This window comes from Gobio gobio (genome assembly GCF_949357685.1).
Source record: "Gobio gobio genome assembly, chromosome: 11".
Taxonomy (NCBI): Eukaryota; Metazoa; Chordata; class Actinopteri; order Cypriniformes; family Gobionidae; genus Gobio; species Gobio gobio.
Genome location: NC_137104.1, coordinates 27,020,089 through 27,164,267, shown reverse-complemented (window position 1 = coordinate 27,164,267; position 144,179 = coordinate 27,020,089). Strand labels below are relative to the sequence as shown.

Here is a 144,179-nt window from a genome sequence, read left to right as displayed (position 1 = left end):
AATAAAATGGCGGCGGCAGCCCCTCACGGCCGACTGCCGCCTACACACAAACACAAAGTGAAAATAAAAAGCTGCAGCCCCTCACGGACGACTGCAGCGAACACAAAATAAAACATAACATAAAATCCAGGCCTGGTCCTCTCTCGTCCCTCACTGTCGTCACTCCTCCTTTATACTCCCTCACTCCTCCGCAAGGGCCGAGATCGCTGCGGCTCGCAGCTGGCGCTCATCCTCTCTGATGAGCGCCGCCTCGTCCCGCCCTCGCGGTCCCTCGGCCTCGCTGCTCGCCACATACCCCCAACACCCTTCGCAGGCCGGGGGGCACTCCCGAGTCTGCGCTCTACTCCCCCCCCCCTCCCCGGGGGGGCCCGATCACGGCGGCCGCGGGACCTGGGGGTAAGAACAGCGAGGTGAGAGAACGGAGCGGGGAGCATGAGGAGCGACAGAGACGAGAGAGTGGAGAGAGGAGAAAAGAAAAAAAAAATTGTGGTCCGGTTCCCAGACACACTGCCGCTCGGTCCTCAGCCAGCCGAGAGGCTCTTCCTCGCGGTGCCATGCGGTGGTACTGGACGGCCGGTGGACGGCTCGACACTCCTCCGCCCCCTGGCGGCCGGCGGTGGCTCCTCCTTCTGAGGGCGGCCGGAAGCGAGTCCCCGTCCCGCGCTCCCTGCTCCTCCCCAATATGGCGGACGGCAGCAGGCTTCGGCTCCGGGCAAGCGCTGGGGACTCCTTCGCCCCCTCGCGGACGGCAGCCACCCCACCTCGACCCAGGGGCACGGCAGCGAGATCTCCGTCCCACCGACCTTCATCCGCTCCAGCACCACCGCTTCGGGCAGCCGCTCGCGGACTTCTCTCCTCCGCGCTGCCCGAACTCCGCGGCACCGCGATCCCCCTCAGCTGCGAGGGCTCTTCGAAAGCGTGTCCCTCCTTCCTCCTGGGCTTCGGCACCACTGTAGTAAATGTTGTTTGTACGGGAAGAAGGAGGCGGGAACCGGCGAACAATCAAAACATTTAATCAAAATAAAATGGCGGCGGCAGCCCCTCACGGCCGACTGCCGCCTACACACAAACACAAAGTGAAAATAAAAAGCTGCAGCCCCTCACGGACGACTGCAGCGAACACAAAATAAAACATAACATAAAATCCAGGCCTGGTCCTCTCTCGTCCCTCACTGTCGTCACTCCTCCTTTATACTCCCTCACTCGTCCGCAAGGGCCGAGATCGCTGCGGCTCGCAGCTGGCGCTCATCCTCTCTGATGAGCGCCGCCTCGTCCCGCCCTCACGGTCCCTCGGCCTCGCTGCTCGCCACAGGTGCCCTCGTCACTTGATAAACCACTGGGCTCCACAGGTCCTGGATTTTATGACGGCCCCTTACCCCATAATCCCGGAGGTGATACCCGGAGGCTACACCAGCTGACCCTCCACCAGTGGTTCATCTCGGACCTGCTGATCGTGATGGGCCTTGCGCCTGTCGGCCATCACCTGCAACCGTTCCCGTGCACCTGCAAAGGCTACCTGCAGCTTGGTCTGATGCTCCAGGACCCAGTCATGCACACTACCCTCTCTTGGCTGGGGGTCTCTACCTAACAAAAAATCCACGGGTAATCGCGGCTCTTGACCGAACATTAAGAAATGTGGTGATTCTCCGGTGGCCTGATGGGGAGTGCTATTATAGCTGAACACCACCTGGGGGAGACAAGCGTTTCCTGGAAACTGGCAGTGTGCGCAGCAGATTGTGTAACGTGCGATTAAAACGTTCACACTGGCCGTTTCCATCCGGGTGGTATGGGGTCGTACGAGACTTCTCCACACCATATAACTCACACAGCTGACGGATCAACAAGGACTCAAAGTTTCGACCCTGGTCAGAATGGAGACGGCCCGGAACACCGAACCGGAAAAACCATTCTGTTACCAGGACTTGGGCCACTGTCTCGGCTCTCTGATCCCTAGTCGAAACAGCCAAGGTATACTTACTAAAAACGTCGGTCATGACCAAGACGTTTTCAATACCAGAACGTGTGGGCTCCAAAACAGTGAAATCCACAGAGAGGATGTCATTTGGCCTAGATGACAATAGCCGCCCCATAAACCCCTGAGCGAGTGGCTGGGTGTCCTTGGCTGCCTGGCACTGGTCACATTCTTGACACCAACTCGCCACATCAGCGGATAATCCCGGCCAATAGCACCTCTGTCTCACCAACTCAAGGGTGCGCTCTCTGCCCTGAAGACTACACTAAAGAATAAACATGAATGAACATCTGAAGGTATGTTGAGGATACATTACAATTTACTGTCACGTATCATATGTGGTGTAATCGCTCAATGATCTAAACAATGATTTGTAGCATCACATTTACCTCAGGCAGTCATTCAGTGTCCACAGAATTTTATTCACTAGAGAAATCAACTCTTTCACTAAATATATGCTCTATATTAGCCTATTCATTATATTCTACTTAACCTGTCATTGATGTACGTCTTAATTATTTCATGCATGTTTAAATAAACCTGTCATGAAAATGACAGACACTGTGTATAAATGATTATATTTCAACAACGAATTGGAGAAAAAACTATTTTATAATTAGATTTAGAAGTTAATACAAAAACTGCCTTATGTGAAGTTTACATGTTGGCATACAATGTGTTATTTGAGTGTTGATTATTATACCTAAAAATAAATAGCAACTGAATTTAGGATTTAGGCTAATAGAATTTAGGCTAATAGTTTGGTCTCTGTCGTTAAAATTTAATATTAATGTGCAAGTAAGGGCTCCCTATATAGTTTACAGCAATATCTTCAATAAACTTTTAGTTATAATTTAATTAATTTAAGGACAGACACATTTTTTAATTCAGTAAACCATTGTTTAATAAAAATAAATAAAAAGCAATTTTGTAAAACTGCTGTACCGAACCCATACCGAACCATGACTTCAAAACCGAGGTACGTACTAGGGATGAAACGGTATGGAAATTTCACATCACGATTATAGTGACCCAAATGATCACGGTTATCAATATTATCACGGTTTTCTTCAAATGGGATGAAAGTGTCCAAAAAGAACAGATGCACACACTTAAAACATTTCAACAAGTTTTATATTTGGAAAACGTCTCCGGTTACGTATGTAACCTAGGTTCCCTGAGAACAGGGAACGAGACGCTGCGTCAGCTTGACGCTACGGGGAACGCCTTCAGCGTGACAGGTGTCTGAATCACAATCGAATCACGTCAATCCTATTGACCGGCGACAGCCCATGACATCATCAAAGTGCGACCAGGAAGTATATAAGGGCGCCTTACCAACATGACACCGCCTCTTCGTCTGAAGGGACTGTTCGGCGGGCAGGCCCTGAGGCATGGCAAAGCGACGCAGCGTCTCGTTCCCTGTTCTCAGGGACCCTAGGTTACATACGTAACCGGAGACGTTCCCTTTCGAAAGGGAACTCGCGCTGCGTCAGCTTGACGCTACGGGGAACGAAATACCAACGCCGCCATGCCGAGGGGAGTGCATGCCCACTGGCAGTGACAACTGTCAGGACAAGCAAATTCAAATGAAACGCCTGAACCACTCCCCCTCTGGTCACACAAGGCTGTCAGTGACAGCATCCCCTACGGTCATAGCCCGAGCTATAAGCCTCGTCAGGAACCTTAGTGCGGCTGCACGAGGTCCTATTCAGGCCGCTCAAAGGCCTGGATCCAACCCATTCAAAGGAAGGGGGCTCCTTTAAGGGAATGTGGCTAGGGGGCCCTAGGGCGCCCCAGCCAGCCACTAACGCCGCCAAGGCGGCCTAGCTTGGTGCCTTTTTCAAGGGGCACTTCGGCCGGGCCATCCTTGTCTGTTCGAGAACAGAGCCTCTGGATACTCGCCTCCTGAAGAGGCATCCAGTCCAAGGGACTGCAGAATGGCAGTGTCCTCCTCGAGCCGGATCTCAGAGACGGGCATCCTGGTGAGCAGTACTCAGCATAGCGCTTTCTACCCTTGCCAGCGAGGGGAGTCAATCTGCTCGATCCTAGGATCTACTGAGCTATTATCAAGTAGAAACACTCAGGAGGCCAGAATGGCCTAAAAGCTGATCCAACTTGGGAGGCCTCGCGAGGGGCCTACGACCATCTGATCAGGCCCAGGCAGCTTCGGGCTCACAGACGACCCTCGGAGAGAGGGGAGCTTAGGAAGGGGCTGCCCGGTAGGTAAGCCAGGTTGTAGGCTAGATTCCCTCCCATGGGAACCAAGTAGCAGAAGCGACCTTAGTCGCGCCAGGGTAAGACCATCCTCAGATGCTGCCAAATAAGGGGCAGATACCACTAGCTGTCAGCATATGCCAGTAAACAGTTCTTGAACTGAGAACCCAACCCCTCAGGGAGGCCTAGTGAGGCCTATTGCATGATAGCAGTACATGCCAAATGCTCGAGGAACCAACTCGGGAACTCGGCCAAAGGGAGGCCAGATAAGGCCCATCCCCATAATAGCAGTCGAAGCCCACTGTCGATGCAGCTGGAAACAGGAGCTCATCCCCTCAGGGAGGCCTGGAGAGGCCCGCTACCTAATAGCAGGCTATGCTAGCCGCCCGAGCATTCTGACTCGGGAATTCCCCCTCAGGGAGGCCCAGTGCGGCCTATCGCCTGGTAGCGAGCTCACCGGGAGGCAGAGTAAGGCCTACCATCTGCCAGCAGTCCATGTTAGTCCATTTTTTGCCAGAGGCATCCTGGTCCCGGGGCTCACCCCTAGGGACAGTCAGGCAGCCGCACTGACTTATCATGGTCGACTGGCGTCCATGGAGCCTTACAGCAGATCCGCGGAGGCGGCTTCCTGTTGTGGCAGGCACGAGACTGGCTGCTATATCTCCCGGCTGACAGCGGCTCCTCTGCTGGCTGACAAGACAACAAAGAGAAGTTATTAGTTGATAATTCTGCTACTTAAGGCCGACATCGTTGGGGAGTAAACACATAGCAATCAAAAGGGGCCGACTTTGCAAAAGGACTACTTTCCAAAGCTGACTACCTATCTAGGTTGCAGCTATTAATCGCTAACCTCCCCAACGTCGGGACTCACTCGCAAGGAGGCCTACTGAGGCCTACCACCTGACCCGGAGTCTACTGCCCAGACTGCCCAAGTTGGCTGCTCCCAAGGTCCCAACCTGGGGCTAATCCATCCCAGCGGCCCACTTTTCGGGCCTACTGTATGACAGTTGCAGTCTTACCAGCAGCGCCTACAAGCTCTGGAACCTAATTACATTACTCATGACAGGATACTCTGCAAAACAACGCCCTGGACCCCCTAAACGGGGGGAGTACCACGTACGCCACCCGCCCAATGAAGGACCTAGCTTTTGAAGCAGCCTATCATTTAAATGCAAGGGCGTCAGCCATGGCAATGCTCTGGCTACAAGGGAGCTTTTTTTTACAAAGGTTAAGAAGTGCCGCTCAACCCAAGCCATGGGTGAGGCAGAATGATACAGAGCTAGGTTAGCGAAATACTCTAATCTACCCTGTTTTAACAGAGGAGTACTGCCACATGCCAGGTATAATTCCAAAGAACTGGCGGCTTTAAACAACTAGCTCTGGAGGGCAAAGTTGAACAACATATACAACATCCTTACACCAAACAAAAAGGATGGCCTACCCCTCCAAGCGACCACTGGCTAGGTCGCTATCACATACTGCACAGCACCATCTGTATTGCTAGTAAAAAACCCCGAACACAGAAAAGGGGGCGGGCCTTGGCCGGACGACTCTACGTAAGAGACCGCTACATTAGGGAAATTTTTTTTTTTTTAACCCTAGAAGCGTAGGCCAAAATAGATCTAAACCTGTTTTGTTTTAATGGGCTCTTTTTAGATCTAGCTGTAGTTGTAACAGTCTGATCCCAATTCTCTAGCCAGTCTTACACTGAGAGAGGACGCAGGCCGCTCTACCCTGAGGTGGCTACCAGTTACAAGCTTGAAGCTGGGAATTCTTACACGCAGCCTTCCTATATTCAGAGAAAAGCGCTACACACCCGCAGGAATGAGCCGGTGATATTCCCGTTTTTTTTTTTTTTTTTTGAGATAAAAAACATAATCAACAGCGCTTGCAAAAACCTGCTGAATATACTTTTAAAGCAACTGGCTTGTAAAATGCATTCGTTCTGGCCGTCCACAGAAATATCCAACTACTCCAAAGTGATCCCGGAATCCTCAGCAGGGAGCATGGAACAGAAAATGTATTAATATTTTCCCCACAGGGGACTTACCCGCTCGCCTGCAGCGCGCCATTGATATTCAACCACAATCTTTATTCATAATGTGTGTGCTTAGGTGCAGCATTACCACCGACCCGCTCGAGGGCGCTCTCACACACCAGGCCTGGCGGGCCGTCAGAGATTGGGGTACTTCCTTTTCCCGCTCATCACGGGCCCACCGCCTGATGTAAGAGGCGTAGGGGAAAAGGGAATTATTAGAAGGAGGAAGGGCCTGCGTTAGTCTAGCGCCTCCTCGGAGGCGGAGACTGATCCCAACGTGGCCCTCCACGGCGCTGGTTCCGGGTCACTTGTCCGACGTCCTTCCTCTTCTGAGTGCGGGAGTCACGCTTTTTCCACGCCCTGCTCCAACCAGGAGGGGGCGCGCGAGAAGCGACGCTGGCTCGCTGGTCCTGTCGCCAGTCCTCAGACCGTGACGGACCGGAGCTTCCCGCCTGTCTGGGTGCCGCCCCAGATCTCCGCGGGATGCATGATCTAAATGCCGCCGAGCGCACCCTCGTCTCTCTAAACCTTCCCATCACCGCCTCGACGGAGGTGCCGAAGAGTTCAGAGGGCGAGACCGGGGCATCGAGGAGAAAGGTCTTTTCTTTCCCCCCGATGTCCGCCAGGTTCAGCCACAGATGTCTCTCCGTGGCTACCATGGCCGCCATCGAACGACCGATGGCGACCGCTGTTTGTTTGGTAGCCCGGAGAGAAAAATCTGTGGTGCGACGCAGCTCGGCCATCGCATCAGGGGGTAGGCCCTCCCCCTGATCGAGATCCCTCAGCAGATCAGCCTGGTAAGCTTGCAACACCCCCATAGTGGAACCCCATGATTGCAGCCGGCGCTCGGCCTCAGCACCGGCGGGACCGTCCCCAGAAGCTGGACCCACTTCCCTCGAGAAGAGGGCCAGACGAGAGCGGAGCGTTCGGATGGGAAGACGCTCGCAGTTGGCACAGGAGGCTCCCTTGAGAACCTCCCGTGCGTGCTCTTCCCCCAGACAAAACACACAAAGGGTATGTGTGTCCTCAGGTGTAAGGAACCTGGGACACGGATCCGCGCACTTCCGGAAGTTATGCTTGGACTTCCCTGTGTGTTTCATTGCTTTTTATTCGTGATTCTTTCTCTCGAAGCAGACAAACAGTCCCTGAAGACGAAGAAGCGGTGTCATGTTGGTAAGGCGCCCTTATATACTTCCTGGTCGCACTTTGATGATGTCATGGGCTGTCGCCGGTCAATAGGATTGACGTGATTCGATTGTGATTCAGACACCTGTCACGCTGAAGGCGTTCCCCGTAGCGTCAAGCTGACGCAGCGCGAGTTCCCTTTCGAAAGGGAACAACAAACAAGAAATAAATCAAGCAGCTCTATGCAGTTTTTTTAAGCTAGATTCTATTCTGTGGGATTTCCTTCTTAATGACCGTCGTCAATAGCAACGCATAACGCATAAATTTACCAGGACAGGATTTACCGCAAGTTTTCAAAATCGTGATAATCACGCGCGGTTTTAATGATAATTAATTTTTAAAGGATATTACTATAATAATAATAATAATAATAATAATAATAATAATAATAATTTGTTACATTTATATAGCGCTTTTCTAGGCACTCAAAGCACTTTACATAGAAGGGGGGAATCTCCTCACCCATCATCAATGTGCAGCATCCACCTGGATGATGCGATGGCAGCCATATTGCGCCAGAACGCTCACCACACACCAGCAGACTGGTGGAGAGGAGAGAGAGTGATGAAGCCAATTGTATATGGGGATGATTAGGAGGCCATGATGGACAGAGGCCAATGGGTAAATTTAGCCAGGATGCCGGGGTTACACCCCTACTCTTTATCGAATTGGGATGGGATTTGGGATTTTGGGATTTTTAATGACCACAGAGGGTCAGGACCTCGGTTTAACGTCTCATCCGAAGGACGGTGCTTGTTACAGTATAGTGTCCCCATCACTATACTGGGGTGTTAGGACCCACACAGACCACAGGTTGAGCACCCCATGCTTGCCTCACTAACACCTCTACCAGCAGCAACCTAGATTTCCCAGTAAGTCTCACATCCAGGTACTGACCAGGCTCAGCCCTGCTTAGCTTCAGTTATTACTAACTGTCAGTAAATTTTATCGTGGTTTATCGTGAAACCGGTAATCGTTCCATCCCTAGTACATACCGAACCGTCAGTTTTGTGTACCGTTACACCCCTAACAGTAACGTTAATAATCACATCCATGAACATGATTTCTGCCCGAGTCCTATCCCGATTCTTTTCCACCGGCTGTGAGGTGAAGACCACATGTCCCAAGATTCTGCGCTCAAATTTGGCTTCATCAAGCTATGCTTTGTTTTGAACAGGCGACCTCTAGTGGACAGAAAAGTTACATAGAGCACCTTTAAATTACATCTACTAAGTACATTTTAAATTGTGATTTAAGAATCTTGTCATGCTTTAAAGTACACTTTTTGATGTTGACTAACATACATAAAGCATTATGTAAAGTACTAGTTTTCAATTTGAACAAAATAGTGTATTTGATATTACATAATATACACTATATTGCCAAAAGCGTTGGGACGCCTGCCTTTACATGAACATTAACTTTCTTAATCCGTAGGGTTTAATATGGATGCCACAATACATCTGAGACCCGCTTTCTCTGATGCGGATGACCTGGAGTTTCTAATCCATTAAACTCTTGTCCTGAAACACCCTCCAGATCAAGTCTGGTGCTTTGGCAGTCTGCGCTCCTGTTGGGTACACCCAGATTCCTCAGTAGCTTGAAGCCATTGTTCCATTTTCCTGTGTGACTATATGACAATCTCCAGACTGTCAGATCTGCTAAATTTGGTTCTGCTTTCCACTGCTAAAAAAAACCAGTCTTTTACCTCAAACAACATGTTATCATTTTCCATGATGTGACAGACATACAAGGGACACAGAGACCCATCTTGAAGGTTAGGAAAGATGACAGATTTAGCATGCAGAGCAGAGGGGTCATAGTTACATATCAGGGTGCACTGGTCTGGAGGGACATGGACTGATCTGGAGACACAGTTGAAGGGATATAAATAGTAAAATTGTTTTTTAAACTATATTGCAAAGCCACATGGCCAAACAAATTAGAGACCGTAAATACTCATTATGTAAAATTCAATGGTCCAGTGAGGTATATACTGCAAGTATCCATGCTGTAAGTGGTTTGATTAAATAATCAAAAAAATATATTTTATTTTGTGTGAACCTCTAAAGAAACATATATATTCCAAGGCTTAGTCATTTTTTATGTTTTGTATAAACATAATACAAAATAAATAAACTTACAGTTTAACTAACAGTTATTTCTTGTGTTTCCGGACTTATTGCAAAACAATGTTTTTCTTACTTAGAAATGTTTAGTATGTTTGTCTTGTTTCCAGTCCAAATATATAAAAATTCTTAAAATCAAGATTTACTAGAAGAGTAAAATTACATAAGATATTGTGTCCTGTTTTCTGGGGAAATAAATCTAAATTAAGTGAGTTGTTGCTTAAAAAATGCTAATTATCTACCAATGGGGTAAGAAAAATAATCTTAATTCAAACAGAAACCATATTATTTTTCTTGCCCAATTGGCAGATAATTTAGCTTGTTTTAAGCAAAAACTCGCGTAATTTTTTTTCTTAACAGAAAACAAGACATAATATCTTATCATGGCATTTTACTACTTCAGTAAATGAATCTTGATTTAAAAAAATTTTGATATTTGGACTGGATGTCTCTGTAAAATTATTAAATAATAACTTTAATTATCACAAGTGACTGACAGGTTCATCTTGAACAGTAATGAGAAAAGGAATATTTTGGATGGAAAACTTATATCTGAATTTCATTAATCTTCAATATGCACCAGATGTTACGGCAATACTCAAATGTTGCTAATGCAACATTATAATTATAAAGCACAATTGCAGCTGAATGATTTATATTTTAGTGACTGAGTATGCATTAAAACTTGATAAGGATAAGGAGATTACAAAAAAAATCCTTCTGGGCTTTAAGCTGCAGAAGCCAACAACAGCAATACTCCTCCTCTAGACTCCTTAACCACTACAACAAATGTTAATGATTTCTATACACATATTCAACTTCTCATGACCTGAAAAAGCACACAACTAAATGATCTGTCCGTTATGAACCGTCTGACTGATAACATGATAAGACCTAATTGAGCTGGCACACTCTTGATGGTAAGTAGGAGCTGAACAAGTCAGATCAGTATGAACGTGTCAGACTTTTAGAATCTGGACCATGCAGTTCTCCTGCCCACAAGACTGGTGAGATATTTTTGTGTTAATGCTTTCAGTGTGTGAGACACTGTCTTGTCTTATCTGATTCCTGCATGGTTTGGAGTCGAGGACTCAGACACCTGACTGTATTTCACACACCTGCAGCAGAGAACCTGTACAGTGCGTCATTAGAAACAACAGCACTATCTGTCTCTATCCTGACCGACACAGGAACAAGAAGTTTGATGACATCATGCTATAGCAACAATCTGTAGATGGGAGAGAACAAATTCAACAAGCATCAGTGTGAGTGACAACATATGTACCTACTAGTGTGTAGGCCTAACGGTACACGTATTACCATAGACCGTAAAAAACGACGCGACTTCATTGGCTTCCGCAGAAGTAACTGAAGCCTCCGGACGGCCGAATATGGCGCTGACATCTTGCGCAGATTTGGGACAGAGTCTGCGCAGTAGTGAACTCGGGGCCGGAGTCTGCGCAGTAGAGAGCAGGAAATAGAGACGCAATGTCAAAAGCCCGCCCACACTCTCACAGATGCAGAACAATTCATTATGTTGGTGTGAAATAAACAGTTATAGAAATGTAGAAATTAAAGCTAAAGCTCCACACTCCTCTGGAAAATCACGAAAAAAGTCAGTTGGTGCCTCAGTGACAACTTCACTCAGAGAAGACGTCAATCTCAGCTGTCAAATCCCCCCCCCACCCCATTTTTATAGCATCAAATAACTAACTAAAACTAAACTTATTAAAAAAACCAACACTTGAAATGAAATCATCGTGATAAAAACTGCTTAAAATGACAGAAACCTACCAGGTCGTACGACGACACAGGAAGTTCCTCAGATTCGCCTTCGGGGGAAGGGCTTATCAATACAAAGTCCATCCCTTCGGCCTTTCACAAAGTGTATGGATGCTGCTCTTGCCCCATTGAGGCTCCAGGGCATCCATATACTCAATTACCTGGACGATTGGCTCATTCTGGCCCACTCCAGGGAGTTGGTGACTTGTCACAGAGACATTGCTCTTCAGCACATTCAGTCTCTTGGCTTGAGACACCGACAAGAGTGTTCTCACCCCAGCTCAGCAGACCACCTTCTTAGGAGTTCGTCTGAATTCCGTTCATGAATACTTAAAATCATTACATTTTAAAAATAGGTTTTTCTTATGTCCAAGTAAGTGTCATGTATCTTGTGTTTTTGAAAACATTTATTTTTTATTTTTACTGAAATATCTTTCAAAACCACGACATACAGCTGTCTGAAAATGTTTTAGTTGTTTATGTGGTGAAATATAGTACTGAATGAACAGTTCTGAATAAAAGAGTTTTGTTTTTCCTTTTCTGAAAAACTAGATTTTTCCATGGTACAGTATGGTTGACATTTCAGTGGAATAGCCCATATGTGTGTAGATTATACATTTTTATGTCATATAAGCAAGTGATTCATAGTGATAACATGAACTACAAGCCACCTATCTCCTCACAGACTCCATGTTCCCAATCAGGCCTCACACAGACCTCACATGAACATGTTTATCAGGCTCAATCAGAACCTGCATCCACCGGGTTGGTATAATCCTGACGACAGCCCTAAAGACACATTCTCCTGTGATCTCATCTGATTAGCCCACAATAACACGTCACTGTTTTAAAATGGCATGAAGAACTTAGTAAGAGCTGTCTTTGCTCATGTCAGAGAGATTTCATGTGGTTCTATTATTAGTCTCTGACACAGAGGACAGGGAGAGGGATTTTCTGATGAAGGGTGTGGGATGGTTGAGCACATTGTTTGTGTGGTAGATTAAATGTTGCTTATCAAGGACATTCAGAGGAATGCATCTAATATTAACTTTTTTTTGGCATTTAACATCTGGCATTTGAGAAAAGAATGGGGAAAACATTATATGAAAAATAACTGCATCTATGTTTGATTTAGAATAGTGGAAAAGGTGAATAATATCAAGTTGACTGACCTTTATCAGGATTTACACTATACTGTTCAAAAATCAATAAGATTTAATATTTTTGAGAAAAACATTAATATTATATTATAAAACAATAAATACCTAGCTATTTACTTGATCAGAAAATACAGTAAAATATAATAGGCCTTTTGTGAAATATTATTACAATGTAAAATGTTTGCTATTTTAACATATTTAAATTGTATTTATTCCTGTGATCTAAGTTTACTGAGCATTGCTTATTATTATCAATGTAGAAAATGTTGTGCTGCTTAATATTTTTTGTAGAAACCGTGATGCATTTTTCAGGATTCTTTGATGCAAGTTCAAAAGAACATCATTTATTTGAAACACAAATAATTTGTAACATTCTAAACGTCTTTATCAGCACTTTTAATCAAATGAATGCCCCCCGCTGCCGATTATATATATATTTAGGATTATAACAAATTCAACCCAAGCGCTCTTTAATGACGTGGATGATTACGTTACTGTTGATCATCTGTCCATCATCGTATAAAGCCCGCCCTGACATTTTGATAGGTCCGAACAGCCAGACCGAACTTCCAGACCGAACTTCCCAACCTCAGTGTTGTGGCCGGGGCTAAATTCGACTGGCATCCAGGCTAATCCATAGTGTCACTTCAGAACAAAGTTCTGTTTAAGACATTTTATTACAGGCAATAACCAAATTCACTGCATGAATGAATCCATTCAGAAATGCTATTCTCCACACAAGTTTATATCCACACTGACCTATTCAACTTGAATGAATGTGACAAAAAACAACTGTATGAAACAACATAATATGAAAAGATGTATAATGCTCCACTGAATGGAGACAGTGAAAGTTGATTGGAATCATATTAGGAGAATGTTGGCTACCGTTCTGCTGAACTTCATCAGATAAATAGAGCGTATCCTGTTGTTTATGTGGTCATACTAAAAATACGTCAAATCATTCTTACAACTACAAGAGCTTAAATGTGATTTACAATGCGAGATATGGTTTGTTATGAAAAACAATGGATCTAGTTTTCATTGTGCTCCATATCGCTTTGATCTGTCTCTGTATGTAACATAAAGGCAGGTACTTTCAGTAGGAATTAATGTGTGACTCAACCCTGATTATACTTCTACTGTACATTATCTGACGCTACAGCACCCTCAGACACACATGCATGTTTATTTTTCCCACTGTGAAAACATATTGGTATCGGCGGTCCACACTTCAGGCATCTGTGGGTGCTTTTTTCCTTTTGCCTAAAGTATCACAGTTTATCTCAGAGAGGATGTTACAATTATCAAACGGTCATTGTCCTGTTGTGAAAAAAACATAGACTGTAGGTTATCACCACCCTGCAATGAGTTTTTTCTTTCTTTCTTTTTTCTAGAGAATAGCCTTCAGGAAAATACCCTGCTTTCCATGATTTATTTTGTGAAATAACAGTGAAATCAAGCGATTTTATTAAGTTTTTCATGCCGGAAAGATAATAAAATGATGTAAATTTAAAGTTAAGGTTATTTCCTTGTTACAGTGTAATTCTACATTTAAGTAGAGTAATATTAATTAACTACATGTACTTATAATAGGGTTAGGGTTTGGTTTAGGGTCAGTTGCATGTCATTATACATAATTTATAGTTATCGCTATGGTATGTAACGTGTAACAATGATACTGTAAAATAAAGTGTTACCAAATTTCACACTTTAATAGCCTCATGAAAAAGAAGGGCACTTTAACATACTTTTAAAGAGGGTACTTATAATATATATTAAAAAAATATACTTAAAATATACTAAAATAATATACTTAAGTAATGTTTTCAGACACTTAATTGCAATTATTTAAACGTAATACTCAGGACTTAAGAACATCTTTATATGTATTTTTTGTGTACTATCCCTTTAACAGATACAAAAATTGTCTATATAGCAGTAACTGTATTGAGAGAAAGACACTTGCATTGGAGATCTTCCACGTTGTTTCCAGCTATGCACGGACAATGACGTTAGATGTATGAGTAACAAAGACTCATTTTAGACAGATTATGACTAGCCGTTAATTAAACAGCATTGTTAACAGTAAATCTAGTCCTAATAAGTCTAGTGGCTTCAGTCTTGGGCAATGCTTCATGCTTGTCTAGGAGTCTAGACGTATATACACATCAAAAGACTTGCTTTGACATCTCAGACTGTCAATATGAAGGGTGTGAACTCACCATTTATCACCAAAGCAGTCAATATTTGAGCTAAAGCAAAACCACTTACATACACGAATCATATATTGTACTATCAAAGCAAAACCAGCATATACAGTAGATTGTGAATTTTCAACAGAATAGGCTATTGGTTATGAAATCACTAAAAGCGGATATGAAGAAGTGGACTGTGGATTTGTTGTTGATTTCTGTAAGCAATTTTTCTCCTCACAAGATTATGAATAATCTCTTCTTGTAAAGTCTAGGAGGAATGCATTTCTTACTTTAAACTGTGTGACCTGATAAGGTTGGAATGCCATATATCCCGCATGAGTTGTTTTTAGAATGATTCTCTGTGGTCTACAAATTAAAAATGATGTCAGTTGATATGCAACAAAGCTAAAAAAGTGTGACTAGTGAAACAGGAACTTGAAATGTGGTGTAGTGGTTCTCAACTGTTGAAATTCAAAGGCCCCCTGTTGTCAAACAAAATATTCAAAGTTCTCCCTATAGGCTATTCGTGATATTTCTTTAGTTACGACAAAGCTGCTTGTTTTTTTATTAACAGAAAATGGGAGTATTGATATATACACTCACCGACCACTTTATTAGATACACAGTGCTGACACTCTTTTGACTTTCAGAACTGCCTTAATTGCTCATGGCTGGATTCAACAAGGTTCTGGAAACATTCCTCAGATATTTTGGTCCATATTAACATGATACCATCACGCAGTTGTTGCAGATTTGTCAGCTGCACATCCATGATGTGAATCTATCATTCCACCACATCACAAAAGTGATTGATTGACAAAACTGGATTGATATTAAGACTGTGGAGGCCATTTGAGTATTGTGAACTCATTGTCCTGTTCAAGAAACCAGTTTGAGATGATTTAAGTTTTATGACACGCCGTGTTATTCTGCTGGATGTAGCCATAAGAAGATGCTCATAAAGGGATAGATACAGTATGGTCAGCAACATAGACTGTAAAAAAAGATGGATGGCGCACCTTCACTCTCTTCCACTGAGTGTAAGTGAAGCTGCCAATGTCCAAATATGGCACTGACATCTTGGGTCTCGAGTCTGCGCAGTACACACACAAAAAAATTGGTTCTTCAGCGGCTCTTTGGGGTGGTTAAGGTGCTCTATAGCACCACTGCCATACAAAGAACCCGTTAAGCCCCTGTATAGTTATTTAAAGGTTCTCTAACTCTCTCTTAGTCTCTTAGTTCAGTTGGGGAACAGATTTTAAAAATGACATTAAAATACAGTGTATTGTCTGAAGATAACGTGGTTCTCAACAGTTTGCCCCCAAGGCCCAGCTATAAGGAATATTCCAGGGCCCCCACACAAGACTTTTTGACCTCAGAAAAACATAATAGTGATTCAAAACAGCTTTTGCCATTGTAAAAAAATTCCCATTCATAGCAAACATATGAGAGTGGAGTAACTTATGGGGTAGAATGGGGTGGTTCTATGGTTCTACATAGCACCATTTGACAAAGGTGCTGTATAACACATTTGAAAGTGCTAGCACTTAAAGTGCTATTTTAGTGCAGTTTTAGTGCTATTTAGCACCATTTCTGTTAAGTGAGCGTGAAGAGGAGTCACAATATCCAGGTCTCGCCTAATCAATCACACCCTGAACTTTTTATGGAAATGTAGAAATTAAAGTTAAATCTCCAATCTCCCGAAGTTCCTGGAAAAAGTCTGTTGGTGCCTTAGTGACGACTTCGCCCAGAGAAGCTGGCAATCATAACATCACACCCCCGTTTTTATAGCATCAAATAACTAACTAAAACCAAACTTATTTGAAGAACGAACACTTGAACTAACATCAGTGTGATTAAAAACTGCCTAAAATGACAGAAACCAAATTACATGGAGAGGGCGGGGTTTATGACCTATACTGCATCCAGCTACCTGGGGGCGATCAAAACACCTTGGCTTAACTTTTCAGGACTCGTGTGGCACACTTGGTCAACAACAATACACAGGTAGGCTGAAGCGTTTAAACGATGCTCAGCCAAATTCTGACTCTACCATCTTAATGCTGCAGCAGAAATTGAGACTCATCAGACCAGGCAACATTTTTCCAATCTTCTATTGTCCAATTTTGCTGAGCCCGTGCGAATTGTAGCCCCAGTTTCCTGTTTTTAGCTGACAGGAGTAGCACCCGGTGCGGTCTTCTGCTGCTGTAGCTCATCTGCTTCAATGTTCAATGTGTTGTGTGTTCAGAAATGCTCTTCTGCAGACCTCGGTTGTAAAGAGTGGTTATTTGAGTTACTGTTACCTTTCTATCAGCCCGATCCAGTCTGGTCTCTGGCATCAACAAGGCGTTTTCGCCCTCATAACTACCGCTCACTGGATAATTTCTCTTTTTCAGACCATTCTCTGTAAACCCTAGAGATTGTTGCGCGTGAAAATACCAGTAGATCAGCACTTTCTGAAATAGTCAGACCAGCCTGTCTGGCACCAACAACCATGCCATGTTCAAAGTCACTTAAATCACCTTCCCCATTCAGATGCTCAGTTTGAACTTCAACAGATCGTCTTGACCATGGCTACATACCTAAATGCATTGAGTTGCTGAGATATTGAGATATTTGTGTTAAAAAGGTGTACCTGTACCTAATAAAGTGGCCAGTGAGTGTAAAACTATTAGGGCCCTATTTAAACGATCTAAGAGCATGGTCTTAAGCGCATGGCACAAGTGCACTTAGGGCGTATCTGAATCCACTTTTGCTAGTTTAACGGCGGACAAAATGATTGACGCGCCCGGCACATGGTCTAAAAGGCTTGTCCCATTCTCTTAATGAGTAATAGGTGTGTTTTGGGTGTAACGTGCAATAAACCAATCAGATTGTCATCTCCCATTCCCTTTAAAAACCAGTTGTGTTTGCACCATGGCGGATTCGCTATTTACATGGCGGAATATAGACACACTTAACTTGACGGGTCAGCTTAAATACATGTGTGTATTGGCACCATTGATCAAATAATTCTGATACATGCAATGACTATCCATTATGACATGTAGGCATTTTTATATGGCAGCGGCTATTTGCACTAAGTGAAAATAGCATATTTTCTTAGCGATAATTGCTATTTACACTAAGTGCAAATAGCGATAGATTATATTTACACCAAGTGTAAAGAGCATCTACATTCTATTTACACTAAGTGAAAATAAAATTTTCTTCGCGATAGATGATATTTACACTAAGTGCAAATAGCCGTAGATGCTATTTACTAAGTGAAATTGCATACTAAGTGAAAATAGTGATCTATTCTATTTACACCATATAAAAGTAGCAGTTCTTTGCAATATGTGTAAATACTTTATTTTGACAGATACATACTATGTGCACCTCAGTATTGTTGTATATTAACAGGATATGATTTGTAATGAGAAAATGAAGGGATAAGAGCGAGCTCTCCAAGATACTTAAGCCTTATGGTACGGATCCACTTGTCCGTGAGATACTTCTGTCGCGCCACACTCCACTTTATTCCCATGGGTGACGTCAAGCGACTTTAACTACAGTCACGGCGGATGGTAGCAGACTCCGAGACCGGTTTGACGCCCAGCTGGCCCTCATCATCCGATTACTCACCGGCCTCGTGTCGCTCTCTCACGGCTCTCGCTCTTCCTGCTCGTCACAACATGAAACTCACAATTCACTTTTTAGGAAAGTACCCCAATTTGTGTGACTGACACTCTTAGTAGAACCATACATTTCTGCAATATTTCAATTGTTAACTATGCTAAATTAGAAAGAAACAGAATTACATTTGGAAGTGACAATTTAGCGAAACTGTTTGATTTCGATAAGGGGTTGCTGTGAAACTCGGCTTTAAGTAATACTACAAATTAGCAAAACTTTAATAAATAATAAATAATTATAATAAAGGTCATCAACTTTTTGTGATACCAGCAATAACTTTCACTCCAGCTATAGAATGGTTTAGATGTTTAGACGTTTATGTTAAGGTTATATAACTTACAGTGTGTCATTAAAAGGAGAATGAATTATGGCATGAGTGGGACAAGCTTGCTAAGCTTATGATCTAACACAGGTAAGATTATGCATTAATTATAAGATTAAACAGAATGAACATACATATTAAAAGGATTGATTTACTTTTACAGCATTATTGTACATAGGGTCATTACAGCTGGACAATTTTGGTAAAATTGCAGTGAGGGAAGGTCAGCAGGAAGCTTGTTTGACAGATTAAAAGTGCTCAGAACACTGATTTGCAAATTCAAATTAGTTACAGAGAGAGACTAAACTTATCTTTAAGCAAAGCATTTAGAGAGTCAAACTCTGTTGGGATAGGCTGTTGAAAACAGCATTCATTGTGAATATTTTGGGTGCTGTCAGAAGGTGCCGTATTTATAGATGTTCCATTATTCTTCATTTTCCTACATTTGTCTACTGATTCTTAAAATACCTATAAAAATACATACTGTTTTGTCTTAATCTTTTATCTCAGAATGTTTCTAAACATGGAGACGCACGGTTTTAGATTTCTCAGATAAGGATGGGTGTGTGACGCTAAATGTTTTTAGCTTAAATAAAATCAGAAACGTAATCGGGCCAGTCGATGGCAGACTTTATACAATCTCTGTTCTCTTTTAATACAATGATAAACAGCGAATAAACCAACTTAATATGCAGTATGCATGCTATCTATGCTAGTTTTAACCCTTAAATGCATGAATGTTTCACCAATCATTATTACATAGGCCTACTCGGGTCTTTAGCGATTTATATCTAACACGGATGGATCTCTACCTGTCGCAATAATATAAAACTCTCCTGATATTAGAGTAACAATTACAGAATAATGAAATAAAGCATATTTCATTACCTTTTAGAGCTTGGAAGGGTTCAGTTTGGTATGGTGTGTTTTATACCATCACTGTCCTCGTCAGATCTCATTTCCCAGAACATTCAGCATCTGGCTCATATTCACGATCTCAAACATATTCTCAAAACGATCATTTTCAACGTCTTCAAAATCAATATTTTGATCGCTGACAGCTTCTTCACCAGATGCACCATCAAGTGACAGTGACACAGATATTGTGTCACTGTGTTACACTGTGTTCAGTTCTTGCTCTGCAGTAAATCGCTGAGCCATTTCAAGTTTTACTGATAATACAGGTGCTGGTCATATAATTAGAATATCATCAAAAAGTTGATTTATTTCACTAATTCCATTCAAAAAGGGAAACTTGTATATTATATTCATTCATTACAGACTGATATATTTCAAAAGTTTATTTCTTTTCATTTTGATGATTATAACTGACAACTAAGGAAAATCCCAATTCAGTATCTCAGAAAATTAGAATATTACTTAAGACCAATACAAAGAAAGGACTTTTAGAAATCTTGGCCAACTGAAAAGTATGAACATGAAAAGTATGAGCATGTACAGCACTCAATACTTAGTTGGGGCTCCTTTTGCCTGAATTACTGCAGCACTGTGGCGTGGCATGGATTCGATCAGTCTGTGGCACTGCTCAGGTGTTATGAGAGCCCAGGTTGCTCTGATAGTGGCCTTCAGCTCTTCTGCATTGTTGGGTCTGGCATATCACATCTTCCTCTTCACAATACCCCATTGATTTTCTATGGGGTTAAGGTCAGACGAGTTTGCTGGCCAATTAAGAACAGGGATACCATGGTCCTTAAATCAGGTACTGGTTGCTTTGGCACTGTGTGCAGGTGCCAAGTCCTGTTGGAAAATGAAATCTGCATCTCCATAAAGTTGGTCAGCAGCAGGAAGCATGAAGTGCTCTAAAACTTCCTGGTATGCGGCTGCGTTGACCTTGGACCTCAGAAAACACAGTGGACCAACACCAGCAGATGACATGGCACCCCAAACCATCACTGACTGTGGAAACTTTACACTGGACCTCAAGCAACGTGGATTGTGTGCCTCTCCTCTCTTCCTCCAGACTCTGGGACCCTGATTTCCAAAGGAAATGCAAAATTGACTTTCATCAGAGAACATAACTTTGGACCACTCAGCAGCAGTCCAGTCCTTTTTGTCTTTAGCCCAGGCGAGACGCTTCTGACGCTGTCTGTTGTTTAAGAGTGGCTTGACACAAGGAATGCGACAGCTGAAGCCCATGTCTTGCATACGTCTGTGCGTAGTGGTTCTTGAAGCACTGACTCCAGCTGCAGTCCACTCTTTGTGAATCTCCCCCACATTTTTGAATGGGTTTTGTTTCACAATCTTCTCCAGGGTGCGGTTATCCCTATTGCTTGTACACTTTTTTCTACCACATCTTTTCCTTCCCTTCGCCTCTCTATTAATGTGCTTGGACACAGAGCTCTGTGAACAGCCAGCCTCTTTTGCAATGACCTTTTGTGTCTTACCCTCCTTGTGCAAGGTGTCAATGGTCGTCTTTTGGACAACTGTCAAGTCAGCAGTCTTCCCCATGATTGTGTAGCCTACAGAACTAGACTGAGAAACCATTTAAAGGCCTTTGCAGGTGTGTTGAGTTAATTAGCTGATTAGAGTGTGGCACCAGGTGTCTTCAATATTGAACCTTTTCACAATATTCAAATTTTCTGAGATACTGAATTTGGGATTTTCCTTAGTTGTCAGTTATAATCATCAAAATAGTAATAAACATTTGAAATATATCAGTCTGTGTGTAATGAATCAATATAATATACAAGTTTCACTTTTTGAAAGGAATTAGTGAAATAAATCAACTTTTTGATGATATTCTAATTATATGACCAGCACCTGCACATCCTATTCTTTTGTTTTCTGCCTGCGGTAACTATGAGTGAAACGTCATTTCATCATTGTGTATCAGACATTGCCACCTTGTGGAATAAAGGTATATTGCACCTATTCAGTCATCAAAGATTCAATTATTGTTGTGCAGAAAAAAATATACTTACACTGTCACACACCTTGGGTCGTTAGTGACCCTATACATTTTTTAACAAAAATTAATGGGGAAACATCTTCTTTTATCTTCTTTTATAATTTTATGCTTTTTTTCTTCTTATATTGTTTATAATGATTTGATTGAGGAATACTAAGAAGGTTAATGTCTAACTTTAAAAAATGAGGAGGAGGGTAATGAATAACGCCCCAGGTCACTAAAGACCTGAGCTATGAGTTTAAAGGTTAACGTTTACTGTAACATGCTACACATTTCAAATCACGTTTAAAAATCTAATGATGGCAAGAGGGAGGAACGTTTTTTGTTTTGTTTTAGGAGCTGCTTGCCGCTCTGACCCACTTGTTAATAAAACACTTCCTTCATGACTGTATAGAGACTGTGATAAGTAAAGAATAATATACTTTTTAGAACTTTCACTTATAGCTATAACATAAACAGCACATGTCTGTAACGCGTAGTCTAGTTTCAGTTTCACGTTTCATGGACTTTTAGTTTGTTTCTCATTGTTTCGTGTTTTTTTTCTTTGTTTCTTTGGTTGTCATAGTTTCTAAGGGTGTTTCTCAATCAGCTCCCTAGCTTCTGAGGTTGTGAATCAGTATATCGTTTACACAAATCTGGGAACTGGTAAGGACAGTAAGGACCCTGACTCACTACACATTGTGATACTGACGACTCTGTTTCCGGTGACATGGCAAAGTCCTCATTGTATAACATCACTACTGGTATTTATGAACAACAGCAGAACTGATATCTTTCTGACATTATTTTTTAATGGTACATTAAAAGTACATTATGATAAATACTTTGCTTGTTACATATATGTGCAAGATTTCAACCATAAATAAATGATAAATATTAGCTAAATTATGTTCATTAACTGTCCCGTGATGTATGTTTACAGAATTATAATTGAAAAACATCTATTGTGTGTCATTATGTGTGGTGAGTTGGCTCACATGATTTATGTTTCGCGCTTAACTTCCATTAAGGGAACATAGTGAGCACTGGATTTTTCTATTGAGACAGCCCTTAAAATGGCAGACTCCCTGATAAAGTTGGTCAGCAGCAGGAAGCATGAAGTGCTCTAAAACTTCCTGGTATGCGGCTGCGTTGACCTTGGACCTCAGAAAACACAGTGGACCAACACCAGCAGATGACATGGCACCCCAAACCATCACTGACTGTGGAAACTTTACACTTGACCTCAAGCAACGTGGATTGTGTGCCTCTCCTCTCTTCCTCCAGACTCAGGGACCCTGATTTCCAAAGGAAATGCAAAATTGACTTTCATCAGAGAACATAACTTTAGACCACTCAGCAGTAGTCCAGTCCTTTTTGTCTTTAGCCCAGGCGAGACGCTTCTGACGCTGTCTGTTGTTCAAGAGTGGCTTGACGCAAGGAATGCGACAGCTGAAAACCATGTCTTGCATACGTCTGTGAGTAGTGGTTCTTGAAGCACTGACTCCAGCTGCAGTCCACTCTTTGTGAATCTCCCCCACATTTTTGAATGGGTTTTGTTTCACAATCCTCTCCAGGGTGCGGTTATCCAAAACCAGTCATAAGGGTCAATAAAAAAAATCTGAACCAATAAGCTTTCCATTGATGTATGGTTTGTTAGGATAGGACAATATTTGGCCAAGATACAACTATTTGAAAATCTGGAATCTGAGGGTGCAATTTTTAAATAAATATATATATTTACGGTAGGAAATTTGCTAAATATCTTCATGGAACATGATCTTTACTTAGTATCCTAATGATTTTTGGCATAAAAGAAAAATCAATAATTTTGACCCATACAATGTATTGTTGGCTATTGCCACAAATATACCCATGCAACTTATGACCGTTTTTGTGGTCCAGGGTCACATTGTGTCTTTAAAGGGATAGTTCACCCAAAAAATGAAAATTAGCCCATAATTTACTCATCCTAGGTGTATATTAGGGCTGTACGATTAATCGAAAAATAACCGAAACCGACATTCAGAACCTCTAACCGACGTATTTTTCCATGTCGGTTATTTCGGTTTTCACGTGACTCCGCCCCGTCAGTCACATCAAGTGCAGTTTGCAGGCACACAGAGAGATGCAGGAGCGGTTATCTGTGTTTATAGATGCCCAGAATCACTATAGTAACTGCATGTTTTACACAGTTATTACAGGTCAGTTAATTGCTGTTCTCATAGCCTACGCGCTGACACACACACACACACACACACACACACACACACACACACACACACACACACACACACAGAGAGACGGCGCACGCAAGCCCCGAAGCCAGATCGCTTTCACTTTCGTGCTCATAAAGTTTGTCAAGTATGCGTTTAAAGGCTTGCCAGTTTCAACATTTAACGCGATTGTGCACTATTCAAAAACAACAATACGAAAAACTTCTCCGTTCAGTGCTTAGCTTTTTTCTGTGACACAGAGAGCCTAGCCGTGTTGCGTCTCTGACAACGCGCGCGCCCTGAAGGCAGACCTCTATCAAGTGCGTCCTCACAAAGCTTGTCATTTGTATGTGGTTTAAGCCCTGCCAGTTTGAACATTAAAGCGAGTTTCGACCATCAGATGTGTATTATGTTGAACTAATGCCTGATATATTGTGACAAACGAACACTCAGACAGAAGCTCGCACATCACGTGAAGATCGCGCGCAGAAACGCAGTCTCAACGCCGTCCTGTGACTAAAGTAAAGTCAGTAAAGTAGCTTAGAAACTCAACCGTTATAGGCATATATTTTAATACCTTTGAAGTAAGTACAAACCACAGCTTCATAATGAATAGAGACGTATAAGTAATTCACACACACACCATCACTCTCTCATTAATGCATTCAAATAAATGTAATGTAGGCCTACTGTGTTAATTTATCTGTATCTGATGTACAACAAGCAGAAATCTGCCCCATAGACAATCGTAATCGAGGTCAAATGTTCAATTAATCGAGGTTTTTATTTTTGGTCAAATCGTTACAGCCCTAGTGTATATGACATTCTTCTTTCAGACGAATAAAATCGTAGTTATATTACAAAAGTCCAGGCTAATCCAAGAATTTGATTCATTGTTGCTGTTTTTGAAGTCCATAAAAAGTGCATCTGTCCGTCAAATATAAGCTAATAATTTGATGGGCAGATGCACTTTTTATGGACTTCAAAAATAGAGCAACTATGAATCCAATTCTAATGCTTGGATTAGCCTGGACTTTTGTAATATAACTCCGATTTTATTCGTCTGAAAGAAGAATGTCATACACACCTAGGATGACTTGAGGGTGAGTAAATTATGGGCTACTTTTAATTTTTGGGTGAACTTTCCCTTTAAGCCTTGTCTGTGAAACCAGGGGTATAACTCATCTGGAGATGGTCAATCTTGCCATTTATTTCACTGCAGATTGTAGAAGTAGTCAAATGATCCAACATATGAAATGTCTTTCAGCAGACTTTTCACAACTGTCTCTGTTTCTAATATGCCCTATTCTAAACTGAGAAATACCTTTTTATATTTATAGAATTTATAGGTACATTTAGTGGATGCTACCAAATAAGCAAATAAGCAGTCTTAAATGTGGCCACTAGATGGCAGGCGTGATTAGTAAACAAGTTCCAGACCCTAGCTGGTAGCATTGATAACTTTCCAGTTATTAATGTCCTGTGAATATGAACATAACACGTGTTATTATTATTATTATAGTTAACTACAACTAAAACCATACAAAATATTTTCGTTACATTAAATAAAATACAAATCTGAAATAAAGTGAAATATTAAATTTAGCTAGTTACCTATAACAATCTACAACAGTTTGTTATAACAAAATAACACTGTTATGAACCACAGAGTGAGTAAAGACTCCAAACTCATAATTCATATTTAGAAACAAGTAAGTAAGAATTTTAGATGTATCTACATGTACGTACATGTATCAAAAGTAATACTTTCATTTTTTGCACACACTCACTGTCGAAGAACAAATGTAAAAGAATAATAGTGCTTGGCAGTTTCCAGTTAATTTTCAATTATTTCTGTAACGATGACATGGCTGTTGCAGTACAGTCAATCACACACACACACACACACACACACACACACACACACACACACACACACACACACACACACACACACACACACACACACACACACACACACACACACACACACACACACACACACACACACACACACACACACACACACACACACACACACACACACACACACACACACACACACACACACACAATATCTAATATTTAAATAATTATTTAATTTAAGTTAATAATTTAATATTTTTATTTAATTGTATTATTATTTTCAAATAATTTAGTTAATACAATCATTGACATTGACAACTTAAATCTAAAAAATTATTATAATATGTAAAATAAATAAATTAGCTAAAATGTAGCATTTAGAATGAGGGATTTTTGGTAGCAACCTGGCAACCTTAGGATTTTGTTGGCAAGTTCGAGCTTTTCCTTGTCACGTGATTTGTCAGGTTGTCTGAAGAGATCTAACCGCGACAGGTTTGACGAGGAGGAATTCCAGGTGAGACACCTGGCAACCCGCGATCTCGCGCTTGATCAGAGAAGGTAGAAACCTGACAGTCAACCAACTGCTGCGGTCGATAAACTCGAGTTGACATTGGGTCAACTGAACTAACTAAACCCACAACAACGCCATGAGAGGGCTCAGGATTAGGACATATTAATCCATGACCATTTCGGACGTTTCTTTGTTTCATCTCATCTCATTTTGAGAGTGTGTGGATCTGACAGAGTTTGACTGACAGCCGCAAGGTTAACCTGGGGTCCGGCGTTTAAAACTCTTCACGGCTTAAGAAAAGTTTTATGGAGGGATTCTATTAATACATCCACACAGGTAATGCGTTTTAAGTTCTAGAAATGTCGTCATTAATAATAAAAGGTGTTGTTTTAATGTTTTGACTTGGTGTTAAACATTAGCGGCTAACTGCTAATAGCTCAACAAACAACCTGTTGCTCGGTTTCAAAACACCATCAGCAAACCAGGAAATAATAACAATAAACAATTTAAAGAAGGATGTAATCACCCGAATCAAAACATTTAAACACAACCCGTCTAAAGAATATTTGTATAAATAGTGTAGTCATGTAATTTAGTTAATGATAAAGTGACTTTTGTTTTGAGTCAGGTCAGCATCCGTTCTGTGATTCACCTTTTCACCATGTGATAATCAACACTGATTTATAGTCTAACGTTATGGACAGTATGTCGACTGAGTTTCAGCCTCTGTGGCTCGGTCAGTTTGGGATGAACTTTCTCGTCGTTGACATGCACGAATTCATTACATTCCCCACATGGTTTCTGTTGGCCTGGGCAAGTTTCAGCAGGCACAGGTGATGTTCATGTAGAAACTCACAGAAAGAGCAACCTCAGGGTTCGTTTTCTGCCAGATACACAGTTGAAACCACATGCAGCTGGAAATAGAATAAGTGACAGCAGCACAGCTCTATTTATTGTAAAGTTCAGGGAAGGGAAAAGTGGTAAAAGTGACATACAAAGTCATAAGTATGACAAAAATATGAAATTTACATACTAAGTCATAACTTTATCCTTTATGTCATAGTAATGACCTATACTGTGAAACTGAATGCAGTGTAACTTTGCTGGTGGCAGTGTCCATCCTTTGTAAGATGTAGGGCTGTGACGATAACCACATTACGCAATACAGCAGTAATGGGATGCCTACCAGTGTTGAGATCGTCACCACTTTTTTTTATTATTTTTTTTACTTTAAAACTTTTTTTTTTTGCTGGTGAAAGTTACAGGAGTGCATATGGTGTGTGATATGAACTATAAACACAATAATAATTATTTATCATAATAATAAAAATGTGACTATGTATCGTTGATGTTAACAATATGATTTGCAATATAGAGTTTGTTAATCCAAGGCTCAGTTTAACTTTATTTACAAGGTATAATTCACCCAAAAATTTAAATTCTGTCATCATGTACTCCCCCCTCATGTAATTTCGTTTAACTTCCAAACACAAATTAAGATGTTTTTATGAAACCTGAGAGATTTCTGTCCCTCCATTTAAAAAGTCCATTCCTCTCAAACTTAAAAGACCCCAAAAATGTAATAAAGGCAAATTTATGAACTAATAAAATAAACTAATCGATTGGTCTAATCCAAATCCAAGTCTTACGAAGAGACACGATGGCTTTATATAATGAACAGATTTACAACAACGCAAATACTGTAGTAAAAACACGGACGTTCAAATGGGGGATGGCGGTTAACCGCCAAACCGCATGATTTGTTGGCTCTACACCGCGGTAATAAAAAATCCCATACTGTCACAGCCCTAGTAAGATGCTTTTATAAATCGTAATTATGACATACTAAGTTATAAATATGATAATAGGTTATGACAAGTCAAGATAACAAGATACATTTACCCCCGGTTTCACAGACAAGGCTTAAGATAGCCCCAGACTAAAATTCACGTTTGAGATGTTTCAACTGAAAGCACCTTGCACTGGCATAATCTTAAAATATGTCAGTGCCATTGTTTTGTCTCGAGATGCACACCAGTAATGATTTTTTTTATTAAGGCACATTTATAAAAGCTACATAAATGTCCTAATTGAACTAAGGCCTAATCCTGACTTAATGTAAGCCCTGTTTGTGAAACGGGCCTTAGAAAGTCAATTTCAATTTTTTGTCTGGATTTTGTCTTTTTAATATCATAATTATCACTTAGTATGTAACAATTTCAAACTTTATCTACAAATTTTGACATTTAATGTCATAATGATATAAAGAGTCCAAATTATGACTTAGTATGTCAATTTAATCTTATGTCATAATTTTGAGTCTTTAATTTCATAATTATGACTTCAAGTTGTATTTCAAAATTTAGATTTTTCATCTGACAGTATGTGGCAGTATATGCCATAATTTTGACTATAAATCTCATAACTTTGAATTTTCATGTCAGATTCGACATTTTAATCTCATAATTCGGCTATGATTTAGTAGTATGTCGTAATTTAGGTTTGTCTCATAATTATGACTTATGAGTGTGTCATAATTATTACTTTTTATGTCATAATTAAGATTTACCAAAGTATGTAGTGGAAATGAGCATGCATAATACAGAGTGGACTCAGGGTTAATCATAAATGAGAAAATGCGGCTGTGTGTCCTGCAAGTGTTGCAGTGATTTTGTTCAGTAAATGGCCTAGTTTAAGCTTGACTGTCTCTCATTTAACCTCTATTCATCTTGTCAGCGCATCAAACAATGACTGACAGACAATGAAGGATTGTTTATTTGAGGTCAGAGCTCTTGTTGCTTTTTAGGATGATGAAGTACACTGTGAGCATCCTGAAACTGCTCATTTTAGTCCTCTGAGCAACTTAAGCTTTATGTCTTTGAATATGTTTCCGCATCATTACGCACAGTTGATGGTTAACTTGTGAGTTTAATGGCTAATGAGAGGATTCACACTGCATGTTTTTATTCGCAAAGGCATTTGTGCAGTTGTAACTAACTAAACTGAAAGAATTTTTATGGCTAGTGTTTTTGTCGCTGTACTACTGTGAAACAAATTGGGTCATTCCGTGTCAAATCAACCACATTTCAGAAACTTCCTGTTGTCGTGGATGTATATTCGCTGAGGTATCCACTATGTTGTAAGGGGCGTCAAAATGACAATTTTCACTGAGATTTGGAGTCAAATTACAGGGGGGAGCAAAAATGACTTTAGAAAGATGATGTCTTCATTTTATTTGTAGGTCTATTATTAAAATCTGTTCACTTTAGCAATTGTTGATGCGTTACAGGGCCCTCGTTGTTTTTCTCTAGTTCACGTTTGCCACAATTATGGGCGCCCAATTATTGCAAGGTCCTTTCCCCAAGATAACCGCTCTGAGTCTTCTTCTATAATGCCTGATGCATACAGAATCTCTCCAGATCCTTCAGATTCCCAGATACATGTTGGTTGTGCTTCTCTTCAGTTCACCCCAATCATTTTCTACAGGGTTCAGTTCAGGGAACTGGGACTCAATGACGCATTTTTGGGTTGATTTTGATGTTTGTTTTGGATCATTGTCCTGATGGAAGATCCAACCACTGCCCATTATAAGGTTTCTAGCAGAGGCCCTCAGGTTTTGATTTTCAGACCGGAGCGATCGCGTTTCAAGTTTGTTATGGACCTATTTTATATACTCTAGTCCTCTAAACATGAACCAACACCGTGTGCGCACATTTTTAATCACGTCTTCTTCAAATGAAATGTATGCACAAATAAAGACACTGATGCAGCCGTATGTCTGATCATGAACGCGATGACACAATGGATTATTCTGATACACAGAAGACAATATGCGAAAATTCAAAGAAGAATGTGCAAAAAGTAGCCTTTATTCTTACTTAAACTGACGTGTGTAGTTTGTTTAGAGACTGTAGTGCTCGTAAATGTATTGAAAATATTATTAGACATTTAAATCATCTTCCACATTGCTCCCTAGTTTTGTTTGTTGAGTTTGCAATTCAGAGGATCTGTTTACCACGTAAATTCATACATTTTCCCCAAAGAGGCCAGTGAACATGGGAGAACTTTATTTCATGCACAGTATGTATCTGATATGAATAAAACATTTATTCAAATTATAATTGAAAGCATTATTATTGCAGCTTCCATATATATCAGTGTATGGAATTTAAATTTAACAAACTATACATGTTTTTAAATAGGCTAGTAATTCATTTAAATGTCTATTTAAATCTCCAATGTAATACCAATGTTTAAATACCAAAAACTATTTGCTTGACTTGGTAATATACAGTTATATCAACCTAAAACTTAACATCAAGAACTTCCAGGTAAACAAAGACACCTGAACTAGGGGTGGACGATTATTTTTGTTATTTTAATTTATCTTTGTTATTAAAAATAATAACTAAAAACAGTAGTCTTCACATGAATATTAAATATAAACTGATACATAATAAAGCTACAAAGGTTATTCAGCCGAGAGCACTGAATGATTTTCTCTTTTTCTTTTGTTGTTTGACAGACAGTGGCAGGTTTACTGTATTAGTAGGCTGTCACTTTAAGACCTAATGCACGGATCCTATTGACACGCATTCGGTTTCTTTCCCTAACTAATATCGTTCACATAAAGCATAACTGACTGTCTTTACATGAATACTCATCAAGACAGCCATTTTGACATACCTGTGTGTATTTGACAGTTAAGAGTGTGTAATAAGACACGAAACAGAACTGATGGGATCACGTTTCGGTGTGTGTGTCAGACAGCAGACTGCAAGGAGTTGTCTTTCGCAAGTTATTGCGTTTAATAACTCTTTTTAATGTCAAGCAAGTCACATAAGTAACAGTCGTGGGCCCAGTCTACTCTCTGCTAAATGCGTCGACCTAAAATGTACACTTTTCACAATGCTGAAGTAGCCTATTAAAATCATTCAGATATTGCGTGCCATTGCATCGTGATATGAACATTTGTGATATTTCAATATATTGCGCAGCCCTAACAGAAATGCTTCCGTATATCAGGTCTTCGTTTCCTCCCTATCGCTTCAGGTACTGAAGAAACCATTGTTGCCGTGAGCTCGCTAGGTCGAGTTTTGGTAGCCTAGACCAGTGGTTCCCAACCACGTTCCTGGAGGACCCCCAACAGTGCACATTTTGGATGTGTCCTTTGTCTGACACACCCACATCAGGTCTTGGAGTAGCTACTAATGAGCTGATGACCTGAATCAGGTGTGTTTGATTGAGGAGACATGCAAAATGTGCACTGTTGGGGGTCCTCCAGGAACGTGGTTGGGAACCACTGGCCTAGACTACCTGTACCTGTGACGTCAGCTACCGCTTTCCTTTTGAAAGACAGCAAAGGAAGAAGAGATCTGGTATTTTTAATGTCCGAAATTCCTCAAATAACATTATAGTCCCGTCTTGTCTTGTTAACAAAGACACGAATGCATAATAATTGTGAAACCGTGATTATTTCTCAGACTATAATCATACCAACAAAATCTATAATCGTTGCATCCCTACCCGGGACGTTGGGCTTTTGCGAGTCTTGGCCCATACATGTCCGAGTCTGATCCCGAATCGCAGCAAAATGAACCAACAACGCTTCAAATAAAGGATTCTCCAGCCTGTGACAGCGTGCTAAGTTATGTTCAGTTAGACACGTACACATAATCAATAGATATCAAACGATCTGTATCAATGCAATATAGAGCTGCAACTAACGATTATTTTTTTCTGTCGACTAATCTAATAATTATTTTTTTGATTAGTCAACTAATCTTACCGATTATTTTTCCAGATTAATCTGATGATTCTTTTTTACTGATTAATGTATTTCAAAGAGAGGAGTGAATTTGTATATTATTTTAACATGAAATCAATGAATGATGACAATATTAATTGAATTTCAGGAAGGGTAGTGTACTTAAGCTATTTTATAATGAAATATATGAACACAAGAAGCATTTTAAACATGTATGACCAATGATACTATTCATCATAAAATGTATACAGAGTAGGCCTAATTAGGAAATGTTGTTTACTATAATAGTTGAGTATAATTTACTTATTGATTTGTGTCAATAGTAAACGAAAATGCACTTGTATTTATCTGCAAATGGTTCACATACAGGAGCTTTCAGCATAGTGTAAATGTATAACTAGTTGTCTATTTTGAAGATATACATGTGCATAAACAACGACTAAAGCTGCCAGAAGTTTTTGCCCAAACTTCAAAGACACATTTAAATGATTAAAACTAGAGGCATATCTTAACTTTAATGTTACTTTAATCATGTAAACTACCTATATACAGCATGTTATAAATGCATACGTGTTTGGGACAGAGGGGAACCCGTTTGCATTTGCAGCAGATATGCTGCCCATAATAATTAAAAGCACGAGACGTACTGGGGTCGGAGAAGAACACCGGAAAATGTGACCGAATGGACAATATTCGTCTGTATTTGCAATACACATGCCACGGTTAAGCTGCGCGAGACGAACACTGGCGTTGTGAAAGCCTAACAGGCGTGCGCGGCTCCCGCTCTCCACACGCACAGCTTCTGCTCTGCCACCGCATGCAGTGTGAAACCGCGTTACAGAGCGAACAAAGCACAGTTTTATTCGGCTTCTGTTTAAAGTACTTCCACACTTTTGAATGTCACGGCCTGGCTTTATATGATAAATTATCATTTTAACTATGCCCGGGAGCAGAAGCAGCCATTATTCTAGATCTATTCTATTCTAGAACGTAAATAATGTGACGCGTCGACGCATTTCACGCATGTCGACGTATTTTCGGACGCGCCGTTCCAGCCCTAATGCAATAAATACAATCACCTAAAGGATTATTAGGAACACCTGTTAAATTTCTCATTAATGCAATTATCTAATCAACCAATCACATGGCAGTTGCTTCAATGCATTTAGGGGTGTGGTCCTGGTCAAGACAATCTCCTGAACTCCAAACTGAATGTCAGAATGGGAAAGAAAGGTGATTTAAACAATTTTGAGCGTGGCATGATTGTTGGTGCCAGACGGGCCGGTCTGAGTATTTCACAATCTGCTCAGTTACTGGGATTTTCACGCACAGCCATTTCTAGGGTTTACAAAGAATGGTGTGAAAAGGGAAAAACATCCAGAATGCGGCAGTCCTGTGGGCGGAAATGCCTTGTTGATGCTAGAGGTCAGAGGAGAATAGGCCGACTGATTCAAGCTGATAGAAGAGCAACTTTGACTGAAATAACCACTCGTTACAACCGAGGTATGCAGCAAAGCATTTGTGAAGCCACCACACGCACAACCTTGAGGCGGATGGGCTACAACAGCAGAAGACCCCACCGGTTACCACTCATTTTGCACGAGCTCACCAAAATTGGACAGTTGAAAGACTGTAAAAATGTTGCCTGGTCTGATGAGTCTCGATTTCTGTTGAGACATTCAGATGGTAGAGTCAGAATTTGGCGTAAACAGAATGAGAACATGGATCCATCATGCCTTGTTACCATTGTGCAGGCTGGTGGTAGTGGTGTAATGGTGTGGGGGATGTTTTCTTGGCACACTTTAGGCCCCTTAGTGCCAATTGGGCATCGTTTAAATGCCACGGCCTACCTGAGCATTGTTTCTGACCATGTCCATCCCTTAATGACCACCATGTACCCATCCTTTGATGGCTACTTCCAGCAGGATAATGCACCATGTCACAAAGCTCGCATCATTTCAAATTGGTTTCTTGAACATGACAATGAGTTCATTGTACTAAAATGGCCCCCACAGTCACCAGGGGCCTCATTTATAAAACTTTGCGTAGGATTTGCGTCAGAAGTGGCGTACGGATGAAACATAGGACGTGCGTACGCACAGAAATATTCGGATTTATAAAACCGTGCGCACGCACATCCTACGCAGTTTTCCCTTAATAAATCACAATCAATTCTAAATGTAGCGCAGCTTTTGCGGCTTCATGTCACGCCCATAGTTGCCCATAAATAGTTAATATTCATCGATTGCGAAATCATGGCAAATACAGAGAGGAAATCAAAAAAACGTAACTTCACTCAATGTGAAGTAGAAGTTATCGTTGGTGAGGTGGAAAAGAGGAGAAAAATATTTTTTGGAGGGCACAGTGTGGCCATTACTAATGCCAAAAAGGCACTTGAGGTGCAAAAGGTTGTAGACGCTGTAAATGCTGTAGCCTCACAACCTCGGACCGTGGCCGAAAAGAAAAAAGAAATGGTCGGACATCAAAGTCGAGGCAAAAAAAGCGTCTAGCGCTCCATCGCCAGAGTGTGTCTGCCACGGGTGGGGGAAAGGGGACACCGGAGCTGACCCCTCTTGATGAGAGACTGCCGGCAATTATTGGGGAATCCCTATTAATCCCTATCCCTATTATCTACGTGGAAATGGGAAATAGTTCAGTACAAATGTAATTTCTTGCAGCTTTCTGAATGGTTGAGACATACGTCATATGTTATTTTATCGAAAATAAAACAAACTAAATGCATTTGCATGAATACCATGATTCCGTAGCTGATGAAGAAATTTTTACTATGAAAACAACTTTCCCCAGTGGACAATTAATACATCTATCTATCTATTTATCTATATATCTCCCTAATTATCTATCTATCTGTCTATCTAATTGCATCTATATCTGCTCTGCCAGACGGACACATTGACGAGAATATCAGTTTTGTACATTATTTCGTTCTGTTTACCATATTATTTATGAGGATGAATTGCATAACATGCCAATATTGTTGCAGAACATATTTCACTTTTTTTTTTTGCATTTCTGTTGTAATTTTCGTTTGATTTTGTTTGTTTTACACTGCAGATCAATCAAACGGGTGTTCGTGTAGGCTGTTAATTGTAAGACTTGCTTTTGTGAAGTCTTCATGTTATTTATGAGAGGCAGTAGGCTATAGCCATTTATTTTACACAATGGTCTACAGTTTCACACACTTTCACGTGTTTCTTCCATCTGCCGACGGTGTCGTCATTTCACCCGTTTTTGTGCGTACGCCTGGGTCAGAGCTTGTGTGAAGGACCGCACATTTTCCCGTCAAGTTTGCTTTTTATAAATACCAATTATTGCGTAGAGAGTGGCGTACGCCTTCTTTTGTGCGTACGCAACGTTTATAAATGAGGCCCCAGATCTCAACCCAATAGAGCATCTTTGGGATGTGGTGGAACGGGAGCTTCGTGCCCTAGATGTGCATCCCACAAATCTCCATCAACTGCAAGATGCTATCCTATCAATATGGGCCAACATTTCTAAAGAATGCTTTCAGCACCTTGTTGAATCAATGCCACGTAGAATTAAGGCAGTTCTGAAGGTGAAAGGGGGTCAAACACAGGATTAGTATGGTGTTCCTAATAATCCTTTAGTTGAGTGTATATAAAAAAATGTACTCACATACGTGTGTTGCTTCATTCATTCATGTAATCTCATCCTGTCTGCAAATCCAGTCTCTTGTTTACAAACGAATCCGTGATCAGAAATGAAGGAACAGATGCGCAATGTCTTCCCCACGTGAGCTGGATATTCATTAAAAATAAAGTTCTTCCTTGCATTCATAATATTGGAATCCGAATGAAGCTTATGGAGCATGTTTATTGCTCGGTAGCGCGATCCGTTTAGCTCCACATTGGTCCATTTTATTTGTTACATTTCTTACATGAGTCTGGGGGCGGGGATACAAAATCAGGCGTACTTCTTCTTCTATAGAGGCGGTGTTTCACCACACTTTGATGTCACAGCCTGGCACATTCTGAGATCGAGCATTTGCTGGGTCTGGTGTCAATAAAAGCTTTTCTTTGACTAACAATGAACTTTTCAGCTCCGAAACTTACAAGATTTTTTTAAATATCATGATTAACTTTTATATATAAAAGGCTGAATGAAAAGTTGATTTCTCAATTTATGGTGGATTTGCTTGACCGCCATGACATTTGCTGCAAGCAGAGTGATACAGGCGGTGAAGCGGTTTGAGTGCCGATACTGTGTAAATGTTGCACAGCTGGAAAAGTCTCTCAGCCAGTCAGATTCGAGAACCAGAAAGAACTGTTGTATAAATGGTTTTAATTAGAGCCCGACCGATAAAGGATTTTTAAGGCCGATACCGATACAAATATTTGGTCACTTAAAAATCCGATATTCCGATATATCAGCCGATATATATAAAAAATTAAAAAATAAAATAACAGAAACGCGTAAAAAAACACAAACAGATTTCCCTTATACATCAGTTATTTGTAGTTATTCATGATCCCTCAGCCTCTCTAAAATAATATGATAATGCAGTTTAAAAATAAACTTGTTTGTTTTATTGTTACAACAGAACAGAGGAACATAAAATATATTAAAGTTCTGATAAATAAAATGTATAAAAATACAAACTTAAGATATGAAACTTAAAGTCGTTTGGACGAAAACACAATAGGCTAACAAAAACAAAAAATCAAAGTTACCAGTATTAATAGATGTGGTAAGCTTTATAAATATAACTTTTAGCAAGACTGGAAGAAAAAATATTCAGTTAAGTTCTAGAAGTTCTGATAAATAACAACAACAGCAAAACATAAACTATATACAGTATAAATATGAGCCACCTTATAATTACAATGTCAACTTGCTTATCCCTTTACATGCACTTTTAATTCTATCCATCAAGCTACCACAAACCATTTTCAATCATCATTTGCTGCCTGCCTTCTAAAATCTACTAACGTTACTGATGATGACTCGTGTAATCCATTATTTGACTCGTTAATGCGGCGTCTGAACGAAGTCACGCACTTTCGTTCACTCTTCACGAGCCTAACTTACGATTTACAATGCAGAGACTGGAACTACAAATATACTAGTTATAAATACAGTAATCATTACTTTATTTAGGCAGAATAAGTTTGTTGTGTTTTTCAAGGCGCATTAATGTTAGCGGTCTCCCACTGATAGCCATGGCATTAGCTAGCTTTGTGGTTAGCGTCTATGATAAGTTATAATTTAGAAATATGTATACTTTTTCAAAATAACGGGCAGGGGAGAGATGATACGTCTCATGATGTCAAACTGTCAGACTATTAAAGAAATACATTTTATTCAGTCACATTGTCCGAGGTAAAATAAGTCAGTCAACTGTAACCTAGCGTAATTACCAGCTCTCTTGGCTTACATGTAACAGCAAAACTGGACTTGGCAGTTACAAATTGTGTCATGTTATTTGAGTTAAGAGAACTGATGGGGATGTTCTTTTAACTGTTATTCAATTCAAGCAATGTATGTCTCGTTGCCATCTTACATGCATTTCGCGGATGATCTGTGTTGTGAATGCAGCGCTCAGAGCGCTGAAGCTCAGCATGACTCTGCTGGATCAGCTGGTGGTGTTGCCAGCCGGCACGTTGTAGAGCGCCCTCTGGTGGACAAACTATGAAACGCCAACACTCAATGTGTTTGAGAGGTGTTTCGTCCGGTTTTTTTATTTTTAAAAAAATATTCATTTATCGGCCATCATAAATGCAGATACCGATAGTTTGGAAAAAGCCTAATATCGGCCGATAATATCGGCCCGCCGATATCTCGGTCGGGCTCTAGTTTTAATACATCGTTAAGGGTGTGAACCTACACTGGTCTCACGATTCGGTTCAATTACGATTATCATGCCATCGATTCGGTTTAATTTGATATCACAATGCATTGACGATGCACTGCATCCTCATGTATATAATTTTGTCAGTCAGTTATATGAACTGAACCTTTAATTTTACCTGCTCAAAGAAAACATGCTTCTTGAATGTATCACACATCAAACAAAACTCTAGTCTGGGCACAGAAGACAACAGGAGTGTTTAGAACAAATACACAAAATACTAAAAGCCACTTCAGAAGGTGGTCTGGGCCGCATTACAGTCAAAAAGTCTAAATGCAACTAGTTGTTGAAACATTTTCCTCCTCCCAACAATGCTAAAAAAAAAGCGTTATCGGCTATATGACATGTTATAGCCCAATATGACAGTGTTACTGAAGCACGCATCGCCGCAGACGAGCAGCTGAGTATCTCTTCATCAAGCAAACGCACAAACTACCGCAAATAAAACCGAAAGCAAAACGTAGGTGCTCAACACAATCATATTCGATTTGCACGGGATTAAGATCACAGACATTCTCTGCGATTATTACAAATCACCAGAGCTCCCCACATATAGGCTACTAATCCCGTGCGAATAGGGAAGTAATTATAAACTTCAGTGTTTATTTTTGTGCAACATGGACTTCAATGTTTAATTTGTGTGATTTTACCAAAGCATTTGATATGTATTCCTCCAGTTGCGAGTCTGTCCGCTTTACCTGACGTTGGTTAGGCCCGGCAGCTGCGCACGGACTGGGACTGAACATAATTCAGACTGACAAAATAATAAAAATGACATTCTTCTTCTTTTAATTAATAATAAAATAAATAATAATAATAACAACGACATTCTTCTTCTAAATAACAATAAGCATTAATAATACAAATAATAATAATAAGAATCTAACAAATTGTCATGCAATTATATTAATGTGAATGAATGGTACTCCACATCACATCATCATCACTATTGTACACCCCAATACATGTGATGTGATACGAAATTAAATGCATATTATTTCAAAACACGTGCTGTAAAATAATGAATTGTGATAGGTAATTTCTCATCCAAAAAGCTATTTAAACTGGATTTCCACCGTACACCTTTTTGTGGGCGCCTTTAATCCCACTCTTTAAGCTCCCAAATAAAACAATTTAGTTTTTTTTCCACTTCCCTGGTGATGGTCTCGATCTCCACGTCAGAGAAGTTTCGCTTCATTGCCGTCTTCCGAGTGTCCATGGCGTAAAATGAGGGCGTGGGGGAGGCAGAGACTTGAATATATAGGGGCGTGTTATTCTAATGACGATCGTTTTCAGCCGCGGCATTTATCAAGGGCAGGTTTTGCGTACGCCTGGATTTCAGAGGTGCGCACAGCTCATAAATCAGGCGGTGAGAGGAGTGTAAGCATAATCTTACGCCAACATATACGCCCGTTTCTACGCAAGATTGATAAATGAGGGCCGCTGTGTTTGGAGGAAGAAGAAGGATGAGTACAACCCCAAGAACACCATCCCAACCGTGAAGCATGGAGGTGGAAACATTCTTTGGGGATGCTTTCTGCAAAGGGGACAGGACAACTGCACCGTATTGAGGGGAGGATGGATGGGGCCATGTATCGTGAGATCTTGGCCAACAACCTCCTTCCCTCAGTAAGAGCATTAAAGATAGGTCGTGGCTGGGTCTTCCAGCATGACAACGACCAGAAACACAGAGCCAGGTCAACTAAGGAGTGGCTCCGTAAGAAGAATCTCAAGGTCCTGGAGTGGCCTAGCCAGTCTCCAGAGCTGAACCCAATAGAACATTTTTGGAGGGAGCTGAAAGTCCGTATTGTCCAGCGACAGCCCTGAAACCTGAAGGATCTGGAGAAGGTCTGTATGGAGAAGTGGGTCAAAATCCCTGCTGCAGTGTGTGCAAACCTGGTCAAGAACTACAGGAAACGTATGATCTCTGAAATTGCAAACAAAGGTACCAAATATTAAGTTCTGCTTTTCTGATGTATCAAATACTTATGTCATGCAAAAAATGCTAATTAATTACTTAAAAATCATACAATGATGAAAACGGCTGACGTGGTTTCTCAAGTTAGCGGTATTATTACCCCATGCTCATTTTATTTGTGCGTGACATGATTTGCACACAGCGCGTGGATTCTCCAAGTCGTGCTTACCAGGTTGTTCATAAAAGCCAAAATGTGCCCAGATGTCTGCTTTTAAAGTAGTTGGAGCATTTTTAATTAATCGCACTCGCGTCTCACCTCCCTCTGCCATTGTATGCTACCGTGACAACGCATGTAGGTGACAAACGACGGCAGAAAAGTGTCAGTACATTAATCGGTTATGGTCTATTACCGAATCGTCCTCGTCTGCATCGCGATGCATCGAAGAAACAATTAATTTCGACACCCCTATACATCATGCAGCCTTAGAAAACTGTCTAATAATGCGGTTCCAGTATTTTGTATTCCAGCAAATTGCAATCAAGGATTTTTTTTTTTAATTGAGTACTTGAATTTAATCGAGGAATTGTGACAGCCCTAATTTTAATTTTAAAGTGAACTACTCCTTTAAGAACTTTTCCTTTAATTTAATGCTCTAGCAGAATGTGGGCTGTTGCATGATATTCTCAGTGTTTTATATCTGTGCCATGTGTTTGCATGTGTGGGCCTGGTTTGAGTTTAAAATCTAGGTTGTACTTTAAACTCTCACAGCTATGTAAATACTGCAGTGACACTGGGTCATTTTACACAACCAGTTGGTCCAGTTCTGTCTCATTTTTGTCAGGATTTTGGCACTCTGCAGTTTCTTTACTGTATGGGATGTTTAACTCATTCATGTGGTTGGTTGTTTTTTATTCATTTTATGAACATATCCCTGCCGTCCTCATTGTGCTGTTCCCCTCACATGCACATTCACAGCACTAGCTGTCATGTGATTGCTCTTGCATTTTGTAAAGTGTCAGTAAAATGGCGGCCCAAGGTGTTCTTTGCTCACTCTAGAGGGAGATGTTACAAAGGTGCAGGAGTGTCAGAGTTTGTTACGTAATCATTATTGTTGTTTTGCCTATAATGTTAAGATAGTAATGTTAATGTCTCTGAATTATAATTGACCGTAATTTGAGAATTGAATTATATTAGTATGGGTTTCTGTTTAATGTTACTTTGTAAATTATGTTTTGAAACATTCCTGAGTTTGTTGTATAGCTGCAACAGTATTGTGAAGCCTGTTTTAATCTGTATTAAAAGCCATATTGGCTGCATTTGAATATAGGTCAAAGCATTTTATAACAAGACAGCTTTTATTTAAATATGGGCTGGGCTGCCAAGGAATTGTCAAAGCACATCCCTGTAACCGTTTTTCCTCAGAGGTCATTTGTCGTAACATGTCCTGTGTGAGCATGTACTGTTTAAGCTAAATTCAGCTGTGCTGCATTTTTTTTCCCCCCAGCTGTGTACAGTGTTCAGGAGTTGTCAGACCAGTTAGACGAAACGGTTTAAACTGTGTACCATACAAATTAGTTATTGATACCTTAATTTTGTGCCCCATCTGCACTTTTTTAATATACTTATTTGTTTCTTTTCTTTCTTTTCTCTCACTTTCAATACCTATATTGGCATCCTTTGCTGTGTAAATGTAGAACAATGCTGGAGATGCGGGGCCTGTACCATGATGGTAGTTTAAAAACCTCAGGCCTACAAGATTAGTTTCGAGCTGACAAAACCGCACCAATCTATTCAGGCTTTGTTGGTCCCATGATGCTGATCATCAGCTTTCTTTGTCAACTCAGGCTTGGAATTTAGGAGTTTAGCTGTGACATCAGTAGTGAACAGCCAATCACAGGCTGTGGATCAGTGAAACTGAGATTCACTTCTCGTGAGAGAAGCAGTGAGATTCATTTCTCTCTTCTGCAGAATATTACATGATTGAATTTAAACAAATTTACACAGCAAGAAGAAAAGAGCTATCTATAAAAGAGGACAACTAAAAGAAAAATCTTACTACATCAATGCAAGTAAAAGTTATGAAGTTAGTTTAGTTAATAATACATATAGAGAATTGAAAATTTAAGCTCACATGTAGTAATTTGCATAGCTTTATTTATTAATTTTGAAGCTTATTTGTATGACCTTTATACAGGTTATTTAATTTAAATCTAAATCATTTAAAATTATTATTAAAAGCATTGTCAAAAGCCAGATGCTTTAGTCTTTAAAAACCATTTGCTATGTAGTAAACTTTCATTTGGAGTAGAAACGGGGAATTGCTTTATTGCATCAGAGGTGTGTCACTTTGCTCACAGCCCTGGAGCAGGTTAGCCGTGGAGCGCAAGTTACTATGGAAATGAACACAGCTAAAAGCCAAACCACTGTAATGGTACCTAAAACCCAGGATTGGCACAAACTAAGCCTAAACATCTGGTTAATAGGACTGCACGATTAATCGAAATCGAACCGCAATCGCGATTTAGGTTATGTGCGATTTTGAAAGCACAAAGGCTGCAATTTTAATGACATAAATATATGCCCAGCATGTGAGTGAAGAGCGGCTCTGTGATCAGGAGTAAACTCTGCTCCGTCTGAAAGACTGCGAGTTTGAGTCGCTTATAACGTGCGTTTGAAAAAAAAAACGCATCAAACATCTTCACAAACTAGTAATGCGAATCATTCATAAACCTGTTGTCCAACAAAAATACAAGCCTAAAACTGGTTAGCCAGCTAAACCAGCTTCATGGCATAGGCCCCAAATATCTTTTTAGGCAACTTGTCAAAACAACAGAAAGCATGACTGATTAACCTTATTTTTTCGAATGGTGGTACATGTCGATTACTTGAACCCGCTTGATCGGTGGATATAACCGTGACCCGTGCATCACTAACACACATACGCACAAGCCTCACTGCAGAGTCAGACAAATCAGCATGATCAAAACTTCTGTGATTTGTATTTTTCCTTCAAATATCAAGTCAAGAGAGCAAACAACGCACATCAAGAAAGGAATGTTATTTCACTATTTAAGATAGCCCGTCGGCAGGCCGGTGATGCGTTTTGGTAGCCCGTCTGGAAAATATATAGCCCCGGGACGTTGGGCTTTGCGAGCCCTGGCCCAAATAGGTCTGAATCTGATCACGAATCGCAGGACAATGAACCAACAACACCTCAAATAAAGGATTCTCCAGCCTGTGACAGCATGCCAAGTTATGTTCTGTTAAACACGTACACATAATCAATAGATATTAAATAGGGGTGTAACGGTACACGTATTTGTACCGAACCGTTTCGGTACAGGGCTCTCAGTTCGGTGCGCCTGTGTGCGCAGAACACACTTCACTCCTAGTTCCCACACGAACATATTAAGTATTCAGTCCATTTTATCACGAAATTTTTAGCTATCACGTTTTGACGCTCTTTAATGTGACGACTGATCATTGTAGACACGTCAGCTCAAGTGGCCGCAGCGCCCGCGTGTGCGTGTGAACGCGATCATCTCTTCCGAAAGAATAAACATGAATTAATATCTTAAGGTATGTTGAGGATACATTAACACTGAAACGTAGCATATGTGGTGTAATCACTCAATCAGTGTTTCAACCGCGGAAAAACGTCAATACTAAAACAGCTTGTAAACTACACAATGTCATGTTGCATCACATTTACCTCAGGCAGTCATTCAGTGTCCACGGCTGTTAGTTCACTGGAGAAATCAAGTCTTTCGCTAAATATATGCACTATATTAGCCTATATATTCATTATATTCTACTTAACCTGTTAGTGATGTCTTGATTATTTAATGTATGTTTAAATAAACCTGTCATTAAAATGACACTCACTGTGTATAAATGATTATATTTCAACAACGAATTGGAGAAAAAACATAATTTTAGAAATTAGATTTAGAAATTAATGCAAAAACAGCCTTATGTGAAGCTTATGAGTGTTGATTATTATACCTTAAAATAAATAGCAACTGAATTTAGGCTAATAGTTTTGGTTCTGTTGTTAACCTTTAATATTAATGTGCAAGTAAGGGCTCCCTATATAGTTTATACAGCAATATCTTTGTAGCAACAATGAGTTTTAGGGAATAATTAACTCAAATGGTATTAATATTCATGAGTCTATGAATATTATTTGCTTGTTGTACAGACAAAATTTACGTATTACGGAACCTTTAATCATTTAAAAGTAACCTTTATCCAAATTGATTTCTTCATCAATTATCAATCTTACAAACCTTAAGAAACATTGATCTGTTTGATCAGGACAAATAATATCTCTTATGTTTGTACGATCTGCACTACTGAAGTAGTACTACATGAAAATCAAGCTTAAATGGGTAGCTTAGATCTTACGCTTCAGTGACTTCGAATTTGTGAGCAAAACAATACAGATTCAATTTAATGCAATCATTGGGTTTTAATAAAACAACTACAGTTTACAAAGCTACGATTCATACGGGGAAATATGCATATATATGTAGGAGAAAACAAACAATATGGTACAAACAAGGAAACATGAAACTTAACGAGTAATAAAAAGGGAAGAAGAATTAACAAGAGAGAGAGAGAGAGAGAGAGAGAGAGAGAGAGAGACAGAGAGGGAGAGACAGCTTCAGTCTTTTCCCAAGAGCCCACAAGAAATTCATATAAATTCATAATTCAGACAACGTTTTTCAAGCAGTTTGATTGTGAAATAGAATACTTGCATTACTACGGCTTCTTGTGTAAGTGTCTGAGTTCGAATCGTCGGGGAAGTTCGCTAAGGATTTGTGAGTCCCAGGTGAACTTCTTTGAAGTTTAGGAAAGTCACTCCAGAAGTCTGCCGGTTTCTCTCTCCGTGCGGAGAGGTCTTCTCTCAGGGTTGGGAAGACCAGGGTCTTCCCCTCCATGGCTAAATGCCAAGAGGTCCGTTCCTTGTGGTGGCGAGAATGCAAAGAGCTGATGGTCTGTTCTAGTTTTTATAGAGGGGAAGGCCGACGCCCAAAGAGTTCGACGCTCCAATCTCTTGCGGCTACATGATGCGGTTCGGATCTAATCAGCGTAACACACAGGCCCTTTGTTTAAGTATGATTTGATTAGACAAGTCACGAGGGCTGTGAGGTGTTCAGACTTTGGTCTATCCTGCCACATGACTGATTGAATCATTACTGTTACAGTCCCCCTTTTTGTCAGATGATGTCCTATGGTCATTATCGGACAACCCCCATCACAATGGTCAGATGGCAGGTGAATCGGGACGGTTGGATAGCAGGTGTTCGTTGTGGCTGAGGAGCCAGCTCGATGAGGTTCGTATCTGCTTCTGGCATGGGACCCTCCCTCCGGGGTTTCCATCGGAGACCTCCAGACACAGCTGTCGTGAGTTTGGCTGTAGCGGGTTCTCATCTCGTTGAACTTCCTGTACAGGAGAAAGGCTATGCCTAGGGTTAGGGTATTGCTGATGATCATGGAGATACATAGCGCAGTGTCAGAGGCTCGCATATCCGCAATGTCGTTGTTGGACATCTGCAGAGTTAGCGATAGCGGCTGCGATGCGGGCATTGTAGCCGGGGCCGGTCGCTTGCTGCGGGTTAGCACTGCGACGTTGGGGCTGGATGTGGGGTTTGGGGGTACCCACATGTCGCCGTGTAGTGCGCCCGACTTGGCGAGGGCGTCGGATTGGTCATTTAAGTCTTTGTCGAGACCTGGTAGCTTCGAGTGTGCTTTTACCTTCTTCCAGTACACTGTCAGGTCATGTGTTCTTGTGATGTTGTCACATTCCTGGAACAGGTGTTGGTGTTTGACTGGCTTGTTGTTAGTGGTCTTGAAACCATTCTGTTTCCAGCTTGGAAGGTGGCACACGAAACTGAGTCTGGCATAGTTAAAGTCTGAGCAGATGAGCAGTTCTCTGATGTCGTGTGCTGATGCAATCTGTAGGGCTATGAGAATAGCTGCTATCTCTGCATATTGCGATGACTGAGGACCCAACTTGAAGTGTTGTGGTGGGAACGGCTGATCGTTCACCCACAGCACTCCTGCATCTGCCTGGAGGATGCCGTCGTGGTTGTAGGAGCACCCATCGACGTAGGCCATGGGCATGCCCTGGCACGCATTCGGTTCAAAGTGTCTTTGACAGGTCAGTTGTTGTTGGGGTTCTTGTGCATCCGACCAGACAAAAGGCCAGTCTTTCTTCAGCAGGGCTGTTAGAGGTCTGGCCATGTCTGAGTAGTTTTCAATGAACTGTCGGGAGTAATTGCATACCCCTAGAAAACTGCGCAGCTCAGAGGTGTTAGTAGGAGGCTTGATGTTTTGAATGGCATGAATACAGTTTGACTGAGGTTCAATGCCTTGGGATCCGATTTGCAGGCCCACGTAGTTGACCTTGGCCCGGCACCACTGTCCTTTGTGGGGGGCGATCTTGGCACCGGCTGCGGATAGTTGGTTCAAAACATAGTCTCTTTCTTTCAGGTGGTCGGCCACCGTTGTGCTCTTCATGAGAACATCGTCTACATAGATCAGGTTGGTCTTGAGAGGTGTAGCAGGTTCATCAGTCTCACCGACAGGCTGGTGGGAGACTGTGTATACTGCGAGGTGACTGTCCTCAGTCAGCTCCGTTCGGCACACCTGGTCTTTGGTCATCGGCATGACAGACGTGATGGCCATGAATTTGAAGGGTGCAGTGAACAGCGTGTTATCTGTACTCCCTTCGGGTATCAGTGCAGGTGGAATGGGCCCAATGATGGGTAGTTCAAGTTCAAAATCATGAAAGTCATGGCTCACTAGCCATCCCAGCCGGTAGGCCTTGGGAATGTTGATGTCAGTTGCTGTGCAGTTGTTGAAGAGGATGTAGACTACACGAGATGACACTTCAGTGAGGGGTGTGGCTTCAAGTGTGAGTCCGAGTTCCACACATTCAGGTGAGGGTTTGAAGAAACCCAGCGTGTGATTTAAGGTTTGGCCACATCGCATGTTGAGCCGAACAGCGACCCCTTTGGTGTATGCTGGTATCACCGTTCCCTGTTCCGGGATGGTCTGTCCTGACATGAGGTTGCCATGACTGATGGAAACAGGTGGCTGTAAAGTCAGTGGGGTTTCAAGTCGACCTTGCCTGAGGTCCACAGCAGCAATTAGTCCCTGGTCTGATTCTGGATCAGAGTGTTCGTGAATTAAAACTCGTCGTAGCTGCCAGTAGTCTGCTTTGACAGTCTCTGGTTGACGGTCTAGAAAGCTGCGTACGTCCCGGTTAGACGTGATTCTGAGTAGGAACAATCTGTCCCAAGTGTTCGCGTTAGCGACAGTCTGAAGGTGAAAGTCTATGTCTTGCAAGTAGGAGTCAACGTTGTCTCCTCCTGCAGGGTCTGGGCTGAACGTAGGGATATTTCTGGCCAGCTTGTCAAGGTCTTTATGAGCTATGTGGCTGCTGGCCCTGACTTCCTGGAAGTGCTTCCCTTCCTCCGCTGCTGGCGGGGGTTCGTGGAGGCTAGCGGGTGACAGTCTTAGCAGTGGGTTGTCACCCCCCTTTCTAGCTCTTGGTTCTTGGCTAAAAGGTGCGGACCAGCTGGTCGGGGGAAACTTTGTGTGGTGCGTTCCCCCTTCCCTGTCACTTTGCAGTTTATAGGAATGTTTCAGTTCTCTGTGAACAAGGTCAAGTTCATCTTTGAGCTCATGTCTTTGCTGGACCAGCTCATTGATCTCGGCTCGGGCAGCCTGCAAGTGGTATTCGGAGGCTTTGGCTTTAGCATCTCTGTCTTTGAATGCAGTGTTGGCTCTCTCTAGGAGAGCTTCGCCTCGCCGGAGCTGTTCGTTGAGTTCTTCCCTGGTGTCTTTCTCTGACTGCTCTCTGCGGTCTGTGTCCAGACGCAGATCTTTCAGGGCCTTTGGAAGTCTTTTTACTTCTTTCTCTCGTTCTGTGTCCGTTTCACCCTTTTTCTCTGTCTCTAGAAGTAGCTGGTCTAGATGACGCTGGGTGAGGGCCTGGTTTCTCCGGGCCTCCTCGGCTTGGAGCTTTAATGTTGCCGCTTCCTGTTCCAGGTCGGTGTGGCTCTTTTCTCTTAGCCGTGCCTGGGCGACAAGGTTGTGGGCGAGGCTCCCGAGGATCTTGGCCAGTTCTTTGTGAGAGTAACTCTGCGTCGGGTCGTGTGCCGTCAGCTTGTCTAGCTCTGTGTCCAGTTCCTCCTGGCTCAGCTGTTGCAGATCACTGGTGTCCTCCGACGGAACAGTGCTCGTCATCGCTTCCAGCCATACCGCTAGGCGATCCCAAGGGACAGCGGGACTGGATGAACGGGGCATACTGGTTCACTGTGGGCGAGAGAAACACAGCACACACACACAAAGAGGCCAATGCAAGTTTTTTCTAAGGTTAACGAGCTCTTGTACGGACCATGCCGTCGACAAGAATTTTGGCTAACTGATGTAAACAGTTAGACAGTTAGGCAATTAGGCGGGCCAATTTTTGGGTCGGCCTGAAATAGAGACTTTGACAGGCGGTAGCCCTGTGGGTCACCTGGTGACGCCGGCTGCTTGGTTGTCACTCTATTACTTAGCTTTCCTTGGGGTCTCTTGGTGAACTGAGAGAAACAAGATTACAACAGTCCGGAAAGTGAAGGTAGGAAAGAAACAAACACAAAAATGAATTGGTCTGCAATAAAAAGGAAAACAAGCGCGAACGCTGGGAGTGTTAGAGAAACACTAAAGGGGCTAAGCCTGCTACCTTTCGTGAGAGTTTCTGGGGCCTACAGCATGTGTGGCTATCGGGTTAGGAAACCTAGGAAGAGGGTGCGGCTTAGAGAGGAAAGGTGGGCCAAACGTTTAGGCTATACTCGGGGAGTATCTAATATTCGGCTTATAATGTGGATTTTATCACATTTAGTTTATCTGGGGCGAGTTGAGGTCGCTCAGGTGGAAAACCAGCGGCACAGTTAGCCTTCCGGGCGTTCCCAAACACCCAACTGCCGTGTCCTCGGTCCTTCGTTACTCTGTATCGCGTTACGCCCACTCAAACAGTTTAGACTTTAAACACAACCTGACAGCACCCACCCGTCAACCGCCAGCCAGCACAGCAAAGTTGGCACGTTCCCTAGAACCCTCTTTTTCAAGAGTGGCTCCCTATTAAGCCATGGTTTAGATACAGGTGCCAGACATTGCCTTGTGTGTGTCAGCTGAACTGGTTGACTGGCTTTGGAGTGTCAAATTGCTGATGTCGCCACTGCGGGCCGCAACGGCGGACAGAGGTAAAAGAAACCGAGATTCACACACAGCCGATGCCGGTCACGTCGGTTGGACAACCTTGCTCGTGGAGACCACGTTGAGACGATTCTCAATTCACCACCGATGCTTGTGAGCCCTACAATAAATACACAAAGAAGGTAAACAGGTGAAATCAAAAATGAATTAAGACTCGCTTGTTTACCGGATCAAGTGATTTATGGTTGCAGGTGAAAAGGAAGTGGGAAAAGAGAGAGAGAGAGCTGTAAGCTGACTTAGCAGGGTATGGCCACACGGTGGCGTCCTTCCTTCCAAGTGGACTGTCAGTAACTTTAAGAACCTAATTTCAATTTAAGCTAGAGGAAATTCATTTTTCCTTTTAAACTCAAATTCAAATAAGTGTGTTTAATCAGCGAGAACGGAGACCTGGTTGCTGCCTAATGCTAGTAAAATTGCATAAATGAAAACCTTTCTATAAGTAATCAATAAACAATTCACATGCTCTTCTTAGGAAGGAAATTAAGTTTGTTAAAACAAAATTAATAGCGGAGAGTAGAACTATCCGAAAATGCCCACGAGATGGCGCAGTCGAGTCCACCCAGACTAGAGTTAGTTAGGAGGAACGCTCACCAGATGGCGCTGTTACGCCCGCTCGGGATAAAGTTTTGGTGAAGTGTAATTCGAGAGCTGTTAGGTCGCGCCCTCTGGTGTCTAGCACGCAGAGTTGCACCTGCTCATGTGACTTGAAGACCAAAAATCAAATAATGGCCGCACACAGGATTAACACAAATCACAATTACTTTTTTAGACCACGTCGGATCTTTCCGTGCTATATTGGCACAAACAAATTGGCAGGATTCATTCGCTGCACAATAAAATGTGGATACAGGAATAAACATCTGCTTACGTCACATTTAAAAGAACTCCAATAGACATTTATCAAACTGGCTGACGGTCAGTCAGCATTTATGAGTCAAATGTTTTAGGTCTCCGATTTGGGTAGCTAATCCAATGTTAAACCAGGAGTTATCGTTTATCTTAACGATTTAATATTATATTAGGCCTATTATTGAAAAGAGGAAACTCGCTCTAATTCAATCTTCCGCTTGAAAGAAGATTTCTTCGTTCAAGTCAAGCGGGATAAAACAATATTACGCATGTACGGACTGTACAGAGATTTCTTTATCTCTGCAGGACATCTAATATTGCTAAATTAGCATCTGTTAATATGCTTAAGCTGAGCCCGGCATTGTGCCTAGTCAGTGAGTGAGTTCGCTTTGAGCGATATGTCTCACAGTTCGAACAAACGAACGAAAACGTGCGTGCATTATATTAATACCCAAAAATACACATGAATATGAATATTAATATTGCTCACAAAAACAAAGTTTGAAACTGCCACAATAATTCTCCACCACTGTAGCAACAATGAGTTTTGGGGAATAATTAACTCAAATGGTATTAATATTCATGAGTCTATGAATATTATTTGCTTGTTGTACAGACAAAATTTACGTATTACGGAACCTTTAATCATTTAAAAGTAACCTTTATCCAAATTGATTTCTTCATCAATTATCAATCTTACAAACCTTAAGAAACATTGATCTGTTTGATCAGGACAAATAATATCTCTTATGTTTGTACGATCTGCACTACTGAAGTAGTACTACATGAAAATCAAGCTTAAATGGGTAGCTTAGATCTTACGCTTCAGTGACTTCGAATTTGTGAGCAAAACAATACAGATTCAATTTAATGCAATCATTGGGTTTTAATAAAACAACTACAGTTTACAAAGCTACGATTCATACGGGGAAATATGCATATATATGTAGGAGAAAACAAACAATATGGTACAAACAAGGAAACATGAAACTTAACGAGTAATAAAAAGGGAAGAAGAATTAACAAGAGAGAGAGAGAGAGAGAGAGAGAGAGAGAGAGAGAGAGACAGAGAGGGAGAGACAGCTTCAGTCTTTTCCCAAGAGCCCACAAGAAATTCATATAAATTCATAATTCAGACAACGTTTTTCAAGCAGTTTGATTGTGAAATAGAATACTTGCATTACTACGGCTTCTTGTGTAAGTGTCTGAGTTCGAATCGTCGGGGAAGTTCGCTAAGGATTTGTGAGTCCCAGGTGAACTTCTTTGAAGTTTAGGAAAGTCACTCCAGAAGTCTGCCGGTTTCTCTCTCCGTGCGGAGAGGTCTTCTCTCAGGGTTGGGAAGACCAGGGTCTTCCCCTCCATGGCTAAATGCCAAGAGGTCCGTTCCTTGTGGTGGCGAGAATGCAAAGAGCTGATGGTCTGTTCTAGTTTTTATAGAGGGGAAGGCCGACGCCCAAAGAGTTCGACGCTCCAATCTCTTGCGGCTACATGATGCGGTTCGGATCTAATCAGCGTAACACACAGGCCCTTTGTTTAAGTATGATTTGATTAGACAAGTCACGAGGGCTGTGAGGTGTTCAGACTTTGGTCTATCCTGCCACATGACTGATTGAATCATTACTGTTACATCTTCAATAAACTTTGTTATAATTTAATTAATTTAAGGACAGACACTTTTTTTTCCCAGTAAACCACTGTTTAATAAAAATAAGTAAAAAGCAATTTTGTAAAACTGCTGTACCGAACCCATACCGAACCGTGACTTCAAAACCGAGGTACGTACCGAACCGTCAGTTTTGAGTACCGTTACACCCCTTATATCAAACGATCTGTTACAATGCAATACTATCACATATGTCAAAAAAAAACTTTTTTTAGTCACATAAGTGTGTTGCTTCATTCATTCATGTAATCTCATCCTGTCTGCAAATCCGTGGTGAAATGAAGGAACAAACGCGCAATGTCTTACCCACTTGAGCTTGATATTCATTAAAAATAAAGTTCATCAATGCATTCATGAATCCAAATTAAGCTTATGCGGTATGTTTATTGCTTGGAAGTTCGATGCGATTTAGCTCCACGTAGGCCCATGTTATTTATCTATAACATTCCATGCACAAATCGGGTTACAGGCTACAGATTCAGGCGTACTTCTTCTGTTGAGGCGGTGTTTCACCACACTCTGACGTCACAGCATGGCACATTCTGAGATTGAGCGGTTGCTGGGTCTGGTGTCAATAAAAGCTTTTGTGTGACTAACAAGGAAGTTTTCAGCTCCGAAACTTAGAGATATTTTTATATCACGATTAATTTTTGTATATAAAAGGCTGAGTGAAAAGTTGATTTCTCAATTCATGAACCCTTTAATCGAATATCATTTTGATTAACTGATTGGCACAAATATCAATTTCGATCTTGATTCAGTATCAATTCATATTCATATAAGTTTGCGTTTTTAGCACTATTTAAAACTTTTCTTGGGTTAAATTTAATTTGCCCGCATTCACTAATATTCACTTGTGTGTGTGCTTCTACAAGTATCATTAAAAATATTACGATGTAAGTTATTAACGTTTTAAAGAAGTCTAGTGTTTGATCCATGTCTAATAGGGGTGCTCCGATTGATCGGCAACCGATCTCGAGCGGTCGATAATCGTTTTGGGATGACTGATCGGCGGTCTCCAAAAAGGCCGATCTCATGAACCGATCGCATGCTGACGACACATAAAACCCGCACCTGCCGTAAGAGCTAGGGCATGAAATGCAGCGACACCGTCTCATTCTCTTTCCAGCGCGGGTAAAATAATTATAATGCTAACGGTGAGGTACAATTCATATTTCTATATTAAATAACTTACGCAGTCATTTGAAAACTTTTTGTGGGAAGTAAGTTCACAAACAGCGCGCATGAATCACCGCGTGCGCGCGCTCTCTCTCTACCTTTCAAAATGCTCAAATGGCTTCACATCAGTGCATCACATGTGCACTGAAATCGAGCTGCTCAGTTGACACATGATTTGCCACTTTGCACAATCGAGGCAGTGTCGCATCGTCACTAAAGCTTATCATTTGCATTTATTTTTAAGTCTTGCCAGTGTTCAAACCGCTCAGCACTCGCGCGCACGGTCTGGAGACACACACACACACACACACAGGCCATCTCACAAAAAGCTTGCGAGTACAAATTGCGCTGAAATGGTCAGATACACACAAATGTATACTAAATTACCGTCTTGACGAGTGTGCACGTAAACCCCGTCGTGACTCGCGAGTGAATGTTTGTGCAACTGCATGTAACCGTATCCGTGTTCGCTCTTAAAGTGACAGCTGTCGAATAAACTGCTGCTGTCTCTGAGTTTCTCTTTGTCTTGTGTCGTTTGATGAACCTTTATGACACTCACTGCTCTTGAATGACTAACTTTTGCAACCTTAAGTGTAATGATTAATCTAATTTAATTTATTCAGGGAAGACCAATATTAATTTACATTTGATTTCTTATTAAATGTCTTTAGTATTTCTTACCTCAATACTAATGTTAGACCTACCTGAAAAATTGTTTTTAAAAACAAAAATGCACTGCATGATCAAATATTTAGGTGAGATAATTATATACATTTATTTGGGAAAGATGGCCTACAGTAGCCTTAAGTTCTCATTTTCTAAAATAAACACTTGGTGGTTCTTCAAGATCTTGACTCAGTTAATTTAGAGTTAGTTTTAGGGCTGCTCGATTATGGAAAAAATCATAATCACGATTATTTTGGTCAATATTGAAATCACGATTATGTAACACGATTATTTCACATGACTTTGGGAATGTGTTGCATTTATTAAAAATACACCTTTCAACAATTAAATTGAAATTGTAACATTTGTTGTACTTTTTGAACTATTAAAATAAATAACATATATTCAAATCAAAGTATAAAAGTATTCACGTAAAAATGATAACCACAAATAAATAAGATCAACAATATGGTTCGCTAGATATGCTTTTCAGGTACGTCTAACATTAGTTTTCAGGTACAGAAATGTATCAAATGTAAAATAACATTGCATATTTAAGTGCATAAATTAAAGATTAATCCTATTAAACTTACAAAAGCTTTTCAATCAAGAGCGGTGAGTGATGTCCTTGTCTTTTGTTGTTTGACATTAAACAGACGGTAGTAAAGGCTACTGCCCCTTTAAGACCTAATGATACTTCCCCTTTAAGACCTAAAGCTCGGATATGCGTCGTCTTTCTCGACTGTATAAAGTTCACTTAAGGCATATACAGACTATGTCTGCTAGGATACTCATCAAGATGGACATGTTGACATACGTTTTGTGTGAGTTTGTCCGTTCAAGAGCAAGACTAAGACTTGAAAGAGAACTCAATATTTGCGCGCTGTGAGACGTGTTAGACGCACATTTTCTCACAGCGCGCGGCACTTCTCATTCGTGTCTTCTGGCACAAACCCGGGTGATGACGAAGAAAATGACTGGTCATATTCAAACATATGGCAGCACTCGCATGCATTGAACAAAGTTTACAAAGAGAGAATTATTTGAAAAATATGAAGGAAAAAAAAGGACGTTTACACGGTATCCCTGCTCTCGTCAGTTTTTGTTTCTTTATTAGATTGTCATAGGTCACTCTGTGTTTAATTTTCAAGTGGTTAAACAAATTTGTGGTGTTCCCTTGCGTTGCAGCCACTACCATGTAGCAAATCTTGCACGTAGCATGTTTCTGCTCGTCGTCTGATTCCTCAAAGCCAAACTGTTCCCAGACAACGGAGTTGGTTTTGCCTTTTTTGCTCACCAAACGCTGCTGTAACTGCCCTCCTTCTGCCATCTTTACTCGCGCCGAGTTTTTAAATTCCAGCGGATGATATGCACACGAGTCACGAGACTCACGACCTGAGAGAGATTGTGGCTTGGCTTCGGGAGGGGCGGATGTGCGCGTGCGCGTGTCATTCAGAACGCAAGACAAAATAAGAGTGTTCTTGCAAAACTGAACATGGCAAAATAATCGTTTTTTCGAGATTGTACTATTTTGGTGATCGTTGGGAGGCAAAATCGAAATCGAAATTCGATTAATTGCACAGCCCTAGTTAGTTTCATTTCTACAAATGGTGCAAACTCTGCAAGATTATAGATAAAAGATTGCCATTCCCCTGTCATTCTGTGATCGGCAGTGATCGGCAGATCATGATCTTGGTGATCGGTAATCGTGATCGGCCCCAAAAATGCTGATCGGAGCATCTCTAATGTCTAAATATGTATTCAAGTGCAAAACCTAAAAATAAGTAAGTAGTTATGATCTGCAATACTTTTTTGAGAAACTGGACTAGATAGGCCTACATGTATATTTGTTAAACCTAGCAGATAATGGCAAAATTACTCTAATTTGCCTCTTTGCATTGGAATTCTCTATTTTAACCTTAATTACTACACTAATCAAGTTTATTTGTGCTGAAGTCTTGCTCATGCTGAAGCTAAAATTTGCTGTTCAGACCCTTTATAACCATTTAGTCTATTTGTGCTACACAATAATGTACATGTTGTTGAGGCAATGCAGTTATCTAAGTGAAAAAAATGTTTGACCTGCAGCTCATACACATGACACTAGAGAGCATCATAAATGGACTTATCATAGGTAGGGATGGGCAACAGTGGTTGAGTAATCGAGTACTCGAACGTGACAGCGACCATCGTTCATGAGAACGATGATCGCCCTGACTTTTAAAAAAAAATATGTGTCTCTTTTTTATTGGTTATTGCGTCATTTTGCGCGGTACCGGAGGTCTGATTGGTTAGCGGTATACGGCACACCTCCAGACCGCGGCGAAATAAAGTGAAACTGAGACGTGCACTGCAGTGATGTCTGGAATTAAATGTTTAGTGCAAGATGTGCAGCGCCAATCTGTCATAGCCTACATAGCATTATAACGAGAACACTATGGAAATAGAATTCTGTAAATTATCTGTGCTTAGTTCCCTGTGTATCAGCTGTTAAAGGAAATCCACAGAGAAACTAGCGAGAACACTCAGACTAGCGCCTGAAGTTCATGTGCACATTCGCGTCCTTTTCTGCAGATGCACATTGTAAGATTACTTTTATGTTGTCTATATCTGATTAATCTAATATAAGAAGCATTTGGTCGAGCTTAATAAGCTAGCAGCTGCCGTTATACCGGCTGTTAATTCTCTTCAGTTTCAGCTCAAACGCATATTTCATGCTCGACATATGGTTTAGAGACCGTCATATTCTTTTTAGATAGGCTATTTCTTTCTCAGAATCATTGATATTAGTAATGCAGTAGTGCTATAGGCTACTGTTCTCATATTTTTTAACAGTAGACCTAGTTTATTTAAAGTTGTTTTTCGTTATGAGTTCGAAAACGCGCAGTGATGTCTGTAAACACTTTGATCATGAATAATACAATTAAGTGCATGATGTGCAGAGTCAATCTGTCAAAGCATTATAATGAGAACACGATTTTAATAAAATGTTGTTTCTGTGTGCTTTTGTTGTCCGTGTATCAGCGTTGTTAAGGGAAGAGCGCATTCAAAATGTTCCGTTTCAAACCAGCCTGTAAAATCTAGCACGCTGAAGTTCACGTGCGCATTCACGTCCTTTTGTGTTGATTTAAGTTGTAGGTTCATAATAATCTTCATATTAATATTGATATAGGGTGCGTTTGGTTGAGTTTATTAACCAGATAGCAAGCTCTGCAGGGTGGTGTTATTTCACAGTTTCAGCTCAAAGGCAATGCTCGATATTACTGACTTGGTTATTTGAGACGGTCATTTTATAAAGATGTTTCTTTTTCAAAGACATTTATGCATCATAATCTAGCAGTTATTTTTTGTTTTATATGTTCATGTTTTCATATACCAGGGGCCTATACCATGAAGCCGGTTTAGCTGGCTAGCCAGATATGTTTAAGCTTAATTTGTGCTAATCCTGGGTTTTAGGTACCGTGATAATTAATCGTGATAATCACACGCGGTTTTAATGATAATTAAATTTTATACAATATTACTAACCGTCACTAAATTTTATTGTGGTTTATTGTGAAACCGGTAATTGGTTCATCCCTAATATAGATTAAAACAAAAGTGCTTCAGCCAGGATAAAGAATATGAAAAGTGCTCATATTTGCTGAAAACAGAATCTTCCTCTTCTGACTCTCAGAATATTCTATCGGGTGGAACTGCTTCAGATGGTGGAAAAAAAACAGACGCTGCTAGTCGGCACCAGGGGTGTAAATCGGACGTTTCATCACGATCATAGATCATAAAAACATAGATCACGATTCATAACCGCAGTCACTCCGGCTGAAGGTGACGTCACGTGCATACCCTCAATACAGAGCGGCACAAAGCACTTATGCGCATCCTGTGTACAGAATGATGTGCTTGAAGCAACACCGTCACAGCGCTCCTATGCAGCAGTTTGAGCATTTTCTTTTAACAGTTTTAAATTTCAGTGTGAAGAACGATACATAGCGCTCTATTCTCCTTATATGCAAAACCATACCTTTTTTATACTGAAGCACAAAAAAATTTATAAAAGAAGACTCAATTTATTGGCCTATTTGTGCTTTGCTTAAGATGAGGGCGCGCTGCTTTTTGCAAGTTATAAACTTTCGTGAAGCACTGTCAGAGCGTCTTTCACAAGCTCTGAAAGGTAATTTAAACGAGAATAAACGCGTTGCCGTTAATACGTAGACTGACATGGTATGAAAATGTGGAGAGTGTTAAATTTAGATCGATGCATCGGTCTATATCGTATTGTTACACTAGTCGGCACATTTGGCAAGACACTGAAACCTGAAGTTTATCAGATCTTAAATAGCCGAACCACTTCAACGCCACTGAATTAGTCTTTCCTCTCTTATCAACTACTTCTTCTGCTTTCTCCTTACTTGTGGAAGCTCGTTCAGTCACATTTGTATTGCGGTCAGTGTACTCGTAGCTAAAACTTGCCGCATTAGCCTTCTACTGCTGAGCACTGGCTGCGTGTGTGTGGTGTACGTCATCGCGCAAGTAGCCAATCGTGTTCTGCTCTTTCTGACGGCTGCGCCCTGAACGTCAGTGAGAAATGTATATCGATATACCGGAAATGTGTTTAAAAATCTTATCACCATTATTGAAAAAAATTATATAGCGATATATATTGATATTGAATTATTGTCCAGCCCTACTCACACCACAGGAAAATCAGTCCAAAATCGCCCTGGATATTGTGTAGTGTTTCGGGCTTAACCCACCATTGGCAGAGGAGTCGTGTTTTGTTTATGCTTGGAAGGCTGCTTAGCAGAGCACTCCATTTCCATTGTTGCCATGTTATTTTAAGGATTTTGGGCTAGTTGCTTGGCTCATTAAGTGATCAAGTATGGGATTATGAAAATGGGGAGGTACATGTTGCGATATTTAGGTCTTGTTTTCAGTATAAAGCATTTGGATTTACGTTGGTGTATTATGGGCTTGTTCTTGTTAGTTCGTTTTTTTTTATCTGGCAATTAAAAATTAGTCAAGCCTCTGTGATTTCATACAGAAGAGAGACATCTCTGATGCCTGTTTAAATATTAATCATTAGGGATGGGAATCTTCTGGAATCAACTCGATTCTTAGGCTCACGATTAGATTATAATTTTGAATCAAATTTCAATATGCATAGATTTGATTTTTAGATTTGGTTCTGAACTTTGAATTTTATTTGATTTATTTTACCTCAAAAAAATAATAAAGGAAAATGAAATTATTATTTTAATTTAAAAGATTAGTTCAACCTAAAATGAACGAATGAGTTTGCTAAATTATTTTTAATCTCATGTTATTGTTGTACTTCATCAATCAGTTTATAACAGGTGTCTCCAACCCTGCTCTTGGAGAGCTACCTTCCTGCAGACTTCAGTTCCAACCGGGGTCCAACACACCTGCCTGGAATTTTCAATGTTCAAAAATTTAAAAAATTCATTCAACCGTTAACATTTACATTTATACATTTGGCAGACGCTTTTATCCAAAGCGACTTACATTGCATTCAAGGTACACATTTTACATTTTGTTAGTTCTTTAAAATCTATGCTGTGTCAAAGAGGGATTTAATCTGGACTACAACATAGTGCTGGGCGGTATACCGGTTCATACCGAATACCGGTATTTATTTTTTTTATGATATGAATTTTGATGATACCGCAATACCGGTATATGTCGCTTAAACAACGTTCGGAACGCGGCGCAGCGCGTCATTGTTTGAGAGGGGACCCATTTCATTGATGCACTGTAGTAAGAGCAGTCAGAAAACAGTTGAGATCGCATTACAGCACAGCCTATGGCTGTATCCTATACTCTCATTCACTATTCCATACGTTATCAATTTATTTGAAGGAGTGAATGAAAACGTGCGTGAAGTCGGACAACCGTTGTGTGTACATCGGCTGTACACTCGTTATTGCGGTGCAATGGGATAGAATGAGTGCACTCAATAACGTCCACTAGGGTTTCAGACACCACTAAAAAGCGCTGTGCCCTCCAAATAATGCTATATTTGAGGTTATGGGAGCGATGTCGGATTCAGCCCTTGATTATAGTTGAGAATTCAAACTACACGCGGCGCGCAAGAGAGAGCGGTTTCTGCACGGAGCGCTGCGATGAGTTTAACAACGCTCACCACATGGGTCATATAGCACTGATATAGACCGGAGCGAGCGCGTTTAAATTTTTTATGGACATATTTCATAAACTCTAGTGCTCTAGACATGAACCAGAAGCGTGGATGCGCGCATATTTCATCACGTCTTATTAAAATGAAATGTATGCACTGATTACACTGATAACCTATGTCTGATCACGAACGCGCTGACACGATGGATTATTCTGCTACACAAAAGACAATGATGTAAATTAATAAATAAACTGACAATTCAAAGAAGAATGGGCCAAAAAGTAACTGCTTTATTCTTTCTGTGTTAAACTGATGTGTGTCATTCGTTCAGAGAGTCCTCTTAAATGTATTGCAAATATCCGCGTTTCTCCTCGTTTTGGCAGTTTGTTGTTATATAGGATTAGATTTTTAAAATGCTTAAGGTGCCCTCAACTCAACTTTTAATATTCAGGTGTCTAAGTATGATTCTGAGCGTGTTGCATGTCTGTGTTTTATTGGTTGTTGTCTCTCCACAGCATCATTTTGTAAACCTGTAGACCTATTAACTCTAATTAATGTGGAATTTTTCTACAATATTCACTCGTCATGACAGTAAAACAGGGTATTCTAGTCAATCTCCTGCAGTATTTCCTCTCTCAATCTGTAGAAAATGTGATTAACACCCTGTCATGCATAGGGGAAAAAATACCGTCATATACCGTGAAACCGATATAATTTAGAAAAATACCGTGATATACATTTTTGGTCATACCGCCCAGCACTACTACAACATGCCATCGATATTGATTTGAAAAATTCTTTATCGATTCTTTATTATTTTTCAGTAAAACTTTACAATAAGGCTCCATCAGTTAACATTAGTTAATTCATTAGTTAACAATGGCAATGAATAAACTGACAATGAAAAATACTTCTAAAGCATTCATTAATCTTAATGTTAATTTTTTACATTAAATAATGCATTAAAAGTCGTAACTGTATTATTTAATGGACCTGAGCTAACACGAACTAACAATAATCAGTTGATTATTTGAAATAACTTTTAACAAAGAATAATAACTTCTGTAACAAATGTTAGTTAATGCATTAATGTTAACTAATTAGACCTTTCTGTAAAGTTATTACAATTTACAACAATGTTACTATTGGTCTCTAATTCTTTTGCACATTTGAAACATTTGTGTACTTTATATTTTTTGTTTATTTTCAAATTTCTTTTATCGCTATAAGACATCAATTATTAAACCTGTTATTTCAATATTGTGATCATACCGTAAACCATGATAAAAGAATCAGCAATTATCGCACCATGAAAATGTTATACCGCCACATGCCTAGTGAGCGTCAAGTAGAAACGCTGTTGCATTCTCAATATTTAGTGATATAGCCTCAGATACTGGAAATGTTCATTTGCTCTTACAAGCGGGTATTGTTAGTTACCACGGAACCCACTTGCGGGTACATGTTGAATGTGCTTCTCGTGTGTAAAAAGTACCTGTCCTGTACACATAAGATGCAGCAGGATCCCAAGAAAAGCTTGACGTGCGTGTGCCGGTAACTATACATTAACTCTAACGGTACATAACAATTCATATTTTCTATTGGATAAGATACTGATATAGGAATTGTTGTTGTCAAGTAAGCTTCATTCATAATGCGCTCTCTAAACTGTCCAGGTGCTGCACTGCTCTCTCAGTTGTCTGCCACTGCATTTGTTCCGACAACATGACGTTATTAACAATCGATTCAAATAGGTAGAAGATAGAATCGCGATTCATATGTGAATCAATCCCCCTCTGAAATGTTCCTTTTATGTTACCGGCGGTGACAACAGTTGTTATTTGATCATGCTGAGACTGTTAATGTTATGGCAAACATTTATAGGCCTATTGCCAGTTGTGCAACACTTAATGAAACTCAATATGTGATTGGATTGCCTGTAAACATACCTACCTACCCATCACATGTGACCCAGTGTCTCTAAGATGGCCTAGTGACACTGTGACAATTCAATCAGCTTGTGCAGTTGACGGATCTAGATTAGATCTATGATCCTTCATCCTGCTCTGGGTGCAAGGGGATATTTCACATCTGCTGTCCCAGGGTTCATAGTGCACATTAGTCCCGGTGCTTAAAGCTGCTCCAGCACTACAGGGAAGAGAACTGAGAAAGACATTCTGTTTAAAGAGGCTTATTAGTGGAACAAATGGTATGCATAGTATATTCTGTGCTGATTCAGAACGGCAACATTTCAGAAACAATTCTGAATAAGTTTAGCATTGCTACAGGGAAATTAAAACTGAGATTTGTTTAACTTTCTGTGGAATAGCAAAAAAGCAAAAATAACCTGACAAGTGGTAATATGAAAAACATGAGCAAATCAGTTACATAAGGTTTGGGTGTTGTTTTAGGGTTAGTTGCATGCAATTATGCATAATATAGCATAATATAGTTATTACTACAGTAAGTACATGTAATGTGTAACACTGTTACCTAATAATTTATCATTTAATTTAATAACTTTTTAATGATATAATTGTTTTTCTCTGATTCATTTTTTAAAATAATAAAATCATTGAAATGGTTTATAATTAGATTTCAAGATGGATTTATTCATACATACATTAACTAAAAATATAATGCATATGTAAAATTAAAGGGTTACTTCAGTGATTTAGCATTAAGCTTTGTATTTAAACTGAGTCATTTATGTAGTAGAAATGTGAAATTATTTTTGAATTTGGTGCCTTCTAGACTGAGAAAAGACAGAAAATGTATTTTTGTCTCATGTGGATGAAAGACATAAACTCCCAGAATGCACTTGCTTCGCTGCCTTACGAGGCCACTCCGTATACTGTCGTTTTGATCTTCATCGTAATACAATAATTTCGTTCAGTTAGAGAATAAACACTACAATTAAAAGCTGAACATGTCACTTCAATAAAGTGTGAGTGAGCCGAACGAAAGTCACGGCACAGGCGTAGCAGTGTCAGATTTCATTCATCACGAAGAGCGGAGCAGAGCTGAGGTAACATTAAGCGCCAGTCTGGCACTTTTTCTGATCGCATATGGAAACTAAACTATCACAGGAATTCATTGAAAAGTTGAAACACTCACTTTGCTCTGCATTGCTCCGTTATGAATCTCCGTGCGGCCGTCTGTCTTACATTCTGTGCGTGAGCTCTCTCCCCTATGGGTGGGTTGATAACATGCGGAACAGCTCCATCTAGTGGCTGTAGTCTTTAGCCTCTGGCCAAAAAATCCTCCGATGACGCAAAATGACGATATTTGCGTCATCTGAGGATTTTTTCCAGAAATAAAATGCATAATTCTCTCGTCTCAGGGGGATATGAGGGTGGAAAGTACCATAATTTGAATATACTACCGGGTTTCTACTGATAAAAAGCCTAATGCTAAATCACTGAAGTTACCCTTTAAGCCAAATGCTCTTCACTAGACAGTCCTTCCAGAAAAATGCGGCTTTATTTGTGTGATTGTTGCGGGCAAAAATCCTTGAATATGCGGCACGTTTTCTTAAAAAATGCGATGGAAAATGCGGGATATTTATGCAATTTTATGTAATGAAATTGCGGGAACTTGCAAAAACTGCGGTTTGATAAAAAAGAGAAAAAAAGCACTGCATCACAGAAAGTACTGGGAATATTTAAGTTCTCATCTTGTTTTATCGAAGACCTTAATAAACACATGGCTCAAATTTACAAAACATTGAGTCAAACAAGTTCTGTAGCTTTACAAAAGGAATATGCAACAACTTCTGAAAAAATGAATAAATAACTTCCTGTTTTACAGAGGTAGCTATACAAAACATATATGCAAAAGTGCTTCCAATACACAAAGTGCAATCTCTTAAAGGGTTAGTTCACCCAAAAATGAAAATTCTGTCATTAATCACTTCCCCCTCATGTCGTTGGACACCTGTAAGACCTCCGTTCATCTTCGGAACACAAATGAAGATATTTTAGTTGAAATCCGATGGCTCAGAAAGGCCTCCATTGACACAATGCACTTTACACTCTCAAGACCCATAAAAGGTACTAAAGACGTTGTTACAAAGTCCATCTGACTACAGCGGTTCTACAATAACTTTATGAAGCGACGAGAATAGTTTTTGTGCTAAAACCTAAATAACGACTTGTATAGTGATGACCGATTTCAAAAAACAGCATCATGAAGCTTCGAAGCGTTATTAATCAGTGAGTCGATTCATGATTCGGATTGCGTGTCAAACTGCTGAAATACTTGACTTTGGCGATCCAAACCACTGAATCGACTCACTGGTTCATAACGCTTCGAAGCTGATGATGCTGTGTTTTGAAATTGGTCAACACACCAGGAAACTGCTTTGCGCTGTCTTTTGCTGTTATTTTTGTTGGCAAATGGGAATTTGCGTGCTTCATCATGGTTTCACCAATATCTATGGTTTCACCACGGGCTTTGCTGCTTTTCGATGACGTTCACGTCGGGTAATTACATCACTTCAAAACGTTCCCATGGCAATAGGAGGAAATGGCGGCTCTTGTGTGAAGTAAACAAAACATTTTCAACTTTCTGCTAATACAGGGTTCCCGCGGGGTCTTAAAAAGTCTTAAAATGTCTAAAATTTCATTTTTTAAATTTAAGGCCTTAAAATTTCTTAAAAACGGCCAGATTGTCACCCGAGGTCTTTAAATTTAATTTTTTTTTAAGTTTGGTCTTAAAAAAAGTGTTATCCTCGTTCATTTCCAGAAATGCTGGCTGCAGAAAGTTATTAACGTTACACTGTAGCAAAAAAGTATCGAATCGCGAAAGCGGAGCTCTAGAGTCTTTGCTGCGCCGCCCTCAGAGCGTTCGTTCGGGGTGTTGTAGTTCTTTCTGGGGGTGTTGGTACACGTACTCGGTGATAAAACTACAAATCCCGTGATAAATGCAATTACCTGCCCGCAAAATACGTCTACATTTAATAACGTTGTATTTTTCTGGACAGAATGAGGCAGACATGCATTGTTTTATATTATTCTAAACAGTGATAAAGTCTGCATTCAATCAGCACTGCATACCTTATTATTATGACAATAGTGAAGGCTTGAAGAACTCAAATACACCATAGCTTGATGCAGTCGTGTTTATTGTCTTCGTTTCATCAGTCAAAGCGTTTCTATCTTCAGTTTATCCTACATCGCTAGCTTCACATTAGGGCTAAGGATTACTTCTCTGAGGGAAATGTGGAGTTTCTGCTCGAGGTCGCCCTCTGGTTTCCAGTATGAATGAAAGTTTGGGTAACAAATATGAAAAATAATACTTCTCTCTAAATAAATTTATATGACAACCCATGTTTTTCTCCAATGTACAGTTTTTCCCCCACAGTGGATGCATAAGAGGCTCATATTTCATATTAAGTACATAGACTTTAAGAAATTTATATCACAGATAAAAAGCACAGAATAGAGTGCCGAAGTAATGACGTCACTTTGTAGGCCAACCCGGAAGTTAGCGGCGCATGGGTTCCCTCGATCAAAAAGCCATTCATTTTCCCCATAGACTTTTGGAAAATCGCAAAAAATAAGATCTGTGTTCAACAAAGAGTAATGACCCTTACACGTTTTGTCTACCAAGATAATCTTTACAAGTTAATCCAAAATGTATACATTTTGAAGCCCAAATAAAGCCGTCAGATATAAAATGCTAACGGTAGGCTATAAACGGACTACAGCACACCATGGTCGCGGATCAACGTCATCATCAAGCTTCCTCAAACTTTATTTAAAAGCACGCTCGCTCATTATGATCTGCGCTGTGTATGAACACTTATCCACTTTTTCATGAGAAATATTGCCCATTCGTTTTTTCCAAAAATGTTAGAAACCAATTTTGTTTATGCGTGCCTCTCTGAGATTTATCTTTTGTTAATGTTTTTTCAGACAATATGATTATCACTGTGATAACATTAAATGACATGAAACACAACCCAGTCTCTTTTTGTTAAATGCAAGTTTATGTATGATCAATAATACAAAACGTATAATAAGCTACACATGAAATAAAGCAAACAATTCAGTCAAACATTCAAAGTCAGTGCTAGTCGGCTAACTTACAACGGTAACGTACAGTTATAGCCTAAAAATAAACAAGTAATGAAACTTATCTTTGCGCTCAGCCTAAACAATTTGCCAGGGAACAAATTATAGATCCATGAGAGCAAATATGGGCCGTTAAATCTCCACAAGACTAAGTATAGCTGGAGACGCCACAGAGACATCAGAGCCAGCGGCAGACGGCAGACGTCAGAAGGACTAGCCGAGGAAAGTCTACTCTCGCCGGCTAAACAAGCGATGACCGCCGCTGACTCACTGGAGCTCACAACTCCGATAACACCAGATAAAATGTTTAAATAGGCACTCTTATAAATAAACCACAGATTTGAGCTTTAAACAACTACATTATCGACTGAAAAAGTCAAAACTAAGTTGTCACACATTAACAGTAGATTTTAACACAAAAAGACGTGTAAACACAGCCCATGTCAGCCATTTCTCAACGAGACAAACATGTGAAGAGAGTAAACTCCAAATGTTCAAGCATCCAACTTTGCGCGAATAGCGCGATTTATTCACGCCACATAAGTTCTTCATTCTTAGGCTAAAACGCGGGCTAGTGAGAGATTGCCTGTTTGTCACGATGACGTCTAAAGTCCCCGCCAAAGGATGTAGTCCCTTTTAGCAACTTGTTAGCAACCATCGTTTTTAAGACACAATAAAGTCTTAAAAAATCACAAGCAGGTTATAACTAGTGTGTTTTATGTCATAGATTAAAACGTGAAAATATATAGAGGCTTTGTTAACCACAGACCTTATTTCAGGCGATTTAACAAAAACCCATTCAAAAAACCCATAGACTTTAGGGCGAGGGAACCCATAGGGCTAAAATGCTAACTCACTTCCGCGTTTTGGCCTACAAAGTGACGTCATTACTTCGGCACTCTATTACTTTATTTTTTTCTTTTATTTTTTACAATAAATCTTTAGACCTTTCTAATGGGTTTTAGTCATAGGCTGTCTGCATATTAACAGGTAACCCAGCAGGTTTTTTTTGTAAAATAAGTTTTCTGTAAAATATAAATGTTATTTTATTAGTATTATTATTATATTGTTATATTTATTCTTAAATACTCTATTTTTAATTTTTTAATAATTAAAATGTTATTGTAATAGTAGTATTTTAAATTTTGTTAAATATTTGTATTTATTGAATATAATCATTATTATTAGTCTTGTTAATATATAAACATTAATATATAAAATGTTATATGCATACACTTTTCATTTGTAAAAAAAATAAATAAAAATCGCATTTTAACCAGAATAATCGCAATTAGATATCTTCCCCAAATCGTGCATCCCTAGTTTATTCTATCTCCCTAGAGCATCCCCTGTTCAATATCTATTAGGCTATTAATATGCTGTTTTGTAATCTATTCTATTTGAGGGCAAGTTTGTTTTAGCCTATTTTCATTTTGGGTCTAAGGTTTTGGGCATTTGGCACGTTGTTGGCTGTGGAGGGTTACTAATATAATTGCTTTATTGCTTTTTTTATTATTTCTTTGATTTAAATAATTTTGGTAATGCGTCGTATAGGTCTTAAATTTCAATCTTTATGGTCTTAAAATGTCTTAAAAAGGTCTTAAATTTGACTTTCTGAAACCTGCAAGAACCCTGTAATATATATGACTTTTTTTGCAACGAAAATGCGGGGATTATGAAATCATGCTAGCCCTGCATATTTTGCACGCAGAAATGGGCAATTTACGCGGCAAAAGTGCGGCGTATTTGAAAAAATGCGGCCCCTGCATAAATATGCGGACTTTGGCTGATTATTCTGGCGTTTTTCTGGAGGGACTGACTAGAGTTTTTTTTTTTGTTGACTAAAAAACTATAGACATTGAATGACTAATCTGGGGTAAATGTAACTTTATGATAACACGCGATGACAATCAGGCATAGTAATACACACTAAGCAGTAACTTTATTATTTTGATGCGCTAGACATTTCAGTAAGTTGCACTGTATCTTTCAACACACCTTCTGATGTTTATTCATGTTTATTTTAGGGATGCACCGATATGATCATTTTTACTGATAACGATCATTTTTCATATTTGAAAGCCGATAACTGATATATCTAAATCCAAATATTTTTTGAGAGCCTGGTTACAAAAACAAAAGTATCACCATTAAAAGCCATGTCCCAAGCACTTAAACAGAACATATACAATACAGTATAATTTTACACCCCATGGCCAACTTTCTTTACCACCACCCCACCCCCCCAAAAAACCTTTCGCAAATACATAAAATAAAACTGCAAACAAGTCATTGGACATCATTAATTGCATATAAAGAATCACATTGCTTGTGCCATTGATTGAATAGCCTATGCTCTCACAATAATGACATAATTTTAATTGTTGATGAAAATAATAGAGAAAAATAGAAGTGCTAGTTATTATTAATAATGTTTTTGAATAAGAAACATCTCAAATTAATATTGCTGTTTCAAATAACGTGTGTTGCGACGTGTGTGTTGCGTTCTTTAACGGTCCGCTTGGGAACAAATGCTGTGACGCCAAACTCCCTCGTGGAAGAAGAATGCCCTCGTGTTTACAACTGTGACAATGAGCGCTTGCCAGGAACAACCAAACACTGGATTTTCAAAAGTATGTTAAGTTCGCAGCTCCATTGTTGCAGTAAACTTGCACAACATTCTTGAATTAATAATTTATAGATGCATGCCGGCCTATTATTGCAGGGACATCGACTTTTACATTTTCACACTCCTAAACATGATGCGAAACAAAACGGACTGTGATTGGTTCCGTTACATGTCAGTCAAACGTCCTCTATGGCGGCCCTTGACCAATGAAAACTGCGAAAGAGTCCAGACCTTCTGTCGTCATTCTAAAGATCTGGTTCCGCTATACTCTACCCCCTGCTCCCCTGTGCCGTTTGAGACAAGCTAGTTTTTAGGGCGAGAGTTGAACTGATCTTTCAAGCCTGAAACCCCCTTGCATACGGTTGAAATGCAAAGAACGGTTCGAGAATTAAGCCAGTCTGATACAGTAATGCACAAACATGCATGAAACGCACTACAATTTGATTTGCTCATTCACCCAACTTGGATAGCTTAAATACTTGCGTAAATAATAAGTACTTTGAGTGTTTGTGAATGATAATCTTAAAGACACAAGTAAGCCATAAGGAATTTGGCAACAATGTAAAATTCCACAATCATGCAACTCATCCGGAATAATGTTTGAGGGTAGTTTTGTGCTTTGAGGAGTATTCATGTCAAGTCAAGTCACTTTTAGTGCTTTATACAATACAGAATGTTTAAAAGCAGCTTCACGTTAATACACTGTAAAATAACAGTGTTAATGTTGCATTTGATAATGTTTATCATTTATGAAACAGATTCAATGATGCATAATCTCATATAAGATACTGCTCCATATGAAAATGAGTTCTGTGTTTTCAAAATGTTAATGATAACAATAATTGCTTTCATTTAATTCCCTGAGGAACTACTATGCTGCTTCGTAATCGTAAGTCATAATCCTGTCTGGAAAAAATAGAGTGAATAGTTACATATGCAATTATATAAGAGTCTGCACTATGACTTAAGCATAATTAATGATTATTCATAACAATTTAGACTTGTTTCAGCAAGTACACGTGTTTTACTATAATGCAGATGATATTCATGTGAAGGTCTGTGTTTACTGTAAAGCATATTAAGTTTTCTGGAGTTTCAGAAAGTGCCAGTAAACATCTTTTTTTTTTTTCTTTTTTTTTTGGTGAAATCCATAAAGGAAAGAAAAAGAAAAAAAAACTACTGGCATATATTTTTTTTAATATATAAAATGTTCTATATTTTACATTCCGTAATAAAAAAACTGCATATAAATACTACATATAAAAATGTATTCAAGTATATTAAAATTTACAAAACAAAAAGTGTTGTTACCTCTATTTAGAAATTATTGGTAGTTGATGCTATTAATAATTATTAATAGTTGATGGATTGTAGTTCTATATTGACTGTTGTTTTTTAAAGGGGTGTTTGAAAGGATTTATTTTGAAATAGTTTTATAATGTGTTGGAGTGGATGAAAGACATGGTATGTTAGTTTTACCAGATAAAGGACTGTTATTTCATGGCATCACAGGCGACCAGTTTCGTTGCTTCATGACTCGTATCGCTGTCTTTTTTTACATAACCCAAGTGAGTGAGAATCATTTCAAATCAATAGTTAATGTCCATTTATTTATTTGGTAAGTAGCCTTGTAATATGTGGTATAATATACTCATCATTATCACAAAATAAGCCCCTTCAGGGTGACACCATCTTCTTTGTTGTTGCTGGATATTTTGTGATAATTATGTGTTGTCTGTACATTATCCTTTACTTGCCTGTTGACTTCATTCACGGGTTCTTGTTGTGGCAATCAATGTGAGGTCTGATGTTTTAAACACCATTGTACTGGTGAAATTATATGCATCTAATCAAGCAATCTGTCTCTTATTTCCTCAGGAACCTCTACCTGCTGCTGTGTTCTTGACGTGGGAATGGAAAACCGAGGTAAGACAATGGAAGGATGATCTTGTCAAAAAAAGTCCAAAGAAATATCTGAGATTTGGTCACAGTGGTCATTATTCAAGGGTCATGTGGATTGAATTGGTTTAGGGCTGCAGCTGGTCTATGTTTTAATAATCAATTTATATGATTTAGATATAGATTTTTGTGGATATTCCACTTGTCCAAAACATGCAAACTGCAAATACCTCACTAATTAGTAATAAAATTAGTTTTCAAATATTTTCATTATTGATTTATTAGCAGATTTTTTAATTGGGCTATTGGTTGTTCCCCTTAAATAGTTGCATATTCACCAACCTTTACATATATTTAATAGTAAACAATATCTGGTTTTAGGAGTGTAGTTGGTGATAGTGGTCCTGTTATATTATAAAATCACTGACCTCATAAGGAATGTTAGCCACATAAAGAAGGTTGACCATGTGACTCATAGGCCTAGGTGTGTTGGCTCTCGAGTGAGATATCTGATCACACTTTGCCCAGTCGACACACCCACAGGTGAAACTCAGCGCTTTTCATTTGCCACGTTGTAGCTTTTGTTTTTCTGTGGGGAAGTTTACCTTTATGGACAAAGAGAGTAACTCTGAAGAGGAGTCTACCTCTACCTCATCAGGTAGGAAATATTTTGCCACACTTTAATGTCTGCAGAATGAGGAACACGGTAAATATCTGTTATCTACCATTGAGTGTCAAGTGCTTTTTTCTGAGAACGATGAGGAACATTTTAAACCTATAAGCAGCCTTTCATTTTTGTTGGTTCAGACTGTTCAAACTTTTTTTTTTTTTTCAGATTTTTCTTTAAATGATTCCTTTTAAAAGATATATATTCTTTTTCAATTAGCTATGTTGGTGTTATGCAACAGCACATATGAGCATGTAAAATGTAACCCCATATATGGTTGTGTACTTTAAGAACTATTTATTTCTACAAAGAAATCCTTTGTTTATTCCATATAAAATGCCTACATCTTTTTGAGTTTAGAGAGTGATATACAGCAGCAGATCTGTGATTATTTGTGATACCATGTGATACATGTGAAGTACTGTACTGTCAGTATCATAGTACAGTGATGTCTGAGATTATAATGCACCATCAATATACACTACAGCTTAAATGTTTGGGGTTAGTAAGACTTTAAAAAAATAAATGTATACTTAAACTCAACAAGGATGTATTAAATTGATCAAAAGTGAAAGTAAATACATTCATGTTATTTAAAAAAATATATATAATAATAATTGTTCTTTTGAACTTTCTTGGTGAACATTAGAAAAAAACGTTGAAAATCTTACAGACACCAAACATTTGAATGTTAGTGTATCGTAATTACTATTCTACGTACACCCATGTTATTTGGGTCATTCACATACTCCAGCTAAAAATTTTGTAGATTTTGTATTTTGCTTATTCTTTCTTAATTACTTTTTATGCTCTATATAGCTACAAAAATAATTTTTCCACAGGATCATTTAAAATTAACATAAACATAAAAACCACATACATTACATGTCATTCAATGATACCGTATTCAATTATAGGTACTGCAAAAGATACCATGGTATTACCACTACCATAGTCCCGTTTTATTCAAAAAGCATTATAATGCCATGGTACTTGTTGATACGTTTTGTTGGTAATGAAAGTTATATTCAGGGACTGTGCCAGGAAGTGGAGTTACTCTTTACTTACATGAGTTTCTGCTGTGATCTGGAAATAGTCCAAGAGATTTCCTTGATAGGATTTACTTGCCTCTGTGTTTTGGCCTGTTTTCTTCCTGTGACTCTTGTCCTCAGCATTGGGACAGAGAGAGTGATACCAGGACAGCAGATAAAGAAATATCAGGGGAACAGATAGACAGTGTCTGTATCATGGGTGAATTCCAGTTTCGAAAGTGAACATCATCTTTATGCGGTACTGGTACACACTGTATGGAATCATACATCACTGCCACTTTATCTGAATCTAAATGTTACCTTTTAAAAGAAAAATGTATGACTATAGCGGTTAAGGAGACTGTTGTGACAAATAAAACTGAAAAAGATTTTTTCATACATTTAATGCAAATTGATTCTCTCTGTAGGTGTTTGGTAAAAGTAAGCAGACCAACAATACAGTTTTTTTTTTAAAATTAATAGTTTGTCTTTGGGCTGTAATCAACCAAAGAAAATCTTGGTCGACTGGAGTCCTGAAATTTTCGACTAAAAATCGACTAAAAATGACGTTAGGGAAAAAAAAGGTTAAATTAATTAGCTGCGCACTGTGCGCAGTAGGCCTACCTACTTGGTAGCCTTGTTGTCTGCCTAAATGAATTATAAATAAACATAAAAACTAGTAGGATATTTGCAGTATATTTAATAGTTTTTGATAGGGATGCTCCGATCAGGATTTTTGCTGCCGATACCGAGTACCGATTTCTTGTCATGGTGATCGGCCGATACCGATTCCAATTCCAATGCTTCACTGATTTGTAAGCCCTTTTTTCAGATTAAAAAAAAATAAAAAAACCTATAGATGTTGCCTTTATTATATTTTTGTTAAATTTGTATGGTAATTATGTACTGTAATGTAATTATTGTAATGTATTATTTGGATTAAAAAAAATCTGTATTTATTTGAATAATAATTTTATTTCACATCCTTTCCAATGATGTCCTAAAAACAATGTTGATATTGAAGGCTATAAAAAAATACAGTGAATGTAATGCAGGGATGTATTAATAATTTTGTTTTTTAATTCACTGAACTAAAAATGAAAATAAAAACAAAAGCATATTAGCCTATATTTGATTACCCAATTATAATGGTCACTTTCATAAAAATATACATACTTGTAGGTTTAAAATTCTACATATGGCACATTTATTGTCCAACAACAAATATTTTAGAAATATGTAAACTTTAGTCAGAATTATCGCCTTCCTATCTTATAGCGCTCCCTCTGTTTGGCGCGGATGCGCGCGGCGGCGCTCGCGGAAGTCTGAATTTTAGCGGAGATTCACATGCAGAAGGCTCGTCGTCTCCTGACAGCAAAATGGACATATTTGCATGACTTTTTAACATTTACAGATGGAGAATATCCCTGTGAAATTTAAGTTTTGCACTGAGGAAAGCACCCCATTTCAAACGCATGAAACACCGCAGGTATTGATCTGTCTGTCAGCACAAGTATCTCTGAGCGTCTGACAGGGCAAGCTGCTTTAAACTATACGTGTTAACAATATCTTACCAGTTATTTTAAAGCCCTTAATATAAAGCATGTGTCATGTTTAGGACAAATTGTATCATGCACTTTCCCTGCATCAGCTCATTCTGCATACTACGCTATTTTTCAGATGTGTTCGTATCAAACTACTGTATATCGATACTTCCGAACGGCGTTCGCCCATCCCTTAGGACCGACTGACCGGTGTTCAACTGCTGTTCACATGGAACCCTTCTCCACTTCTGCCTCCAAAGCTCTAGTTTGAATATTTGATACTACCTACCCCACGTGTCATGTACACCCTCACGCGATGACGTCATCAAACTGCGATCGGTTCGTGAGATCTGCCAAGTTTAGTGAGTCCCGATCAGTTATAAAATATGATTATCGGCCGATACCGATCTCCGACCGATCGATCGGAGCATCCCTAGTTTTTGACCTAATTATTTTGCACTGAAATGAGTCCGACACACGAGTCTGTCGGCTCTGACAGCGGTGCATCACGTGCACCTTCGCAATATCATACCCAATGATTTCCGAAAATATAGTAGGCTACTATGTTGTCAACTAGTGATATCATCACAAGAACTTTTGAGGAATATGCAACATAATTTAGACAATTGTTTTTGTCATATGTAGGCTATTATAATAACTGACAGACACGATCATTTCAGCCGCTCTGTGCAGCTTGAACATAGGATCAGCTTCGCGGCTGAGACACGAATAGACTATCAACTTAAATCTTTTACTCTTAAACACAAAAGGCACGTCCACTTTAATAAAAAAGGAATATTTATTAAACAAGCCAGATCAAGAGCAGAAACTAAATAAAGTGCATAACTGAAAAATAAAGCATAGGCTCAAAACTAATACAAACAGTGCATTGCGAATTAGGCTCCAAATAAAAAATAAAATAATAAATTGCCCAAATCCAATAAATAATACTAGAAATAAATTTGCAGTTTGCACAATAATAAAAGGGACGAGGCAATTCAAAACAGACGGGGCAACCTAACGCAGACAAGTTAGCTTTCCGTTTTTAGGTGATATGACATGTTTGTTGTCGAGCTGTGATATGCAAACTGTTGCTTGCAAAATTTGCATTCGACTTTTTTCCCATTTTCTATTAAAAAAAAATGCTGCCACACTGCCGATGTCTTTGTTGACATGGTAGAAGAGGACGGACTAGGAAAACGCGCTCACAATTAAATAAATAATAGGCCTATACAGCAAAGTAGCGTAGGGCCTACTTCAATCTGTTCCTCTTCTCCAGCGGGTTGGGCTAATCCAAAATAAGTTAAAACAAGGGGGGTGTTCTGAAGACCTGTGAAACAGGGGTGCTCTGAAAACACCCCCATTAGCAATTAGTGCTTTCCACCTGATGAAATGAACACGGCCAAACTGATGAAATGAACACGGCCAAACGAAAGAAATGAATGCGGCAAAAAATTGACCAATCAGAATTTAGGTCGAGCCAGAACGTATCGACTAAAAATCGACTAATCGACTGGGAGATTACAGCCCTAGTTTGTCTTGATAGTTCTTGTATATGAGTCAAAATCTGCTAAGGGGTAATAATGGAACAACAGTTTTAAAAAGTAAGTATTCACTATTTCCAACAGGATCTGCATTTTCATTGGTTTAAATAAAATATTTGTGCATCGAAACCACTCCTTTCCTGGTAAAAAAAAAAAAAACAGCTTGATTTTCAAAAGTTTTGCGACAGCCGAATGTAACAAGCCTAACATGTCAGTCTCTAAGTAACATAATTTATTCAAGCAACAAAATAAACTTCATTCTGTAAAATAAGTATATGAACTACGCAAAAAACATTTAGAACATTTATTCTCCAGCACATCTTTTTTTATGCACAAACTATGCATTCTGATTTTGATTCTGACATTCCTGGTTTAAATATATTGAATATATTTATTAATCAATGACCTGAATCATCGAATTCAGGTGTTCCAAATTCTTCAATGGCCACAGGTATATCAAATCAAGCACCTAGGCATGCAGATGACTTTTGTGAAAAAATACAAACATTTGTGAAAAAATGGGTCGCTCTCATGAGCTCAGTGAGTTTAAGCGTGATACCGTGATAAGTTGCCATCTCTGCAATAAGTCCACTAGTGAAATTTCCTCACTACTAAATATTCCTCGGTTAACTGTTAGTGGCATTATAACAAAGTGAAAGCAATTGGGAAAAACAGTATCTCAGCCACAAAGTCTGTCAATTCACTCAATAGCAATAGCTACAGACCTCCAAACTTTATGTGGCCTTCAGATTAGAACAAGAACAATGTGTCGAGAGATTCATGGAATGGGTTACCATGGCAGAGCAGCTGCACCAAGTGTAATGCAAAGCGTTGGATACAGTGGTGTAAAGCATGCCGCCACTGGACTCTAGAGCAGTGGAGACGTGTTCTCTGGAGTGACCAATCATGCTTCTCTGTCTGGCAATCTGATGGACGAGTCTGGGTTTGGCGGTTGCCATGATAAGGGTACTTGCCTGACTGCATTGTGCCAAGTGTAAAGTTTGGTGGAAGGGGGATTATGATGTGGGGTTGTTTTTTCAGGTGTTGGGCTTGGCTCCTTAGTTCCAGTGAAAGGAACTCTTAAAGATTCAGCATACCAAGACATTTTGGACAATGTCATGCTCCCAACTTTGTGGGAACAGTTTAGGGATGGCGCCTTTCCTGTTCCAACATGACTGTGCACCCGTGCACAAAGCAAGGTCCATAAAGACATGGATAAGTGAGTTTGGTTTGGAGGAACTTGACTGGCCTGCACAGAGTCCTGACCTCAACCTGATAGAACACATTTGGGATGAATTAGAGCAGAGTCTTCAAGCCAGGCCTTCTCGTCCAACATCAGTGCCTGACCTCACAAATGTGCTTCTAGAAGAATGGTCAAAAATTCTCATAAACACACTCCTAAACCTTGTGGAAAGCCTTCCCAGAAGAGTTGAAGCTGTTATAGCTGCAAAGGGTGAGCCAGTTCCATATTAAACCCTACTGATTAAGAATAGGATGTCATTAAAGTTAATTTGCAGGTATGTGTAAAGGCAGGCGTCCCAAAACTTTTGGCAATATAGTGTATATTATTTACTTGACAGTAGACATGTGCCGGTATACGGTAATACGATATACCGCAATAATGAACATGCAGAAAATTGTTATCGTGGGCACTTCAAAATACCGTGAATAATTATTTCTTACGAATTATTCAGATTTTTAGAATGCATATTAAGAATACCCATCAATCGTTTAAAGTGAGCAATACGTCAAAATGGAACACGCACTGATGTAAATAAACCGTGCATGAGCCGAGCACATGGCGGAGAGGAGACGCACTGAATGAAAACACATTCACTTTCTGACAGCAGAGGACGTGGAACAGCAGAAATGCAGCCGTTTCCCCGGTAACCCTCGTAAACAAAACGATTCAGTGCTCGTCCTATGTGCTCATCACATAACCTAATACTTAATACTTAAAGACTTAAGGCTATTCATTTTCAAACTTAAACATTTTATATTTTAATCTGGACTAATTTACATGCCCTAGATATTGTTTGAATATGTTCTGATTGTTGTTCAGTCACACACTTTACAATAAGGCTCTATTATTTAACATTAGTTAATTCATTAACAAACTGACAATGAAAAATTATTCTAAAGCATTTATTAATCTTAGTTAAATGTAAATTTCAGCAAAATAATAACACATTAAAATCAAAAGTTGTAACTGTATTATTTAATGGACCTGAGATAACACTAACAGTTACTTTTTTAACTAACATTATCAAAGAATAATAACTGTAAAAATGTAGCTATTCGCTCTTTGTTAATGTTAATGCATTAACTAGCGAGACCTTATTGTAAAGTGTTACCTATTGTTCTTTATGATTCTTTAGCACTTACATCTGTTTTAAATATTTGTTTACTTTATACATTTTTGTGTATTGCTTTATTCTATTTAAATGTTTGGTTATTTTTGTTATAAGAGTCTTTAAACCTGTTATAGTATGACAACACTTTTTTGCAACGAATTTCAATATCGTGATAATACCGTATACCGCGATAAAAGCTTCAGCAATTAACCGCAACATGAAAATTTGATACCGGCACATGCCTACTTGACAGGTGATTTTTATAAAATGTAGTTTGATCACTATCTTCTTGGTTGTTTAAAAAAGGCCAATAAAAATGTCCAATAAAAGATGGTAGTTGTACAGTCACATGTAACTACTCCTTAGCAGATTTTGACTCATATGCCAGGTAAAAGACACATCATCAGGTTTCTAAAATTCATTTCGGTGCACATGCGGGAACTGTATCGATAACAGCGCATACGTTAGCTGAGCACTAACGTGAATGACTGATGTAACATTAAAGTTTGCAAAACAAATCTTGCTCCATCCTTTATCTTTACTCAAAGCCGTAAGAATGAAAGACAATCTGCATTAAAGGGGTGGTAAAACACATTCTTTCGAAGGCTTGATTGTGTTTGTGGGGTGCCCTGTAACATGTGTTCATGCTTCGTTTAAAAAAAAAATATCATTATTTTTCATATATTTGACCTTTATTCTACACTGTTCTGTCCCTCCTTTTAAAAACGGTCTGATGCTTTCCAGGTTGTATGAAGCCGGTCCCTCAAAAATACGCAGTGGGCTCAGATTGGTTAGCTGGCCCAGTGTGTTGTGATTCGCTAACCGCCTAGTGCACGTTTTTCGGAAATGTCACGCCCCTTACCTTTACCGGTAGTCTGTGCTTTGGTAGTATTAGAAACAATGGCGTCAATAAAGCCATACAAATTTGAGCCCGAATTGGACCCCTACAATTTTAGTGAAGATGATCGAGCAGAACCTGTTCAACCTGTTCAGTCCTCAAGAGTAATGTGGCGTTCACACCGGACGCGAATCGCGCGAAGGTGGACGCTTGAACATCACGCGAATCGCGTGTGACATTCACTGCACAACAGACGCGAATTCGCGTCATGGGCGGGGTTTCTGCCAGCCGGCTCGTCTCGTTGAGAAATGGCTGACATGGGCTCTGTTTACACGTCTTTTTTTGTTAAAATCTACTGTTAATGTGTGACAAAACGTAGTTTTAAGACTTTTTCAGTCGATAATATAGTTGTTTAAAGCTCAAATCTGTGGTTTATTTATATAAAGAGTGCCTATTTGAAAATTTTATCTGTTTTTTTCGGAGTTGTGAGCTCCAGCGGATCAGCGGCGGTCAGCGCTTGTCAACGCCGGCGAGGGCAACCTTTCCTCGGCCAGTCCTTCTGACGTCTGCCGCTGGCTCTGATGTCTCTGTGATGTGTCTCGAGCTATAATTCGTATTGTAATGGGCGATCTTTGGTCTCATGGATCTATAATTTGTTCCCTGGCAAATCGTTTAGGCTGAGGGCAAAGTGAAGTTTCATTATTTTTAGGCTATAACTGTACGTTACAGTTGTAACGTTAGCCTACTAGCACTGACTTTTAATGTTTGACTGAATTGTTTGCTTTATTTCATGTATAGCTTATTATACCTTTCACTTATACTTTTGTATTATTGATCATACATAAACTTGCATTTACCAAAAAGAGACTGGATTGTGTTTCATGTCATTTAATGTTATCACAGTGATGATCATATTAAACATTGGCTTTACTATAGTAGCCAAATCAAACACAGAACCATGTTTAGCATGCCTGTAGATAAACAATACATAAAAGCTCTAATCAACGAATAATTTACACAAATTCAAAGTTCGCTGTTGAGATTTTAAAAAAGTTTGTAACGTTAGGTGTTCGTTGGATAACGTTAAGTATGAATGAGCATTTAACAAACTGGTTTGCAGAGCCAAACAGCGTTGTCATTTGTTTACTTCCTTGCTACAACGTACAATTAACAATACGAACTATTACAGGAAAACACATCGACGAAAAATAAATCATACTTACAGGTTGTGGCCCGTAAACGGCTTCTGTTTTTAAATCTATTTTTCAGGACAAGCCGTTGTGCGAATCCTGCATTGAACTCGCAAAGATTGTGGAAGCTTTCCTCCGTGAAATGTGCAGCGGGAGCCGCGCGCGCCCGTTGTGCATTCACACTGGCAGTGTTTGTCTCGCGTAGCTGAACCGCGGCTTGTGTATTGCAAATACAGACGAATATTGTCCATTATGTCACATTTTCCGGTCTTTTCCTCCGACCCTGTCTGTCTCGTGCTTTGATTTATGATGGGCAGCATATATCTGCTGCAGATGCAACCGTGTTCCCCTCTGTCTCATACACGCATGCATATAACATGTTGTATGTTAAATGCACTGCAACGCACCCCCGTCCCTTGGAAGGCTGAACAAAGTGGACCTGCAATCCGGATGAAAACAACAGCGTTTCGTCGGCATTGCGGCAACAACACTCCAGCCTACTAACTATACCACAACACCTCTTCCCCACAGCAATACAAAATACCCCCCCCCCCCTTATTTAATATTCCCGGAGGAGGGGTTTATGTAAATATTGGGACTGGTGATGTCAGCAACCCTGGAGGAATGTCTAGTAGTCCCTACCGGCCGTTTGCTGTAGTCCTTAGAAATTGATTTCTTTAAAAGCAAATATCTCCCTTTGCTTTAAACTTTGAACGTTGTAACTTTGCAGATGTTGTTTATGCTCAAACAGCAACATTACACACTAGCTAAAGTTAGAAAAGTGAAATCGTGTTTTACCACCCCTTTAATAGACACAGTTTAGGTAATACTGCAGCCCACTGCTGATTTACAGTAGTATTTCAGTAAGACAGTAATAACGTGAGTTAGCCGGTTAGCCAGATACTTACACAATATGAAACGCAATAAACACATTGTAGAGCACAGCGTCTTCTCGACGTGATACTATCCAGTATCCGCTGCAGTGTTTGAGGTGGTTCAAGTTTTCCCTGGTGTCTGCGCGCGCAATAAGTGGACGTGCAATATGCAAATGTTTAATCTTGACGTCACAACGAAACGGATTGCGATTCGTTTGAAAAACGATTCGTTTAATTGACTCAGTCGACTCTTACTTTGAGAGACAATAACTTTATATACGGAGCACTTTCAGATGTAAAACTTTGCAAGATGTTTTCATTCACTTAGAACTATGTTACACACTACATGAAACTTTCAAAATTTTCAAAAATCCATAATAGGGACACTTTAAGATTGTTTTCTAGATCTGAAAAAGTCAAACAGTTTTATTACAAATATAGATTTTTCTATTTATGTTCTGATCTAAAAATGTTCAATAACTAGCTATTGCTCTTGCAAAGACTTTCTTACATGTCCATGATATCAAATTTTTGAGCAAATTGTTCATTCAATCATCTTTTAAATAAGTCACACAGGTTTACAAATCAGTCTGACTCGTTAGAGAACTGGTTTGAAGCAAAATGATCTTTACAAATCCTTATCTCCTGATCACAAATTATTGGAAAGGACATGGAAATTTGTTAATGGTGTGGAAGCTTAAAAGCCAATTTACTTCCTCTAGAACACAATCGTTTGTATATTTTGCTCAAAAATACCATTTGGAATTCACCCCATCATGTGTTGATGTTTTTGAACGCTCCACCTTTCTTACCCTCGACAGTTTCGCTGGTCAGTTTCTACAGTGAGTCAGCAGTCGAGCAGCACAATGAACTGAATGCATCTAAAGCCTCACATCAGTGTATCAAAAGAATAACTAGCCAAAGCAATTCAGAGTTTTCTGCATCACAGTCCCAGTCATTGTATATCAAAGGTACTTTTATATATTGCAATATAGTTGTTTTAGCTGGAAATAAAATCTTGGAAATGCTAAAAAAGTACTAGTACAATATAGCCATTTAATGCCAATTTACACTGTATGGAGCCGTACGTTACTGCAACTTAATTTTAATCTAAATGTTACCTTGAAAACAGCAGAACATTTTCAAAATTCATAGCAGTTAAGATTGTTAAGACTGACTAAATGTGTCCAAGACTTTTCAAATCTATAATTCAAATTACTTTTAGGTAAAAGAAAACCTCTGGTTTCCCAATTAATTGCAAGGACAATTGGTCAATATTTTTTTTAATGTGTTTTCACATTAAAGTCATATTAGAGTCAATGATTTAAAATTAAGATTCAAAAATTAATGGGACAGATTAGATTTTTGTTGCTGATTTATGTTATTTAAATGTGAGTCACTGTGGCAAAGCTGTTTTTTTTTTAGATTTCATGATGTCCTGATTGCTTGATTTGAATTCCCAAAATTGCTGCCACGGGGACTTGCAAATATGACCACCTTGAATTTTACTAATTAATTTTTGTTCCAAAGGTTAAAAAAAGTCTCATGGTAGATTTGTGCTTTCAGGTTAATGATTTTAATGTTTGGATGAATTGTTTTATAGTTGAATTATTTGAATTGGATTTCAATAACGCACTCTGTCCTTCAGATGGCACTATAGTGTAAGTCATTTGGCTTTTGCTGGTGATCCAGTGGAAATGTGTACTGTCAGCCTGTATCTGCTTTACAGTTACAGTTTTTGTAACTGTAGAACCAGATATAATGCAACTATACATACTGTATATTATATATAATTCAGTCAGAATTACCAAAAATATCACAAAAAGAGCACAGCATAACCTTGTTAAAAATGGTGTTTGTTTAAATAAAGATTGTTTTCTGAAGTTCTCTTAGTGGTGGTGAAGTAATAAGACCGTGGTGTAGCTTAGCTGTGGCTTTTTACTTCTGGCGATTGTATTTAGGCTTCCATTTGTGAAGATTATTAGGAACAAAACAATCATTAACTTTTGTTGGTCACAGGGCTTATATTCTGCAATAATCCAAAAGCCAATGGAGAAATACTATTGGCTTTTTGTTGAAAGAACCAGAGTGATGCTAACTTAGTGATTTTTTTATTAGATTGAACAAACTAAGTTAACGGGTTAGTTCACCCAAAAATGAAAATTCTGTCATTAATTACTTACCCTCATGTCGTACGACACCCGTAAGACCTCCGTTCATCTTCAGAACACAAATGAAGATATTTTAGCTGAAATCCGATGGCTCAGAAAGGCTTCCATTGACACAATGCACTTTACACTCTCAAGACCCATAAAAGGTTCTAAAGACGTCGTTACAAAGTCCATCTCACTACAGTGGTTCTTAGGGCTGTACGATTAATCGAAAAATAACCGAAACCGACATTCAGAACCTCTAACCGACGTATTTTTCCCATGTCGGTTATTTTTGGTTTTCACGTGACTCCGCCCCGTCAGTCACATCAAGTGCAGTTTGCAGGCACACAGAGATGCAGGTTATCTGTGTTTATAGATGCCCAGAATCACTATAGTAACTGCATGTTTTACGCAGTTTATACAGGTAAGTTAATTGCCGTTCTTCATATAGCCTACCGCTGACGCGCGCACACAGACGGACGGCGCGCGCAAGCCCTGAAGCCAGATCGCTTTCACTTTCGTGCTCATAAAGTTTGTCAAGTACATGCGTTTAAAGGCTTGCCAGTTTCAACATTTAAAGCGATTCTGCACTATTCAAAAACAACAATATGGAAAACGTATCCGTTCAGTGCTCAGCTTTTTTCTGTGACACAGAGAGCCGAGCTGTCTCGCGTCTTTGACAACCCGCGCGCCCCTAAGACAGACCTCTTTCACCTGCGTCCTCACAAAGCTTGTAATTTGTATGTGGTTTAAGCCCTGCCAGTTTGAACATTAAAGTTTCGGCCATCAGATGTGTATTATGTTGAACTAATGCCTGATATATTGTGACAAACGAACACTCAGACAGAAGCTCGCACATCACGTGAAGATCGCGCGCAGAAACGCAGTCTCAACGCCGTCCTGTGACTAAAGTAAAGTCAGTAAAGTAGCTTAGAAACTCAACCGTTATAGTCATATATTTTAATACCTTTGAAGTACAAACCACAGCTTCATAATGAATAGAGACGGTATGAGTAATTCACACACACAATCACTCTCTCATTAATGCATTCAGATAAATGTAATGTAGGCCTACTGTGCTAATTTATCTGTATCTGATGTACAACAAGCAGATATCTGCCCCATAGACAACAACTGCTGAAAGTGATCCGTTTCCTTCAAGTATTGCACTTTTTCATTAGAAAAAAAAATCCACCTGTTCTATATATAAATATGTAGAACATATTTACAGTACAAACCTTATCAGTGAACTTACTCAAAAACCTTTATGAGGGCAAAAAAAAAAAAAAAACTGAAAAAGCTAAATAATCGTTCATTCATCGTAATCGAGGTAAAATGTTCAATTAATCGAGGTTTTTATTTTTGGGCAAATCGTTACAGCCCTAGTGGTTCTACAATAACTTTATGAAGCGACGAGAATAGCTTTTGTGCGCAAAAAAAGCCTAAATAACGACTTGTATAGTGATGACCGATTTCAAAACACTGCATCATGAAAGCTTTGAAGCGTTATGAATCAGTGAGTCGATTGAGCGGTTTGGATCACCAAAGTCTCGTTATTTCAGCAGTTTGGCGGTTTGACAATCATGATTCGATTCATAACGCTTCGAAGCGTCATGATGCAGTGTTTTGAAATCGGTCATCACTATAGAAGTCGTTATTTAGGGCTTTTTGCGCACATAAACTATTCTCGTCGCTTCATAAAGTTAGCTGGTGTGAGTGAGTGGAGGTGGGGCTAATTAGCATATTAATGTATATACTTGTATATGTATACATCCACATACCGCATCTACTAAATATATATATATATATATATATATATATTCGCATATACACCCAATGAAGCAAGGGTGTTACATTCAAGCTATTTTAAGGCATGAATAATTTTGTTCACAGGAAAAAAAAGGTTAAATATGTAATTTTGGTGATCAAAGATGAGTTTTAAGGGATAAAACTATTGACTACAGGGGGACAAATTATGAATTTAAATAATAATATAAATGTATCCCTTTTTAAGTTCAAACTGATTGTGGGAAATTTTTGCAGTAAATCTTTAATAGATATTTAAAAAATGGTTTATATAAACTAAGAGCATTTAATGTCCAACATTAAGTTGTATCCTGTTTAATGAACCAGTTTTGTCTATCTTGGTTCATTCAACACTTGTCTGGCTTTTGTCTCCTGACAGCTTAAGTGAGTTTATCCAAACACAGCGTGTGTATGTGTGTGTGTGTGTGTGTGTGTCACTGGAAAACCTGGCTCTGACTGGCACTAAACACAGCCAGTCTTGCTTTTCTCTCCTCCTCTCAGTGCTCCATCTGTCTGATCCCAGACTCCCACACGTAACGATAACACTAGCCACATCATGTCCTGTGTGGAGAACTCCCTTTTCCAGAGGGATTTACATGAGGATAAAACCTAGTTCTTTTTGATTTATGTTTTTTTTTTATTTTTTTTTATTGTCAACATACATTCCGTTAAAAAATTTGGAGTTGGTACTTATGTTTTAATGTTTTTAAAAGAAATCTCTTATACTCACCAAGGCTTTATTTATTTGTATTAATAATTCACAATATTACTGTTTCTATCTGTTGTTTTTTCAGGATTCTTTGAATAGGAAGTTCATAAGAACAGTATTTATATGAAATTTTAATCTTTTATAATATTATAAATGGCGTTACTTTTTGATCAAATTTATGCTTCCTTGCTGAATTCAATTATTTCTTAAAAAAATAGATAAAGTGTGTTGAATCCATGGAGCTAAAATAAATTGAAAATTGTTTTCAATCAGTGTTTTTGATAAGCAACAGCAGTGATTTTGATATGATTTTTATTGTTATTTTCAAAACGTATTAGTGCAATGAACTCCCATTATAAAAAGAACATTATTAACTATCCTATTATTTCATTCTAACCTATAACCTTTTGGAAAGAAGACTTCTGAACTCTGAAATCGGAGGAAAAAAAAGTTTCTGCTCAGAAAAAAGCGATTTGTTTGCTTTTGATTTGTTGATCATGAGAAAACAACTATTTTGGTATGTTGAGACCATGAGAAAGCAAGAAAGAATAAAATAATGCATGGCCTTATGGCTTCCGTAAACAGTAGATATAATTATTGGTCTAGTTAATGTGATGAACCACATTTGCATGGTTACGTTTCACACTGTATGGTGTGAACTTGAGGAGAAATGACTTTCACTTACATTCACTAAAATTACAGACACACCAGTATATTGAAAATCATTGCAATAATTGTTCTGAAAAAAGTTAAGTTAGTTATTATCCATGAAGATAATGTGAAGGTACACACTCATCTGAATTTTTTTTAAATTAATTTTTACAAATTTACTTCACTAAATGCAATTCTCTTATGTTCTTGATCAGAGCGAAAACGAAAAAAAAACATTTACATTCACCCCATGTAAAGTACAGGTTTGCATATTCTTATTAGATGATACTGAGCAGTGGAGGAGAATAAGACTATACCGACCACATTACAACACTGTATTTCTTAATGTATTAAGTTCTTATCAGCATAATTGTCTGGAATTTTCCCTCCCACTTTGGTTACGCCTAGGTGCTCAGCATCAAAGTATACTGTGAACGGTCTTCATTTCATGCTCACACACACATAAATAATCAGCCTGTGCCACCAACTCACTATCTGTCTCACTCACTGTAATTTGGGCCTTCTATGATGTCACTTCCTGCCAGTCAAGGGCTCCACCTCGCCCCTGCTCAGGTTTCAGCCGCTCTCGGGTTACACTGACTGCACTGTCTAATGCATTTTGGGAAATGAAGGTGTGTAGCAACAGAGGTAAAGACTGGCTCCGACCTCCTCTGGTCCCTCCAGAGTTTCCCTCTGTGAACATCAGCTCCGAAAAATCTGCCATCGGGAATGATTGGCATCCTTACCAGCTGACATACTTCAGACAAGCAGCTTATGTTATTTATGAAGTCACGGCTACTGAGAGGGAGGGACCTTCATGAGTGTTGTTGACTGAGAGCAAGCAAACCACCAAAACAGAAGTTGTGAAATAAGAAGGAGGGACGAACCGGCGAGCACGAGCGCGAACATCTAGGATTACAGAGCGAGAGTACCTGCTCGCAGAGAATAGTGGAACTGTGTTTTGCCCTCCCTGCCGCGGGCCCCGGGACAGGCAGAGGACGGGGCACACGGGACTTGGGGGTACAGGGCAAGATTATGGGACAGGGAGCAAGTACTCAGACTTTAAACCCAAATCATGCCTACATAACAGGTGAGTCACACATTCAGATTGTATGGCGATTCAGATTGTATGTTTTTTTTTTATTTATTTTTTTATGGTTTGTTTGTAAGCCAAGCAAGACCTGTTTTGCTTTTTATGCTGGAGGCGATGGGATGTTATTGCTTACTGCTTATGCATAGTCTGTTTAGTCACAGATGGCAACTTTACTAGTCTGAATTATTGCAGGTGTACGCTTGTTTCACATGAAGGAAAGAGTAAGAGACAGGCAGGGGCAGGTTGGGTGAATGTACGCTGATGGAATCTGGCGATTGTGCAATCGGACATTCTCATGTTTCTGTCAAGCACGCTTCCTCTCGGTTTAGACCTTATGCGATGATATAAGAACGTGCTTCACTGTAACTGACTGAAGCTCTCTATAGCAGTCTCTATATTGCATCTTTTTAATCATGTATGACCATGAGTTGTGTGCAGCAGTGTTAAAGGAGAAAGCCTGTTTGTGCTGTCTATTGATTCAAGTTGACTCATGTGGTTTGTTGTTGATACTGTTTTCCAACCCTGAAATAATCGCTGCATTACGAGGTCGAACCCAACATGCAGCCTTGCCCTTCCTTTACTACGTGCTTTAAGACAACACATACAAACAAAGGCTCTGATCCTCATTCATAAAACTATTTTTACATAAATGCATGGAATGCATCGTTTTCATGAATGATTTGCTCAAATTTGTTGTGAAAGGAGGTCTTATTTTCTGAATAGCGTAGTTGTTTCTGCTTTTTATAGTGTATATATGGTGCATGGACATTTAAATGTATATAAATGTGTATTGAATTAAAGGCACAATATGTAAGATTTTTGGTTTAAAATATCCAAAAACCACTAGAACAATGTTATATATTTTGTTGATTTGTGCACTTGCATTATCCCAGATGTTTCCAAGAATGTTTAAATCCAGAGAAATAAGCAATTTAGGGCTACAACTAACGATTATTTTGATAATCGATTAGTTGGTTGATTATTTTTCGATTAATCAGAAAAAATACCTATTTTTTTATTGAAAAAAAACCACATCCACACATTGCTGTCCTTCAAACAATCATGTCAGCTGAGTGCTATAAAAACATACATAGTGAATATATCTACCCATACAAAAATAAACCATGGTTTTACAACAAATAAAACAAACAAACAAAACATTTAAATAAATGAATAACAGGGTTATTGTAGTTATTTCATGGTAACCAAAAAAATAACCATTTTGCATAGTTTAACTATGGTATTTGTGTGGTTATACAAATGGTAATCAATACACCAAAAAACATGGTTATACTATAATAAAAACATGGTTAATATTGAGTATGTCTGCTATGTGCAAAAAAAAGTTACTAAGCAAAAGGACAGTTTAAATCCCTACATTAAAATGATGTTAAAGTAAAACAAAAACTAAAAAAAAAACACAAATTCAGTGTTACCAGATTAGAGGAATGTTCTGCAGGAACACACACATATTCGCTATGGACACAGTAACTGCTACTGTCATTTTTTTATCCTGTAAAGAGGCTATAAGAAATGTCTTACAATTATATTCAATTACACACTGTAATCTCTTTACATTTACTACTCTCATAAAATACTTGAATTTAATGACTTTTAAACCTAAATTTAGCGTCCAACAGCAGATATTTCAGCTAAATGAATGTTTTTGCAGCAAATATTAATTGTCTCCCTCTCTACTGCGTTCTGTTCGCACGCGGAACCGCCGCAACTCTGCCGTCCCACCGACTCTATACACGTTGTGAATGGGCTGACCAGAGTTTATTTTTTCCAGCTCGCAAGCCAACGGAGAGTTGCCAGACTACCCTGGCTGCAAATTAGATTTGCTGCCGCTAGGGTGAGTCTAGATTTCTTGGCTAGAAAAAAGGCAGAGTCAAATGCTCAATTTATACTTGCGTCCAATTCGCTGTGGAAATGCGAATGGATTCAAAATGTTCAAGCGTCCATCTAGAAGCGATAGACGTGAATTTGACGCTCTATTTGCATTCGGTGTTAACACAGCATTACATAGACTGTCAGGACGCGCTTTCATGCAAAATGGAATCTAGCTTCGATCGATCTAGCTTACTGTGTGCAACAAGTGTCTCATAGTAGCCGCCGAGCCAATGCACAGAGTAGCATTATAACATAACTTTCAACACACTCACATAATGACCGGTGTCATGAGAAATCCTGGCCCCCTGTGAAATAGTGTCCGCTCCGGACCCAACGTGGTAGCTGTTTTAAATTCGGCATAATAAAAGCTCCGCAAAATCAAGCTGTCTGTGAATAATTACATATATTGGCTTTAACTGAAGATAAAGGTTTTTTTCTTATTTTTGATGGGATTGACAAAAACGGACATATTACACAAATTGATTTGAATTGATGCAAATTGATGCATTTGAGAGCAGCCCTCACACAGTTAAACTGAGGTCATGTGAAAATGTAATATTCTTCTGTTTGAAATGTTTATCATTGCATAATATGCACAGTTTTACATAATGCTTTTAAAGGGTTTCATAGAATGCAGCATGCTTGTATTTCTTTCTAAATATATTCATAAAAATACATCCATCAGTAAAATTACCGTATTATAATACTTTTTTTTAATTACAATTAAATGTAATTTTATCTGTCTATTTTATATTTTTGTTTGATTGTACACTACTATTCAAAAGTTTGGGGTCAGAAAGATTTTATTATTTAATTTTAAAGTAAATTAGCTTTAGTATTTATCAATAATGCTTCAAATTAATTAGAGATGTTCCGATACCCTTTTTCCCTTCCAAATACCGATTCCGATACCTGGGCTCAGGGTATCGGCCGATACCGAGTACTTATCTGATACCTGGGTGTGTATCTGTAGCCTATATATATATACTACTAGCCCTGTGTGAATTGCTAGAATTATTTTATGGTGTGCTTCAGACTTATCCCTTAATAAAACATGAACAAATACATACAGTGAACTACTGTATTTATTACAGTATTTTTATTATCTGACATGCATTTGACAGTAATATTAATATAATCTCTTTACAACAAAACAAGTGAAAAATAAGCAACCATCTAGGCATTATTATTATTAGTAGTAGAGACGTAGCTAAATCTACTGTACAACAGTAGCCTGATATATCCTGTCAATTAAAAAAAAATTAAACCAAACTTTTATTTTGACGGGTTGCCGTGAAGATATATCTGTGTCTGTGTTCATTATATGACAGTTTTCTCAAATGAAACCGTAAATTCTCATGAAGTGACAGTTTATGTGTTCGTGTCCTCATATAGTGACCATAGACTGAATATGGACGTAGAGAAACTGGGGGAGGTTGCCGCTTGATAGTGACACATGGCAGAGATTACAAAGATAGCGAGCGCGGGCGCCCGCCATCCACACAGAGACGAAATACTGCTAAACAGCGGACATACTACTAACCACTACTAAACATAGACAACGCTAACGCGTTTTCATTTCTTCTTCTTCGCTGCTCTAAACAGGGGTTGCTTATTGCAACACAGCACAACTTCACGAGCAGGAAAGAAGAACCGTGCAGCGGTTAGGCAAAGCTTGCGGTCATAATAACTAGGTGTTGTTTAAGAAAAGGGTATCGTATCGGTACATGGGTTCAAGTACTCGCCGATACCGATACCAGAATTAGTTGTGGTGTCGGTGATATTTCCGAATCGGAATCGGAACAAATCTAAAATGAATCAAAAGTGACCGTATTCTATTTCAAATAAGTGCTGTTCTTTTGAGTTTCCTATTCATCAAAATATCCTGAATCATATCATGGTTTCCAAAAATATTAAGCAGAACCGATGTTTTCACTCTATATAATAAAAATGTTTCTAGAGCTGCAAATCAGCATATAAGAATGACTTCTGTATGGTCATGTGACTCTGAAAATGGGAGTAATGATGCTGAAAATTCAGCTTTGCCATCACAAGATCAAATTACACTTCTTTAAATTGCAATAATATTTCACACAATTACTGTTCGTAATGTATTTTTGAGCAAATAAATGCAACCTTGGTGAGACTTCTTTTTAAAAAATCTTGGTTACACTTTGGCTTATTCTGCATTACCATATTCTACAGCTCTTAAAGGGATCGTTCACCCAAAAATGAAAATTCTGTCAATATTTAGTCACGCTGAAGTTGTTCAACTTGAGGGTGAGCATTGGGTGAACTATCCCTTTAATCCTACTCAATTCCTAAACTTCACAGCTACCATAAATAACTATTAATAAGCAGTACCTTGTAGTTTATGGAGGCAAAAGTCATAGTTAGTGAGAATTGGATTATAATCTAAAGTGTGACCAAAATCGTATTATTAGGGCTCAAATAACCACCAGTTTTTCACCTTTTGATGACTTGTCATGTTGTTTTAAGGTGTTGCCGTGAATCTTCTGTTTGTATAGTACTCTCCACTAGTTTCCTCTCACTTAATGTTTGATCATTTTACAAGCTTGTTCACTTCTCTCGTTCACTGACTTTTGACTTCTGTGTTTATTCACTACAGTGTTCTTGATGTCCTTGTGTGAAGTCCTCTACCATTAACATAGCAGTATATTACGCTCAGTGATTTCAGGACAGTTGACTCTGATCCGATTCTCACGTTTGTCACTGATATGAGAGGAATGTGCAACCTTCCTGAAACAAAGAGCTCATTGAGTCTGAGGCAGTGCTTCATAGAAGCGTTGATTGAGGTGTGTGTGTGTGTGTGTGTATGTGTGTGTGTGTGTTTGTGTGTCAGGTAGTGTTTGTGTGTCAGGTGAAGATCAGTGCTTTGGGTTGTTGGGTATGTTGTGGCCTGTGCTCTGATTGTGACGTTCACTTTGATTACTTTATTATCCCATTTTATCAAGGTCGTGGTGCCATGACAACAAGCCACATTGTTTTCTTTTGTCACCGTGCCCTTCTTTTTCCAGTCAACATGAGGACAGTGTGTTTTTCCAGTAATCAGTAAGTAGGGTTACACTTTTTGATAGTCCACTTTAAACATTCTACTACCTATAAGTAACTTTGCAACTACATGTCAACTAACTGTCATTAGAGTATTAGTTGACTGTCAGTAGACTGGTAGGTTATGGTTAGGTGTTAGGGTTCGGGTTAGTAGAATAAGTTGAATTGTAGTTGCCAAGTTACTAATAGTTAGTAGAATGTCTAAAGCGGACTATCAAAATAAAGTGTTACCGTAAGTAGACCCAGTCAAAATTGAGGCTATTCCATAAATCTGCAGTGATTTAGTGGAAAAAAGCTGCGGGGTTAATTAAAAAAGGTCAAACAGAGAAGTTAGTAATGTATGTTTAATATAATAATAATTGAAGTCATGATCAAGTTATCAAGCCAAAATGTTTAATTAAATGGCACATAAACTGAACAGGGTATGTGTAAAACTTTGCAAATAAAGGTGTTCAAGATGTCTGCCATCTCATTGACCAATAAGGGGTGAGTTTTGCATCAAAATTGGTGGTACATCAGGAAAATGTGAGTTGTAGTGCTGGACGATATATGTGACCTGTGCTGGCAAAATCAGTTGGAATGCGCACGGGATAATTTCGAGCTTCGTGCAAAACAAGTGAAAAATGTAAATTTTGAGGTTTTCACAAAAATTAATTAATTAAGCCATCGCCTAGCGAACCCAATACTCCAAATAGCAATTAAACACCTAAAAGTATCTTTATTTGTACGTTTTCAGAGAGGAGTAGCTTTCCTATGTCCATGAAAACGATCTCACTGGTGCTGACTGACAGTTCTGACACGTGTGCACATCCGACGCCTCAGACAGCACGCAATCCCGATATACACATATACACAGAATTATAGTATTTCATAAATATAATAGTATTCACGCATACATTATCTTTATCTTTTATGTCTTATGTGAATGTTTGGTTAACTGTTGGGGGAAAAGATCTGATGTGTGAAATTATTTGAAATGGTTGTGCGTGAAAATCCCAGTAACTGAGCAGATTGTGAAATACTCAGACAGTCTGGCACCAACAACCATGCCACGCTCAAAATTGCTTAAATCACCTTTCTTTCCCATTCTGACATTCAGTTTGGAGTTCAGGAGATTGTCTTGACCAGGACCACACCCCTAAATCCATTGAAGCAACTGCCATGTGATTGGTTGATTAGATAATTGCATTAATGAGAAATTGAACAGGTGTTCCTAATAATCCTTTAGGTGAGTGTATACACATATACACACACACATATACATGTGTGTGTATTTATATATATATATTTATATTAGGGGTGTAACGGTACACAAAACTGACGGTTCGGTATGTACCTCGGTTTTGAAGTCACGGTTCGGTACGGATTCGGTACAGCAGTTTTACAAAATTGCTTTTTATTAATTTTTATTCAACAGAGGTTTAATGAAAAAATGTTTTGTGTCTGTCCTTAAATTAATTCTGTTATAACTAAAAGTTTCTTAAAGATAATGCTGTAAACTATATAGGGAGCCCTTACTTACATTTTGCTATTAAAGATTAACAACAGAGCCCAAACTATTAATCAAAATTAATTTGCTATTTATTTTTAGATATAATAATCAACACTCATAAGCTTCACATTAGGCAGTTTTTGCATTAACTTCTAAATCTAATTATTATAATTTTTTCTCCAATTCGTTGTTGAAATATAATCATTTAGTGGCTGTAATTTTCATGAAAGGTTTTTTTAAGCATAGCCTACATTAAATAAACAAGACACCACTAACAGGCTATTGAGGCTAAGTAGTATATAATGAATATATATAAGCTAATATAATGAATATATAGGCTAATATAGTGCATGTATTCAGTGAAAGAGTTAATCTCTCTAGTGAACTCACAGCTGTGGACACTGAATGACTTCTGAGGTAAACGTGATTGTACATGACATTGTTTACAAGCTGTTTTATTGTCTTTCCGCGGTTGAAACACTGATGGAGCGATTACACAACATATTATACGTTTTAATGTATCAACGTATTATAAGTTGTAATGTATCATCAACATGCCTTAAAGGTCCCGTTTTTCGTGTTTTTTTGAAGCTTTGATTGTGTTTACAGTGTGCAATATAACATGTGTTCATGTTTCGCGTGTAAAAAAACACAGTATTTTTCACACAATTTACTTATCTGTATACTGCTGTTTTCACTGTCCTCAAAACGGCTTGAAAGATTTCCCTGTTCTATGAAGTCCCTCCTTCAGAAACACGTAACGAGTTCTGATTGTGCCAGCGGTTCCCGTGTTGTGATTCGACAGCAGCTTAGGGCACGCAGAGCGCACGTTACCGGAAAGGTCACGCCTCTCACCATAACGGGGATGCATGCGCTCAATGATCTCTAAGTACAGCGTCCCTGGGAAAGCCAACCAAAGGTGACTTGACTCCGGGATGAAAATAACAGCGTCTCGACGACATGGCGACAAACAAACTATACAAACGCAACCGAACGCAACACTTCCTATTCTCCACGCGGGAGCAACAAGACCACGCCCCCTTTTTCGCATGTTCTTGTGGGCGGAGGTTAGTCTGTTCTACTGCTCTACTGATGTAATTAAAGCAGGAAATACCAGGATGTAGTCCAGACCGGCCGTTCGCTGTAGGCTTTGAAAGGGAACTTCTGTTAAATAAAATATCTCGCTTGGCATTGAACTTTGAGCTTTATAATTTTACAGGTATTATAAATGCTCTAACAGCAACATTACACACTAACTAAAGTTTGAAAAATGGGATCACGAAGAACAGGACCTTTAAGATATTAATTTATGTTTATTCTTTAGGAAGAGATGATCGCGTTCACTCGCGCGCAGCCGCTTAAAGTTGAACTGATACGCGTCTATCAGTCACGTCACATTATAGAGCGTTAAAACGGCATTTATTGTTTGAATTTCGTGATAAAATGGACTGAATACTCAATATGTTCGTGTGGGAACTCGGATTGAAGTGTGTTCTGCGCTTTAAAAAAACCGACTGTTAACTGTTAAAGATTGCATTAAAAACCGATCGGTGCACGCGCACCGAACCGAGAGCCCTGTACCGAAACGGTTCAATACGAATACGTGTTACACCCCTAATAAATATATAATATAATATAATATAATATAATATAATATAATATAATATAATATAATATAATATAATATAATATAATATAATATAATATAATATAATATAATATATATAATATTAGTCTGAAAATGTGAAACTAAAGTTGTCTTGTATTGCTTTTCTTTTTACATTATTTATACACAACCATTGATCAATTCATAAATGCTGTTTGTTTCAATGTTCAGTTAATCAAAGAATCAGAACAACACCATCTCAGGATTTCTGAAGGATCATGCGACACTGAAGACTGGAGTAATGACTACTGAAAATTCAGCTTTTGTGACACCACAATGTGTCTCTCTCATGAGTATGGGACATGAAGAAATTGTGGTCTGGAGAGCTGTTTGGATCTGTGCATTGAAAAAAAAAAATCATAGCCAAATCTGTGTGATTATGTGTCTTTTTTGCTCAGTGGGAAGTTAGAGGAGCTGGTAGTTTTTGATTTGAAGATTTGTCTTGTTTAAAGTGTTTTTGCTGGAAAATCCCATTCAAGTGAAGTAAACTATGTCTGTGCTGTCAAATACTTGCTTAATCAGTTAAGGGCCTCTATGCCAATGGAGCTGCCAAAACCTAAACATTCCTAACCCCCCCGTGTGTCATACATGAACATGACTTGCCTTGCCTCGTGTCTCCAGACCAGTTTAACAGTCTCTTGTTACTGAATTGCAACATTATATTCTTCAGCAACAAGTAAGTTATATCTCTCTTTTTAATTAAAAACTCATAGCTTCGTTGTTAATGGAGAGAGAGGTGCTGAACAGACATGGGTTCTCTCTCTCTCTCTCTCTCTCTCTCTCTCTCTCTCTCTCTCTCTCTCTCTCTCTCTCTCTCTCTCTCTCTCGTGATACATTATTAATTCTATGTAGACATAATTTGCACAGCCCTTTCTTTCCTGTTACAACATTCTTGTTCAAACAAAGGAAAAATGTGCTGTGGAGTCTATGGAGCAAGTGAAACAACAAGATTTCGTTACGTTTGTATACTAAGCATTCCCCAAATTACACTTAATTTTACATTTTACCTCTCTGAATTCAGTCTTGTGCAAAGGGAACTAGAAATCTGTTATCCAGTCATGTCAACAGAAATTATTGATTTAATTCAAAACAACTATTGTTAACTTTAATTTTAGAAATTTAAGTGGATTGAACTTAATGAAACTTAATTGTGACAAAGCATTTATTAATCTTAAAGGAACACGCTGACTTTTTGGGACTTTAGCGTATTCACCGTATCCACCAGAGTTACATCAACATAAGTCCATTCATACCATTCTCATCTCTGTGCGTGCCATAACGCTAGCCTAGCTTAGCACAAAGACTGGGGGTAAACGGCTCCAGCTACCCTACTGCTCAATAAGGGACAAAATAACGGCAACATTTTCCTATTTACATGTTGTGATGTGTGTACTAGTTACATTGTGTACTAAGACCGGTGGAAAATGAAAAGTTGCGATTTTCTTGACCGATATGGCTAGGAACTATTCTCTCATTCCTGTGTAATAATCATGGAACTTTGTTGCCGTACCATGGGTGCAGCAGGCACAATGATATTCGCAGCGCCTGTAGGCTAACTTTCATCAACATAACCAACGTGACGACCTGCTTGCACAGAGCGTGCTGGGCACTATGGCGCTATTTTTTTTTTATACATTATTATATACATGTATTAATTTATAAATTAGCAACAACATGGTCGCAGTTTTCCTAAAATGAAGGAACTAATTTGTCATATGTGGTCACAATAACGAGGGAACGCATAAAATAAAATGTGGCCACAAATTAAGTTGTGGGAACATTTTTTTTTCCCACTTGTCGTGTTCGAGGCTTTGTACGAATCTGTTCCCAGAAATAGGAACCTACTCACCAATAAAAGAACCAAGTCTGAAATCTGCTTATGTCTTGCAAATAGCCTATATTTTGGAAACAGTGTCCATGTTATCATTTATCATGGTGCAATGCTGTACTCCATAGACTGTGATTAGTATTTTTGTTTATAAACTGAAGGACTAAGGAAACTTAGTTTCTTTACCCTTAAATGCTGTCGATAGACTTTAACTTGTATATAACCTGGAACACTTTTTAGCAGTCTATTTTACCTTAATTGCTGATCATATTAACCTAACATTAATTAAACCAGCAGGGTGAAATAGATTTGTGGTTAGTTAATCTTTATACGCCAATTACACATATACTTCTTAAATGTACATTCAAGGGGTGGCACCTTTTAGATTCCTGTTAGATGTTGTGAAAAACCATGAAACTGGCCTGTTGGCTTATTGTGCTATAATTATATCTAGATATTGTATTGTTTAAGTGAAACTGAAGCATATTTCTCTTCTCTGTATAATGCAACATGTCCTTATGGCTACAGGTACTGGGTTTAGTAGCCAAGATTTGTAAAACTCAACTGGGTGTCACTGCGTAAAAACCTGTATGGCGTATTGTAAATCAAAGTGAGCTCATGGCTTGTTTGAGTCAGAGTTTCAGTATCCAGTATCCAACTTTTTTGAATCTCTACCCACTGTTGTTACTTGTAAATCTGACTCATTAGGCTGATGAAAGGATTGTAATTATGTACTTATGTTCTATTTTAGCAACATATTACACTCAAACTGTGTTATCTCGGACTATAAAAACTTTAGGAATTACAGTTATTGTGCTAAGTATATACTGAATCCTGAAGTCTGTTTCCTTTCCCTTTGGCTGTGAACTCATAGCAGTGCAGCTGGGTGGTAAGTTACTGTAGTAGTGCCATAATGACTTTCTGTAGTTTGATTTTCATATGTTGTTGGATTCCATGTAGAGTGTTCACACTTTTGGGTTTAATGTATCACAGAGTTCATTAAGATTTTTGTTGAAAATAGTTCCATCTATTCTAAACATAATTGCTGCTTGCAGCTATATTTATTATTATACTATGGTCTGTCTGAATACTCGATTCTGATTGGCTGGAAGGTCTGCAATAAAACGGAAGGTCTGCTTTAATTGAAGCGCACACAAATAGGCCTACGTCTTACACACAGAGAGTGGAGATCGCGCTGCACACACACACACACACACACACACACACACACACAAATATTCAGGAGCACAGACACTTATCAATGCTGCCCTGCAACTTTTAGTAATAAAATAGCTTTGCTACTGAATTGCAACATTGTATTTCTCAGCAACGAGTAAGTTATATCTCTCTTTTTAATTAAAAACTCATAGCTTTGTTGTTAATGGAGAGAGAGGTGCTGAACAGACATGGGTTCTCTCTCTCTCTCTCTCTCTCTCTCTCTCTCTATCTCTGTCTCTCGATAACTAATTCAAATATATAATACAATTCATTCATTCAAATAAATGTAATCTTACCCACTACTTTATCTCTGTTTCTGATTCAAAGCTGATGAATCAGCTTCTGATTAAAGGGGTGGTAAAACACATTCTTTTGAAGGCTTGACTGTGTTTGTGGGGTGCACTGTAACATGTGTTCATGCTTCGTTTTAAAAAAAATTGCCTTATTTTTCATATATTTGACCTTTATTCTACACTGCTCTGTCCCTCCTTGTAAAACGGTCTGATGCTTTCCGGGTTGTATGAAGCCAGTCCCTCAAAAATACGCAGTGGGCTCAGATTGGTTAGCTGGCCCAGTGTGTTGTGATTCGCTAACCGCCTAGTTCACGTTTGTCGGAAACGTCACGCCCCTTACCGCCCGAATCAGACCCAGAACATTTGAGTGAAGATGATCGAGCAGAACCTGTTCAGTCCTCAAGAGTAAAGACTGCGGATCTATAATGATCGCTACTGAATGGCACTTTAACTTTTGTATTTTTAGAACGATTATAGCCAAATATCTGTCGCAAGAACTAACCCAAAACGAACACAAAGCACTGGCTATAGTAGCCAAATCACACACAGAACCATGTTTAGCATGCCTGTAGATAAACAATACATAAAAGCTCTAATCAAAGAATCATTTACACTAATGCCAGGTTCGCTGTTGAGATTTTAACGTTAGTGTTTGTAACGTTAGGTGTTCGTCGGATAACGTTAAGTATGAATGAGCATTTAACAGACTGGTTTGCAGAACAGTGTTGTCATCTGTTTACTTCCTTGCTACAACCTATTACAGGAAAACACATCGATGAAAAATAAATCAGACTTACAGGTTGTGGCCCGTAAACAGCTTCTGTTTGTAAATCCAGCTTTCAGGACAAGCCGTTGTGCATATCCTGTATTGAACTCGCGAAGTTTGTGGAAGTTTGTGTTGTCCTCCGTGAAATGTGCAGCGCGCGCGTCCTGCATCCACGCACCGGCAGTGTTTTTTTCACGCAGCTGACGTTGTGCAAATCTGGCATTGAAATCGCGAAGACGGTGGATGTTTTCCTCTGTTAGATGTGCTGCAGGGAGCCCTGCGCGCGCCTGATTCCCCGCTGACTCAAACACACGTGCATATAACATGCTGTGTGTTAAACGCTCTGCAACGCACCCCCGTCCCAAGGAAGGCTGAACAGAGCAAGTACCCCAGACCTGCAATCCGGATGAAAATAACAGCGTTTCCTTGGCATCGCGGCAACAACACTCCAGCCTAACTAACTTATACCACAACAGCGCCGCGATACAAAATGGCCTCACCCCCCCTTATTTAATATTCTCGGAGGAGGGGTTTATGTAAATATTGAGCCTGGTGATGTCACCAACCCTGGAGGCATGTGTGTAGTCGCCTACTGGCCGTTTGCTGTAGTCCTTAGAAACTGATTTCTTTAAAAGCAAATTTCTCCCTTTGCTTTAAACTTTGAACGTTGTAACTTTGCAGATGTTGTTTATGCTCAAGCAGCAACATTACACGTTAGCTAAAGTTAGAATAGTGAAATCGTGGTTTACCACCCCTTTAAACAATTTTAATGCACTTCACTGAGGCTACCACCCTCCACTTCGTGTTGGGCGGGGCCAAGCACAAAAATAATACACAATGAGCACAATGAGTTATGCAAGCATGGCTGGGAGCTTCTGAGCAACTGCAACAATGGGTAATTAAAGACAGTTTAGGTTATTTTAGTCAAATGGTTGAAAAAGCACAAATAAATATGATTGCTTATCACTTTTGATCAATAGGTGGCGCTGTTACCAAATTGATGTTACATCAAATTGAATGACACATATACAAAGTTTGGTGTTCATTTGGCAAAGCATTGCAGTGTTACAGCCTCCGAATCAGCTTGGCACCATGCCATCAAAAAGCTTTTAATACATTTTGTCTGGCATGTTCTGAAGATGATTTGAGCTAATTTTGGTGAAAATCAGACCAACGGTCTAGGAGGAGTTTGAAAAAGTAGGTTTTCAAAGAAATGGCAGACAAGAAGTTAGAAACAAGAATTTTGTTTCTAGCCATTAGGGTTCAGAAGTTATTAGCATAAACATGAGTGCATCTTTGGACAGTTGTTGGTCCTTTAGACTAGAGTGATTGAGTTAGAGACTCCAAAATCGAGGTTAAAGTTCAGACTGTCCTCTATCTGTGTACCAAATTTGAGTGCCATAACTTTCCCGCAAGGGGTTCTATGGGCTGCCATAGACTTCAAGAGCGGAATAATAATAGTAATTATAGGAACACTGATGATTACAACCCGCATCTTCGGTGCTTGGCCCCTAATAATCCTCAAGAGGTCCATTTCGCTGCTGTCAATTTAAGTACATTTTTAGTAGGGCTGGGCAAAAAAATCGATTTTTCGATTAATCGTTTTTTAAAATGTGGTCGATTTAAAATCGATTCTCAAGGCCAAGAATCGATTTTTATTTATTTTTTTCCCGGGGGTTTCCAGTCGATCCTGCCCGGTATCGCATATATGCTTGTCGTTAATATAAAATTGAATGGCAATCGCATCTAAGGAAGGCACGCAAACAACCGAGATAGTGACGAAATATAATGCATCATCCGGGGCACGAATCAAAGCTCAGACGCCCCGGGAGGAAAAAGCCTTCATAAAAACGGACAGAGTCTGAATGACGGTCAGCTAAATCGCAAGAAATGCTTGTCCTTTACTGAAAATTGCTGAAAATTGCTGAAAATCATCCAATATCCTTTTTATGTTTTAGAATAAGTGTATCAAAATATCCATAAAAACAAAATTGTATTGTATTTAACATAATTGTATGCATTTGAAATATAGAGATGGGTTTTGTTTTAATGTAGGCCTACCCAAGTGTACCTAAAATAAAAAGAGTTTAATATACAGGTTTGTCGCTCTTAATTTCTTTTTAATTACCCACTTGTAAACTCATGTTCACTGTTCTTTTTTATAAATATAGTAGGCTATTTGAATTAAATCTATATTCATTGAGTTGAATCGAAAATGAATCGAGAATCGAAATCGAATCGGAACATCTGAATCGATACCCAGCCCTAATTTTTAGTGTGCATTGGATTTTCTGAGTTGTATGTATATAAAGTGTATTACTAAAATCAGCTTAATATGAAGTTTGAAATAACTGATCAAATATCAATAATATAAAATTTTTGTTACAAATATAAAATCTAATTATATAAAATGTGTTACAAATGTGTGTTCATCAGCATTGTATTACATACCTGTGCACAACATTAGAATTGGAATTAGCCACTGTAATTATACTATTTTTATATTGTCAAAGTCTGTTTAAAAATGCACGATGAAAGTAAACTGCAATAATGTAAAAATGCACACCCACTGATAGGCCTGGAACCAACTTCTCTCTCTCTTTTCTCCTCCCCCCAGATGATGAAGTTGATCATAGTATGCCAGAGAGTGATGGAGCACATCCAGGAGCAGGAACCCCTTCGGCAAAGGGCAAGGGCAAGTTCTCCAACCTGGGCAAGATCTTCAAACCCTGGAAGTGGAGAAAGAAGAGAAGCAGTGAAAAGTTCAAGGAAACATCAGAAGGTACTTGTCTGTTATGATTTGTGACAGTAAAACTGCATAAATTAATTACTGTCATATAATGCTGATTCTGTTGAAACTGAATTCTAATATTAGGTTTTTTGGAAGTTAAAGTGATATGTTTTGTTTTGTTACTGACACTAAAAAAAGACATTTGCCATTTTTCTATTATTTTGTGGTTGACATTAGGATTTTGGAAATGGAGGAAATGATTCTGGAATGAAAAAAAAAAATCGTAGGCAAGTGTTTAACTTTTGTGATAACAGTAGCCTATATGCATTTTATAAAAAAAACGGTGACTCCAGCACTCATGTTCTGATCTTTTTTTTTCTACACTAGTAGTAGCATACATACTTCCAGTTCAACTTTCCAAAGCATTGCAAATTATAGTATTCCCTAAAACCCACTGTCTTACAAAACCCGCGGCTTGAGAGATTAATGTGCATCTGCTCTCTTTCTGAATGATTAGTGCTGGAGAGGAAGATTTCGATGAGGAAACCCAGGGAGGAGCTGATAGAGCGAGGGTTACTTAAGGACGTCCCAGAGAATGGTACGGCAACCTAGCTGGGTCAATGGGGAACCAAAGGTTTTGTCAGATTCATTCTGTCATAAATGTGTCCAGGTCATATTTATATGTATTATGTGCTAAATTGTCATTAAAATAATGTCAAAAATTCTTTATGACTCTACAGTAAAATAGGTTAATTTTTATGATGGTATTTGTCTTTATTTTCCATATGGAAAATACATAATTATCTGCAATGTGGTGTTTTTGACTAGTTCATCAGGACATATTAAGAGGGCAAAAATTGACATTGCAATTATTATTTTCTTTCCTAATTTGACATGTTTACAAGTGAAACATTTTCTTGTTTTAGATTTTTCTTTGTTCTGTTGTTTTCTATCTCAACCCATTATCCATATCTGTTTCAGAGAGTAATGACATGAATCATAAAGCTCCTCCAGTAAAGAATGGCCACACTGCTCCACTACCAGGAGAACGCAGGTCAGATACTGGATCGGAAGTCAAGACATCATCTTCACGACCACACGGAGAAGAACAGAGGAATAGCCTCGCGCCTGAACCGGAGCGCCGCAACAGAGCACCGTCCGATGTCAGTCGCAACCGTCAGCCATTGGATGTGGATGCTCGAACACGGTTACCACCTGAAACGGAGCGACGCAGCCGACTAGAGTCAGACTTGGAAAAACGTGCAGGATCGTTACCAAGAGAGAGACAAGGACAGGAGGAAGGACGACATCGGCGGGATGAACGAGACGAGAAAGCGAGTAAGGACAGAGAACGGCGGGATAGAAAAGACGACAGGGAAGTAAAGGCTGAACGTAGAGATGATAAAGACAGACGAGATAGGAGGCCAGATAAAGAGGACTGGCACGGAAGAGGTGAGCGAGATGAACGCGAGAAAGAGAGGAGGAATGACAGAGAAAAGCGGGAAGAGAAAGACTGGAGGGACAGCAAGGACCGGAAGCAGCCACGAGACAGGAAAGAAGATCATGAAAGGAGGGATGAGCCAGAGAGGCCAGACGATCGAGAGCGAAGGGAGCTGAATGAAAGGAGGGAAGACAGGGAAAGAAAAGAGGAACGGGACAGACGTGAGGAAAGAGACAGAAAAGATGAGAGAGAAAGGAAAGATGTCAGGAGACCAGAACCTATGAAACAAGTGTCTGATGGGAAACTAGTCCGGCCTCAGTCAGAACAGGACATGCGGCCAATTCTTCAGAAGAGCACGTCTGACATTGGACCGAAGTTGCGGCCGGCATCGGAGGCCATCCAGAGCAGCACACTGCCACGATACACAACTGCAGAGGAAGAATCAAGGGCACGAACAGGTAAAACTCCCACCCTGCTACCTTAATTCATAACAAAAGATTTGTGGGCTCGAAAAATTAAAGGGTTCATTCAACCAAAAATGAAAATCCTGTCATGAATTACTCAACCTCATGTCATTCCAAACCTGTAAGACCTTCGTTCATCTTTGAAACACAAACTAAGATATTTTTAATGAAATCTGAGAACTCTCTGATCCCTCCTTAGACAGCTATATAATTAACCCTTCCAAGGCCCAGAAAGGTAGTAAAAACATCGTTAAAATAGTCCATGTGACTAGAGAATACTTTTTGTTTGCAAAAACAAACAAAAAATTACTTTTTATTCAACAATTTCGTTCTAGCCTGTTTCAGTCTCCAACGCAGTTTACGTTGTAAACAGTGCAGCACTTTCGAGTTCTACAGCAGCCGACGCTGTGGACGAGAGCACCACGACGCATGCATGTGATGATGACGCAGGACCTGCACTGTATTTACAACGTAAACTGCGTAGGAGACTGGCAGAGGCTAGAATGAAATTGTTGAATAAAGTTTTTGTTTGATTTTCCCCACAAAAAGTATTCTTGTCGCTTCATAAAATTAAGGTTGAACCACTGGAGTCACATGGACTATTTTAACAATGTTTTTACTACCTTTCTGTCCCTTGAAAGTGTTAATTATATAGCTGTCTATGGAGGGATCAGAGAGCTCTCAGATTTCACCAAAAATATCTTCATTTGTGTTCCGAAGATGAACAACATGAGGGTGAGTAATTAATGACAGGATTTTCATTTTTGGGTGAACTAACCCTTTAAATAAAGGCATCACCCAACTGTGAGGTTTACTAGGGCTAAACAGAAATACTGTCTACTCTAGATGTGGTGCACTTGCTCTACTTCCGACAACAGGATAAATTAATTTGGAACTTTAGCTTTGAAGCATTCAGTGTAGACCTGGGGTGTCTAATTCTGCACCTGGAGGGCCACTATCTAGCTAGAATTTTGGGGTTCGTCTCAATCAGTTCCCTAGTTCAGTAGTCAGGGCACTGATGAGGGAGTTGACCATTTTAAGGGCTGTCTCAATCGTGAAATCCTGCCAGTGTACTGAATGGTTCGCTCCCTAAAAAGTCCCACAATGCACTGTAAATACCTGGGCGCATTGATACTCACTATGTTCTCTTAACAGAAGTTCTGAAGCACGAAACACAAATCACATGAGCCAACTCACCACACATAATGACACTTAAAATAAAAAAATAATTGAATTATATTTCGCTAGAAAGGAAATAAACATAATATTTATACAAATATTTTTAATTTATTTATGGCCGAAATGTATATTTAACAAGCATTTTTTGTTCATATCAGTAGTGTTGTTGTGCAGTGAGGACATTGTCATGTCGCTGGAAATAAGAGTCATCAGTGTCCTGATGTGTAGGAGACGGGCTGAATCCGAAATCAGCCCCATACCCTCGCCATTATTTGAAGGGACAGCCATTTGTAGTGGTGTCCGAAACCATAGTGGACGTTATTGAGTGCACTCATTCAATCCCATAGCACCCCAATAACGAGTATACAGCTGATGTGTACACAACGGCTGTCCGAATTCACTCTCTCGTTTTCATTCACTGCTTCAAATTAACTGTATTAGTGGACTAACATAGGGAATAGTGAATGAGGGCTTAGTGGGCGATTTTGGATTCAGCCAGAGTCCTTGCGGTCTTTACCAGTGCGCGAATGTGTGTACATGATACACTTATTTATTGAGACGCACCTTAGCCTAGCCCTAATTATATACACCTGAACCTGCTAATCGAGGTCTTCCAGATCACTAGAAACTTCCATGAGTCTTGGAGATAAACTCTGCAGGAAAGCGGCCCTCCAGGAGCAGGATTGGACACCTCTGGTGTAGACGAGCTTAAACCGTGATGAGGCTACGTTTAGACAATAGGCAAAAGTGGTCCACATGTTTTTTTTTTTTTTTTTGAAGATGGATAAATCTGCAGTTGCTCATTGTATGGCTTAGTTTTGCTCAACACAAAATGGTATTAAATGAATTACATGAAACTAGATTCCTGTGTTGGGATTTTACCAATTGAAACTGGAAGTTGAGGTGGGACATATTGATGGGTTCATCATAATTGTGCAGCCCAAATATTTTGTTTAAAAGTTGCCAAGAAAACTCCCATCTTGACTTCATGGGGTCTTTAAAGCGATCCTGCTCCTCACCTCACCTCACTGCCACTGTTCACATGCTATGCCTGATGTACTTGTGCCTGCTGTTGTGACTGTGCTGTGCACTTGTGTGTATTTTGTTAGCTGTGTTTATCTATGTTTGTGCATGTGTCTTGTGCTCACCATTAGGATCACTGGGTGTGCGGTTTGTTCCTGAGCCCAAACCTGCAAGTACCTCCACTAAAGAGTCACAGCCACCTACTAAACAGGCCATTCTCCCTCCCAAATGGCTGATGGCTTCTTCCTCCTCCACAGAGCTTGCTCCAGTCCCATCCTCACCCCCCTGCTCTTCGTCATCATCGTCATCTTCATCAGCATCCTCATCCTCTGCTCCCCCCATTGCTAAACCTCCTCCTCGGACTGTGTCTTTAAATGTAGATGATTCCTCACGCACTAATCCCATTCCCCCAGTAACAGCAGGAGACCGTGAAGTCCCGCCCACTATTCCCGCCCACTCCACCCTGCCTGCCATTCCTGCCCACTCCACCCCGCCCTCAATTCCTGCCCACTCCACCCCTGCGGCCTCTACTGCCCCTAAACAGCCGCCAGTGCCCCCTCCCAAACCTGCCCATCACAACAGCAACACTGCACTGCAAGGTGAGTCATTATTGGTCCTGTTTTTGGCTTCCGCTCCAAAGCTGCAACTGTAAATTATTTGTAGCTTCATGCTGCTCTCTTCATAGACTTTATCCAGAATAGACACAACTGTGAAGAATGGAAGTTTAGCTTGTTCAATATGTCTAAAAATCCTTATGCAATATTCATGATCAGTTGGAATTTCTATAGTGAATCAAAATGTTTAGCCTGCAAGAAGAAGTTCAATATATTATCGCCAGTCAATGACGTCATATCCACACTACTCTTAATTCCGGTTTTGCTTCTGTAGAAACCATGGAAACACCAAAGATGCTTTAACCCTATAACTAGGTTTTATGTTGAAAGGGTGCAAATATTTGTTCATACATTTTTAGTTTAGCTCACAGGTAACATTTAAAAACAACATGACCACCTGTAGTGGCAATCTACATAATAAATATATATTTATATACACATATACACGTGTATTCATGTATACAGCTCTGGAAAAAATTTAAGAGACCACTTAACATTGAGAAATCAAATCAGAAGACCGAAGGCATGAAGTAAATTGTGTACATCAGGTTTTTCAGCAAAGTTTTGGTCATATTGAAATGTATAGGCTCTAGAAATGTGCGTATTAAATATGATAGAGTAGGCTATAATATATTCATAAATAGGCAGTATGCTTATTGTTCAACAGCATTTTACTAAGAATGTTTAGTTTAACTTATGAGAGAATAAATGTGGCTAAAATGTGGCTAAAATGTTGTAACTCGCATTGCCAAACAAGCGTTCTTTTTTCAATGAATTTATACCCCCAAACTGGCGACGTATCCTAGGGGATACTAACATTAAAATCATTGTAAAAAATCATGAAATTGTATTTATTCGTGTCCTAAGTAGATGGAAAATAGCAATAAATTAATTTTCTGATTTCTTTTTATGGTCTTGCCATTTAGAGGGTTAATATATTGTATTTTATTCGACAGAACACAAATCCTTGTTATATTAACTCAACACGGTTAGTCTTATTGTTTGAATCTCTTGTTTTCTTGATTCACCGCGAGTAACATGTTTGTACCACGCTATTTTGTCAAGTGGGTTTGCATAGCATAATCAGAAAGAGCTTTAGTAAGCGTACAATTAGTGTTGTAGTACTCGAGTGCCATACCTATATAACCGTTATGTAACCGGACCGGATCAGAATGCAGATTTCGTTGCCTCATTTCGGTGCCACTTAAATTCAAACATGCTTTCGCACTTTGGCTGGCGCCAAGCCAGACACAGACGCGTTCAGCGCTCGTCACATATCATAACTATTCAGAGTTTTCAGCCACATAATGTTTATTTTAGATTTCATACATTTAAATGCTCACAAGTACTAGAAAAAAATACACACTGATGTTAGTGTTAGTGTTAGGCAATAACAATCCTTTCAACCCTGGCAAAAACAATCCTTTCAGACAGTTATAATTTGACTACGTGTTTTATTAATATCAGATACACATTATATACTTAACTATATAGTTTACTCTATTCTTCTCCCAGTTCAGCGGTCACTTACTTTCATGTATTTCGTGAGACGTGGATGAATATATCTGTTATAAATCCGACAGATCTGATTCTCTTTGGCGCAAACTAAGAACTATAGATCAACTAACATACATTCACTTACACATATTTGAAAATCAGAATATCAGATAGTTTGTGACATAGTTAACAAGTTTGTGAATATTTTGAATAAAAAAGAAAAACGAAATAAAACCGATACAGCTGTCATACAGCACTATTGCGACTGCTGTTTGTCATGTGAGAAGCATGACGCATCGCCATGGAAACAAGACGATGCATTCTAAAATATTTAGCCAGGAACATGGTCATATTTCAAAATAATGCTGAACCTTGAAGCTGGTTTGCAGCATACCAAGAATACAGACTATTTGCTGTTATTAGTACTGTAACTGTTATTTAGTGTTAAATTAGGCCTATTGTTGTAAGGTTAGGTGGCTTAGGTTTTACTATGAATTTGTTAGGTAAATTGTGTTTTGTATTTATTTATATTTAAGTATTCTTTAAACTTTTAATAAATTGTTCAATTTAAATAATTTAAATAAAATAAAAAGCCATTCTTTAATCTCATCCACCTCGTTTTGTGGCTCTTTTTTTTTTTTTTAAGTATCGGTTCAGGCACCGTTTAAGCACCGGTACCGTTTTAAAAGTATCGGTTTGGCACCGGTATCGTAAAAAACCCAAACGATACCCAAACCTAAAGAGGACTCAGGATTTTGTTTCAATTCCGATCAAGACCACAACTGCTGGGATTTTACTAAATTGCCAGTACATTGCCTAATTTATTTATTAACATCATTCATGTGATTGGATGTAAAACTTACAGCTTCAGACGCAATCAATAACTTGTTTCTACTTATTTCTTTGATTTATGTATTTTGCTGATTCCGAAATTAATTAGGGATTGTGTCAAAAATGTCACCAAAAATGAATACAAATGCTCACAAAATTCAAGATATTGTTGCAAAAAGTTCTTGTATGAGATCTGGATTTATAACATGTGATATAATTAACCAATATCACAAGAGCAAGAGACAAAAAAGGCAAAACAAATTGTTTTTATTGTGACTGTACGCAAAAAAAATAGAAACTTAACAGATTATAATGATGTATAACACTTGCCTTGAATGATAAAAAGCGACAGAGTTATTTGAGTCTCTTTGGCACTGATAAGAAAAAAAGAAAGCCGGTCCACTGGCGCGAATGCCGACTCGAGAGGGTTAATTGCATGCCATTTAGTAACACAAGTCATCCAGCTTTTATTAATATGAGATTCTAATATCTATTGAGCTTACTACAATGTCTCTTATACCAGGCACTGAGCAGTAAGGTTATAACATAACTTTCAACACACGCTAATGTTTTTTAGCATGATTTTAACCAAGAATACCAGCGCTGTGTTGCTTGCTTAGCTTGGTGATATTTGTCATAGCAGTGATAAAAGGAAGGCAGTTTATCATTAAATTTTTTTATTCGATCTACATTCTTAATGTAGAAATTTCTCTACCATTGGACAAAGAATCTGAACTGACAGGTGTCAGATGTTATTTATAGGCTTTGTAATGTATAGCACAGTGAAGAGAAACAGGAAGATAGAGGGGGAATGCTTTGTTTCCATAGGGGCATAGCAGCTCTGAATGTTACAATAACTTTTTTCTTTATTTTTTTCTGCGCCAGAATTGTTCATTAATAATAGGTGGTGCACTATGTGTTAAGTAAGTCAGGTGTGTTAGTGTATGCTGCTCCCTCCCTCTGAAGCAGAGAGACAGATGAGAGTTTCAGTGAGATGAGGCAGGCTTCGACATGTTTCTGTGCTGTTTGTGCTGCTGTGCTGGCACATTGGTCACTGAGCAGCATTATATCTCATGACACACCTGCTGCAGGAGCCCACAGTTCTTAGGAAATTCTCAGCTACACTGAGACACTGTTGTAGGACAGGTTTTAACACAGTGTTTCGCTGCAAATCATTCAAAAACGGCCAACATAATTGCACTTCGGCAAGGGATGGAAAGAACTTGGAGAGAGAGTGTGTGTGTGTGTGTGTGTGTGTGTGTGTGTGTGTGTGTGTGTGTGTGTGTGTGTGTGTGTGTGTGTGTGTGTGTGTGTGTGTGTGTGTGTGTGTGTGTGTGTGTGTGTGTGTGTGTGTGTGTGTGTGTGTGTGTGTGTTTCTTTCTGTTTCTGTTAAACCCTACAATGTGAGGACCAAATGTCCACACAAGGATAGTAATACAAGTCATTTTTGACCTTGTTGGGACATTTTCCCCATGAGGAAAACAGCTTTATAAATCATACTTATTATTATTATTTTTTTTTTGTGAAAATGTGGTTAGGTTTAGGGTTAGGGGCTAGAAAATGTCATTAGTTCAGTATAAAAAACTGTGTGTGTGTGTGTGTGTGTGATGTTCATATAGGACTCAAGTGTCTCTGTTTGTCCTCCATAGCAGCTGATGCTCTGTCTGCTCTCACAGACATGAGAACTCCCTGTACTTTTGTCCTCGGACTTTGTTATCAGTACAATAGAGCAGAATCGTGATCGCCCACTTTTTTTAGCCACCTGGCTTTCAGATATGTTTTTTTTCCCCCATTAATTTTCTCCATTTCAGAAAACCAGTAACTGCCTTTAAATTTTATTTAGATGTTTAACTGAATAAATGAGTTCAGTCCATAATTTGCTGCGTTGTATGCTGTTGATTTTCTAGTTTGTCCCAATAGATTTTGTGGATTGACTTAAAATAGACGAGATCTCATTCTGACAGCTGGAACAGTGTCATTGAGGAAAGATAATTTTAGACATGCCCAGTGGCATGAGAGGCAGGCAGCAGCTGTTCAAGTGTTAGAAACACAGTACACTACCCCTCTCCAACAGGATCCATTTATAGACTCACTAGTCCAGATACCAGGACAATCCCTTTTCAGTATAGCCTGTACCATTTGAGCAATTGAGTGTTTCCCCCAAAATCTATTTATAATGGCTTCATTGTTGGAAGTTTTGCTGAACATTTTCATACTTGCATTTTTCTCGCTTAAATTGTGTTCAAGTAGGTTTAACTAAACAAATTCTAAAGCCATAATTAAGTCACATTATATCCACAATCTGGACCACTAATAGGACCAAATAGAGTTGAAAATAATCTAAATTGTTCCATCTTCCTTTGTACTCTTGCTATTGGTTAAGCCAGATGATATGTTCTTTCATCATTTACTTTTAATGAAACCTGAGTTTTCTGTCCCTCATTTGAAAGTCCATTTCACCAAATTTTAATGCTTAAAAAAGTACAAAAAGACTTTGTAAGAATTTGTTTGAACATGATCGCTTTATATCATAAACAGATTTCATTTAAGCTTATGTACATATAAACATTGATCAGCGATCATACATGGAGCACTCAAATATGGTAAACGGAAGCTCAACCAAACTGCTTGATGCACGAAAACAAACCTAATCGGTTGCCAAGCAAGTATGCGTGAGTTCAGTTTGCCATATTCAGTGAGCTTAATGTATGTATGTTGATCAATGTTTATATGTGAATAAAAGCCTAAACTATCCCTTCAAGCAGGAAGTTTTTATAGGCGTCACCTGTTGAACTAGACCAGTGTCCAACAGTGTTTGTGATTGTTGTATGAGATGCTAAAAACATATTCCCTTCATCCACCCTAAAGTGTCAACGTTACAAAGATATTACAAAGCTCCGCCTCCTCAGTATTGGACAAGCTGGAGACAGCAGGGAGAGTCTGGAGTCTATCTGTCCCTGCCCACCTACCTCAGCCAAAGGGGCTCTCAGCTCCACCCAGGTAGCCCTGGTGTCTCCCCATCCCACACCAGCTGGCATGCATGTCCTAATGTTCTAATAACCTCACAGAGTCATGCTTGTTTTCACACCCATACTCAACATCTCCATAATTCTTCTCCAAATCACTACGATTATTTAGAACAAAGGAATTCAGTTCATCCTGTTCTAAAGATATGACAATTACATGTAACCAGTGTGACCAAAGATGACCTATAATCAGTAATGAAGATTAAATTCAGACTCAATCTGAGCATGCACCTTTATACTAACGTTTCACCCTCACAGAACATGCAGCTTGACTGAGCGTCACTCAACAAGTACTTTGGTTTAAGTTTGGAGGCAGTGGTTGTTTGCAGTGTCTAACATTTCAGTTTTTGACATACAGTGTGGAACTGCAACATATAATTGTTAAGCACGCAAGCACGTTAACTCAGACGTCAAGTGAATGCTTGGCCGACACATTGCAAGTGCATACTTAACGTGCACTGTCTCAGTACTTTAAAAGGGCAGTCATTTTCTTCACATGTCTGAGCTGTTATTCTCTACAACGCGCATTGATGAATCATGCACAACAAGACTAGGAACATGTGTAACGGACATAGGCCAGTTAGAGCTGTGCGTGTAAACATCCTTGTTAGCGTGTCTGCCTCCCATGCCGGTTCGAATTTGGTGCCGTTGACCCGGATGGGAATGAAGGGGGTGAGTGTAACCTCACTCCCCTTGCCTCAAGAGGTGCGTTAGCGACTGACGCTAGAGGCTGTCCTTGTTAGCATAACCTTTTCTCATAAAAGTAGGATGATTATTATGATTTTACAGGTATTGTTATCATTACAGTTATAATCATTGATGTGAAATAAGCCTTTACTCTGATACTATAGCGCCCCTTGTGTCAGCATTCAGAATTGAGCTCGTTCTGAACAGTCCATTATGAAAAGTCATGCTTTTCTAGCTAGAAGCCTTTATGTTCACAAACTTGCATAGAATAGTATGTTTCAGACCTTTTTATCAAACAAACTCTTAGAATATTAGAATCTATTATATATGATCAAATCTTTTATCTTAGAATAATAAATCCCTCTCCATTCTGTACTAATACCTGTTTGTTTGATTAATTCATTTCCATGGCATGCAAATCAATATCTTAGCTGATAATATCCTAGCTTGTCACTTTTGTACAACCTAATGTGCTTTAACACTCTTTTCTCTGTTAAGTTAATTTTTATTTTACTTTTTTCTACAGTGGATCCCTCTCAAGTCCCGGCCTCAGTCAAGCGGTCTCCTCCCGTTCCCCCAAAGAGGATGACTCCTGTGACCAAACGCCACTCAGACGACTCTTCTGCCAATCAGCCTGAGCCTCCACCCCCAGGCCCCACCTCCATCCCAGTGTCTGCCCCTGTGTCTGCCCCGCCTCCTGCCCAATCAGATGACAACAGAAACTCAAACTCTGAAGCACTCTCTCCTCCACCAACCCATATCCCGCCATCCCCTCCTCGCTCACGCCCACCTCCTGAAGTCCCCCACGTGGACCCACCCAGCCCCACCACGGAACCGCCCTCCCAGCCGCCCTTACCTCTGCACATACGCATCCAGAGAGCCTTGAACAGTCCAGGCCCGGTCCAGCCGAACCCGGAAGGATCCCAGCGAGCTCACTCACTTCTCTTTGAATTACCTCCTGAATTTCTCGCTGAGGCTCCAGGTGGGGGGCGATACTCGCTTCCTGTTACTATTGAACCTCTGCGACTGTGAGTGTACATATCAGTTTATCTCAGAACACAATATTCTCTGCCCTTGTACTACTTGTAACAGGTGGAAAAACATTTACCTTTAACACCCCAGTAAGAAATAAAAGGCTCAACAATAGGGACTGCCCAGTGAAGGACATTTAGGACAGTTTTAAGTCTTGCCATTTTAAAAATTCATACGATTTTAAATTTAGTTCTATTTTGCATCTTCTTGCGCTTGAACAGACACATACAGCCAAAACTGTCAAAGTATATAAAGTATTCTCGTAAACAATCATAATGTCTTATTTGAACATAAACATTTGACAAAGAAATGGGATGTTTCTCATCATATTGGATCAGGTCTTAGTGACAGCAGACTAATATACATGCCGCTGTCTATGTCATTTAATATTAATCACACAACAAAAGACAAAATCGCTCGCTTCTCTTGAATGATTAACTTTTGTAGCTTTAACAAGGATCGATCAATATTTAATATAAAGAAGATTCAAGGTTAAACAGTGTTATTTTGCATTTGATTATTCGATTGTACCTGAATACTACTTTTAGACCTACCTGAAAAACTTAAAGCACCCAACCCTACACCATTCATATGCTCAGTGTGTCTTTATGATTGTTTTGTTTAGGCCTGAGGATGATGATTTTGACATGGAAGAAGAGCTGCGGAAGCTGCGTCCCATCCCTCGGCCCACACGACAGCCAGATCTGGAGCCACGCAGCCGGCGCGGTCTGGTGGGAGACCCACGAGTCTCTGTCATTCCTGAGGATGCAGGACCTGGAGACAGTGAGGATGAGGAGAGCAGCGATTCTGACGGACCCATTCATTACAGAGATGATGAAGAGGAGGAAGATGATGATGAGGAGGAAGTTCCCACAAGTAGGATACTTTAATTCTGTCTGACCAGTCAAATGAGAGTGATTTAGGAATGTTGTACTTGTCCTGCACTAATTTGTGCATAAGTTTTTAAAGTTGGCACTTTAAAAATGAAACCGTTTTATATGCTGTTAAAACTCTTTGCGTTTGTTTGGGTTCAGTATAATATTTGTTCATCAAGGATGCATTAAATTTATAAAAAGTGATAGTCAAGGCATTTAAGTTACAAAAGAGTTCTGTCAAATAAATGTCTTTTGAGCTTTCTATTCATCAAATAATCCTGAAAAATGTTTTATAACATTTCCACAACAGTATTAAAGGGGCTATATGCAACTTTTTCCCCAAAATAAACGTAACAATAGCCTTTTTATTTTACCATTTATGACTCAAACATCTCCTGATGAGCATACTGACACCTTGTCCGCTCACAGTGGGTGCACCTATAAGCCTGTATCCTATTTTTCCTATTTTCTGGCGGGTAGGTTTTTCCCACGCTGTCTGCAGATGTGACGTCACCACCGCTGCGAGAGCGAGCAGAAAATAAGAGCATTTCTATTTTTTGGCCTCAGGTGTCAGTCGCGAGTTTAAATTTCAGAAAAACGCATATAGCCCCTTTAAGAAACTGTTTCAGGGCTCGACATTAAGCCTTTTCATGTGCTTGTCCTTCGGACAAGAAGATCGGTCATTCACTTGTCCGAGTAAAACATTTGCTTATCCAGAATTTTTTTTTTTTTTTGTGTTGTCAATATAATTTATTCTCATTTTAAATTCTTAAATTTCATCTATGAATTCAATTAAAATGTTAAGACACTATAGGGCTGTTACCAATCAAATTAAATAATTTATAATGAAAAATTACAACTGCATTAAAACATTTTTATAAGATTGCTTTGAATATTTGGTGAATATGCAAATAAGAAATGTTTGAAAGAATGATACTTTTAAGCATGAAAATAAACTGGCAGTAGGTGGCGACAGGTCACCATCTTAATGATTGAGTCATTAATTCAAACGATGAAATTAAATCAGTATCACATGTTCAATCGTGATGGTATTCATCACTCTTGGTCATGTGATGTTGCTTAACTGTATCATATGTAAAAAAAAATATATATATAAAAACTCCACATTTTGATTTTTTACCTCACTAAGTTAATTGAGTTTCTTTGTACGAGCTGCGCTCATTTGTTGAGATTTCATGAGGCTGCTCGAGCCTCAACAGTGCAACCTTGTTTCAGTCAGTACATTTGTGTATATATATATATATATTTCATCAATCGCCATTTACACTAAATGAATGCAGAATCGTTCTCGTGTTTTGGCGATTCCCTAGTTATTTTTTGTTATTGACATTTTAATCAGGCTACTTGTCTGGTCGGACAGGTAAAATTCACTTTAATTTGCCCCTTCAAAAAATCCACTTGTCCTGGACAAGCATTAATGTTGATCACTGTGTTTTCAACATTGATAATAATAATAAATGTTTCTGGAGCAGCAAATCAGCATATTAAAGGGAAAGTTCACCCAAAAATGAAAATTAGCCCATAACTTACTCACCCTCAAGTCATCCGAGGTGTGTATGACATTCTTCTTTCAGACGAATACTATCTGAAGTATATTACAAAAGTCCAGGCTAATCCAAGCATTAGAATTGGATTCATAGTTGCTCTGTTTTTGAAGTCCATAAAAAGTGCATCTGCCCATCAAATAACGTGCTCCACATGGCTCTGGGGTGTTAATAAAGGCCTTTTGAAGCGAATCGATGCGTTTGTGTAAGAAAAAGATCCATATTTAAAACTTTATCAAGTAAACTTTTGGCCGACCGCCTTCCCTGTTCAATTTATGGAAAAATTGAAGAAAGTTTCCCTGCAGATCGAAAGACTAACGCGACCAGGTACGCTCATCATGACGTCACGTACGCATCTTGAGTTTCACTTTCAACATTCAACACTTTTCCACGGAAGGCAATCGGCTGGAACTCTACTTTATAAAGTTTTAAATATGAATATTTTTCTTACACAAACACGTCGATTCGCTTCAGTAGGCCTTTATTAACACCCCAGAGCCGCATGGAGCACGTTATTTGACGGACAGACGCAGTTTTTATGGACTTCAAAAACAGAGCAACTATGAATCAAATTATAATGCTTGGAATAGCCTGGACTTCTGTAATATAACTCCGATTTTATTCGTCTGAAAGAAGAATGTCATATACACCTAGGATGACTTGAGGGCGAGTAAATTATGGGCTAATTTTCATTTTTGGGTGAACTATCCCTTTAAGGCCTGTTAACACCAATAATGATAACCATAATCCATAATGATAACTACATTAACATCCATACCAACGCATATATTGTTCTGTTTATTATAAGCGTAGTTTATAATTATATAATTATTTATTATAAGTGCTGCAGTTTTGTCGTCTGACCCTTTAAATCAGAGATGCCCAAACGAGGGCCCGCGGGCCAAAGTTGGCCCGTGGTAACCTTTGATTTGGCCCACCAGAGAGAGAGAGAGGGAGTGATACCTTCGACACAGATTGTCATTTCTAATTTGACATAACAATTTTGTTTGTTTTATTGTTAAACTACAACAGAGTAAACTGAAATTAAATGTTTAAATTAAATGTAAATTAATAAAAAAATATTGTAAATGTGCAATTCAAGGTGCAGCACCGCGTGTTTTGCAACACATGACGCCAATAAACGCCCAATCTTGAAAAACTTCTGAAAAATAAGGACCAGCTTCATATCTCTCATTAGGTCACTGACATTGCAACCACATGGTTTTATTATTGCTTGCGTATTTGGCATTGAACTTTATTGTACATTGAACACCTGGGGATTGTTGCCCATTTAATTGTTCATTAAAATGCAAAACTTTACAAATAAAACTGCATTAGTTAATCAGATTAAAGTTGTTTTATATTTATTTTAAATATTATGACCCATAGCAACTTTAATGTAATACAGTTTGATTTAAGATGCAAAATTTACTTTTGGCCCACGGCTGTCAATCAAGTTTGATTTTTGGCCCTTCATAGGAAAAGGTTTGGGCACCCCTGCTTTAAATGCTCAAGCCTCAAGCTCTTTAAAGCAGAATGGATTCTGATTGGCTCGTTGTTGTTATTATTCTTGTGGTGTGGACTTTGCTATTATTTTACATTTAGAACGATTTTTAGAACGCTATCTTTAAAAAATGATTTCTAGAGAATCACGTGACACTGATAACTGGAGTAATGGCTGCCAAAAATTCAGCTTTACCATCACAAGAATAAATTACGTTTTAATATGTTCAAATATAATCAAATAGAAAACAGTTATTTAAATTGTCCTTTCACTATATTTCTATTTTTATTGTAATTAAGGTCAACATTTGGTGAGCATAAGATACATACAAAAAAAAATGAATAGTATACTTTGAATAGCAGTGTACTTTTTACCATCCTTGGTGAAAATTATATTTTTGACACTCTTTGTCGCACATCCCTACAAGTAAATAAAAGTAATGGTGTTATCTCCTTCGTAACGTAGTGATTTTTTAAAACTCTTTGCTAACAGATTTCTTATATCAGAGTGTTTTAACCATCTAGCTGTTAGATCATGAATGTTACAACTTTGTTCACACAAAGTTTGTGAAAACACCTAATGAGGATTATGGGTGCATCTTGTCAGGTGGTCTTGCGAGTCGTGTGAAGCGAAAGGATACTCTGGCACTAAAACTGGAGCGTCAGCTGGAGAAAGAGCAGTCTCAGGACCAGGAGAACATCACCTGGAACAACAAAGAGCAGTGGGAAACTGTACGCAACAAGATCGGCACCGCCCTGGAAAGGTCTGCCTGTGTTTCAGAGGGGTTTTATGGGTCCTTTGTCCTTTCCACACTGACACTGTGTGTATTTTGCATGTTCTCATAGGAGATTGAGTCAGAGACCCAGCGCACAAGAACTTGAGCAGAGAAATATCCTACTTGGTCAGTTACACCCCTTGTCTTCTAGTCCTTCATAGTATTTGTGGTAATCAGTCATACCTGGTAGTCACAATTTTTTTTAATGCTTCCAAAAAACAGATTTTCTTTATATCTGTGTGTTCTTCTGTTTCAGCCAAGAATGAAGCGGACCGACGGGCAGAAAGGAGTGAAATTAAGCGCAGGCTGACCAGAAAGGTTTGGAGGCACATTCATTACGCCAGTCTTCAGTGTCGCAAGATCTTTAAGAAATCGTTCTAATATGCTGATTTGCTGCTTTAGACCCCCTATTGAAGCCCCTATTGTATCTGTTAGTTTTTATTATTTATTATTATTTTTTTTTTTCCCCCAAAAGGAAGTCAATGCTAGCCCTATGAACCATAAGTCAGAAAATTATGAAATTTGGCCCAATTGTAGAAATGATCATGAAAAGTAATTGGACCAAATTTGGAGTCTCTAGGCCTAACTATTCAGCTACAGCTCTGCACAGTTCAAAAACTAGGCAGTTTACTTCTAATAAGAATATTTATTGTTATCAGCCACTTTAACATTGTAAATACACTGTAAAAACACTGCACTGTGCTTACATACAGGTACATAAAATAATTAAATAATGATTACATTAAAATGTGTTGTAAAGTTAAATTAAAACTGGACTGTACTTAAATGTAAAACAAAAACTTTACTCAAATAAAGATTCAATTAAAATGTATGCGTTTTAACATTAATTTATTTAGTGATTCCTCTGAGTACCAGTAGAGGCAGCCTGAGTACCACTAGTGGTACTCGTACCACTCGCAAGTTAAGTTGTTTAAGCATGTGAATTGTGCAATGTTTAAAAGTTTCCAAAAAAAGTCCAAAGTCCAAACATGCCAAAAAATAGCCATACTGGGCTTGGCCCCGCAATTGCTGCTAGCAGCTATATTTATTATTATTATTATTGTTAATATTATTATTATTATTATTTGAAAATGGATGTGCTGCTTAATGAAGTGTGGAAAATGTGAATGAATAGACAATTCAAAAGAGCAGCATTTACTTACTGACCCCAAACTTTTAAACTATACTGTATAAATTGTGTATGGTTAAAATTATGGTAATCAGCTGTAATTTAAAATTATAATTAAATTTAACTAAGTTACCTTTCCAGAATAAAAGCGTTTACATTTCAAAGTGTAATACAATAAATATTCAAATAAAAATAGGTTTGTTCACTACTCACTTCTGACTTCTTAACCATCAATGCATAGTTCACTAAAAGTTCCATGAGCAGTTGCAAACTGCTTCTAATTGTGGCAAACATATTTTGAGTGAGGTGCAAGTAGGTATTAATCTTGCATGACGTGAAAGTAAATGTTGTTGTCGTTACATCTGCAGTTGTCACAGAGGCCCACGGTAGCTGAGCTCCAGGCCAGAAAAATCCTGCGCTTTCATGAGTATGTGGAGTCCACTCATGCTCAAGACTATGACCGGCGTGCTGAAAAACCCTGGACCAAACTTACACCTGCTGACAAGGTCTGACTGAATTACTGGTCTCATCTGCCCCCTAGTGGTGACCAATATAAGATCATTTTAATTTTGTCTTATGTAAATTGTAGTTACATAAAAACATTTGCACATAATTGAAAATCTGCAGTCTAAAAAAACAAGACCTCTTTCCAAACAAATCTTATTTAAAAAGGCACAATGACATTGAAAGACACATTACATAATTAAGATGTGGTTTTGTAACACAACACATCCAGTGATATTCTGAGTGCTCAGGTTGTTCTTTCTCTTTACTCTTGTGTTCTTTGTTCTCCTCTAGGCGGCCATAAGAAAAGAGTTGAATGAGTATAAGAGCTCAGAAATGGAAGTTCATCAGGAAAGCAGGATATACACCAGGTCTGACACTTTCAACAATGTTTTAATTGGCATATGCCTGTATTACTTTCTAGATCTTATAGACACCTAATTCAAAGTATCCACATTGAAATGGTTCTGTAGATACAGATATAAATAACGATCCAATGGTTGGGTCTAGGGGTGTAACGATACATTGTTATATTGAGATATCACTATGTAAAAATGCAATGATATGTATCGTTGATGTAAACGATATGATTTGCGATTATAGTTAGTTTTATCCAAGACTCGGTTTGCTGTATCAGGTATAATGCACCCAAAAATGTACATTTCATAAAAAATGTCTCTCATCATGTACTCACCCTCATGTCATTTCAAACCTATAAGAGTTTTGTTCAACTTCCTAACATAAATGAAGGTATGAAACCTGAGACATTTCTGTCCCCCAATTTAAAGTCTATTCCTCGAAAACTTAAAAGATCCAGAAAATGTCATAAAGGCACCGTTAAAAAGAATCAATCGAGTGGTCTAATCCAAATCCAAGTCTTCGGAAGAGACACGATGGCTTTCTATAATGAACAGATTTACAACATTGCGCATACTGTAGTAAACACAGACGTTCAAATGCTTAGTTGACGCACAAAAACAACATGAGAGTGAGTAAATACAGAATAAAATTTTTTGAATGAACTAACTATTTACAGTTTCGGGAAAGTCATTTTGACATGCTTTCTTGTGATTAGAACTGTGATTGATCGCAAAGTGAGAGCACAAACATCATGTAAATCACAGTATCACATTTAATTTTAATAGTATGATTATTCAAAGCATTTTCGATGGCTTATTCTAGTATGTACAGCGCATTAATAGTGGGAGAGGTGGGACATGGCGAGCACCGGGAGAGTCTGTGTGTGAGCGGCTTGTCTGTGTAAGAGATCCAACGAATGCCTGCATTGAAAGCGCGCGTCCTGTGTGATTTTAAATATTTTTTTTGTTCAGTGTTTCAGTAGCATTATTACATTAAACGACTAGCATCTGCATGTGAACGTGATCATTGTTTTTAACCATCACCTGGAACTGAATGTGCATAACAACAAAGTCGTTTCTTCTCTCAATTCCTTTTGCAGGTTCCATCGGCCATAATCAGCATCCCTGAAGAGAAAACACTAGACAAATAAAAGCTGCCCCTATAACTGCAGCTAAAAGCCTTCATCTCACGCCAGCATCCTGTTCCCCATGATCCTCCAGCGTGCTCAGGCCAGCCGCTCAGTGCTCTAGAGTGAAAAGGAGGAGGAAGTGATGTGGGTGTGTGCAGGATACTGGTACTTGATACTTCAGACACTTTTGGGGAGCAGGTTTAAAGTGCCAGCCCCCTGTAGAGTTCCCATGATTCCCATGGCCGGATCACTTTGTTGGAGTATTTCAGGGAAAAGAGGACACAGAACTGTGTGGCTTGGGGGTGTTTTAATCGTCTTTATGGTACACACATTTCTGTGATCAAGAATAGGCTTGTGTACCCAAACAATAATACTTTTATGAAAATTTTGACACTGGTGATCAACTGTTTTAGTGATGAGTGATTGTGAGAGACTGTATGTGTGTGAATGTGTGTTTGATGATATATGCTGTCCACTTATGCCTTAACACTGGTACGGAATGACTTTTTTAGCCTGACCTTAGCTTAGAGTAATACAGAAGAAAGTCTGCATATAACACTGTTTCTCACCCTGAATACACACTGTTGTGTGTTGATCTGAAAGCACATCTTTGACATTCTCAGGACGTCAGTACACACGGTGTCACTTTTTCTCTGTGCATTTTACTGTAAATTACCATAATTTTTACTTTTTTCACACAGATAAACCACCTTCTTTGTTATTTTTCTTCTCTTTTTAACAACAGCACTTCACTGTAGATATTTCAAGGTTAATCCCACACACAAAAACTTGCAATATTTTACCCAAAAATCATATGAAAAGGACATTTTTGGCATGACAAAAATCAAGCCTCTAAACCGCCAAGAGTTTTAGCATTGTGATATTATTTTCATGACATTTAAGCATGTTTTCCCCAAAAAATGATATTTTTATAATGTGTTGGAACTTTTTTCTACTTTTTTTTTCTCACTGCACATTCTCTGTAATATTTGTTTACTTTATTCAAGTAAAATACTGTAATACAATACTTAAAAAAAAAAAGGTTTTCACACATTATATGACAATGAGAATTTGTTTTTTCATATTACTGGAATGAGATTTTTTTTCACAATGCCAAAAATGTTAATGATCTTAAGCTTCATTTTCTTTAGGCAAGACATTATTTCTTTTTATTTGTTTTTTTGTAGTGTATTACGGTGAAATATGACCTGGACACGTTGACAAGTTTCACAAGATTCAGCTGTAGATGATGATGATATAGTTCCTTGTGCATTGAACAATTCAAAACAAAATGGTTGATGTTACATCATGGAGTCATTGTAAAAAACAAAAATCTTGATGCATTTTTGACGTACATAAAAGTGAGCTCTTTCCATGCCACTGCTGGTTTTATGGTACACTTTGTTTTGTAGGTCACCAGAGGGCCTGTGCACTGTATAGAGAGACATGCTGTAGATTGATTATATTGTATATCTCATCTTCCTGACTTAAAAAAAAATGTTTTAATTGTAATTATAGTATTACACTATCCTGTTTTTATAAGGTGCAAACAGCATGGCTACAGGTTAAGTGATATAAAGATCTGATATAGAACAGCTGTATAGTTGTTGTTTTTTTTAATGTAAAGATATTTTAAAAAGGTCTTTCAAGTAATACATGTACATTCACTTCACCTTTAATTAAAACCTAAACTGTGAGTATCATTTGGTTCATTTTTGCATTATTATTATTTTACGTCAGCCAGTGTACTGATTCATGGAACATATCAGTGACCCTTGGGTACATTTTTAATGTATTTACGAACTATTTTTTTTTCATGGGTTTTGGAACATTCCATTCTAATTCCATACTATATGAATATGAGAATCATTCTCTATCAAGATACAGATATCATTCAAGTAAAATGATTTTTAGTCTTGGTATTATGGTAATACTTTTTTACATATATCGAAGCACCATGGTATTACCATCTGATAACTGATATTGTACTATGTGCCACCTGTATTCTACCTTATGCTAAAGTAACACCATATGCTGTGCAATAAAGCAATTTGCATTATTTACTTGGGGCCTGTAGAGGGCAGTATAGATTCGCTCAAAATGACTAGTTGTCTTGTGTTTCTTTTACCATTACCTTTCGTTATTTTCCTGTCTAAGCAAGATTAAATATGTGATATATGTGTTTTAAACTATTTTGCAATAGTTGTGTAATGGTAATCAACAACCATCTTTATTCTTGTTGCATCTTAAGTTTAAACCGTTAAGTATCAACAATTGTGTCTGTCAGCTGTGGTTTCATCTCTTGAGTTAAATCTATCTTTTTACGAACACTCAAAAGCTTTTGAAATGTTAATTAATAAGCTTGCAAAGGTGGATGCCATTGTGGCTCCCTTATTGATATGTATTTATGAACAGCCCACCCAACATGACATTTTAAAGTTTCTCTGTATCATGAATTTTAAATGGATTTCCACCGCTCTCCAAACACCTCTTCAACTCCAGCCCTGCACTCTCATCCACACACTGTCTGTCTCTATGCCTTTATCTGTCTTTTGCACTCATTTCCCACAGGTAGTCTCCATCAAATCAAAATTGATTTTTTTTCCAATTATGGAATATTGCAGTATTTTTTTATTAATGATTTATCATCATCAGCTATGCACAGCATAGTAAAAAAGGTTATTAGCTGTTGTAATCTTTAATCAAAATAAATCCCTCTTGCAACGACATCTCTTCTCTGATGATGTGTTTACTGGTGTGAGGGCGGGATAAATTGTCACTCACATGAGATCACAGATATAGCAAACCACAACGACCCAATCAAGTGCCACCCAACTTTTTATTTTTATTTTACAAGAAGCCTAAATAATTTTAGAAACATTTTCCAATAGAACTCATTGGAAGAATATGACTAGTGACCATAGCACTATAGAAATCTCAAATGTATATTGTTAGTACTAGCCAAAATAACATTGTAGATACACTATATCGTCAAAAGTATTGGGACACCCCTCCAAATCATTGCCATGTAAAATCAGAGTGGAGTCAGTGCATGCTGAGGCACACATTGTGCAGAAGTCGCCAACTTCAGTCAATAGCTACAGACCTCCAAGCTTCGTGTGGCCTTCAGATTAGCTCAAGAACCGTGTGTAGAGAACTTCATGGAATGGGTTTCCATGGCCGAGCAGCTGCATCCAAGCCTTACATCACCAAGTGCAATTCAAAGTGTCAGATGCAGTGGTGTAACGCACTGTTTTTCCGGGGTTGAGCTTGGCCCCTTAGTTCCTGTGAAAATAACTCTTAATGCTTCAGCATACCAAGACATCTTGGACAATTTCATGCTCCCAACTTTGTGGGAACAGTTTGGGATGGCCCCTTCCTGTTCCAACATGACTGTGCATCAGTGCACAAAGCAAGGTCCATAAAGACATGGATGAGCGAGTTTGGTGGGGAGGAACTTGACTGGCGTGAGTCCTGAGCCTGTATTTATCAAGCTTCTTAAAGTGCCATTTTAGTCTTAAGTGCTGAGAATTCATGAAATTTACTCCTACTTTCAAACTTAAGTATAAAAGCAAGTTGATCACATTTCTTAAAGCTAAGAATCACTCTTACTCTCCCAGTTATTTAAGACAGCTCGAGAGGTCTCTCAAGTGGTTAGGAGTTGCCAGTAGGGGCTTGTGATGGCACTGAGGAGACAGAGACGTGCACAAATCTTTTTAGTAGAGGAAGAAGGTTTTTGAAATGTTTGACAATGAGCAGTTAATCAAACGGTATCGTTTGGACAAAGTAGGCATTATCTTTGTCAGCGCTGGATAATGTTGGGCTGAACTTGCCTTTTATAATGTTTCCGCTGTTCAATTAATTCAGCAAGCGGTAGCGCTTCTTCCTCCCGCCAGTTTGGTTTTCTTTTGGAATCCATGGTGGCTGATTATATCAAAAAATCTAGGCTATATATAGGCATGTGAGTTAACAGCACACCAGTTAATTTTTTTTAATTAAGACATGGTGGAAAACGTGTTTATCTTTCATTTCAAATGTGTATATTACATTGTATTCTCTTGAAAATGCTTTATTGTCAAATGTGTGCTGAATGTATACTCCTCTTAAGAATTTCACCATTCAATGTGAATTTATCTGAGAGTATTCTTAAATAAGGACATCTATTCAGTGATTGGTTCATGCCTATGACATCATCCAAAATACCGTTTGTGGCACAGCAAAGTGTCGTGAATCAACTCTAAGACTGACACTTAAGATTTAGTCCAACACTTCACTTAAAGTATGATTGAGATGCTTGATAACTAACTTTTAAGCGCAGCTTTGAGCCAAGAATTGTTCTTAAGTCTTAACTCTTAAGTCAATTCTTAGCAGTGTTCTTGTGAGTAATTCTCAGATGTTTGATAAATACGGGCCCTGACCTCAACCCAATAGAACACCTTTGTTATGAATTAGAGCGGAGACTGACCCCAGGCCTTCTCGTCCAACATCAGTGCCTGACCTCACAAATAGGCTTCTGAATGGTCAAAAATTCCCATAAACACTCCTTAGCCTTGTGGAAAGCCTTTCCAGAAGAGCTGAAGATGTTATAGCGGCAAAGGGTGGGCCAATTTTTCAGGGGCAGGCATCCCAAAACTTGGCAATGTATCTTCAATGCATATTATGAATAGTCGTAATCATGTTCTATATATCTTAAATCCAATTACGAGTCAAAATTGCAGAATAGATATCTGGAATTGCAATTTTGAGTAGTTACTAAATTACGACTAGTAGAGCTAGGGGTATTTAATGCTAAGTTGGCTTGCCATACATTTCTAACCGGCATGCATCTCGCCTACGCGTGTGTTATTGGCATCATCAAAATAATTTTGTATGGCACCACCGAGCATTTGTTACAACGTCCACTACGTAGGCTATTGGATTTATTCCAGTATGTCATAGCGCTACAGTGAGGACACTTTTGTTCACCCAAAAATGAACATTCTGTCATCTTATTCACCTTCATCTCAAACCTTTATGACTTTTTTTTTTACTGTGTAACACAAAATAAAATATTTTGAGAAATGTCACAGTGTTGTTTTTGTACATACAATAGATGTACAAAAACAAAATGTCTTTTGTGTTTTACAGAAGAACGAAATTCTTACATGTTTGGAATGACATTGCAAGTAAAATTTTTGGTTGAACTATCCCTTTAAAAATGCTGAAAAGTTTGATAGTTTAAGGGCACTCAAAGACCATAAATAATGTTAAGGGGTTTACAGGTTAGTTATATCATTACACATATGACAAAATTCATCCTCACAGTCATCCTCATTGGTCACTGCTCCTGTACTGATATCATGAGCTGTAGTATTTACACCGGATCGATTGAGAGCTGTGACTTTAGGAAGACTCATTAAAGTGCCTCTTCTGCTCTTTATTACACTGAAGTGTGAAGCTTGATGTACCATATACCATATACCAGATTAATTCCTGATGTGAAATACAGAGGCAATGTCAGACTGCAAGAGAAGGAAAATAATAGAACATAGAAAAGGGAAAATAAAAGTTTGATTTCATATTCCCATATCCTTGGATGACAGAATTAGGTTTATAGTGGACAGATTTTAGCGATGGAGGTGGGTGGCTCCTTTTGGGTTTCATTTCCAACTGTCTGACAACATTTAGCCTATAAACATTCAGAAAACCTAAACTTGATTTGACTGTAGAGAGAATGGGAAAGTTTCTTCATTGAATACAGGATAGCTATTGGTTTTTTGAAAATATAAACTGTATTATATATAAATTATTTTCCCGGGGGTTCCAAAAACCAGTCAGTATCTGGTGTGACCACCATTTGCCTCACACAGTGCAACGCATTTCCTTTGCATAGAGTTGATCAGGTTGTTGATTGTGCAATGTTAGTCCACACCTCTTCAATGGCTGTGCGAAGTTGCTGGATATTGGCAGGAACTGGAACACGTTGTCGTATACGCCGATCCAGAGCATCCCAACTATGCTCAATGGGTGACATATCCGGTAAGTATGCTCGCCATGCAAGAACCGGGATGTTTTCAGCTTTGACGACGAACTGCAGTCAGGGCGAGACCCCGATGAGGACGAAGAGCATGCAGATGAGCTTCCCTGAGACGGTTTCTGACAGTTTGCGCAGAAATTCTTTGGTTATGCAAAATCGATTGTTGCAGCAGCTTTCTGGGTGGCTGGTCTCAGACGATCTTGGAGGCGAAGATGCTGGATGTGGAGGTCCTGGGCTGGTGTGGTTACACGTGGTCTGCAGTTGTAAGGCCGGTTGGATGTAGGGGAGAGAGCGGGGCACAACCTAATGAAAAAAAATGATATACTGTATTAATGAAACAAAACCACATAATTGTACTAGACATGTGTGAAATTAATGTGGGGCAAAAGAAATACTCTGAACCACAAGTGGATTTACACAAACTGAGAAAGTCAAAAAGAGTTTGGTTGTGCCCCGCTCTTCCCTACTGCCAAATTCTCTGAAATGCCTTTGGAGATGGCTTATAGAGAAATGACCATTTAATTCACAGGTCAGCATGCCAATTGCACGCTCCCTCAAAACTTGCGACATCTGTGGTATTGTGCTGTGTGATAAAACTGCACATTTTAAAGAGGTCTTTTATTGTGGCCACACTGTAAAAAAAAATCCTAATTTTACGGAAAATAACTCTAAATTGTTTACAGTATTTTCCTGTAATTTTGAATTATGTTTAAAACTATGTAAAATTACAAACAATATCTGTAAATAAACAATTTGACTGTTATTTTAAGGATTATATCATTAATGACAAATTACAGGAATAAGGAAAATTACTGTATTATTTATACAGTATTTTTCTGTTTTCAGAAATTACATACAAATTCATGTAAAATTACAAAAAATATCTGTAAATTAACAACTTGACCATTATTTTATCATTAATGACAAATTACAGTAATTCTCATTTTTATAAAGGAAAATTACTGTATTATTTATACAGTATTTTTCTGTTTTCTTAAATTACATACAAATGTATGTAAAATTACAGAAATAATCTGTAATAAAATATTTAGCTCATTATATTAAAGGTTTATGTCCATACTAACAATTTAACATTATTCTTTGTAATTTTAAAGTAAATCTTATTAGTTTCACTGTAAAAATAAAATCGTAAAAAAATGGTAAATGACTGGCAGCTACGGCTGCCAAACAAAAACTGTAAAATGAAAGTAAAATATCTTAATTCAAATAAAGTGCAAAAACTTTATGTAAATTTACATTAAAAGTTTGAGAGAAAACTGTTATTTTACAGATTTTTCCTTATATAAATTAAGATAATTTACCTTAATTTTATGTTTTGTTTGGCAGCCGTTGCTGCCAGTCATTTGATTTTTTAAATTATTTTTTTTGTTTACAGTGTAGGTGTATTTTTACATTCAAACTGTAATTCTGGATACAAATATAACAAACTATACAGGAAACTAAATATCAAACAATAATCTGTTACTGCTCTCCAGGTTTAAACTTTCAAGCCTCTGCCCACACCACAAAACACCGCTTGACCAATTATATAAATATAACAGCAAATAAAAATAAATATACACATTTGCTAACTGTAGTTTAAAACAAACATTATTATTTGTAAGGTTATTTGCTGTCTTTACGTGTTCACTTGAGCGTGATTGGTCAATCTGAACGTCATCTAGAAATCTGGCCAATGACAACTGTGCGCGCCTTCTACATGTGGCACACGGAAGGTTCGTTGACAAAACTTTGAAAGCAAGAAAAAAAGAAAAAGAGTCGACTACGCCACCCTGGTCACTAAGCCAGGGAAGTATCCTATTAAGGACACAGGTTCGATTCTCCGTTACACAGAGACTGAGACGTGGGTATGAAAATACAAAAATATTCTTTATTAGACAAAGATAAAATACTAAAATGCAAGGCAATTTGGCTCAATCATAATTACCACACAATAACCAGAAATGCTTATCAGGGCTTGTGACTACCCGGAGCAGGACGAGCTAGCGCCAGACTTCGCCAACATCAGCGATGGTCAAGGAGCACCCACACGTGCACTGCACTGCACACTCACGCCAACCAAGATCAATCACTATGGGTCGTGGACCACACACACGGTGCATCAGAATCCACCACCAAATAGAGCACTTAGCCCTCCTGCTCCGGACTCACAATGCCTGAAACACAAGAAAAAAAAAACACATTACAAAGAAAATAGAAATAATGATCCTCTTTTACACATGGGTACCCAATTTACAAGACACCATCAACAGACAAACAGAGATGATCTATTCAAACCTGCACTCAGTTACAGAGATTTTGACCAGGGTCAACCTGTCCCAACTTCACAGGCCAGTTATCACCCACAGCCGCTTAGACAGGTCGAGGATCACTCAATAATTAATAAAAAAAGGAATATTATTCATAACACAAAAATACAAGGGCAGCACCCAAAAGAAACAAGCAAAATAATAAATGCAATAATCACCTTGTAATAAAGAAAAATAAATTAGATCACACAACAAAGGAAAATAACTCAAAATAAATGAGCAAAACAAACACCAGCAAAGCTGCAATTGCTCACATGAAAATAAACACACTCAAACTGGTTTATAAAACAAACAAAAACAAAACAAAAAAAGGTTAGAATATCAGGAACAAAACAGCAGTCATGAACGTCCAAATCCGAGCAGCAGTCTTCAGGTGCTCTTATACCAGCAACTTAATTCACCTGCAAACAGCCTAAATATAAGCTAATATGCATCGTATTAAATCATCCTGTTTATACAATGATCGCACATACCAAACATGTAGAGATCGCGCCATTCGTCCGGCAGCAAGAGATGAACAAGAATTACAAAGGCAAGCTGGAATACACAGATAAACCCCATTAATATGTATATTACTTCAAATAAATGCGGCTACGAAAGCCAGAAAAGAGACCTACCAGGAAGCCAAGCAGCAATACGCCCGGGATGCTTAGTGCAGTGTATGTATAACAGGTGTTATTTCCGGCAAACGGCGCGTTTGTCAATAGCTGCAAACACTCAGCACAACGTGCGCTTATCCGCAAACAGCCCAGCACCTGACACGAGTAACACTGTTAACCGTTTAACGTCCCGTAAGTTTGAGCAACACATCACAGACAGTCACCACACTCACCTCCAGCCAGAACACCAGAACGACCGCAGAAAAAGGACGCGCTAGAAAGGCAGTCACACATTAACGCCATATTTGGGTGAAAATACAGCCACCCTAATATACCCGTATGAATGATATGCTGATTAACTACAGCCGCTAGGGGCGGAGTCACACGCAGAGAAGATGCCACCCAACTGCAGCACTTCACTACAATCTACCCCTCCCCTTTGCATCGTCGCCCCGACGATGAACTAAACAATAACCACAGTCTTCAGATCCAAGGTCTGAACACCACGGTTACAGAACGGGACACTGAAGGCACTACCCCCAACAAGGGTCTAGGAAGGTGATGGAGATTTGAATGTCGACCAGCAGTCACCCTTCCAGTCCTTCGCAATCCAACCTCGCTGCCCCCAGGCCCATCTTCCGACCCCACGGATTCAGCCACAGGACTAATTTCGACACTACGGATTTCCTCGGGACTAATCACCCTTCCCATGTGGACCGGGTCTGAAAACTTTGCTGCCATTGGCGGAGCAACTTGCTCTGGTGAAAGTAGCCTTACACCCCTGGGACCCCCTGGGAAACTCTCAGGACACACCCTCACCAGATCTACCTCCTCTTCCTCCTCTTCCTGCACTGACCCAGGAACCACAGGATCACTCAAGTTACTGGTGGGAACAGGGCCCAAGGACTCCTTCTGGATCCGACTCTTCAGCTGCGAACGGTGAACAGTTTTTACTGTATTCCGATTTCCCACTGGCGCTATAGTATAAACCGCACCTCCCTCTCGAGGGGCTCTCACTACCTGGTAGACGACGGAACTCCATAAACCGTTAATCTTGTGACGACCCCTTACCCCGTAGTCACGGAGGTACACCAACTGGCCCTCGGCCAGGGGTGCATCCTTTACCTGCTGATCGTGCCTTTCCTTACGCCTTGCAGCTACCATCTGTAAACGTTCCCGCGCTCCTTCAAATGCCACCTGCAGCCTAGTCTGATGTTCGAGGACCTGTTCATGCACCGTCCCTGCCACTGGTTCCTGTACCCCCCCCCCCCCCAACAAGAAGTCAACGGGCAATCGGGGTTCTTGACCAAACATTAAAAAATGCGGCGATTCCCCGGTGACTTGATGAGGGGTAGTATTATAGGAAAAGAGGAGCTGGGGAAGACAAGACACCCAGTCCCTCTTTCTGGAAACAGGTAGGGTGCGCAACAGGTTGTGCAAAGTTCGATTAAAGCGCTCGCACTGACCGTTACCTGCTGGGTGATAGGGTGTGGTGCGAGACTTACACACATCATATAGACTGCAAAGCTGGCGGAGCAGGAGAGATTCAAAGTTTCGCCCCTGGTCAGAGTGGAGGCGACTGGGAACCCCAAACTTATAGAACCACTCGGTTACTAAGGTCTGGGCTACCGTTTCCGCTCGCTGGTCCCTAGTCGGCACAGCAAGGGTGTATTTGCTAAACACATCGGTCATTACTAACACATTTTCCATCCCTGACCTAGAAGGTTCCAGCACTGTAAAGTCGATGGCCAAGATTTCATTAGGCCAAGAGGCCAACAAATGACCCATGAAACTTTGAGCCAAAGGACGTGAATCTTTAGCTACCTGACATCGCTCACACTCTTGACACCACCGCTCCACATCTGATGACAAGCCCGGCCAGTAACATCACTGTCTGCTTTTCAGTTTTTCAGTCATGGCCCACTTGAGCGCAAGAAACTCCAGCTTCATGGAGCTATAGTTATCCATATTGCGCTCAGTGGGCCTAAGACTACGACTCGCATATGCAATAGGACGTACCCTACCCTCATACTCCTGTGAGAGGACTGCCCCCAACCCTCCATGACTAGCGTCCACCTCCAGGATGAAAGGTAAGGAGAAGTCCGCATATGCGAGCACCGGGGCCGTGGTTAACCTCTCCTTTAATTTCTCAAAGCCTGACTGGCACTGCTCATCCCAAGCACCCTCAAAACTTAACCCGGTTCGCTTCTTAAACTTTGGTTTCTCACGAGAAAACTCAGCCACCAGCCTATGCAGGGGGGCTGCCAATTTAGCAAACCCCTCCACAAAACGCCGGTAATAACTGGCAAACCCGAGAAATGAGCGCAATTCAGTGACGTTAGATGGACTACGCCACTGAGCCACAACGTCTATCTTACCAGGGTCGGTTGCAACACCCTGGGCTGATATAATATGGCCCAAATACCTCACCTCTGTCTGAAAAAACGCACACTTCTCCATCTTAACCTTCCGGCTCTCGTGCTCCAATCTGCTCAAGACCACCTCCAGTCTCTCCAAGTGCTGCTCTACAGAGGAAGAAAACACAACAATGTCATCCAGGTACAAAAGTAACGATTGACACTGCTGGTCACCAAATAACCGCTGCATAAGTCGCTGGAACATGCTGGGGGCATTACAGAGCCCAAACGGCATCCGATTCCACTCGAATAACCCGAATGGGGTGCAAAAAGCGGTCTTTGGCTTATCCCCCTCAGACATAGGAACCTGATTGTACCCACCGGTTAAATCCAAAGTGGAAAACCAGCGGGCACCAGTCAGGGCGTCCAGCGACTCCTCAATTCGAGGCAATGGAAATGCGTCCTTCCTTGTTTTAGAATTTAATTGACGGTAGTCCACACACGTGTAGACTACCGTCCTTTTTTTTCACTAACACAATTGGAGAGGCATAGGGGCTGCAGCTCTCTCGCACCACCTGAGCATCCAACAGCTGATTAATATGTGCTCTCACCACTTCATACTCAGATGGAGGAATGCGACGGTATCGTTGTCGAACCGGGGTATCATCTATGAGTGGAATGTCATGTGCAATGAAATTGGTGCACCCCAAATCCCCTTCAAAAGCAGAAAATACCGACTGATACTTCACCAGGAGAGCCCTAACCTTACGTTGCTCCTCTCCGGATAGGAGGGACAAATCCAACCCGTCAATCTGTCCTGGAACAGTTGGAATACTGGCAGGAGCAATAGACCACACCTGACAGGAAGCAGACTTTACTTCAGTAACACCTGGGGGCAAACTGACCACATTCACATTAGTTAAAGTGCCTATTACTCGGCGAGGGAAAAGCAAAACATCCGTGACCCCAACATTAACCACTGGAACATACACAGTACCCTTAACCACTCGAACCAAGGCAGGAGAAACCAATAACCCCATAGGTAATCCTAATTCTGGAGGTTCAAGGAGTGCCATAACATTGGAATACTGCTCCGAACAAGTTGCGGCTATCAGTTTAATGGTGCCACCGGGTATGCGGTATGCCCGAGGACCACGAGTCTTAACCTGACCTGTTTCCCCAACTGGAGGAAGGGTGCTGGTCTGGTGACAACATTGCAATGCCCGGACAACAAAGACCGGAGCATTCACTACTGGCGGAAACTCAAAAAGAGAGGGACCATGTTGTCCCAAAAGCCCCTGGTAACACTTTCCCAGTACATTCATCCCTAAAACTCCAGGGACCTTAGCACACACACCACCCGGGGGGTCTTTAACTACTAGCACACCACAGTTCGGTACTACTTTCCCGCAAAGCTCAACATCTAATTCCATATACCCTATATAAGGAATGGAAAGTCCGTTCGCAGCCTTAAGTTGCAACCATTGACAGGTTCTAAGGCGTTCCTGTCCCCATGGCTCAAAATACTTTAAAAAACAACTCTCCGTAAGAGTAGATACCATAGACCCAGTATCTATCAGACACGGTACTGAAATGCCACCCATGAGAGCGTTAATATGAGGGCATGGGGACATCAAATTTAACATGGGGTCCGGAATATGCAACACATCTGAGCCGATGTTCCCCCCAACCGAGCTGTGACTCTGCAACTCGGCGGGCGCTAGTTTTCCGACAACGGGCCCGAATGATGCGACTCTCCCTCACTGACCTTAGGGTCTTCTCTACTAGAAGCAGGAACCCAAAGCGGAACACGTTCCCCGTCACACTCCCGTGCAAAATGGCCCGGCTGTTGACATCTTCTACAAATGACCGGACCATTACGAAAAGGGCGAGGATTACTACGAGAACGCTGAAAGGGGTCCTGTAACTGAGCTGCATTTTGTGCGAGTTGAGTTAACTGCTGCTGCTGCAATTTTAACATCTCTCTCAACTCACCCATCTCCGACCGCTGAGGAGAGTCACAAACACCCGGACGAACACCCTGTACGCCGTATTGAAAACCATGTGCCGAGGGGAGAGAATGACTGCGACCTCTTACCCCCCCCCAGCATGCCCTCCTGCTCCCATCTAATAGCTTCCCGGCGAACCTCCAATAAAGTGGCACTAGGTTGACGACGAACCAACTGTTTAAGGTCGCGGCGAAGAGCACTATCAACCACATGCTCCACGAATTGATCACGAAGCAAGGTTTCGGAATTTGGCATATCAGTAGGCGATTGCTGCTTGACTTGCTCCAACAGGCTCATTAAAGCAAGGGAGAACTCCAACAGAGTCTCACCATCATGTTGCCTCCTGGAGAAAAAGGCCTCCTGCAAGGCAACATATGATTTGGAGCATCCGTATAATTCTTTCAACGCTGTAATAATCTTCTCTGGATTTTCCCGCTCCCCGGCAGGCCTATACTTTATTTCATCACGTGCCTCCCCCTCTAAATGGTCAAAAAGAAAGAAAGCCTTGTCTGCTATGGACAAATGACGGGACCGCATACAGGCCTGTGCCTCCTCGACCCATTCGTTAATCCCTACACCAGACCTACCATTAAATTTAGGACACCTTCGGTCCCTCTGTATAAAAACATCCCTTTCTGAAGAAATGGCACCTGCATCAATAGCCGGAGGAGGGGCGAGCGACGGGCCAGATACATTGTAAACATGGCCGAGGTCCGAAGGCCCTGCAAGAGCTTGATCTTGCCGCAGCTTTATATTATCGGCTCGTAATTGGGCTACAAGCTCCCTCAGCTCTTGCAACTCATCTTCCATTTCTGCCAGACCTAATGGACGAGAAACTACCCCAAAACGTTACCTACAGTCACAGTTCACGCTGCTGTCTTGTTCCCAATACTCAATGGAGAAAAACAAAAAACACATCCACGTCTCAGCTCTAATGCAAAAAAAGGAAACCCTGCCGACTACGCCAAATGTGGCACACGGAAGGTTCGTTGACAAAACTTTGAAAGCAAGAAAAAAAGAAAAAGAGTCGACTACGCCACCCTGGTCACTAAGCCTGGGAAGTATCCTATTAAGGACACAGGTTCGATTCTCCGTTGCACAGAGACTGAGACGTGGGTATGAAAATACAAAAATATTCTTTATTAGACAAAGATAAAATACTAAAATGCAAGGCAATTTGGCTCAATCATAATTACCACACAATAACCAGAAATGCTTATCAGGGCTTGTGACTACCCGGAGCAGGACGAGCTAGCGCCAGACTTCGCCAACATCAGCGATGGTCAAGGAGCACCCACACGTGCACTGCACTGCACACTCACGCCAACCAAAATCAATCACTATGGGTCGTGGACCACACACACGGTGCATCAGAACCCACCACCAAATAGAGCACTTAGCCCTCCTGCTCCGGACTCACAATGCCTGAAACACAAGAAAAAAAAACACATTACAAAGAAAATAGAATTAATGATCCTCTTTTACACATGGGTACCCAATTTACAAGACACCATCAACAGACAAACAGAGATGATCTATTCAAACCTGCACTCAGTTACAGAGATTTTGACCAGGGTCAACCTGTCCCAACTTCACAGGCCAGTTATCACCCACAGCCGCTTAGACAGGTCGAGGATCACTCAATAATTAATAAAAAAAGGAATATAATTCATAACACAAAAATACAAGGGCAGCACCCAAAAGAAACAAGCAAAATAATAAATGCAATAATCACCTTGTAATAAAGAAAAATAAATTAGATCACACAACAAAGGAAAATAACTCAAAATAAATGAGCAAAACAAACACCAGCAAAGCTGCAATTGCTCACATGAAAATAAACACACTCAAACTGGTTAATAAAATAAACAAAATCAAAACAAAAAAAGGTTAGAATATCAGGAACAAAACAGCAGTCATGAACGTCCAAATCCGAGCAGCAGTCTTCAGGTGCTCTTATACCAGCAACTTAATTCACCTGCAAACAGCCTAAATATAAGCTAATATGCATCGTATTAAATCATCCTGTTTATACAATGATCGCACATACCAAACATGTAGAGATCGCGCCATTCGTCCGGCAGCAAGAGATGAACAAGAATTACAAAGGCAAGCTGGAATACACAGATAAACCCCATTAATATGTATATTACTTCAAATAAATGCGGCTACGAAAGCCAGAAAAGAGACCTACCAGGAAGCCAAGCAGCAATACGCCCGGGATGCTTAGTGCAGTGTATGTATAACAGGTGTTATTTCCGGCAAACGGCGCGTTTGTCAATAGCTGCAAACACTCAGCACAACGTGCGCTTATCCGCAAACAGCCCAGCACCTGACACGAGTAACACTGTTAACCGTTTAACATCCCGTAAGTTTGAGCAACACATCACAGACAGTCACCACACTCACCTCCAGCCAGAACACCAGAACGACCGCAGAAAAAGGACGCGCTAGAAAGGCAGTCACACATTAACGCCATATTTGGGTGACAATACAGCCACCCTAATATACCCGTATGAATGATATGCTGATTAACTACAGCCGCTAGGGGCGGAGTCACACGCAGAGAAGATGCCACCCAACTGCAGCACTTCACTACATACAGATCAAATTTGAAAATACACCCGTTGTCGTTGGAGTGCTCTGCTCGCGCGCGCGGCAATTCTAATCTGCAACAGGACTGCTTCGTCGGTCCATTAATGGCATCACATGGATCATTTTACATCTGTTAAAATCTTATTTTGGACGAATTTTGATTGTGGGATGTCGACTGAGAACGAAAAACATGGATATGAAGAGACATTTAATTTAGCAATGGCGGACAACAGACGGCAGAAGGTAAATAAATCCCTTTATATTTTTTCTACTGTCACATCAACATATATAGTGTATTAAAGTTATATGCTAGTCGCGAATAACTTGCATATTCTGTTTCTGTGTTTTGTTATGTTGTAATACTGTTAAGCTAGGACTGGGCACTATGACGATGATAGTGACTATCCAATATTGCACACAATTATCTCAAATTATCTCATGTGAGGTATTCGCTTGATTTAAACAGTCAGTTATGTTTGAAGTAACGTTAGAGTTAAACGGTTCAAGTTAACGTGGGGAATCCCGGATGCGTGTCATTGTGCTTTCGTTCTTAAAGGGGCAGCAGCTTAATAAACTGCCGTCCATTAATTTGAATCAAACAACAAAAGACTAGAGAAGACCTTCTGCGTTTTTAAGAATCAAGTGATATTAATGCATAGAATATCATGCAGTGAAGACTACGCAGTATTATTCTGTAGTATTTCTTAATAAAATATCTATAAAATAACTATACTGTGATATTGTTATTGTGAAATAAAATTTCTCATGTATGAAGTATAATATGGTCATAATGCCCATTCCTACTGTCAGCTAGTTTTAAGATCAAGCTTGTCATAAAAGTAAAGGAGTTTTGGAAAGAGTAATCAGAGAACACTGTCATGTACACTCATTCAGCAGAGAGGACAGGAATCCACCATCCTTGGACTCTGAAGAATTACAGGCAAACCAGGAGTTTGGATCTACTGTCAAGTTTTTGTATGGACCTGGTGAGTACATTTTGCAAGTCCATGTCTCTGTCAGTAAGTTGATAATTAATATTAACGTTTTATCAAATAAATTAATATTCATTTGTGTGTGTGTGTGTGTGTGTGTGTGTGTGTGTGTGTGTGTGTGTGTGTGTGTGTGTGTGTGTGTGTGTGTGTGTGTGTGTGTGTGTGTGTGTGTGTGTGTGTGTGTGTGTGTGTGTTTCTTCCCCCCTCATAATCCGGAAGTTTTGGGAATGAAAATCTGCCACATGATCTTCAGAGGAAGTGAGTATTCATGTCATATCCAATATTAATACTATTATGGTACCCTTATGTGTGTGGAAATGTGAACACAGGCAACTCAAGGCACTTAAGCTCTGGTTCAAACGTACCTTCTTGAGTTTAAAAGTATAGCTCACTCAAAATGAAAACTCCCTCATCGTTTTCTCACCCTCATATCTTATCAAACTTTTATGACTTTCTTCTGTGAAACACAATATTTTGAATAATGTTGGTAACCAAGCTACATTGGACCAAATTTTATGCATAATAATTACCAATAACCATCTCAAAGCTGAGCGGACTCTGTGTTCATATAGCCAGAATGTCTCAATGTCAAATGTTGTTTAAAGGAAAGGTACAAAAACAAAATCCTCCCTTTTTAAGGACTTTTCAGTGAATCGATGTCTTTTTCTTTCTTTCTTTTACAGATCCAGCTGATTATTGGAGATTTGGAAAAGGATTGCTCATTATCTGCTGTGTCTGTCCCTTTTGGTGCAGAATCATGGACCTGTTGTATGCTTTGATTTATATTTCTTACACTATATAGCTTGGATTCTGAATTAAAAGGTAAATGTTTGTCCACATATATTATCAGAGCTATATGGAGCCCTCGGGGGTCAGTTGAATATAGAGGAAAAGAACATTAAACTTATTTGGAAAATACAAAGTAAATACAAAACAGTACATGGCACAATTTGTTATTTTGTTATAAGGTGAAATCATGACCTCTTCATGATATTAGTAACCCTAACTTACAAGATAAATGCAATTTTTAGTTTTTCAATTCCTCCATGTAAAATAAATTTACATCTGAATAATACAACTTTTAGAATCAATAGTGAATCCGTGACAATCTTGTAAATGTATCAGTTTTGTACTTTTTTTTTTCAGTTTGAAATTTTATTCAACTTTAAAAATTTGATGAAACTGTTCCACTGTTATCTGTATTCGAAATGTATAATGTATTGTATTGTTTACAGACTGTATTTTGTCAAATTTAACACTTTATTGAATGTTTTTTTTTATTGTAATAATCTGTAAAATAACAGTGTTTTTCTGCAGAATTTTTAGTACTGTCACTTTATTGAAGGTGTTTGATCATAATAATCTAGGAAAAATCAGTAAAATAACAGTTTAAAACTGTATAAAAAATGGTAAATGACTGGCAGCTACGGCTGCCAAACAAAAACCGTAAAATTAAAGTAAAATATCTTAATTTAAACAAGGAAAAATCTGTAAAATAACAGTTTAAAACTATATAAAAAAAACGGTAAATGACTGGCAGCTACGGCTGCCAAACAAAAACCGTAAAATTAAAGTAAAATATCTTAATTTAAACAAGGAAAAAATATGTAAAATAACAGTGTTTTTCGCTAAACCTTTTAATGTAAATTTCTGTAAAATTAATGTTTTTGCACTTTATTTGAATTAAGATATTTTACCTTAATTTTATGGTTTTTGTTTGGCAGCCGTAGCTGCCAGTCATTTACCTTCTTTTTACGATTTTTTTTTTTCAGTGCCTAAGGCACACCTGTGCAATAATCATGCTGTCTAATCAGCATCTTAATATGCCACACCTGTGAGGTGGATGGATTATCTCGGCAAAGGAGAAGTGCTCACTAACACAGATTTAGACAGATTTGTGAACAATATTGGAGAGAAATAGGCCTTTTGTTTACATAGAAAAAGTCTTAGATCTTTGAGTTCAGCTCATGAAAAATTGGGGCAAAAACTAAAGTGTTGCGTTTATAATTTTGTTCAGTGTATAAATATTTGTAATAAAAAAAGATACTTTTGACTCAAAATGCAATCAGCCATTTGTAAAATGCAGATAAATGTATCGTGACTGCACATTTATACATTAAATTAATGCATGTTGTTAAGTTGCTTGCCAACCATAAACAGCCTACAGTACACCAATAACAATAACTAAAATAAACTCCACATCAATGCACAATAACATACTATCAATTATGTCGTAAATATGTCGAATGCCACTTTGAATGCTTTTCCAGCGATGTAATTCATCTGTGTCATTAACGTTATAGCTGTGATGTGGACTTATTCTCACAGAAATAAATTGATTATTAAAACTTTATATGGTTACACTTTATTTTGATGATCCACTTTAGACATTCTAGTAATTTGTCAACTACAGTACATGTAAACCAACTCTCATTAGAGTATTAGTAGACTGTAGTAGACTGAGACTGTTAGGTTAGGGTTAGGTGATAGGGTTTGGGTAAGTAGAATAAGTTGACATGTATGTTGCAGTTACTTGTAGTCCGTAGAATGTCTGTTGGTGGACAATCAAAATAAAGTATTAGCAGATATTAAGCAGACTGTCTATTACTCTTAAGGACTGCTAGTTGACATTATAGTAATTAAAGTGAGTTTCGCTAACAGTTGATGCTGCAGTTTACAAGTGAAATGTGAAATCTTGTTTCATCTAAACATTGCAATAGTGCGAATTGCTAGGATTTTATGCTACTGATTCAAAGTCACAGATTTACAAACTGCCACACTAATTTTTCCATTGTGATACGTGCAATTCATTAAATATTATGATAGCTGTTTGGTATAAAGTTATTTTAGATGGAAACAGCACCCTTGCTGTTATTTTAACACATAAAACTGTAATTTCTGGAACATAAATTCAGTTGTGTGGGTTTTATGCTACTGAGTAGTTAGCTTAGCTAGACAGCCAAGGCGCTAGGACCAATTTAAATAGCATGTGTATTCCCCATATGGGTGCTGTAATGAATATAGATGTTGTTGTTTTGGGGTTTTTTTGTTCTTTGGATCTTTTTAAAATGTTGTTAAATATATTTTTTAGGCTAGCATTACTTGTAAGTAAGCATTTCATCCATAGTTGTGTTTTGGCTAACGTTTTGGCATAGCATTGTATCCATAGGTGTGTTTTGGCTAATTGTTAGTATACACTGGAAAGTGGCGCGCACACGTTTAATTGCTTGCATTCCTCCATTAGCTTGTGAAGTCCTGATTTTTGCAGGTTTGTGTCATCCTATTGAACATGTTTATCTGTTATAGTTCTGTCATAAGAGCAGTACAATCCAGCAGAAAGAGATGGCTTACCAGGTTCACCAATCAGATTTACCTTACCAGGTAATTTGCTTTACTCTGTATTTCTCATTGTGTCCATTACACACACTATCACATGCTGTCTAGCTCTGTACATCCATGCCCCATTTGTCCACTACTTTTCTTTCACTTTTACAATCGCTTTTAAATCTATTTCTGTATTTTTGTATTTTTTTTGTTTCTTTGTTTTGGGCCCCCATTGCGCTATAATCTCTCACAGCTCTATTCTCACTCTGTATGTTCCTGTCAGGTTAGTCTTTTGTCTTTCTGTAACCAATTACTTTGTCTCTCAACCTGTCCCTTTCTCTACCTATTTAACTAACAGAACAGTAATGTTCAAGGTAACAAAGTTTTATAAGGTTGTATTTGTTTTTATAGGTAAACTGAAAAGGGGGCCCATGTTCGGAGGCATTTTTTGATGGCCTGGCACCATTATTTGCAACCAGCTACTACTTCAACCTTACTTATCAGGATAAAGTTGTTTGCATGCCGGAATTTATTCAGAGGTAATTAAATGCTTAAACTCTTTATCATTTTTTTTCTAGACTTCCATTTTTGTTTTTTGTTTTCTTTATGCACTTGTCTTTACTCAAACATTATGGTAAATATGTATTTTCACCTCAATTTGGACTCCTGATTTGGACTCCTTATTCTCATGTCTATTACAGTCAGCCTACAACAACATATGAAATGCACTGATGAGATGAGAATGCACAGAACAATGAATTTGATAAGCCCTTACAACCCCCCTAACAATCAAAAAGCCGTTAAGTCAAGATATTATTATAGTTTTTATTATAAAATGACCGATGTTGAGTCTTTTCTGTAAGTGCACGCGCCAGTGTTTGAGACAATTGTTGATAATAATTGTATAATTTATTTTAAAGCAGCACTAGGTAACTTTTCAACCTTTATAATATATTTTCATACCTCTTGTGATGATACATCGACTTAAAATAGGTTGAATGACACGTCTGCCATAGCCTGACGGGGTCTGTATCGTTTTTAATCGTACTTTTAAACTTCGGGTTTCGGGTAGTAACCCGAGAAAAAAAAGAACTACAAAATTCGATTGCTTTACGGCATATGTCACTTCCACCACCACCCCCACTTCCTTAAATTTGGACATGCGAGAAAAACTATCATTTGTTTGCCGAATGTTATAGTCATGGCCGAAGCAGCACAGAAAAATAAGAAAGCAAAGGTTTTGTCGGAGGAAAGCAAAAAGAGGAAACGAGAAAGTGATCAGATTAAAGGCAGGACAAGGATCAACATTGGGCCAGCGTTTGCTCGTTGGCGTGAGCTGAAGAAGGAGGGGCTACATTCTTGCAAGTAAATACATAAGACGTATAAAATCATATTTTAGGATACCTAACATGTCTGTGATATTGGTTTATTTGTCTTTCCTCAAGCTATAATGCAAATCGATTTTTCAAATTTGCAGATCATCTAGGGTAGCTTGATATTATAATATTGACGATATATGGTCATTACCTACCACTCAAACATTGAATTGAAGTATTGTAACCGATGTTAGGGCCGAGGGACGATTACCACACTCCGGAGGAGCAGACACCTGAGGATACCAAGAGGTGGACAACAGAATGACTTTCAAAGGCAAGTTTTTTTTATTAATTTAAAACAATAAAAACAGTGCTGAGAATGTTCGTGGCTGGAACCCGATTTGGGAAGAGGAACTGGGGGGGGGGGATATTCCTCTTCTCTACTGACTCATGGGTGGGACAGTAATTTCTTCGACTCGTCAGAAGGTGCTTGTAGGACGGACAGAGGCTTCTTCTCGCCTTCAACTTTCCCCACGGACAGAGCAGGCAAGTATTTGGCCCGTGAAGGTGTTCTTAGGACAGCCGATCGAATGAACGGTAGCTTCCTCACCTCTTCTGAGGGACAGACAGTGACGGTGCCCAGACTCGGCTTGTGGACGTGTTCATAGAACAGCCGATCGAATGACAGCAGCTTCCTCACCTCTTCTGAGGGACAGACAGTGACGGTGCTCAGACTCGGCTTGTGGACGTGTTCATAGAACAGCCGATCGAATGACAGCAGCTTCCTCACCTCTTTTGAGGGACAGACAGTGACGGTGCTCAGACTCGGCTTGTGGATGCGTTCATAGAACAGCCGATCGAATGACAGCAGCTTCCTCACCTCTTCTGAGGGACAGACAATGACGGTGGATCAGGCAATAACAAGTGAGACAGGACCGTGGTAATTTACCCGCCTTTACTCTCGTTCCGTGCGTAGCAGAGCGGCGTCGTTGGGAGATATCGTGAGACTGGACTTTCGTGGACGTGAGAGACAGTGCTCGTGGAGTGTGGTACTCGGGGTGCGTTGAGCTCTTTCCCTCCACACCGTACACTCAAGTGGGAACCTGGACACAGCTTTAGACAGATCAATTTGAAGGGATCTTCACAGTCATAAGTCAATATTCATCCATCAAAGTTTCAGAGGGAAACGCAGTCGTTTGATCTCACCACACTTGTGCATAAATCACTCTTATAAATCTTCACACGTGTGCACTCCACTCTTTCAGACACTGCAAACTCACTTCATCTCCACAGTGATTAATCGACTCGTTTCTCTTCTCTCTGTAGGGTGGATGACTCGAGGAATAACGTTTTCAGAAGATCAGCATGAACACAGCAACGATCCTTCCAGCTGTTCCAGTTACTACGCTTCGTTCTGTCAACAAGATCACACACACTGCCCACAA

The 144,179-nt window shown here is 39.2% G+C and overlaps 1 protein-coding gene across 8 annotated transcripts; it reads left to right on the top strand.

Annotated features, from left to right (window-relative positions):
* The first annotated feature begins 26,118 nt into the window (after positions 1-26,118).
* phactr4a (phosphatase and actin regulator 4a) lies at positions 26,119-122,893 on the top strand. Of its 8 annotated transcripts, XM_079830060.1 has the most exons (15): positions 26,119-26,518; positions 70,127-70,174; positions 101,448-101,612; positions 102,079-102,159; positions 102,543-103,460; positions 105,800-106,267; positions 111,479-111,610; positions 112,850-113,351; positions 113,981-114,231; positions 117,906-118,062; positions 118,145-118,200; positions 118,331-118,392; positions 119,572-119,709; positions 120,002-120,078; positions 121,167-122,893. In XM_079830060.1, exons 2-15 carry the CDS (start codon positions 70,162-70,164, stop codon positions 121,180-121,182), a joined length of 3,036 nt encoding a protein of 1,011 aa, XP_079686186.1. In that variant the 5' UTR covers positions 26,119-26,518; positions 70,127-70,161; the 3' UTR covers positions 121,183-122,893. The 8 variants fall into 8 exon arrangements, with proteins under 8 accessions (XP_079686186.1, XP_079686190.1, XP_079686188.1 ...); XM_079830064.1 differs by lacking the exon at positions 105,800-106,267 and having other exon boundaries at positions 26,122-26,518; XM_079830062.1 differs by lacking the exon at positions 111,479-111,610 and having other exon boundaries at positions 26,122-26,518.
* The last annotated feature ends 21,286 nt before the right edge of the window (positions 122,894-144,179 follow it).

Bases quoted from the DNA above. Each gene is read 5' to 3' on its own strand.
- phactr4a (XM_079830059.1), top strand. From the start codon at position 86,545: ATGGGACAGGGAGCAAGTACTCAGACTTTAAACCCAAATCATGCCTAC. The intron at 118,201-118,330 runs GTCAGTTACACC...CTTCTGTTTCAG, and splicing joins GCAGAGAAATATCCTACTTG to CCAAGAATGAAGCGGACCGA. The intron at 119,710-120,001 runs GTCTGACTGAAT...GTTCTCCTCTAG, and splicing joins AACTTACACCTGCTGACAAG to GCGGCCATAAGAAAAGAGTT.